The following is a 140,816-nucleotide window of genomic DNA, read 5'->3' as shown; positions in this document are numbered from 1 at the left end:
AACTCAGGAAAGTTTCACCCACAGAAAACCAAATCCCTTGGAAGACCTGGGTTAGCTTCAACAATTTGAGAGATCTCCCTGCTCCCAGCAATTACAGCAATTACTTACTGCTTGTTCATGACCTTGCAGGGGGCCTTGGGACTCTTGGGACTTTCTTTGTAAGTTCAATTAGCTTCTTGAGGCTTGTAAGTTTTATTAACTTCCTGAACCTTGCTGAGCCTCCCTCTTCTCTCCAGGAGGAAACATTTCAATTCAGAGAAGATGGATACACTACCAGCCCAAATGCAATATTAGTGAGTGACCTTGTGTTGGTGAATCTTCGTGAGTTTGATACAAACTAGAGGCATTTGGAAAGAAGGAAATATGAGTTGAGAAGATACCTCCATCAGACTGTCAAGTGTTTGGGGTCATTTTCTTGATTAATGCCCAGTTTTCTGTGGGCAGTCTCACTCCAGGGCAGGTGGTCCTGGCTTGTATTAAGCCAGGCTGTGCAAGGGGTGGAAAGCAAGTCATTAAGCATCATCCCTCCATGTCTTCTGCTTCAGTTCCTGCCTTGCATTCCTGCCCTGACTTCCCTCAGGGATGAGTTGTTAACTGGAAGTGTCAGATGAAATATTTACCCTTTTCATCCCAAGTTGCTTTTGGCCGTTGTATTTATCACAATAATGGAAATCAAACTTGGACTTCAATACCTCAACACCATCCAAGCAAAACATCAGTTAACAAACATCAGTGTTGGGCTGGAGAGATGATGGCTCGGTGATGAAGAGCAAAAATCATGAGGACTGGAGTTAAGAACCCAGCACCTATGTGACTGTCCTCACAAATGTCTCTAACCCTAGCCCTGGGTGTGTGGGAGAGGGGGTGTAAGAAGAAAGAGGAGGATTATTGGGGTCTTGTCAAGAAAATATGAGTGCCAGGTTTAGGGAGAGACCCTGCCTCAAAGGAAAGAGGCAGAGCATGATAGAGGAAGAACTGATGTTCTGTTAGATGTACAAACTCACATGCATATATATTCATCACACACACGAATAAATAAGTAAAATAAATCTTAAGAAAAAAAAACAGTGTTATTCTGAACTATATGCCAAACATACTTAACAAACTTGCAGACTATCCTAACCAACAGAATGTATGTTCTTTTCAGCAGCTCTTGGAACACTCTTCAAAATACATCATACTTTAGGCCATGAAGCAAGTCTTGGCAAATATAGAAAACTGAAATAATTTCTTACATCTTATCTGATCATAATGAGATGGAATGAGAAATCAACAGCAGGGGAAAGCAGAAAATAGCTAAGCATGTAGAGACTGAAGAATTTACCACACATAATCAGAGTATTGTTAAAGAAATCTTATGATCAAATGAAAATGTGATCAGAATCAATGAGCTACAAAAAACTGAGAGGGAGGCCAATAGCTATGAGAGCCAGCATTGTGAACATCAAAGAGATCTCAGAAAAATAACATAATGGTGCATCTCAAAATCTTATAAAGCAAGATCAAGACCAACTCCAAAACCAGAAGGGAAAAAGTTGCAAAGATCAGAATGGGAAGCAATGAAATGGAGGCCTAATGATCAAAAGACTCAATGAAGCAGAAAAATGGTTCTTTGAAAAGATGAACATTGGCAAACCATTAGCTAATATAACCAAGAGACAGAAGACTCGATTTAATAGAGTCAGAGATGAAAGGGGGTGTTTGAGAGGCCCCACTAAAGTCCAGATTATCAGTAGAGATGATTTTATCCTGCCTCAATGGGAAAAGGTGGAAAGTGATAGAAGGGGACACCTGTGCCCCTTCCAGCCTCCGCAAGTGCACATACACACACACACACACACACACACACACACACAGAAAGACAGAGACAGACACACACATGCATGCACACACACACACTCACATACACACAGAGACAAATAAAAAAAATTGTAGTGTTAAATTGCACTATATACCAAATAGAATGTAAACCATTAGAAAATCTTAAATAAGCTGGGCACAGTGGCTCATGCCTGTGGTCCCAGCACTCAGAAAAGCAGAGGCAGATGGATCTCTGTGAGTTCAAGGCCAGCCTGGTCTACAAAGCGAGTCTAGGACAGCCAAGGCTACACAGAGAAACCATGTCTCGAAAGAAAAAAAAAAGAATATCTAAAATAATTCAATTAGTCTCTAAAACATACACTTAACAAAACTGAAACAAAAGGGTATGAATAACCAGAAGAGATCAGTAACTAACAATGAGACTGATGTAGTAATAAAGCATCTCCCAGCAAAGACAGGCCCAGGACTGGATGGATTCACAGCTAAGTTTGTCCAGGTATTTACAGAAAGCCAATGCTTCTCTCTTGGTCTTGGTTTGATTTGGGTTTTTTGATACAGGGTTTCTCTGTGTAGCCTTGGCTGTCCTGGACTCACCTTGTAGACCAGGCTGGCCTCAGACTCACAGAGATCCACCTGCCTCTGCCTCCTGGAGTGCTGGGATCACAGGCGTGCTCCACTGCGTCCAGCTTCAACTTGGTTTTATTCTAGAAATCCAAGGATGATTGATATTCTCATATCAGTGAACCTAAGGTGGCACTCAAATAGAATAGAAGACAAAGATCACATGACTATCTATGCCTAAAAGGATCATACTTCAAAACAGGAAAGGCCATATGCAACATACCCATAGACTAACATCAGACTAACTTGGGGAAAGACGGAAACTATTTCTTCAAAAATCAGAAATGGGACAAAGATGTCCTTACATTATCTTTCATGGTATCTGACATTTGAATTAGAGCAGTAAGGCAAGAGATATGATCAACACTAGACTCTTCTCAACCTGTGTGAAAAAGAGAAATCAGCTCTGAGAGGATCAAAGACCTCAACTGAACAGACAGGAAAACATAGGGGAAATGCTTCAGGGCAAGAACAGAACTAATTACTTCCTGAATGCAATCCCAATAGCTCAAGAAACAATAGCAAGAGCTGGCAAATGGGATGTCACCAACCACAGTCTTGTTTATTGTAGCAGTGCTCGCGAGGGTCATCTAATACAATTACCCTTTGCGTCCATCCATGAGTGAGTGTGTGCACACGTGTGTCTCTGTATGTGTATGAAAATGACTATTATTCAGCCATAAAGATGAAAACATGATGATGATGCAGGAAAATGTTTTGCTGTGGAAATTGATTATCAATTCATTTAGAAATGAAGAAAGACCTAAAACAGCTCTGGCCATCTTAGAAAATAAGAACAAAACACAGGTCCAGGTCCACACTACCAGACACCATGAGCTAATAAAAACATGATCATTGTGATAGTTCAGGGTTAGCTTAAGCAAAAATGAACAGACCAGAGACTAGAACAGAGGCCAAAAGCAGGCCTATGCTTAGATGCTCAATTAATTGTCCCATTGCAGTTCAGTGAGGAAGGATGTTTTTAGTAAATGTGGCTAGATTCGTGGAATATCCACACAGGCAAAAAAGTGGCTCTTCACTCTTACATCACAAACAAAAGCTAAGTTGAAGTTGTCTATAAACATTAACACAAAATGTAAGCAGAAGCAGCAAAGGTCTCAGAATGTGCAGGAAAAGAAAAAAAAAAAGAACCTTCCATTTGAGGTGCACAAGACTTTAATCAGAGTGCTAAAGTAGTCATCATCTCTCAGGGTTCCTAGTTCTCCCCCACTTTTTTCTCCCCCTTTCCTTCCCCTATCCATTCTACGACCCCCCCACACACACACACACTTCTGTGATTGTGTGAGAGTGTCTCTGCATTCTCTGCACATCTCACCGTGATGGATTGAAACCTCTGAAATCATGAGCCAAAATAAGCCCTTTGTCACAGTTAACCCTTTCATGGCCTATTCTGTTGTGCAGGTGATGTGAGGGTAGGGTACGGTACACATGCTGTGGTGTGTATGTGGAAGTCATAGGACATTTCTGTGGAGTCAGTTCTTTACATCAGCAGGGAGCCTTAATCAACACAGTGACTGACAGGGACTTTATGTTTCAGCCCCTGGGGAGCTGTATGTTAAAACCACGGTGTGGAAGGATAAAATTTGAAATGCTTACAAGAGCCAGTCAGTGTTAGGAGGACGTGGAACATCTGAAATTCTTAAGCTCTGCTGGTGAAATGTAGAAAGGTACAATCCAGTCACTCAACTCTGTGACTGTTGCTCTTAATTGTCAACTTGAGTGAAGGTGAAGACGGGAGTAAGTCTCTGAGCAGGTCTGTGGGAGCATTTCCAGGAAGGATTCGCTTAGAGACAAGGCCCTCCCCCTCAGAGTGGGTGCCAGGGTCCAGCTGTGGAGGAGCTATAAAGAGAGCTGAAGAGGAAGCAACATTGCTTTTGCTGGCCTGCCTTCACTGCTTGCTGGTAAGTGCGTCCGCGCTGTCATTGCTGCGGCTGCCGCTGACCTCCTTCATTGACATCAGAACCCAACGTGGACTGAAGACACCGGAGCACTCCAGGTCACCAGTGCCAGACTGGAACTGCTGAGGCATGCAGCCTCATGAGTGGGTTCCTGGCCTCTCTGGTGTGAAGAGAGCCATTGCTGGGCCTCTCAGCCCCCGTTACGTAAGCCATTCTAATACTCCTTCATATTACATATTCATTCGGTCAACTCTGTTCCTAGAGGATACTGACTAATACAAACTTCCAGGTATTTTCCCAAGAGAAATGAAAAATGCTCATAGAAAGAAGGTACAAATATAGAAGCTTTAATTAAAATCTGTCTCAAATGGAAACAGCCCAAAAGCTAATCAATTAATGAACACATAAAATGTATCCACACAATGGATTTCTACTCAGCAATAGAAATGAATGAACTACTCATAACACATGGCAACACTGACGAACCTCAAAATTATTATGTGGAGTGAAGAGAATTATACTTCACAACGTCATTCTGGAGATGGCTCTGTGGGTAAAGCATTCGCTGTCCAGGTGTGAGGATCTGAGTTTGTATCCCCAGAACCCACAGAAAGCTGGGTGTGACAATGAGAGCATCTGTGATCCGAACACTCTGCTTGAGATGGGATGTAAAGACAGGATCGTGCCTGGAAGCTTCTGAACCCGTTAGCTTGACATACGCAGCTATGAATAACAGAGAGCCCGTCTCGAGACAGAAGCCAAGGATAACATCCAAACTGTCCCCTGAACTCCACACGTGTGCTGTGGCAGGTGTGCAACCACACTCACACACATGAATGCACACACACACACACACACACACACACACATACACACCGATCATGCATATAAACACACATAAAGGAAAGTCATTTTTTTTTATTGTTCCAGCAACATGAGGTTGACAGGAAATATAAAGTAACCCACAATGACAAAAGCAGTTCAGTCATTGCCTCAGACTGGTGGGCACGTTGCCAGGAAGCAGGAGGTTGGGGGATGGGGAGAGGGAAGCATTCGTGCTCTGAGCCTTGATTGAGGTGCTGCTTTAATCTGTGTGTCTCCTTCAAATGGATCTACCTGATTGTGTATAAAACAGACCCAAACAGAGCCGATTAAGACAACTCCAATTGTCCCGGGATCTCTATTTTCATCTGTGACACAGAAAACTACAAGACCCAAATCCTCTAATTACAAAAAAAAAAAAAAAAGTAAAATCTAGGTCTCTGAGAAAACCTGAAATACGCTCTCCAGAACAAATCAGATAAAGAGTGGAACCAAAGCAGTATATAAATTTTATACATAAATAATAAAAGCTAGCCAAGATTAAAAGGGTCTGCCAGAAGGAGACATATAGGAACAAAGGGAACAACACAAAGTAATGTAAATGGACTTTCAAAGTAAAAAGAAATAGAAAGGGGGTTTATAGTGATCTAATTATTTTCCAGAACCGAGTCCACGCTTTAAAAGAAAGAGACTGAAAGTAAAAATAGGACGCACACCACATATGCAGTAAACAAAAGATTCGAAAGTGGCAAGACAGCTCGGTGGGTAAATGTACTTGCCATCATGTCTGAAAATCTGAATTTGATCCCTGGTGGAGGAAGAGAACTGAGCCCTGAAAGTTGTCTTCGGACCCACACACTTATGTGTTCCCAAATTAATTAATTAATATCATGCAAAGTAAACCTCTGATCAAAGTAAGTTGTCACCAGAGATAAACATGAACGTTTCACAGAGTAAAATAACCAATGAATAAGAAAGATAGGGCATTCTCTAAATGTGTATATGCCTAATGACAGGAGGGCACGCTGGTGAAAGAGAGGCAGGCAAATCCACCGTTACTCTGAGAGATGTCAGCCATCTTTGAGTTACAGGAGGAGAAGCCAGTTGGTAAGAATGTGGAAGGTGTCTGTTTTCATGCCAGTGCCATGCTGCCTTAATTACTATAGCTCTGTAATACAATTTGAGACTGGCAATACCTCCAACAGCTCTTTTATTGTTCACCAGTGTCTCAGGGAATCCTGCCGAAGAGGAGACTGAAAGAGTGTAAGAGCCAGAAGGGATGGAGAACACCAAGAAAACCAAGCCTTCTAAACACAGCAGGACCAATACAGGTATGAACTCACAGAGACCCTGACAGCATGCACAGTGCCTGCATAGTCTGGGCCTGATGTCGTCCCGGTGCTGAGAGCAGAAGTGGACATAAGCCCACATCCCTAACTTGGAAGCTATCTCCAACTGATAACCTCTCACAGATAAAAAATTTAGTTTTCTCCAACAGAGGCTGACAGGATGTGCAGCCACTCTTAAGGGCAGGCTCCCATGCCCAGCAGGAGATGGCCAGCACAAAATGAACTCAGTGGTATTTAGGGAGGTTTTTGGTTTTGTTTGGTTGTTATTGTTTTACTTAATATAGCCCACCCTACCAGGAAGTCTTGGGGGCTGGAGAGAAACCTCAGTCGTTAAGGGCCATTGCTACTCTTGCAGGGGCTCCAAGTTTCCAGCATTCCCTTTTGACTACCCACAACTGCCTGTAACTCTAGCTTCAGGAGCTCCAACGCCCTCTTCTGGCCTCCGAGGGCATCTGCACACACATGTGCATACACAGGAGCTGATACTGAATAAATACCAACGCCACATCTGTTTCAGGTGTACAAAGTTGAGTGCGTGCCGTGCCGCCAAAGGGCTAAGATCTCAGTATTTTATAAGTAAACTGGGGAGTGGATGAAATCGGCCATTTCTTAGGCCTCCTTCAACGTCGATGTTTTGTAACTCTTTGAATAGGAACCTCCTTTCCTCAATGGGCTCCTTCCTCTGTTTCTGTTGCCTCCCATTACCTCATACCCCAGCACAAGCCCCCGAATGTGGCTTGTGGATATGTAATCACATATCTTGATCTGCCCTCACAATGGGATCTCTCCTCACTTTCTACATGTTCTCAGTGTGCCCTGGTTGGCTCCAGGGGAGAGCAAACAGTCGTAATGCCAAAGCGGGATCTGCAGAAAGGAACATTGACAAAGTGCACTGCAGTGGTATCTAAAACTCCTACTCCACGAAAGAGCCTGTTTCAAGGATCAGGGAACCAGCACAGAGTGAGAGGATGCATGGAGGATTCGTGTTTGGAAAAAATGTAAAAAGCGCTAAAAATTCAATAGTAACAAAATTCAGTCAGGAATGACTGAAATGAAAACACAGCAGGACAATTTCACTGAAGTGAGGAGAATACACGGGAAAAGATGTTCACACCACCAGCCAGGAGAGACATGTGAATTAAAATCACAGTGAGCTGTCTCCACACAGCCGTCAAAATGGCTGGAACTTTAAAAACGGGAACAGTACCAAATGCTGGTAAGGATGAAAATGAATCGGGGCTGGAGGGATGCTCAAGAAAAACAGTGGTTGCTCTTGCAGAGGGTCCAGGTCCAGTTCTCAGCCCATACCGTGGCTCACAACCACCCAAAACTGCAGTTCCAGGGGATCTGATGCCCTCTTTTGGCCTCTGGGGCACAAAACACACATGTAGTATGCATACATACATGCAGGCAAGAACTCATACATATAAAATAAAAAAATAAATATTTTTAAAAAGAATGCAGCCTTGGGACTAGAGAGATGGCTCAGCAGTTAAGCACTGGCTGCTCTTCCAGTGGACCTGGGTTCAATTCCCAGCACCCACACAGCAGCTCACAACTGTCTGCAACTCCAGCTCCAGGGAATCTGATACCCTCACACAGGTATACATGCAGGCAAAACATCCACGCACATAAAATAAAAATAATCATTTAAAAAATGCAGAGGAGCCGGAATACAAAGTGATAGAGTTCTTCTGCAATTTGGCAATTTCTCAAAATCCATGCATAAAGCTCCCATAATGCATTGTAATGCATTGCAATTGCACTCAGGAAAACCCTGTACGTTAACATTTAGACTAGCTCTAGTTGGGAAAGTAAGCCATGGTCCTATGATGGCAAAAGGTTTAACATACTGTGGCCCTTCCGTAGAATACTACCTAGCGATTAAAAAAAAAGGAACGAACCCTGCCACGTACAGCAACCTGAATGGCTCTCCTGAGAATTGCTCTGTGGGAACGGCAGTCCTGAATGCCGTGAAACACACTGTTCCATTTATATGACATTGTTAAATGACAAAAATCATAAAAACAGAGAGTGGCTTGGCGTGGTGGCGACCCCAGCAGGAAGGAGGAAGAAGCAAGAGGCCCATAAGCTCTAGACATGCCTGAGCCACATCACAAAGCCTTGTCTCAAAATAAAGCAACAGCCCGGAGCTAGCTCAGCACGTTCTTAGCGTGTTGGAGGTCCAGCACTGCAAGTAAGAAGAGAAACCTAAGTTTAAGGTTTGCAGTTGGGGGACATGGATGTGAGGTAGGTGATGAGGAGGGGGATGTGAAGGCAGGAAGTGGTGGGAGGTGTGGGTGTGGCCGCAGAAGGTGCCATCCAGGATACTGTATGACGGAAAGCTATGTCTCTTCTCTGTTTTGTGTTCTGTTGGTGGTGACAGAAGGCTACAGCTTCACGAGCGGGCTGCAGGAAGCACAGGCTCTCTCTGTTATTTCTTACAACTGCACATGAATCTACACTTATCTCGAAATGAACAGTTTAACTCGAAAGTGATAAATTATGCGCAGACTGCTTTTAAGGCCCACTGTGACGTGACTCTGTCCGTGTGCCAGTGCCAGCACCTGAATCTTGGGACTCATGCCTCCAGGTGACCAGAAGTGCTTGTGCCCACACTTCCCGGCCAGTCCTGCAGTGTTTCTCTGCTCTCCATCCTGTGGGCTTCCCTGGCATTGTTTGTACAGCTCTGTCAACACCGGACACAATATTGAAACTGACACTCCCTGCCTGCACAGTTCTCTCCTTAGGGCAAAGGACTCCATCCCCAACAGGCTCCCCAGTTGCTACAGGGAAGACCTACATTGAGCTCAGCTATTGCTAACAGGGTTAACACTAATATCAATGTGTTGGGGGCCTAACTCATCCGTGTATTTTGTCCTTACTTCCTGAAGATTCAACCTTCTATGTAGGAATATCCAAGTAACTGAGTTTTGTTCAGGGTCCCTGCCCCAGCATGCAGGGGGTAGACAAGGCGATCCAACTCCTGCAGGTTCTAAAGCTGAAGGAAGCTCTTCTCAGCAAGCATGACTGGTAGAGGATTTTCTATAGACAAGAAGAGGGTTCTGATGATGAACATCCAAAACGACAAATGTCCGACCAATGCCTCAAACTAACTGCAGGATAAAAAAAATGTAGAAAGCTCTATAATTCACCTCTCCCTAAAAAAAAAATGTTTCATTTCTTTCTCTCCCATTAGGAAGTTCTTGGAATACATCAGCTCAAACAGAGCCCATGTCTATAAAGATGCTGAAGAACAAATGGGTTAATTATGGAAAGATGGAAATGCCCCACCCCTGTCGTTCAGGGCCAAAGGGCATTGGTGGTGCATCGGAATCCATGGGCCATCATGCATCCTCAGCCTTCTGGTGAGCTACTTTGGGCTCATTTTAGTCATTCGCTAATTCAACTGTGTTGTCAGGATGAGAGATTCAGGGGAGGGTAATGATGATGGTGATGGTGATAACAATGGAGCTGGTATTGGCCGTAGTGATGATGGTGGTGGCGGTGGTAATGGTGGCACAAGCAGCGTTGGTGATAATGGTGGCTGTGGCAGTGACAGTCCATCTTTGATGAGTACTTGCTGTATTCCAAGTGGATCCCAAATGCCTCTCATTTCTATTTGGCTCTCGCAATGTAACTCCACAAAGCAAATACCATTTGGGCCCTCATTTTGAAGAGGGGGAAGTAGAGGCCTTGGGAGGTTAGAGGGCTTGCCCAAGGTGAGTGAGTGGGGAGCTGAGATTTATTCTTAACCACCATGCCACTTTGCCCCTTGAGAGCAGCTGCGCTATGAAGCAAGGGATGGCGCACGCGGGAACTGGGCCAGGGCCAAGGTGTCTGTAGGATACCCGAGTACATTCCAAGTGGGAGTTTTAGGGAGACTCTGCTCTCACGAAGATGGATCCAGCCTCCTCAGCATGGGAGGAGGTGAACTCTCAGCACCTATGTAGACAGCTGCCCCTGCCGTTTCTTCATCCTACATTCTCGGGCTTCTAGAGCTCTCTCTTTTCATCATGGGTTAGAAGCCTGTCTCCTTGAATACAGGTGAACACGTGGGAGCAAAATGATAGTTCTCTTTAAAGCTTAGAAATTGGGTTTGGGTTTTTTTGTTTTTCATTGTTGTTGTTTGTTTGTTTGTTTGTTTGTTTGCTCATCTAGAGCCCTGTGGATTGCTGTAGCCTTTGAGGAGCCAGCCAGCACTTTGTGTCTAGAGAATGAGCCAGGAGCTGCTGCAAACCCAAGCTTCTGAAATAATCTCACTGCTTGCAGGCACCTGGATCAAGGTGTCCACAGACCGGCCTAAGCTGTGAAAACCAAGGATAAATGGGAAGGAGGGAACCTCTACGGCCAGACGCTGTGTCCCACTGACACCAACTGATACCCTCAGGAAGGAGGGCTCAGACCTATAGCTTCCCTGTCCACCCCCAATGAATCTAATAGTCTCCCAGAGCTCCAGTGAGAGCTGCTTCCATGTGCTGACTAAATACATAGTCACCTCATTTGTTCTTCACAGTCTCCACAGACAGAGGCCTTGTCACATGGTGAGATGGAAGCATGGAAGCTTGGCGAGGCTCAGAGTCACTGAGAAGTAGGAGCTGAGCACCTAGGGCCAACACTGTGCTGAGCACTCAGCCTCCATCATCTCCTCTAGAAAAACTGAACTGCCCAGAGTTGTTCGCTTTTTCTCACACTGTGACAAAACACCCGGCAGAAGCAACTAGGAGAGGAAAGATTTATTTTGGCTCACAGTTCAGAGGACCACAGTCCATTAGGGCAGAGAGGCCAGAGTGGGGTGGTTCCGTCCATGCTGGAAGCTTCTATTCTTACATTATGGCTGCCCAGGACAGAGCACAGACTAGAGACCAGTATAATCTTCAAGCTCCTCCCACAGTGACCCACTTCCTGTAGTTAGGCCCTGCATCGCCAACATTCCATAATCTTCCCAGCAGCATGACCAGCTGGGGACCAAGTGTCCCATGCGTGGGACATCTCACATTCACACCATAACACACACACTTGCCAGCTGTCATGTACAGGTGGAATAAAGAGAAGCAGAGAGCAGGACAATGTGTCCCCACAAGTGTGCATGGTCCCTCCCCTCAGCCTGTCTCTGGTTCCAGGCCCTGTCCTGTCCATTCTCACCAAGAGTCTGCTTCCATAACGAGACATCAGACGGCCTCTGCCTGTCAACGTGGCGACTCAGGGCTGGCTGAGACGCACACAGGTGTCTGGCAGGCCTCTGATAGCCTGACGGATTTGTCCTCCCATACCAGGTGGGTATCCGCCAGGCATACCTTCGTTTACCCCAGTGGGCTGGGCATCTCAGCGAAAAGGACGTCGGGCCTAGCACCAGCGTGAGGCGCAGACGTCTGGGTTAGCCGGCAGCGTGTTTCCCCACAGCCCCCTCGGCCCAATTCCCAGCCCATGTTCAAAAAGTTGCTACATGTGTCTTGACCCTGTCACAAGATCCCAATCTGATTTCCTATCTTCCCCATGATTCCACACACTCCGTGTCTTTAAGGGTAGAAGAGATATCTTTTAATTTCTTTCTGTTAATGTGACTTTAAAACCCTCCCTCTGGCCGGGTAGTGGTGTCACACACCTTTCATTCCAGCACCAGGAGACAGGGACAGATGGATCTCTGAGTGTAAGGCCAGCCTGGTCTACAGAGAGAGTTCTGGGACAGTCAGGGCTACACGGAGAAACTCTGTATCGAAAAACTAAAATAAAACAGAACAAAAGAGCAACAATAAAAACCAAAACAAAATGAAAACGCCCTCTGGTGCACTCCTCCCTCTCCCTCTCCTCTTGCTCCTCTCTCCCCTTGTTGCAGAGATGACTCTTGTTATTTCAGTGCCTGGGCTGGCCTCTCAGGACTTCCAGGGGGGAAGCTCACTGTCAGAGATGTACCCACACTTCAGGCTCCCCTTGTGCGCGGCTCAGAACTGTCCTGCGATCTCCACCTCCAGAAATGGGGGGTAGTTGCTCCACAACCCTGAAGCGTAAGAAGCTTGCCCTGCTTTCTCCCAGAGTCAAGTTCAGCCTGTCCTACCAAGGCAATGCCCAGTTTAACTCTCGTTTCCCTAGGGTCTTCCAGGCAGCCAGCGGGAGGGACTGGCAGCCTCTAGAACTCGGGAGGGCATCGCTGGTCTTCAGTTCATTGCTGAGATTTTTATTGCCTGTATTATCCATTTGAAATTCCTCTGTCCTGATTTCACTTCTCTACCCTACCGGAGCCTTCTGGATGACATCTCAGAGCATGCAAGTGCTCAGCTTAGAACCAGCTTGGAGGACTGTGGAACCAAAGAATTCCTGAGGCCTCCATTCTCCCTGCTGAGACCCCTAAAATAGCAGTATCTGCAAAAGCCAAGGAGTCCTGACCCAGAAAAAAAAAATAATAATAACCTTTTCCTCCTTCCAGAATCCTCTCAGAAGGAAAAGAGAAATAAGCAGTATGAGACTTCCTTCCATCCGTACTTTCCTGAGTCCAGCCTGACCCCAACCTTTGAGGGGATGAAGCAGGGGTTGGGGAGGGGGAAGGGCTAGTGATGGTCCAGGTCTCAAGAGATAAAGTCAGCATTCAGAGGTTGGGAATGAGCCCTTGGGGAAGCTAGCTGGCATCACACATCTCATTCACAGCCTCAGGTAAGTGGTGGGGAAACAGGAAGGTAGCAACTTGTTACAGATGAAGGTCACAGTACAACTATTATGTGACCAATCAGCAGCCAGCAAGGTCTGCTGCCCTTCTGTGGGAGCCCTGGACACCCAGGAGGCAACTTGATTACAGCAGGCTCGAATCTGGGAGGATTGATGCCAGGCATCCCTAACTCAGGTAGGATGATCTTAAAAGCATGTGCTTCAGCGCCACTCTGCCCCTCCAGGGGCATTCTTCCTGTTAGCGTTTTTGTCACCATGATGAGAACAGTAACTCATGGAGAGCAGAGGCAATTGTCCCACACCAGCACCATGCTCAGGAGTCCAATTACTGGGCTGAGCACCCCATAGGCCTTCTCCTTATTCGTAACAAATACAATCGGTGAAGTCACCTCTGAGGCCCAAAGAAAGGGTATCTAGCATCTTCCCACACACATCTTGCTTTTCCAAGACATTGTCTGTTTAGAGCTATGCTGCCTTGGCTTTCCCTTCCAAAGGCCAAGAGCTTGCAAACACTGCAATGTGAACTTCGTATTAAACTTTTATATACCAATATATATTTTACTGAACTTTTTAATAAGCCTGGGAGAGATGGCTTTAAATAATTCAATATGGTGTTGGCCCCGAGCTGAACTATGCTACAAGTAAGCATGTATAAAATAGGACACTAATATTGCATACCTTAATATCATAAATGTTTATCTTGATAATCAGCCATTTGAATTCTAGCAATGTGTGAGTTACGGTTGCCATGGCCTGGCCTTGTTAAGGTTTTAAATGAGACATCAACAGCAGCCGCCACATAAAGGCTGGCGTTCATCTACGTGCTGTTCATAAGGGAACCGACTGGACGCTGAATAGCTTATTCATCAATAAAAGCTTGAAACACCGCTTCTGGGGCCATCGAATGGGGAGAGGAAGTTGCAGGAATGTGTGTTTTCCCTCAGAGCTGGCAGTTGGGATTTGACAGGAAGTCTGGTATGGGCTGGAGGTCACCCTCTCTACCCTACAAGGGGGTCTTTGTCAAAGGAAGGTGCCACTGACTTGTAGTAGGTGATCAGTAAGTTCCTGTCGTGACTCCATGAGTGGCCGGCACAGGAAGGACAACTGAATATACGTACCTAAACCATCAAAGTCATCAAGCTGCTTTGTCCGAGATGCGGAGTCCCACATCTGCCCTGCGGGGACTCTTAAGACTGGCAGCTCAGAATCTCGCTCCACACCGACAGGAAACTTAATCTTCCTCACATCTCTATAAAACTTATAGGCGGAGAGTCTTAAAGCTGAAAGAGACCCTGAAGATCACCCAGCCCAACCCCTAAAGCCACACAGTGAGATGTGGAGCCTCTAGGAGAGCAACCTATCACCTCAATCCAGCCTGCCCACTCCCACTCCCAGTGTGCTCCCAGCTGGCCGTGTCCACTAGTGAATTATTAGGATGCTGTCAGACCCAAGGAGAACAGGCCGCATACGGCCCAGTGTCTGTTTTTGGTGTTAGTGCTATGGCCTCAGATGTAGCAAAATCCAGGGAAAGCTGGCGTCATGAGGTTTTGCTTCTTTTCTGTCTTCCAGCTCAGCATCTCCTGGGTCAGTTCATTCTCAGGCAGCTTTTCTCTACCAGAAGAGCTTGGAGTTTCCCTGCATCTGAACTGAATAGGTCTTCTCTGTTCCAGAAGCAACAGAAGTCCCATGATGCTCATGGTCTCTGCTTGGGCTATGTGCTCGTTCCTAAAGGTGTCACTGTGCTGAGAGGAAAGGGACCTAAATTCTAAGTGTCAGCGAGGACAGAGTAGAGAAAGCTGGTTCTTCCAAAGAGAAACCGAGGCCAGGATCAAGAAAAGGGATGGAGGTAGGGCAGGGAAAAACAATAGAGCGGCATTCTCCTCCCCTCACTCCTGCAGGCAGGATGCAGAAGCCAGGCAAACCCAGGCGTCTAAGCAGAAAGTAATTTAACACATCAATGTTACATTGAAATGAGTCCAGAAGTACAATGCAGAGTTCTCATGAATTTTTAAGTTGAAGCAGGTAATTTGAAAGAGCCCTCAAGCTTGTAGCAGGCATGTGGGGCTCCCCAAGACTCCCAGGGGCCTCAGTAGAAGCTTGGTGGACATGCTCACAGTGGATTTGGGAAGCCCAACTGTGCAGGCTGGCCCTGAAGTGATCTACATGTTTGAATTATTCATTATTTGTTCCTTTGGTAAGTCTAATCCCAACTGAAACTCTCCCCCCTCCACACACACACAGAGATATAACTTGATCTTTCTTTGACTAGAAGGATCTGACAGGCCTATTCCCTCTACAACCTCAGAGACTTGATCGGGCTGGGCCTCACCTGAGGGCAGAGATACAGTGAGTGGTCAGTGTGGTCCGAGCCAGTGATGGGGAGTACTCAGGTCTGAGTACTGAGTAGATCGTCAGGACCACCATAAGTGGATGTGCAGGCTGAGCACTCCACAAAGGCTACAATGGAGGAGGCCAGCCAACACGTATTTATCTAAATTCCAGCATATGCTGTCTCCCTGGAGAGAAAGCGCCGGACCAGCTCATGGGCTCAGGGCCATCCCTGTTCCCAAGCTCAGAGTCAGATATGGAAAGGATGCTAGGAATCAGAACCATGGGGATCTCCGCATCAGCATCCAAACTGGGTCTTTGAACCCAGCAGTGGGGAAGGATTCGGTGTATAAGAAGAGCAGAATTCAGAAAGCCCCAAGAGACAAGAGATCTGAGGGCACAGGCAAGAGGAGGCTGCCCAGTGGGAACAAGAAAACTACCCCTTTGCCCTCTGGGCAATGCTCTGCCCTTCCCTGGCCACCTTTGTGATGCAGAGAACAGCCTCTGCTTGCTCCTGTTGCCTCTGTTTTCTTGATTTTGTGGTGTACAAACCCCTGTTCTGTCCCTGCCTCTGCTACAATGTTCCTCACTGGCCTGACCCCGTCAGAACTCAGGTTAGAGAGTACCTCTCCAGAGAAGCATTTCTCCCACACAGACTAATCCATCCCCTCTGCCCTGGTCTCTGGCCTGTGCATCCCTGTCTTGCTGGAGCACACTGTCTAGTTCCTCTGCCTAGGTTTCTGGCTCTGTGTTCTGTTGGGGGTTGGTCTGGTGCTATCTAGTCTCATGGTAATTACCGGCCCCCAAGATCTGGTTGCTGCCCAGAGGAGCACGTAGACCTGTCTTTGTTGTGAAAACCTTGCCTAAGAAATTATTCCTGTTTGACCAATAAAAAGCCTAAACCTGGGCAGGGAAGAATGGGTAGGCGTGGCCAAAGGAGGATCATGGGAGGAGGAAGCAGACAGGTACTGGAGGCGGAAGGAAGAGAGAGCTGCCCTGGGTTCTCGAGGAGAGAAACACATGGATGACATGGATGGAGAAAGCGGCCCAGATGAGAGAATAAGCCAATATTTATGGAATTATGGATGGGAGGTAGCCCTCTCAAAAAATTTATTACAGCAGATGGTGTGGGATGGGGGCTTGGGAGACAAAGATCACTTAGAAGGTGATATTTGCCATGCCCCAGGTGAAATAAAGCTACTCTAAAATCTATCCGGGTGTTTGTGTCTTTTTTGATGTCTCTTGAATCTCTTAGTCAAAATATACTATATCTCTTCCTTCTTCCCAATGCTAGTTAGCTTTACTTTATGTTTTCAAAATAACGACTGACCCACAGGGTCAGTTTCTGTTTCTTGTTTATAGGCTGGGTCTAAAAACTAAGAAGCAGTGTGATGTGTTGGAAGGCCCTACTGTTAAGGTCACAGTCCACCAGGTCTGGGTAGCCCTCCGAGCTTGACACAAAATGGAGGACTCCCTTTCTCCGGGGCTTCCTCTTCTCTGCCTGACTTATCTGGAGAGCGTGTCTAGGCACAGATGCCTGACTTGCTTGGGGTATGACCCCAAGCAGAGCTACTGAACACAAGAGTCCGGCTCCTTTGTCTGCTGTGTGGTAATTAGGTACTGTGTTACGACCAATCGGTCCTTCCTGCCTGTAACCCCAAGAACCTTTATATGCCTTACCCCGAAAACAATAAAATGAGCTGCCTCTCGGAAGCTGATCCCGGAAGTCTTGTCCGTGTGCTCAGGCAGTCTGAACCACCTTCATTGCTTCTGCTCCCTTTGTTCTCCTGGGCCGGTAGCCAACAACCCCCAGGGAAGGAAGGTCCACAGCGCTATGGTTCCAGCTACTTGATTGTGCTGTGAGCACATGCCTCCTTGCAAGCTTTTTGTTCCTTCTGCAGTTTTTATCTGCCCCCACTTTGTCCTGTTTGCTTACCTCATATCATCTTTTTGTTTCCTAACTCTCCAAATATCAGATAGTCGAACGAAACAGGTGCTGCATGCTTTTCCTGCAGAGATGTGAAGAGATATCTGTCTTTTCACACCACATAGGGAACTGATGGCACAAGATCAAAGTAATTATTCTACCCCACGTCTAGCTCGGTGGCCAATGAGCTTATTGGGGTTACTCACATGAATGGATGCCGTAGGCAGCATTAGCAAAAAGCCTACCTTAGTAGGGGTGCAACATTGGAGCTGTCTGCACAGCTTGCAGGCAGTTCCACTGAAGAGACCCCTCTAACAGTGTCTGCTGCTCATCTAACCTCAGGGAGGGAGGGCCCCATAAGCCTTGCAAACTTTGTGAACTTTCTGAGTCTCCTGAGCAACTCAACTTAACCCAGGAGGGAATGTTTCAGTTTGGAAAAAATAGCTACACAATAGCGGACAATAAGACTAAAAATACTGACCGACCAATCCAAGCTGAGTCAGTATATTGTCCGGATCAAGCAAAAATAAAATAAAATAAAATAAAATAAAATAAAATAAAATAAAATAAAATAAAATAAAATACTTATTCTAAGTACTACCTACCATTTCGTTTTCCAGACTTGGTTTAATCATAGGGAGAAACTGAGTTCAAGGTTCCAGGCCCTAGGGGAGCCAGGGACTTCCCTATAGCTGAACAGCTTCTGTTTTAAGGAGACAGTTGTCTGAGTCCAGACAGCTCAAGGACAACTTCTTGCTGCCAGGGTCAAACTAAGTTGCAGGTCCGGAATCCTACTCCAATCCTGACTGATGGAAACTCCTTTACTCAACCCCTTATGACAAAATATGGTTGGACAATGCTACAGCCCACCTCATTCCCCCTGGCTTTATGGTTTCATCCTTTAAATATGTTGAACAACAACCTTTCAGCGTCAGAGTTCAGCCCCCAAGTATGTTCTGCGGCCCTAATCAATCAGTAGCAGCTTGATTACAATAAATTTTTGGCATCTGTATTGACCTGGTGTTTGAGTTATGTTGGATTTAAATGGACCCCACAACAATATGAAGCCAATTAGTTGCAGATGACAGTCTGCTTCAGCAAAGAGCTGTCATGCTCAAAGTCCCCTATTGTACCAACCATTGACTTGTCAAAATCTGGATCAAAACAAGTTCCAAGTGAAGGATAAAAGTTGCTATTTGACAACTGTCTCAATCACTTTTCTATAGCTGTCCCTGAGACATCATGACCAAGACAAGCTATAGGAGAAAGCTTACCACTGGGGGCTTACCATTTCAGAGGTTGAGTCCTGTCGAGGAGGAACATGACAGAAGGCAGACAGGCAGCATGCTGGAGCAGAAGCTGAGAGCTCACAGCCTGACCCGGAAGTGCAATGCAGAGAAAGAGAGCTAACCGGGAATGGCATGGGTTTTTGAAACCTCAAAGCCCTCCCCAGGTGACACACCTCCTCCAACAAGGTCACACCTCCTAATCCTTCCCAGATACTTCCACCAATCGGGGACCAAGTGTTTAAACATGAGGCTTTGGGGACATTTGAATCATCATACCAACCAATTCTGAAGTACTTTAACTGATGCATTCTGACTAAATGTCAGGCCTGCTAACAGTCTCTCACACACATACACACTCACACACACACACATCCTGCCTCTCAGCTTTTCATCAGCCCATCTGAACTAGCTGCCTCTGGGCCTGATGCCCAGAAGCCTCCTGGCCTGCAGGGTGCTCAGGTATCCTATCTTTGAAGTGCCTTGCCTTCACCTGTGCTTTGTTCCTCTAGTTTTGCTAATAGAACATTCGGTTGTGCCATTTGATATTCATTTCAGAGGATGATATTAAACACGTGTCACCATCAATTATGTAACAATTTTTAATCACTGGATAGCTGATAACAAAACGTAAATCTTGTGTGTGTGTGTGTGTGTGTGTGTGTGTGTATGTGTGAAATTGAAATCAGTGACATTCTGCAGTTGAGGTTGGAAAGCTGCAAACAAGAAAGGGAGCCAAGTTGGTCCATCCACAACCTAGAGCACCACATTTTACTCAAGGTCCTTTAGGGGCTGGGCTAATGCAGGATTTACAATAAGCTCTGTTATTATCATTTTGGATATTAAATAGCAGGAGAGGATAATTATGTTCTTGATATAATTAAAAATTAGGTGCAAAGGAAGTTCCAAAACTGTCCTTCTGGCATCATGGTAACTTGTTTTACAGAATGCTGAAGCACCCAGCACCCACTTTGGACACTGCTGCGTCACCTAGCAAACATTTACCAAGAGTATCCTGTGCACTGGTCACTTTCTCACGGGGAGCTGTTGTATAACAGTTTCCTTGAAGGTCTAAACGTTTCCTCCTTCAGTGAAGCTCCTTAAGCAGGAAGGTAGTTCACAGTAGTTTAAGGAAGTCCCTGAAACTGACTGGATTCACTAGGCTCCTCCCTTCCAGAGTAAGCACTAAACGCTAAGAGACACCCATCAGACTGAAGGATGTTGAGCTGAAAAGAAGACTCACAGAGGAGAAAAGCTGCAACAAAACAAAAACAAAAACAAACAAACAAAAAACCTCTGAGACCAGAGCAGCAAGCTGCTGTGAGGAAGCAAAAACCAGCAGAGCCTCTTGGAAGAGTTTAAACCAACTGAGTCACTTGAAGAGGGCTCTCTCCAACCTGTTAGGATATCCATAGGCCATGCAGTGTGCTCCAGGTTTCCCAGGTTTTGTGACCTTCAGGATAAAGCTGTCTTTGAGTTATTTCTGCAAGCAACCCTTCACCTATTTTCCCGTAAGTAACCCCAATAAAACTTACGGATTCGCCAAGCTGGACTTGGATGGTATCCATATTCTGGTCTGTCTGTATCTGGGGTGAGTCAGCGTGTGTGCTCCGTCTCCCCAGGAGAGGTTCTGTCACATGACAGGAGCTCCCTGTTGAGAAGGGCATATAGAGAAGAAGGCTGACCACTACTCCCAGAGTAATCAGCAATGTGATCTAGGCAGGTGCAAGCGACAGTGGACGCCCCGAGAAAGGACTTCAGGAAGGAGGCCCAGGCAATGCATGATAAATGTGAAGGGAGGTGTGTGGAGGGATGGGTAGACGGATGAACAGATAGGTAAGTGGGTGGGTGGGTGGATGGATGGATGGATGGATGGATAGATGGACTCATAGGTGAGTTGATGGATAGATGCCCGGCGCTGGTAAGTGAGGGCACTGTCCTTTCCCTAGCTGGCAATCACCTAAAGGTAGCCACAATACTTGAGTCACCCGTGTTTCCTCCCTGCGGGAAAACAGACAGGAGAACACATGCCGTCAGAACCGAGGATGCCGGGGGTGCTGCAGAAGGCCCTGCCGGGTGACCTGCATGGCACTTCGCTGTGACGGACCTCAGGGAGCTGGCATCCCTCCCTCTGCCATGAGCACTCCACTCTCCAAGCCTTGCACAGGGTCAGTCCTGGGACAGGTTGCCTTGACCACGCCCATTTGACCAGTCGAGGTTACTGAGGTGCAGAAAGCCTAAGCAACTTCGAAGTCAGGCAGACAGGACCAGATTCCTAGCGCTGCCTGTAAATGTTGCTGGTTGCTTCACAGTCTGAATCTTTTGGGAACCTAAGGGTGAAGTGAGACGGCGCAGGTTCAGCACCTGGCCAATGGGAAGCAATTGATAATGGCGCTCCGCCGTTGCCCGTCACAGGAAAGCCCCAAAGTTATGGTTGGAGTTCGGTGTTTTAATATATGTAATGAAGAGGTCAGCAACCCACTCTGTACTCTGTAGTGTTTAGAATCAGAGAGCGTCTGCATTCTTCCCCAGCTCGAGGTGAGCTGGGCGCTTTTCTAGTCTTTGATGGCCCTGGGCCATTTGTTTCCCCCGCCTGCCCTCTGGTGATGAATGTGGGGATTGCAACCTCAGCATCCCTCTTAAGGAAGTCATGATTATTTCACGATGCCATCTAGTGACTCTGCTAGTATTTTGCAGGGCAGAAAAGGAGGATTGAAACTGTCATGGCTGGCCCCCACTCCTCAGTCCAGCATTCACTAGCTGTGTGACCCTGAGCATGTTACCTAACTTCCTCAAACGCTAGTATTCTCATGGTATACTTCTCAAAGAAGTTTCATGATGAACACTGAAACACCGAGAGCAGACCCAAAATGGATATGCAGATAACTGGGTGGGTGAGGAGATGGGTGGACTGCTGATTCGGCAGTGGTATGAATGAACAGGAGAGTGGACGAATACATGGATGACCAAGTGGGCTTGTGAGTGGGTGAATGAACAGGTGAGTGGGTGGATGGTTGGATAGACAGATGAGCAGGTGGGTGAGCAGGTGGGTAGATGGATAGTGGCAAATGTTATTGTAGTACCAGAAAGGTCTGTGGGTTGGATGTTCTAATCAGAACTCCATAGAAGAAGGAATAATTAAAGCGGGCTTGTAGCTGAAAGATAAAGGAGGACTTTGTGGAAGACCAGTCAGAGCAGCGGTTCTCCGCCTTCCTAATGCTGGGACCCTTTAAATACAGTTCCTCACGCTGTGGTGACCCCCGGCCGTAAAATTATCTCCGTGGCTACTTCCTAACTGTGACTTTCTACTGTTATGAATCATACTGTAAATATCTGATATGAAGGACATCTTACATGTGACTCCTGTGAAAGGTTTGTTTGACCCCCAAATTGGCACAATCCACAGGTTGAGAACCGCTGACCTACAGCAAAGGTGGGATCAGAGTCTTTGCCTAAGAAGGAAGGAGCCCTCCCTTCGACACATTTGAGTGGGGCCTGGTGTGAAGTGGATACTGGAGGCAGCAGCTAATACGGCTTCTGTGTACAGTCAGATAGACCAGGAACCAACTCAGTTTGGTCAAGTGCACAAAGGAGTCCAGGCCGTGGCCCGGCAAATCAGCACTGAGCAGGATGCACAGCATCTCTCGGTATCCATTTTTCTCAGCAGGCTCTACTGGGTAATAATGGTCTTTCATATTCAGCCCATCTGTGTGAGACTGTATGAAAAATTAAACACACTTGATCTCCTGGATTAGAGAAATTTCCCAGTCAGGGCTAGATGCGTTTTAAGTTCATTCTTATTTTCATTTCTTTTTCAATGCTGAAAAAAGTGTAACTTGCAGTAAACTGCAGAAAAAGAAAAGTGCACTAATATTAAGTGCGAACCTTTGGACTGAGGCTACAGCCCCTGGGCAGACACTTTTCACGGGGTACAGGGCCCTGGGTTCAGTGCCCAGCACAGGATAAACAAGCCACCAGTCACATGGCCATCTTTATGCGGCTGCTGTCCAGATTGTGCCACTGGCTGTCTCCAGCCTCAGGGTGTTTCTTGAGCATCCCTTCCTGGCTCACATTCACTGTCAAGTCACTTGTACTCTGATCTTTGCCCCTGTCATTTTCACCTGTCCTTCCTATGGGTGAGATGCTGATGATGCTATGTGTTTGTTTGTCTAGGACTGACTTCTTTCACTGATTATATATCTACACGATTGGTCCACGCTGCTGCCATCTTACTGCTTCATCTTTTCTTCTTTAAAAAAAAAAAAAAAACTACTTTCTACTGATGGACATTCGGTTGCCATCAGTTTGGGGCTATCACGGAAAATATTTTGATGAAGTCATAAGCCAGTCTTTTACCAGATGTATGCACTTGTTTCTCTTGACTGCATACCTAGAAGCAGAATCTCTGAATTACAGTTTGTCTTTCATAAATACTGACAGGTTTCCAATTTTACTCAGTCTGTAAGTAACAGTGACAAAAGAACCTCGGCTACAGGAATGACATCTCTTAGAAATGAGTTTTCCCTATAATGCTGAATGTGCAAGGGAAATGTCAGAGCCCACGCCTAGAAATTGCAGTGAGAAGGTCATCTGGCCAACTTAGCATGAACATGGATCAAGTGGATGTCATTAAAGCTACCTAAAATGGACAGTACCCAGGGGCCAGAAAGGTGGCTCAGAGCTCAAGATCACTTGCTGTTCTTGTGGAAGACTTGAATTCAGTTCCCAGCACCAATGTTGGGGATTTCACAACAGCCTGTAACTCTAACACCAGGGGATTCAACTCCCTCTTCTGGTCTTCTTGAGCAATCGCACTCATGTGGCACATGCTCCCACAGACACACATACACATAAATAGACATAAATCTTCTTTAAAAAAAAAAAACAAAGAAGAAGAAGAAGACAGACAATGCCCTTCAGAGTCACTGGTGTCTGAGCACGGGCAGGGGACTTGGCTCCCTTAGGATGATGCATTTCAGTAGCTGGCTCATGCTACCCACAGTCACAGGAGATCCATTCACAGCAGTGGTGTCCTGACTCACAACCAGAAAGCCTCTTGTCCTTCTCGGCTAGCCCCTTCTTTAGTGACAATATTTCAGGAAGGTGACACCTTGATAATTCAGTCCCTTAGGAAGCCTGGCCTAGAACCAGGTAGTCCGAAATGTTGTCACACCTATAGCAGAAATGCCTCTATAGTGGCAAGACCTCAGAGCATTCTTCCTTGAACTATTATCTGTCTGAAATCCAAGTGTTCTCCACAGCCCACTTTTCTTCCTCTGCATGTCCCCGAAATGGCTATTGACTCCACATAGCCCCAGGCACATCAGGAGCCTTTGAGTCTCATCCACCAGAGCGTAGAGCTCTGGAGACCTTGTTCTTGCTGCTGCCATAGAGTTTGGCTTCAGAGAAATTGAGTTGTTTTACATAATCTTAGTCCCCTGAGCTTCTGGGACACATTATTATCAACAACAAGAACTAAGTCTGTTTCTTACAGCTCTGGAACTGGGAAGTACAGAATCAAGACTTGATGTCTAGTGAATGCCTGTTTCCTGGCTGTACAGTCATCCTCCTTCTCTGTGTCTTTGCATGATCTCTTTAGCTCCAGTCAGGATTCTCAACCCATTCATGTGGGCTCTGTTCTCATTGGCTGATCAGTTCCCAAGGGCAGATTTCCGCATACGTATTTGTGGGAGACGAATGCTCAGTCCACACAAACCCCCTTTGGAACATTGGAGTCCAGCAGGAAAACAAAAGCAAAGATGAGATCTCCTTGGATCAGGATTCTAATTTGGAAGCAGAATAGATGCGCACACTGTGGGTATGGAATCATCCTTGGGAAGCATCACAATTTGAGGGCAGAAGTAGAGAAGCAAGATCTAGAAAGAAGCGTGTGTGTATGTGTGTGTGTGTGTGCGCGCGCGCACATGCAGGTGCATGTATGTGAATGTTCATGTAGAGTCCAGCAGAAAATCTTAGGTGCTGGTCCTCAGGTACCATTTACATTTTTTTTCTATTTAAAATTTGAACTATGGTTTCTCATTGGCCTGGAGCTTATCAAGTAAGGTAGACCAGCTGGCCAATGAATTCCAGGGATTTGCCTGCCTCTGCCTCTCTGTGCTCAGATGTCAAGCACGTGCCATCATACCCACTTTTTTGCATAGGCTCCAAGGATCAAACACAGCTCATGTTAAACACTTTCCCAAGAGAACCATCACCCTAGATGCAACCACATAGTTCTAAAAATAACACATGCACGAATCCTTTCACACGGGTAGTAATTATTCAGCACATTTGAAATTTTATCCAGAGGCCTTTGGGCTAAGAGCAATGGTACTCCAAAGGGTTCCCTGTGAAATATGTGGTTGAAAGACTTTGGCTCAGCTCTGGGGAGACTTTGGATCAGATATGGAGCTTTTGGCTAATCAGCTCCAATGATATCCATCTCAGAGACACAAAGATGGGCCCTGTAAAAGGGGCATGCTTTGAGAAAATCTTTGGGATTCTGCTCAAGAATGCAGAATGCAGAATGCAAGCTGTACCTGGACATCCTGCCTCTGTGTGGGGTTGTCTTAACAAGGTTCATGAGGAGATGGGTTTTTAAGAAAGGGACTGTGATGGCTATTCTTGGTTGTCAATTTGACCACATCTGGAATTAAATAAAACCCAAGCAACTGGGTATACCTGTGAGGCGTTTTATTCTTAATTAAATCATTTAAAGTAGGAAGACCCATTTTTCATCTGCACCTTTTGAGGTGAGAAGATACACCTTTAATCTGGACCACACCTTCAGCTAGAAGACAATACAAAGGATATGGAAGAAGGAAGCGTGTTCTCTTTGCTTGCTTGCTCTTGCTCTCACTGGCAAGTCTATTCCTTCACTGGCATTAGAGCCTACTTCTTTTGGATTTTGATGTATATTAATGACCAACTGAGACATAAGCCTTGTAGATTGAACAACTACTGGCTTCTTGGGCCTTCCATTGGTAGATAGCCATAGTTTGACTAGCTGGACCATAGCCTGTAAGCCATTCTAATAAATCCCCTTTATATATACACATACATTCTAAAGTTCTATTTCTCTAGAAAACCCTAATACAGGAACCAAACTTTGTGTAAAGAACAAAGGCTAGCCTATAGGAGAACAGAAGCTGCATCTGAATTGTTTCCTACTGCATATCAGGCTATGTTTGATGTGCAGTAAATATGGATTGTTTGATGAATTGGGTAAATGAATAGATGAATGAGGAGATGGATGGAGAACAGGGTACATTTTCTTTTTTATGTTGTTTCGTTTGTTGACAATTTTATACACATATAATGAATTTTAGTTATATTTGCTTCAATTGCCCTCTCATCTTCCCTTCATTTTTTTTTCTGCTTTTCTTCTGTTTTTCTCCCCAACAGATCTTCTATTTTCTTGCCTTTGTGTGTATGTATTTGCATGTGATACATTGAATTTAGGTCTGCTTGCGTGAGCATGCTGGAAAGTTACTGACTGGAGCATAAGCACCTTATTAGTGGCCACACTACCAAAGAAAATGATAACCCTTCCCCCAAGGAACCATTAGCTGCCGATAGTTCCTCTGTTACATGGCCCCAGACCTTAGCACAGCTGACTTCATTATGGAAGTACCATTCAGGCTGTAAAATCCAGCACACAGGTGCTACAAGGGTAGCACCACCTGGCAAAACTGAAACAAAGACCTAATCCATCAAAGCCCACGGTTTGGGGAAGGTCTCAAAATGTACTAACCTTGCTTTTTGGCTTCGGTAGTTACACCTCTGGCTAACTGTTATTGTTAACTGAAGTACGTCAGCCCGGAACCTGGTTTTTGTGCTTAGAAGTTCATCTTGAGAAAGGCCCAGGGCTACCTTAGGACCCTGACTACCCAGTGCATCCACCTGCTGGCTAATGAAGACTTTCTATTGGAGTAAGCCCATGGCTGAGCAGTCTTCTCTGATGAACACCCCACAACACCTCAGAGAGAGGTGAGGCCTCTGAAACGTCAAAAGATGTTCCTAAAGGGGGAGGAGAGAAGAAGAAGAGGAAGAGAAAGAAGAAGAAGAAGAAGAAGAAGAAGAAGAAGAAGAAGAAGAAGAAGAAGAAAAGAAGAAGAAGAGCCATGTACTGTCCGTGGTTTCTCTTTACGCACCAGGACGAGTTGGTGGGCGGCATGTGTCTTTATTATTATTCCCACTGGAAGTGGTATTCTTACTGGATGGACATTTTGCATTTATGAGCTCTCTTTGCTAGCTAAGTTAATAATGCATCTAAAGAAAAAAGAGGCATTGTGCATTTGGGTAGAGCTTATTAATATGATTCAATTTTAAAAGGGCTGTTACTTCAGAGCCCTGATGTCTGAGATGCTGTAAAAGAACCATCTCTCCCTCCCTCTGCAAGAGTCACCATGACAACAGAGAGGTACCCCATGCCCTGAATCAATCACAGATTTGTCTACATAAGGGTTCAAATGTATCCAGCTTATTGGGAATTCTTCTCTGCCTTCCTTGGCAAGAGTCCTGGCTTCATGTCCAGACTGAGCTGGAGTCTCAATCCATCAATATTCATGATGACGCTGTCGCCATTCATTAACAGAAACTCGATTCACAGACATGTGCTGATCCTCAGCATGTGTAAGGCGCTCTGGGAACTCACTGTGTGGAAAGCTAACGAGCGTCTACCGCGACAAGTCATAGCCACTCTGAGCAGCAAGAGTCACAGAAAGCCAGCCTGCACGGACAACCCACAACCTGCACAAAGGTCCCTGCTGAAGAATCATGATGCACAGTATGTAAGCTCCATGATCCTGATTTATGATGGCTGGAATGACAAGCCGCCCCGGACAGGATCAGGAAACCACGGTTGGTTTCAATTTTTACATAAATTCAATCATCAAATTGCTGGCTGGACATGTCACTTAGCTTCTTTAACCTTTACTATTATCCCTATATGAAAGGAGATGACAGTCTCCCCTTGTTGTGTGACAAGACTTGTCCTGGGAAGATGCAACACACAGGTCCACTCACCACCCCAGATAGAAAGCCCACAACAGGTAAAAGTACAGATACCAACAAGTCCAACTTTGGTGAACCGAAGAGTTTTATTGGGGTTACTTGCAGGAATATGGGTGAAGGGTTATTTATAGGAACAGAAGTGACTCGAAGACAGCTGCATCACCAAAGTCCACGCCAGCATGGGGGACAGCGCACAAAGGCTGGGGACCTGAACAGGCTGCAGGCAGCTCAACAGGTTGGAGAGTGTCCTTTCTAGTTGCCTCCATCGGTCTAAACCTTGGCGGGTCTCTGCTTCTTCCAGGTAGTTGGTCTCACCTCAATCTTTGCACCATGTCCTCTCAGCAGTCTTGATCTGTTTCTCCTGGAAGGGAGGAGCCTAGTGAATGTGGTCTGTTTCAGGAACTTCCTGAATTTGTTTTTAAGGTTGTTTTTTTTTAAAACTTCCTTAAGGATATTTCCTACAGGATGGGATGTTTCAATGTAGCTGAAACTGCTACAGAACGCCCCTGTTGAACCTTAAAGAAGAGTAAACACCAAACCAGAAAAGGAAGCAGTGAGTTAGAGAAGAGCAGGGTTCTTTCTCAATGCCAAGGAAGGTGTACATGAAAGTGTGCCATCTGGACTTGGCCGTAGGGGGAAGCTGAAGGGCCTTCCCAGCCTGGAGGCACAGAGGGGCCGGAATGCAAAGGAATTTAGGAGAGAAGCCTCGCTGAGTAGGGAGCATTTTCCCACAGTGCTTCAGACCCACCCCCACCATAGTACACAAACTTGCTACAGCTGTGCCATGAGCCATCCATCACCCTATCAATCATGTGGGCACCCCATTGCCATGAGCCTCTTGGCCACACCTTAGAGCAAGGAAGGATTGATGGCTTGATGTGGGAGGGGAAAATGATACTGACAGGGACAGGCCTGTGTCTTCCTCTTCTTTGCTTCCTTCTGTAACTGTCCTCATCTCTCCTTCTTGCCCCAGATTCCTGTTTCCATTTCTACCCCAGCTTCCTACCCACTCAAATGGCCCAGCACCTCCTTCTGTCCTGCCGAGAACAAAAGCACCTCTATTGGCATCCATTGTCCTTTCATGGTATCACACATTCACTGTGTTGGGGAGCAATGGTTTCCAAGCCTGCATCACCACCGGAACCATCCTTACACCCTCCTCAACTGGGCCAACCACTCACCAGACTGATAGAAGCAAGGTACCTGTACCCCCAAACAAGGAGTCACCCAGTCTCAGGCTCTGTGTGTGAGGAAGGAAGGTGTCTTAATTTGTGCCCAAAAGACTCCTCCCTTGCCTACCTGTGTCCCATCCCAGCTCCCAGAAGCAAATATCTGCATGGATGTGAAAGTGTATTTCAGCCACTGCTCTGGGGTGGGAACTAGCCTGGTTAGTGCATGAATCCAGTTTGTAACTCACTGTCCTGCGCTGATGGAGTCTGTCTATGTAGGAGAAAGGAGAGGCAGGGGCTCAGCATTGAGGGACCTCATACTATCATTCTTTTAACTGATCAATACAAGAAACATTCAATAGAGTCCTTTAGGCAGAAGCGAATGATACGAGATTGAAATGCAGATTGGCATGAAGGGCCTAAAGACGCTAAGAATAGCAAATATATGTCTTGGCCTATAGCCAGTTCATGCCACAGTTTTGTAGGCTTAGAAGTCCAAGGTAGGTGGCTATCAGATTTGCCATGGTGGCTTGTCGTCGCCCGCAACCACCAATAGTAACCGCCTGCACAAGGGGCTGGGAATTAAAAGAGACAGAGAACACGAAGAAGTGATGCCAAGACAGTGCTCTGATCAAGGCGCCATCTTTATTACAGAGTAAACCACTTATATAGGTTTCCAAGCAAACATATCCAAGCAAAACAGGAGGTGTCTGCTGAAAACAACAAGAATGGCCAGCCAGCATGACTTGCACACATGTGACCATCTCGGGTCCAATGGAATGGCTACCTCAGTGGCTGGACTGATTTACATTCCCACAGTATATGATGGTTCTCCTGTCCCCATGTCCTCACTAGCCTCTATTGCTTTTTGGTAATAGTCATTCTAACTGGGGTGAGGTCAGGAACTCAATACAGTTTCCGTTTGTTCTTAAATTTTTATTCTTTGAAAATTTCATACTATGGCTCATACGTTTTTTTCTCTCACTGTGTTCTTTCATGACAGAGGGATAAGAAAACACTCTGTGGTCATTTTTATATTTGATTGATTTTCTCTTTTATTAGCATATATGTAGCACTCGTTTTTAAAGTCTACTTTCTTTTGGGGTTCCTTAAAAAGCCTCTCCCTTCCAACCCCCCCAACCCTAGGTAGGAGAGAGAAGGTTAGTGGGGAGAGAGGGTGCAGACCCCTTTGCTTCGCCTGGCTGTTTAGGGTCAAGGGATTCTTTGGGGGACTAAACCAGTCTCCATCAACAGCAAAGGCAGCGTGCAGTCTCCTCCAAGCCACTACGCTGAAACAATTCTCTCGGTCTGTCGGCCCCAAACCATCACACTGTCCGTCTCTGGTCTCTACCAACTGCCACACCTTCACATTTTCTCTTTCCAGGCTCTCCTATTTATCTTCCTCAGAGTACTAGACCATGCTGCTGGAGGCAGGCCATTATCAGCGGGCAAAGACCACTCCCTGCAAGGAGGCAGTTACCAGCAATGGACAAACTAAAGCCCAAATTACAATCCCACACTTGGGATTAAGACAAAAACATATTTTCATAACATAACTGAGTTTTGAAAGAAACCAAACTTCCATTACACATATACTTGAGTATTGTGTCTCATCCACATTCAAATCCCCTCTACCTCATCTCGCTGCCCACCGCTGCCTTGCTGGACCTTTCTTCCCAGATAGTCCTCTTTCTACATCCATGCTTTGTTTTGTTTTAAATCTAGACTCTGCATGTTCAAGAGCACACATGATATTTGTTTTTCTGAATGTGGCTTATTTCCTTTAATCTGATGCTCTCCAGTTCCATTCGTTGTCCCGAAAATGACACAAAATTTCATTATTTTTATGGCTAAATTAAACTCCGGATTTATATATCCCATTTCCTTTGTCCTTCATCCGTTAATGGACATCTGGGCTGATTCCATAACATAACTATTGTGACTATTACCTGTGCTGGTTTGGTTTTTTTTTTTTTTTTTTTCTGTGGGTTTGCTTTGGTCAGCTTGACACAAGCTAGAATCCTCTGGGAAAAGGGAACCTCAGTTGAGAAAATACCTCCATCAGATTGGCCTGTGAGTGTGAGTATGCGCTTGACTGATGATTGACACGAGAGGGTTCACCCCACTGTGGGGGTGCAAGCTGAGCCAGCCATGAAGCCAGCAAGCTAGTTTCTTCGATGTTTTTTGCCTTTGGTCTTGCCTTGAGTTCCTGCCCCAACTTCCCTTCTTCATGGACCATAACTAAAATAAACCCTTTCTTGCCCAAATTGCTTTTAGTCAGTTTTTTTTTTTAATCACAGCCACATAAAGCAAATGAGGATATTGCCATAACAAACGAGATATGTAAGGGTCTCTGTGATACAGTGGGCTAGAATCCTTTAGCACATACAACATAGCTGGATCATACGGCAGTTCTGTTTTTAAGAGTTTTGGGAACCCTCCATACGGATTTCTGTAGCAGCTGGATGATTTACATTCCCACGGGGTATAAGGGTTCTCCTATCTGCATGTTCTCCCTGGCATCTGTTGTTTGCTTTCTTGAGTAGCCATTGCAAGTGCAGTAAAATTGGAAATCTCATGTAATTTTGTTTTTACATTTTCTTTATTCTTTAAAAATTTGATACACATGAAAAGATCAGATTAACTTTGTAACCTATGTCTTCTAAAGCCTATAGTTTTGAGTTTTAGGCCCAGGTTAAGCTAAGGCCTCGTAGTACCTTTCCAGAGAACGGAGGAATGTGACCCTGGCCATCTTTGAGGACAGATATAAAAAACAAGCAAGCAATGACCTTCACTCAGCAAAAAGAATGACCAGACCCTTGTCTTCAAGATAGCGTTTCTTCGCAACCAACCCAGATGGCCTCAATCCTTCTTCTGAGTAGCCCCTGACTCTGGCCAAAAGCCCCAATTTTCAAGGATGAGCTAACCACCCCCACCTTTAATTGCAGCTGCATCCACACTTGGCAGGACTGGCTAAGCTTAAGCACCTAAGACTAACCAAATTATCTTACTTTTTAGCTTCCTCATCCAATCCTGAATTGCCAAGACAGCAACCCCTCAAAATTCCTGCGTTTTGTCCTTTAAAAACCCAAGGCCTTTGCTCCCAGTGCCACTCTTTGCTGACCAGCAGGGGTGACCCCATTGTGCAATGGTTAAAATAAACCTTTTGTGATTTTGCATCGATGAGATCTGGTCTCCTGAGTTCTCTTCATCCCTTCTGGAATTAGGCTCATGCTGGGCCTAACACATGATACAATGTATCTTGATCAAACCCTCTTCTGGTTACATCTGCTTCCCAACTTCATAGCCTCCTTTTATAAATTGTATATTTATTTTGTATATTTATTTTAAACTGAATGAGTCAATTAATGATGCCCTGAAAAAAAAAAACAGTAAATAAAAAAAATCATCATGTCCTGTGAATATTTGTCACAGTGATGAAAGGGCTAGCACATAAGCCAAGTACATAAGTATATCTACAGCCCCAAGACTGCCTACCCCTCAAAGAGATGGAGCCTGTGGAGATTAGCTAAACCTGTATCCTACTCCAGCTGTCTGCCATAAACCCCGCCTCCCTGTTTATCTGTATGCAATAGCTCCCCTCCCTGGTCAGCTGTCTGCAATAATCTTACCTCTCGGTTCAACTAACTCCATATGAGAAATGCCCTGAACTTCTGGGGTGCTGTGCTTTCTCCATCCAAGAGCCCAGACCACTTCATTCCAGTATTTCAGTGTCCAGGTGTCTGTCTGTTTATCTTTCCTTCATTCCGTTGATGCCCTAATAAGGTCCATTCCTGGAGTCATGACAGGATGTCACAAGGCATGTATGTTGAAGACTGGTCCCTAGGTGGTGATATTATTGACATCTCCTAGGTGATTTGAGATTGAGTCAAGTGACAGGACATATTAACAATCACCATAAGCATATGCTTATACTTAAAAAATAACTGACTTTTTTTTTCTAGACTGCCTACCCCATTTTATGATTCCATTATCAATGGGTGGGAATTCCTTTTGCTTATATCCTCACTGGCATTGTTATGATCGGCATTTTTAATTCTGGTAAGGTAGATAGCAAAATCTCATTATTGTTCTAATTTGCATTTCATCAATGCTTAATAAGGGGGGGGTGTCTTTTCATGTGCTTCTTTGCCATCTGTTTGCCTTCCATGATGAAGTATCTGTTCAGATGTGCTTTCTATTTCATTGGATTATTTGCTATGCTAATGAGGCGTTAGTCCGTACATGTTCATCAGACATGGCTGTCAGATATACAATATATTCTTCAAGCTTGGGGCTTCTATTTTAATTTTACACTAATGCATTTTAAAGAAAAAAAATTAAATTTTGAAAATGTTCTGTTCAGTACTCTTATTTACAGTCCTTGATTTCTGTGTTCGTTGTAAGAAATATTTACTAATCCAGATGCCACTAAAATCTTGTCCTAACTTTTCCCAGATGTTTTATAATCTCGGCTACTCATTAAGCATGGATCACCTAGGTCTGTGATCCACTTCAAGTTAATTTGTGTCTGAGGTGTGAATTAAGGGTGGAGATTCATTTTTGTACTTTATTTTCAGCTGTTGTACAATGTACAATCGATTATATGCAAATGTTGTTTTGTTACGCATTAGTTTGCCTCTAAACCGTTGTGGAAAATTTAATTTTTATTATTTACATTTCCTTATTTGGGGAGGAAGGGAGGGAGTGCATGCTCTGGGGCCCACGTGGCGGTCAGAGGGCAGCTGGCTGGAGTCCCTCCTGCCGTATGGGCTACAGGACTCGGAGGATGGTTGTTGGCTTCGTCACTAGTGTCTGCACCTGCTGCTGAGCCACTGAGGTGGCTCTCCTTTGTTTTCTGGGCTGTGTGTGTGTGAGAGAGAGAGAGAGTATGCGTGTGTTAAGTAAATTGTCTTCTCCCACACACAGCCCTTTCCCAAGAGAAATAACCTCTCATGTTGCCAGGGCCAGACTTAAAACCGGTAATCCTCCTGCTGGGATTATAAGCATGCCCTAACATGACCATAGCCAGCTATCTTGATCCTGGGCAGCGAAAATATTCCAACTTCATCTTTATTTAGAGTAGTTTCAATTGCTCTGTGTTGTTTTTTTTTTTTTGTTTGTTTGTTTGTTTGTTTAATTTCATAGGAATTTTAGAGTCAGGTTCTAAATTCCTAAAATTATCTTCCTAAGAATAGAATTTGTGGGCATCTTTTGAGCCTGAACACTGTAACAATATTGATCCTCTGGCTGGTTTATACCTTACTCTGCTGTTCTTCAGCTCATCTCCCATTGGTGTTGTATGATTTTCATTGTATAGGTCCTCCACAGGTTTCTGTGATAAATTTACTACTAAGGTGGACCAAAGAGGCCATTATAAATGATTTCTTGTTGCTGTTTTGAGTCAGGGTCCAGTGTAGCTCAAACTGTCCTCAAACCCACAAAGTATGTAAGGATAACACTTAAAATAGTCTTTCTGCCTGCTAATAGATGGATCAAAGCATATTTTGTTCTTGTTTGTTTGTTTGTTTGTTTCCGAGAAGGCTTTTTTCTATGTGACCCCGGCTCTCACCTGGAACTTGCTCTAAACTAGGCTGGCCTTTAACTCAAGAGATCCATCCTCCTGCCTCTGCCTCCTGAGTACTGGGATTAAAGGCGTGTGTCACCAGCGCCTGGTGCATCTTAATTTCTTAAGCAGCTGGTACCTTACTGTCAAGAAAGGCGAAGTGGAGCAAGTTGGCACAATGAAAATGGCAAAATCTTCCCTGGGCCTCCTCACAGTGGCTCCAAGGGAGCACAGAGGTTACGAGCTGCCAGCGCTCTGCCCTGCTGGAAATTCCACAAACAGCCCAGAGTTGGAAGATGGGAGAGACCCATCTACAGACTCTCTTTTCACTGCTTCTTCTGTGTATGACGAGGGAAAGAGGGGGCAAGGCTCTCAAAACCGCACAACAAAGTGCAGGGACCTGGGAGTACCTTGCTCTCTTGACAGTTCATTCTGACTGGGGTGAGGCGAAATCTCAGCGTGGTTTGGATTTGCATTCCCCTAATGACGAACACCGCTAAGCAGTTTCCACTTACCCGTTGGCTATTTTCATTTCCGCTTTTGTGACTCATCTGTACGATTCATTTGCCCAGCCGCCGGCCGTATTATCTGTCCTTTCGATGTTCAGTTTTTGAGATATTACCCTTCTGTCTGACGAAAGACTGGCAGGTGGTCTCCTGTTCTGCGGGCTGTCGTTCTGGTTGTTCCTGGAACCCTTCGCGGTGTGGGGGCATTTTAGTTTGGATCAGCCGTTTGTCAATACTCTTTCCTGAGCTTCTCGGTCATCGCCTATAGCTCTATTCCTGAACTTCTCAGTCATCGCCTATAGCTCTATCTTGAAATGTTTACCCTACATTTTCCCGTACTAGTTTCAGTTTCAGATTGACTTTTTCTCGACTTTTTTTTAATCTGTCAAGAACAGAGGATTGTAGATAGACTTTTAAAAAAAATTAGTATTATTTTTTTATATATGAGTGCTCTATCTGCATGTATACCTGCATGCCAGAAGAGGGCGTCAGATCCCAGGTTAGATGGTTGTGAGCCACCCATGCTGGGATTGAACTCAGGACCTCTGGAAAAGCAGTTCCCTTAACTGCTGAGCCATCTCTCCAGCCTGACGTTTGAATTTATATCCAGGTCTACTATTTTATGGTATATAATGTAAGTATTTGTTGCAGATTTTTGCACATATGCTCTTCAAAGACACTGGGCTATAGATTTATTTTTATTGTGTCCTTACCATGTTTTTATTTTTTTAAATTAAGATAATACTGGCCTACTAGAGTAACTTGGAAGGATTTTGTGTGTATGTCTATTTTATGAATAAGTTGAAGAGCACTGCAGTCGACTCTTTTGTAGAAGCCTGAATACTTTTCAGTCCTGGCTTTTCTTTGGTGATGGGTTTTTTTGTTTGTTTGAGTATTTGTTCTGTTTTTTTTTGTTTTGTTTTGTTTATTATTGCTCTCTAGTTAGGGTTTTATATTTCTTGATTTAATTTTGGTAGGTCATATGTGTCTATAAGAACATACCTTTGGTCCATATTTTTAGATTTATTGGCATCTAAGTGTTTTTACATCTATTTATTTAGTATGTATATGTACACAGACAAGCAGGCATGTTAGCACCTTTGTGGGGCCTAGGGAAGAACTTGTATGAGTTGACTCTCTCTTTCCACATTCACATGGGTCCACGGGATCAAACTCGGGTCACCAGGATTGGTGTTGAACACTTTTAGCCACTAGGCTCTCCCTCCCACCCTTTGGTTTGGTTTGTTTTAAACACAAAACCCTCATGGTCCTAAGCTTCCCTCCTTGCTGTTTTCCCCAGATTTTTGGTATGTTAATTTTACTTTTCCTCTTATTCTAGGATTTAAAAAAAAAAAATCCCCAGTGATTTCTTCCATAACCCATTGAATGTTTAAAACAATATTGAGGCACCACGATGGCTTGGTGAGTAAAATGTTTGCTGGGCAATTCTAATGACTCAAGTTCGAATCTTCAAAACACACAAAAAGGTAGAAAGAAAGAACTAACTCCGCACAGTTGTTCTCTGACATCTATACAAAACACCCACACACAATCATACTAATATGTAACAATAATAATACAATTTTAAACGCACTGCTAGTCTCCTTGTGTCTGTATATTTATATAGTTCATACGCTCTCCCTTACTGTTGATTTCTAGTCTTACTCCATTACTATCTAGTAATGTAAGAGAAATTGACAAGTCCATTAAAATCTCTTGTTGGGCTCACAAGCATCCAGTTATTAATTCCTCCCGTTCACTCCCCTTTCTCCTCCAGGGCTGGTCTCCTCTGGTAGCTGTTGGAGTGGCAAGAATCAACAAGAGTTCCCTCCCAGATGGCTTCTAGACAGAGAAGAGAATCTTAGCTCTCATCTACATCTTGGGTTACACAATAGTGGACCTGTCTCTCTTGGCTGTAGTAGGCAGCTGCTCCAGTGAGCTGAGGTCTGAACTCACACCAGGGCAGCATTTTTCTTATCAAGAAGAAAACCATTAGTGAGGCGTAGTTGTTTAGACAATATCCCATATGGATTTAGGCCTCATGTGTGAGGAATGTGATCCCTTGGCATATGGAGGGGACCACCAACCATTTTAGTCTTTGGTTATACTTTCCTGCTGAGTGTTTAGGACCGTGCAGGTGGCTGAAATTAACCACCTTCTTTTTACTGCCAAGGCCAGCTGAGGGTCTGGTGCTCAGGACTCATTTGGCCTTGAGAGGAACCTCAGGCCCCTCCAGCCTTCCTTTGACCAGTGAGGATGAGTTAAAGGCCTTGCATGGCTGTGGCTTCACTTGAAGGCATGGGGAAAGTTTTCCTCTGGGTTGACCCTCTTCTTTGAAGACCTGGTCAGAGCTTCTTCACGGGCTTCTTGAGCATTACAGGACATTTTATAGATGTTCTGCAGTCCCCTGGGATTTAGTTGACCTTGGAAGACAAGGGGGGAAACATTCTCCCCTTTCAAACCTTCCAACCACGATAGTATAGGCCTCCACATATAGGTACTGAACACCCAGAAAGTCGACTACATCAGCCTGGTACTTTTAACTACTTGCTGTGTAATACTCAGATAAAGCTCAGGCAAAATCCAAGCACTTTAAAAGAAGCATTGCTTAGACATACATTTAAGCATGGTTTTGACAGCAACGTCTTGAACTTTGACCTTAGATGTTTTAATATCATACATAAAGTCTCACCTTTTCCATATCTTCATGTCACTTGCCTTTATGGCTTGCTTCAACCTTTCCAGCTTTTTTCTATTCTGGAAAAAAACATTTCAGGTACCAGAAACCTTATCAATAATCAATAAGGTTAGCTATGATGATGGTTCATAAACAGGCACAGCTGGTCTTAGGAAGACAACAATTATCTGGCTTAGAGCAGCGGTTCTCAAACTGTGGGTCACAACCTTTAGCAAACCTCTATCTTCAAAAGCATTTGCATTATGATTCATCAAGTAGCAAAATTACAGTTATGAAGTAGTAATGAAATGACTTTATGGTTGGGGATCACCGCAACATGAGGACCTATATTAAAGAGTTACAGCATTAGAAAGGTTGAGAAATACTGGCTTAGAGACTTTGAGGGTGCAATACCACCTTAAAATACAGGAAAGTCAAGAATCTCCACACTTTGCACAATCCAGGAAATGAAGTGCTTTTGGTTTTGAACGGGTGCAAGTAGCAGCTAGAGAAAAGCAGAAACACACAGTAAAACATCATCAACTTGATGGTGGCAACCTCCCGCTGACTCAGCTAAGGAGGCTCTGTTAAAACTGTCACGCTGGAGCTCTTGGAAAAGGGATGGCATCACTTAGTCCTCCTTCTGTAGCCTGTCAATGTCACTGTAAGTGGAAAGTCAAAACAAAAGCAAGGTGCCTGGGGCTTGGTGCGGAGAAACAGAAGCAGACAATAAACATGGAGCAAAGGAGTCTTAAGAAGATAAAGAATGTTGTCTCAGTCAGAGAAAAATGGGCGTGGAGATGCCAGGCAGGAAGAGCAGGCACCAATACCCATCACAGACCATCCTCATCTCCAGCCTCCCATCCAACAGGGAGGATTCTCTTTGCCTCCAGCTGCGGTAGCTCCCTCTGACAGCAGCTTGTCTACTACCTGGAAATCTACCCTTGGGTGCCAGTTGGGAGCTGTGCTTTTCCATGGTTCTCCTAGGGTGACGCAAATTCACAGGAGCTTTCCAAGTTTTGCCATTTCAGGGTCAGCTCCCTTTGGTAGTGGCTAGCGTTGGGGGCACAGGGGTGGGGGAAACTCTTAAGTCCCCTTTAAGAACCAGTAAATGCATCATGCTAAACAGCGTGTTCAAACCGAACCAAACCAGGCCACTATGGAGGTAAAGTATTGCCTCCCTAGTCTGATTTAAAATGGATTGACCTTGCCATTTGGCAAGAGAGTCCGTGCTGGAGTCTTCTCTGGGTCTCCCATTTCCATGATTCCATTAGGCATCCAGAAGAGGACTGGGGTATGGCACAAAAATTCTAGGGATTATTAGGACTACTGGTAGGAAGTTTCATGGGTGGCGAAGTCACTTAGTCATCTTCATCCTGATGTTATTAACCAAGACAGAGGTCAAATGTCGTGGTTATTGCCAACCTGATGACATCACTCACCAAGATACCAGCCAAGTCACATGGTTATCTCCACCTCACTAGTCAAGATGGTGACAAAGCAACACTTTTTGATTGTGGTGAGTTCAGATCCAAGATAAAATGGGCCCATGCCTCATCAGGGGACAAGTTCCTGTTGGACCCACCCATCTCACACTCCGTTTTCTTTAAAACAAACACCGGAGTTAGATTAGCGTGACTGGCAGAGGGGTGGGGGTGGCAGCGGATATGGCTTGGGTATTTTGGCCTTAACAGGAGAAAAACAAAGAGGAAGGAATTCCACGGTTTCAGCTTCAAAAAAAGGGAGTCCATATGTGTTACCACCGACTGTAAATAGTGAATGCCAACTAAGGTCATCTGGACCTGTTTTGATCTCTCCTCTGCTCGTAGATAGATAGCAGTTGCTAGGACTGGGAACTCATGAAAGGAATGAAGGCGTGCCCAACGCTAGGTGGCGCTGTTGCTCTGGGAACACGTTGAGACACTGGGGAAATGAGCTTGATGTCATTTTGTCCCACCCCAAACACGGTATGGGGCTGAGATCAGACAAGTCTGTGACCTTCTGTGCTCGATGCAACTTTAAGATCCTTAGAAACCAACTCGTTAAAAGTTAAAAGTGGTTAATCCTGATTTAAAACATTGGGAGCCTTGTTTGGTGCCTTTGCATAATTAGAAAGGCAATTAACTGCTGGGCACTGTAAGGTTTGCCAGAGTGTAGGACCTTACCATACCAAGGGTGTGTTTGTTCTCTCTTCCTCTAAATCTGACTCAAAGCGTCCCAGGTTCTCTAAGAGAATAGTGTGGAGAAGGCACGGAGAGCAAATCCGTGCCCAAAGAGCAAATCCGTGGCCAAAGAGTGGTGATGACCGAAACAGGGTGCTGAGCTTGGGTCTTGGGGGGTCTTTTCCACATTCTTCAAACTCTCCTTAATAACGAGAGTGGTAGGGAGAACAGGGTGGGTGAGCCTCTGGGCTAGCCAGAGGAATTGATTCTCCTCAGTCTGGGGGGGGGGGGGATTTGCTTTTCGTTTTTGTTTTGCTAAATTGTTTCCCATCCGGGTTTCAGAGCGCCTCAGTCCCCATACTGAAGGTTTCTCTCGCTTTGACTTCCACTGCGTAGCCAATCTCTGGCTGATTCCTGCAGGGCGGTGTCCTGTGGTAGGTGCAACTTACCAGCAGGCTTCTCATCAGAAGTCACCAGAGGCACTGGCCGAGCTATGGATCAGGATTCTGCCTTTGCTTATGTTCATAGCTCGTGACCTCTCTTCCAACTTCCCGGACGACCAGACAACCAAGATAGGCCTTCGCTCTTCTTGGCCTTGTGCACAAGAGTTACCTGGTCTCCTTGGTATTTTCTTGGGGCCCTTTTTGGTGGTGGTGTGGAGAAACTGTCAATCCTGGGATTGTTACTGACATAAATAAAAGAGCATAGTTCACCTGGGAACCACCACAGCATGACATGGGTCATGTCACCAAGGGACACTCTCCCGGAGGAATCTGAATCCAGGACAAGGTCTCATATTGTTGGAAAAGAATAATTTCTACGAGGCACAAAAGAACACACAGAGTAAAAGTACCTCAAGCGAGGCGATTTCTCTTTGCAAAAAGGGTATGCTAGAACCCAGACTGAGTTAGCAAGCACTCACGGCCAAGATGGCCCCTATCTTTTAATCCTAGCACAGTGGTAACTGTTTCTCCTCCCATTTGTGGGAGCTCAGCTTCACTGAGTCATGTGCTTTGGCCCGCAGAGCTCAGGAATCTCTGAGGGTTGGGTGAAAAGTCAAGTCACAAAATAGGGGAGGTTTAGAAAATATGAACCCTTCTTGGGTTAATTACCTTTGGTAAGGGGGGGGGGGAAGGTTTCTCACTTTTCCTCTAATGACATTGATGCTATCAGAATCATCCATTAAATTCTTTTTGGGTGACACTGTTCCTGGGGAAATGTGATTTGGAAAAAAAAAAAATGTAAGGGGAGAAGTCATTTATGGTTATGGTTCAGAGGTTTTAGCCCATGGTTGGCTGGTCATTGTTTCTGGGCCATGACGGAACAGAAGCCAAAGATGAGGGCAGAGGAAGTAGCAGAACCAAGTTGCTTACCTCATGGTGGCTAGGAAGCAAAGAGAGCAAGAACCTGGGGAAAAGATATATCTGTCAAAGTCACACCTCAGTGACCTACTTCATTCAACTAGTAGCCCATTCAATTATGAACTCTTGGGCAAGAAGGTAAGATTAGACCCTCTTGATCTAACCACCCATCGGTAGCACCTCCAAACCTCAAGCACATGATCCCTCTGGGGCAACACTTCATATTCAAACCATGTTTCCAGGGTACAGGCCAAGGAAGGGAACAGAGAGGCTCGGACATGAGCGTCTGTGGTGCTTTTTTAATCAAGCAGAATAACTGAATAAACTGTTGCGCAACAGAAAAGGCTGGACCAGAGTCAAAAGATGTCAGAGCCCTGCTCAGCCAGAGCTCAGGAGTGTGATGACCTGGGCACACAGGGCTTTTGTATGCAGTTTTTGAAAATTTTAAAATCAAATTTCTTTGGCTCCTCTGTAGAGCTGCTTTGATGTTTTTGGTTTTGGTTTGGTTTAGTTTGGTTTTTGGTTTTCGGTTTTCCATTAGAAAAGCCCAGGTTCAGTGAAAGGGCCCTGAAATATCCAGAGGACCTGGGTTCCAGCTCACTATCTTAGTATCTCACTTTGTGGGTGACTTTGGAGCAAAGTTATTATTATTAGCCTCAAAGTGATTATTCTTAGCCTCAGCTTTCCTTTTGCCATAGACTTCTGCATGAACTGACGGTGACTCTCAGTATTTTAACTCTGTTTTAGCTTACATCTTGCTACTTTGGGCCCTAAGGGAAAGTCTGTGGTGGTACCCAGAACCCTTCTTTTTCATGGACCCTCAACTCCAGTTGCTGTAGCTCATGTCAGTGTGAAGTTGAGAAATCTCTGCTGGGACCTTCATCTCTTCTCCTGTCCTTCCTGATTTGCTTCTTATTGCAAAATGAGAAGGCCATTCATATGCTCATTCATCTGGCTTTCATAAAATGCTTACTATGTTCTAGGCACCGTTTTAGAGTCAAAAAACAAAAAACCTTGCCACAGCCCTTGTCTCTTTAAAAAATATATTTTTTAATTATTTTATTTTATTTACATTGGTATTCTGCCTCCCTGTGTGTCTGTGTGGTCGTGTCAGATCCACTGGAACTGGAATTTTCAGACAGTTGTGAACCGCTATGTACTGGGATTTGAACCTGGGTCCTTTGGAAGAGCAGCCAGTGTTCTCAACCGCTGAACCATCTCTCCAGCCCAGCCCTTGTCTTTTTATGATTTCTAAATGTGACTTGTGTGCGTTCTTCTAATGCTTATTTCTTTTGTCCTTGGAAACATCTTTCAGTCGGGCTGAGAGTTTGGAGGACAAAAGAAAATGAATATTTAGATCTATGATTCAATGAATTACTCTATTTTTTTTTTCTTTTGGCTCAAGGTCAGGTTCAGAGCCCTCTTTTATTTTTATTTAATGTGGTTATTTTCTGTTCTGTTTTTCCAGATTTGGCTTTATAATTAAATTTCACCCAGATAGATGGAAAAAGGAGTTCACCCCTTCCTCCCCCCCCCCCCCATTGCTCTCAGGAGTGAGAATGGGCTTTCATAATAAGCCTGGTGGGGGTTGGGGAAGAGACCACAGCTGGCAGTAAGGAAAAGGAATCATGCATGCATAAATGAGGACAGACCACCCTGGAGCTGGGAGGGGACTGCCTTTCCCAAACATGAGCTTGTGTCAGGAAGGGCAGCTGTGCAGCCACCTAAGAACAGACTTTTAACCTTTTGCAAGAAATTTTGTTCTCTTCTCTCTCTCCAAGGTTCTGGGTTTGCAGATGTGGGGTAGACAGGACAATTTCCATTTTAACGTAAGTATTTCAGTCAGTCTGATGTTCTCTGCTATAGGAATCGACAGAAATCTATCCTGGATAATCCTTATCTTAACCTTTAATTTTGAGCACTTAGCATTTCTCCACATTCTTGTAGTAAATGAACATTCTTGTTATAACCAGAGAAACAAAACCCACCATGAAGAGAATCTTGAAATAATATTGCTCATTTGAACATTTTGTCAGGCAGCACAGAAATACTGTTAGCTGTAAGGCAGAACTGTGGGCAATCCCAGGCCTTTGCAGCTTAGAGACTGGTTCAAATAACGTGGCCTGTCCCTCTCCCTAGGCTGAACCCTTGGCAAGGTCATTTGGTAGCTCAGGCTCTGCCCTAGATTAGGCACCCATGGCAGTGCCTCTGTAGGAAGGGAGTGGGCGGGGAGCGGCTTTTATAAGTCCACAGACAAAGGAGGCTGTGCAAATATTTGAGGCTTTTTTTTTTTTTTTGCTCCGGAGTCCAGAGTGACGTGCAGGTAATCATCTGCTGACGGCTGCTCCAATCCAAGCAGGGGTGGCTGGGGCAAAAGTGGCAAGGAGTGCTGCCTAGCAGAATATGCATGACTTGGAGCCACCAGTGTTTTCAGAAGACGGGCGGGCTCAGCTTTCAGTGAACGTGGAGTGTTTTTCTGGAGGCCAGATGTTGAGTGTGGCGAGGGCAAAGGAGTAGGCTGCACGCAGCTGGGGAGGGAGGGTGGGAGTCAGTGCTATCTTGCTTCTTCTCTGTTTTAGGCTTATCCAGGGGGCACAGTTTGCTGCCCTACCGGATGTATAGTGATGATGACAACTAATGTTTTTCAGGACCATGTGTGACACTGTGCTGGGGACTTGTCCCGGTCAGGACTCTCTCGGTTGCCAGGTCCAGAGAAACAGAATTTCGACTTCACTCGGAGGAAGGTAGGGGATATTTGGAATATGTACTTGGTTGGTGTCCACTGTGAGAGAAATCTGCTCCTCCATCCTGCGTGAGGGTATCTGTGATCCGGCACAGCCTCCTCAGCTGGTAGCCCAGTGGCTCCCGCTGCCTCAGGGTGGGGGGTTACCCTATTTCATCACTAAAGAGAGGAAGGAGATTTAATGTGATCGGTGGGCCTGATATGATTCCCTGTGTATAGTCCCCTGCAGAAACCTTTCCTTTTCTTTTCCCTAAAAACCCTCCATCCTGAAAAGTCCTTAGGAAAGGTGGGATGCTTTCTCCAGAATGGGGATGACATCCAAGCCTTCAGGGAACAGAGGATGAGGGAAAGAGGCCAGAGAGCCCAAGGGTGACAAGAAGACAATCCTGGTCTCAAGGTAAGATGCGGGGTGGCGCAGATGGAAACCCTAAGTGCTTTGTGGAGGAAGATACATGCAGAGGAGGCCTGTGTATCACTTCTAGCCTGGGCACTACCAGAAGAAAGCCACGGTCAGGTGGGATAGTGGCAAGAGAAGAATGGTGCCCTGGGGATGGCACTGGGCCTAGGACTGCCCACACACTCCACGTGAAGGGCGAGAAAGCAGCCAAGAAAGGGAACCAACCCTATTGGTTAGTGTGGTTGTGACAAAGGACTGGGCCCAATCCTGAAGAAAGAGGCCAGGTCTGAGGCTTGCCTGAGTAGTTGGAGAGAGAGCTTGGTTTTGGGCTGGGGGGAGAGTTGTGAGCCTGGGTCTCCTGGAGCTTCCTTGTGGTCCTTAAAGGGTAGTTAGTAGAGGTCAGGTTTCAGGCCTGAAGCTGCCCTAAGCTTTATTTATTTATTTTTCACATTTTTGTTTTGGTTTGAGCTTGTATGGATGTGATCGTTTGGCATTTGCAGCCTGTGTGACTTGTGAAGGAGTGGAACTTAGAATTAGTGCAGAACTGTCAGAGTCTCCAGAGTGAAGGAAGAGAACATGTTAGGGTCCCGGAGGGCCGGGGCAGGTGGTTTAAGGGGGAGAGGGACGTTAGATTTCATGCTCATGCATTGCAGAACACTGTCAACAGTACTCAAAGCATAAGCAGGCTGAAGGTGGTGTTGGGTCTGGGTAAGGTGGGAGGGATCGCACTAGCTAGTAACTACTGTCCTCAGGCAGGTGCCTGCTGGCCATCAAGGCTTCAGATGAAGAGGGTATTCCAGATGGCTGGACCACAGTGGTAGATGGGACCAGGGAAGCAGAACCTTGTGAGACGTGCCGATTTGACAGGGGAAATCGGAGATAGACAGAAATATGGGTAAGATATAAAGTATCTGGATTAGTCATTACTCAACAAGTTAGGGAAAGTCAAGTGCTGAGCTCCCTTGGAACCGCAACCTCAGAGGAAACAGTGGCTTACTGCACCTGTTTTGCCCAGAGTGAGCTGAGAGACAGGCACACAGGGGTGTCGCAGTAGACTTGAAACTGACAACAAAGGCCTGATGATTGCCGTTGGTGAGATCCCTCTTACCAACATTTGAAAAAAAAAAAAAAAAAAAAAAAAGACGACGACTCACAAACTGATTAAATAAAACAACGCATCACAGAACTACTGCCGCGCGGAGGTTCAGCGGCAGGCCCCGGGGCCGTGCAGGAATACTGCACCGTCTGCTACCTCTCTAGGGTGCCTGCAGGCCTTTAGGGACAAAAACCACAGCGAAGTCTAGAGCAGACACAGGCCGGATGTGGCCCGCGCCGGAAGAGAAGAGCGGGACAGGCGCGTGGGTGTGGGTGGCGCGGTGGCTAGGATCTTGACAGTTTGAGTTCACGCGGCACCCGAGAAGCCACGTTCGCGGCTAGATCCGCTGCGTGGGGTCAGGCTCGCAGCCCCGGAGCACCCGCTGCTGGGGCCGAGGCGGGTCCAGGGTCGTGTTCCGGGGCCCTGGCATCCTCCCTGGTCCGGCGTAGGGACAAACACAGGCCCTGTGCGCTCCGAGTTGCGCGTGCTCTCCACGCCCCGGGCTGTGGCCCGAGCCTGTCCGGAGGGCCGTCTGGACACCCCGAGGACGTGTCCGCTCCCCAGGCCCCAGGGTGCGGGGCGCCGCGGCCAGCTAGTCCCGCACGGCAGGCAGCCTGCGGGGCGGAGCTCCGGGGCGCACCGAGCGTGTCGGGCCGGGCAGGGGCTCCGGTGGGCCCGGTAGGGGGCGCTGCGGAACCCCCGAACCCGGCGTCCTGCGCGCGCCTCCGCCGCTGCACTCCGGCCAGGAGGAGCTGGCTGCGGGTGGAGAGCCCTACGCACAGCGACCGAGGGAGGCCGGGACCTTAGGCGGTGAGTGCGGCGCGCGCCGGGCCCGAGCGATTCGGAGGTCCGCGATGCCGGGGTCGGGAGGCAGGGGCGTGCTTTCCAGCAGCGGGGGTGAACCCCGCCGCTGAGCTTTTCGTCTCATCTACGCGCTCCCCAGTTTCCACCTCTCCCCTACACCTCCTCCCCGTGCCGGGGGTCCCCGCCCTCTGAGCCGCCTCCCTTTTCACCACCCGCCCTCCTGCGCCCTAGAAGCCTGCCTGCACACCCCACTTTCCCCCGCGAATACTCCCACGCCTCCCTCTCCCTGGTCGCCACCCCGGGGGGAGGGGGGCTCCCATTCTGCCCCCGCGCGATTGCGGCGGGAATCGGAGTTCCGGGGGTCCCCTTCCCCCAGCTGTTTCGAACCTGCGGTGCCCAGGTGAAAGGTAGCTGTAACTTCACGGCCTGCCCCGGGGGTAGGGCTGCTTCTCCACCTACCTGCGGCGCTGGAACCCTGGGCCCAGCTTGGGGCCACTCCTCGCGTGCAGGTTAAGCCTGTTCGGTGCTCTGCCTTAGGACAGTGTAGATACTTCCTTGCTTGCTTTTGCTTGGTGAACTTGGATAGGCTGCGATTTCTAAAAAGAACCCGGCTTTGTCACACGCAAACATGGAGCAGGTTTTCTTTGCGCCGGCGGCTGGCTTTTTCGGTAATACCTGTGGATGGGGAATGATTAGCGATGGAGTCATATCCCTAACTCCCACCCACTTCGGCTAAAGGAAGCACGAGGGAACGTGACTGTCCCCTCTTGGGTGGGCCAGTGTCTTTGTGGAAAGGCAAGGTTGCTTTCTCAACATTCAACAGGTAAAAATCAGTTAATTTTATCAGATCTGGTGTGGATAGGGGAGCGTGGGGTGAATGATCAAAGAGGGGCCCTGGGAGAGTTCCACCACGGAGGGTCATTTGCAGCTCTTTCTGGCATACGCTAAGGTGGACCCCGACTGTGGAATTAGACAGTGCTGAGCTCTGGAACTGTCGGTCGGGCTTGGCAACAGCCCCCTCCCCAGAGGTGTTGGTGCCCTGTCGGGACATCTGTGGGAAGAGGATTTAAAGCAGATGGCTTGGAAAGCCTCCTGGTCCCTGGAGAGAGGCGGAGATGGCATGGTGACAGCCCAGGAGCCAGTGTGTGCGTTCACCCCTTCCCTTCTGGTTTTTTTTTTATTATTATTATTAAATCTTAGATTAAATTAATTGCCTGTTCAGAGAAAGAACGTGTGAAGGGTATTGGTATTTCTCTTTTAGGATTGGCTCCCGGCCAGTCCACAATAACAGATCCCTTGGGAGTCTGCAGATGGTACCAGTGGCGATACCTGGAGTACTAGGAGCTGTGCAACTATCTGGATGTCTGGTTTTTCTTTGATGGCCCCTAGTATTCCTTTACCATTGAATAGATAAGTAACTAGCCAAAGACACAGTGGGGGCTCAGCGTGGCCCCTTCTGAGTGTTCACCACTTCCTGGGTAGATCTCCTTGTCCTCACAGTGATAGGCTGCTGTCTGGAGTCCCTCTGGCAGGACGGGCGTGGACTGATTTCTGTGACCTTAGGACCTGGCCAGGAGCTAAACACTGGCCTGTTTACTCGGTGTTTGTTAAAAGAAGAAAGAAAAACATAAAATACCCTTCTTACATCAGTCTTGAGCCTACAACCCATGTCCTCCACTGTGCTTCAGTGTTTTCAAAATATCTCTCGACTTAACAGATTTGAATATGTATGTGTATAAATGTTAAAATCTCTCTTGCTGGAGACTGACTCACTATGAGTTAGTGGGACAAGGGCTGTGAAGGGGCAGATAAGGGGTAAAAGGTTCGGTTTCTAGGTTAGGCTCTGACAGCTGGACCTATCCCTCAGTGGAGGCTCCAGACTTTTGAGGAAGGAAATAGTTCTCTTCATCCCAGAAATGGGAGTACGGGGGGAGGGGGGTGATCAGAGTTCTGGGGAAGCCCTAAGGATGTCTCCTGAGAGGTGAGGGAAGTCCACCAAGACTGACCCTTCATACTACTCTTATTTACTTATTTATTCTGTCTGGCCTGGAATTCTATGTAGTTCAGGCTGGACTCAAACTCACAGAGATCCACCTGCCTAAGCATCCCAAGTGCTGGAGTTAAAGACCTGTACCACCACACCTGGTGGCCCTGGCTTCTTGGACATCCCCAACCCCTGCCTGCTGATGGAGGAAGCTGCTAGGGAGATGGGGTCCCTTGCGCAGCCCCACCCACCACTTCTTGCTCTGCTGTTGCCACTCTAGTGGGTGCTGCCCGCTCCAGAACTGGATCCTGTGGCAGCCTAGGGGAGTCCCTTCCTGCACATTCCTGGTGACATGTTTTACAGTTCTGCGGGGGTAGGGAGACCCTCCCGTGTTGAGGGCTGTGCTTTGGTCTGTAAGGGTAGCTTGTTGTAGGCCGAGAAAGCAGAGTCCAGCTCTTCTGTTCATGTGAAAGGCCAATTTGAGGAAGGGCACACCTAGAGTCCGGGCTGTAGGGCCTCTGGCCACTCTGCCTGGGAATCTGGGGACATCTAGAATTCAGAGTACTACTCGCCATGGTTGTCAATAGCTTATCTTTCCCACCCAGACTGTTTCTGTCCTCAGGTTTGGCTCTTACCCAGAATTCCTGCAGCTGGTAAAAATCTGTTTTCTAGAAGAGGTTTAATTAATGCCTGCGGTTTGTGAGTGAGAAAGGGAGGGGGAGAGAGAAAGATGCTACTAAATGGAGGAGGCAGGAGAGAAGATAGGAGAACAGTAGAGTCCTGACAACCCAGAAGAGGGGTTTCAGCTCCAAGGTCTGCCCAGGCCTGAACTCTGGTTGGTAGGTTAGAAATGTGCCTGCATTCTGGTGTAGGGGTATGGCTAGTGGCAGAGTCACTGAGCTAGGAAAAAATGGACTCACTGTGTTCTGAAGAAAAGTTTGCTGGGCTCACTATTCTGGCTCTTAAAAGGCCTGGGAAGCCATCTACGAGATGGCCATGTCCAGATGGGAGGACACTGTGTCAGGAGTGTGCCCTGGGGATCTGGCCCACTGAGCCAGGTTGGTCTGGAGGCTGGCGTGGGGAGCCACCTCATTCTTTAGGTCGTGGAAACTGTCTAGAAGAGCGCAGTGCACCTGCCTTCAGTGAGTGAAGGAGAGAATTGCCTTCACTAGGAGGAGAGAGGCGGTCTCTCAGGCACCTGTTTTGGACCTGTCAGACAGTCTTGCAGATAGAACAGGGCCCACTCTTCCTCTTGGCTAGGACATCTTTCACACAAACGTTTCACCCATGGGTACAGCCCTCCATCTCTTTACCCATCGTATGTTGGAGGACCGTTTGGGAAACTCAGATATCTAATAATAGATGGTAATTATAATAGAATATTTAGATGTATATAGTATATAATAGATGGTAACTATTATATAGTATATACTATATATTTATAATATATAATAGATGGTAATGTAGAACACAGACAGTTCCTGGGGTGAATTTCCCACTTCTGGATTCTCCCATTTTTCCCTCAGTTCCCCCCAGCTAGTAGGGACCCATAGGAACTTAGAAATTCATTTAATAATTGCAGTCACACTCCAGCATGCATACTCACACCTCTGTTTGAAAGGTATCGTTTTTTTTTCATCTCCTTGCCGCCCTCTGCATCACTGTATGTAACCCGCTTCCTTAGGGAGAGCTGTAGCCAAGAGCATGGAAACCAGACCTTTAAAAAACAGACCAAGATCAGAGTTATCATGCTTGGTTTTGAACCCCCTTTCTCCTCCCCTTCCTTTCCACACAGTGTAAATCCAACATTTACACCGAATTAGCACATACTTTGAATGCTGTTTATCCTAGCCCCTTTGCTTTCTAGAGACCTCTCTCTTCAACCAACACACTGCAGTTTGCCCCCCTCAGCTGGCCTCATTCTTCGATCTAAGACTGACCTTTAGAGACAGAAAATACTATTTTGAGCATTTCAACTATAAAATAAAATGAGCATCATGCTAATTTTGTTGATTGCAAATACAGAAGAATCTGAAGATAGAAGAAAAGCATTGCTAAGGCTTCACTTCTAAAATCAGGAAGTTGGGTTGCGCTAAAGTTGTTGAAGCTGGAGCAGAACTGTTTAAAAGCTTAGAAGTAAACCTGTGTGCCTTGAAAGTTACTAGTAAAATGTAGGGAGATACATATTCGAACTTCCTTTTAAATATAGACAGTGGCTGGAGCAATGGCTCGGTGATTAAGAGCAGTCGCTGCTCTTCCTGAGGACCTGGGTTCAATTCCCAGCACCCACATGTCTGCTCACAACCATCTGTGACTCTAAAGAATGTGTCGCTTCCCTTCTGGCCTCTATGGCCACTGCAGACATTTGGGCAAGTACAGAAGTTTGACCCCTATTTGTATGCCCTTGGTCTCATCAGAACCCTCCAGAAAGTCAGTGATCTGTATTGCAGTGGGGTGTGATAGTTTTGATTAGGTTGACAGGGTCTGGAAGCACCTAAGAGACACACCTCTGGGCATGCCAGTGTGGGATTATCTAGAAGATCTTAACTGAGATGGGGAGGCCTAACGTAACGACGGCCAGTACAGTTTGTTGTGTGGGCTGCGGTCCAGGACCGAATGAAAAGCAGAAAGCGAGCTGAGCCCCACGTTCACAGCTCTGTGCTTCCAACTGTGGATGGAATGCAAGCAGCCACCTCCTGCTGCCTTATCATTCCTGCCACAGTGGACTGCATCCGCTGGACCAGTAAGCCCCAATAAATCCTTCTTCCCTTAAGCCGCTTCTTGTCAGGTGTTTAGTCATAGCAAGGGAAGTAATGAATAGCGGAGGAACGGGTCTTAGGGGTGTCTGAAAGGCTTGCCTCAGAACCCAGTGTGGTGGCAAACGCCTGTGAACCCACACCTGGGAGGCTGACACCGGAGGATTGCGGGTGTGGGGAGTCCAGCCTGAGATACAAAGAGGGACCATGTCTTTAAAAGAAAAACATTAATAAATGAAGTCTCTCCTTAAAATTCAGCTCTCTTGAACAGAGACTTGATTTGGATAATCCTGCCACAGTTGCTGGTTAATCCGATGTGATTATACCGCCATTTGGAGATTGCAGGTGGCCTCTTAGCTGTGTAAGTGGGTATTGGCTTTCCTTAGAGGATCCTGAAAGTCAAACAAATCAGCCTGTGTTCTGTTAACTTCCTGGAGAGATCGCCCGGGTGTGTAGCTGTGGGAGTCTCTGTTGAGGGCTTTCTTCTCCTGGAGGACCTGGCTTTGGTCGTGCAGTTCAGCCCCCAGTACTCGGGTAGCTGTGGAGACTCAGAGTGTAATTCTAGGTGTGGCCTCACTAGCCTTGTCTCCTTGGGCAAGCTACTTAACTCCTGTGCCTCAGTTTCCTTACTCGTAACATTGAGTACTTTGTTGTGTCATGCAGTTTAATAATATTATATGCCAAGGGTTCGGAACCTGTGCATGGTACATGCTTAACGAATATTAACTATTATTGCTGCTCATATTGGTTGAGATGCAAGCTGACTATGTTGAGTTGATAGATTTAGAAATAGCCTTTAAAGTATTTACGTGTCGCTGGGGTTTGAACTCCGGGCCTCATGCATGCTGGGCAAGCACTCTTCCACTATCCTTTGTCCAAGAGGATAGATATAGAATAATGGACAAAATATGTATGTCCTCATGGAACAAAGGGTTTTAAGCCTCTGTTCACAGCAAAGAACTAGTATGACCGTGAAGAACCATCTCAAGCTCTCACCTGGCTCATGGCCACCCTGTCATGGCTATGAGCAGCTGAGTGATGAGGATGGAAGAGGGGAAGGCTGGTGACCTTCAGCTGATGTATGCTGCTGTCATGTGGTGTCCTTGACAGCTGTTTAAGTAAACTGGAAACTCATTTCACTGCTCTGTGGTTAATACTTTAACTCATTCTCGGATAGGGATCATTAGTGGGAATTGGGACCAGAGACCGGAAGCCCAATATTGGCTCACCTGCTAATATTCCCAGCATTATTCTTGCTCCCAGTTGACAGAATGCTATCCCTGCTCCTGTTTCATATTGGCTCTTCAGCTGCCCCAGTAGCCTCCAAACCATTGGGCTCCCAGTTTTCACTCAGTGAGTGGCTAGCTGCTGGAGTAGCTGGAGACAGAGGCAAGGAGTCAGGCTACCTGGTCCTGCCATACCAAGCCTTTTTAACCTGAGAGGCTGTTGGTAGGTTTGGATTTACTAACTGGTCCATCCTGCAGCTGGCCTGTCTACCCTGAGCCTTGGCAGAGCTGACACGGGACCTGAAGCCATGGGCTGTGCCCTGCGACACCTCTGCGATGGACTCGTTAGGAACCTCAGCACTTCCTGCTCTGAGTGTGGGTAGCCAGGAAGCTGGTATCCTTGTCTATTACTGAGCATCCTATTCATTTCTATTGATTACAAAACCGCTTAAATTTGAAATGAATGAGGTTTTGTCTCAGAAAAAAAAAAAGAATCTTGCCTCATACTCAGAAATGGCAAATGATTTCATTCATGTCCAAAGAATTGAGTTAAAAGGGGGCAACTTCTCTGGCTTGGAGCTCTGACTTCTCTGGTTTTCCTTTTCTCTTCCAGCTCAGACCTCTTTTGCCGCCAATCTGTCTGCCTCTGTCCTGGTTCTTAATGGAAATTCAGACCTGAAAAAAATCAAAGCTTGGACATTAATGATTGAAGGTCATGGCCTAGATGGTTCATTTTTTTGGCTCTGTCTCCAAGGTGAAAAATTACTGACTTCTAGAGAAAGTATATTTTGGAAGCTAACTAAGAACCAGCAGGCAGAAGGAGCCCAGCTCACCCTATTGTCTCCAGCGTTTCTGAGCTGATGGCATCTGAGTTTTGATTTTTCTCCTCTTGTGCATTCTTGATCTAATGACCGGTGATTATCCTGGAGCAGCTGCATTAATGGATGGTATTTAACGACTCTGCTTGCAGTGGGTAATTGCAGTCCGCTCAGCTACGGAAGGTGCATCCTTTTTACTTGCTCTCAGCTTGAGAAGCGTTAACTTTGGGTGCGCAGTGCCAGAAAGGAGTTGAGAGAGTCTCACCTTGGTCCCGGACCGTGAGCCAGTGCTCCAGCCCCAGCAGACACCGGGTATCCTCTCGGTATCTATCCTTCACACTGACTGCGCAGGGGCCTGTCTCCCAGTGGTGTCTGGGGAGTGGAGGACAGCGCACCCAGCACGTCTCAGAAGTGTTCGCTCTTAATACAGACTTCGGTGAAATAGGGCCTCGTACAGACTGAGTGACTAGGTAACAGAATGAGCGAAGCAGGCGTTGGTGAGTGTCCTTGGCTGCAGGTAGTGTGGAATCCTGACTTAGTGGCCTGAGCGTAGGGCCTCATGTAGCAAAATGTCTGAAGGTGGGAGGCTGTTGTTTTCAGCAGCTGTTGTCACACTTCCGATGTTCCTCCCTTATTCTTCGGTTTGTTGTAGGTTACAGGGACAGGTGCTTCTTCATCTGCAGCATCCTTCCTCCTTCTGTCCTTTTGTCTTGCACATCTGCTGAGCACTGCTGCTTACTCAGATCCAAGCCCCTCAAGCTGGTGGGGAGGGGAGGGGAGGGGAGGGGAGGCAGCTGGCAAGGAGACTGATACAGACCTGTAGTGCTGATGGGTACTGTTTGAAGGGTAAGTATATTTTAGAAATGCACCCTGGGTACTGAGGTTGCTCGGTATTGGAGGAAATTACCCATCCTTGGTCAAGCTGTCTGCCTCAGAAAAGTCAACAGCCACATTTGGTAACTTCTATCAGGAAAGGAGCCGTTTTCCTGAAGACCCCAGCAGAATGTCCTTATACTTAATGGTCAGAAAATTTATCACATGGTTTCTGCCAGTTAAAGGGGCCGTGTAGATATTTTCAGGGTCCACCGAAGAAGGTTCATGCTAACATAAATCAGATAACTTTCTTTTTTTAAGATTTATTTATTATATATTTTTGTCAGCTGCAGGCCAGAAGGGCACCAAGTCTCATTAGAGATGGTTGTGAGCCACCATGTGGTTGCTGGGAATTGAACTCAGGACCTTTGGAAGAGCAGCCAGTGCTCTTAACCTCTGAGCCATCTCTCCCGCCCAAAACAGATAACTTTCATGGCTACAGTGATAGGAATATGCTTTCTGCACACGAGTCCAACACTGGCTGTTCCTGATGGTGGGGGTGGCACGCATAGGTAGCCGTACTCATTGGTACCAATCAGTGGTGGAGGTAGGGACATGGGGGCAGTGTCGCAATAGTTCATGGGCCAGGCTTGAGGTGATCTACTGCCTCTGGCATCCGTCGGTGAGGGTTCAACCCGGAGCTTGCACACTTTCTGCAGGGAAGGCTGGGAAATGTTATCTGTTGCACATCTAGGAGGAAGAGGAGATGGATTGACGATTAGCCACAGTCTTAGCTATACAGTCTCCTCCAAAGTCAGTGCTCTGTTAGCAAGGAAGAGGGGATGAATATTGAGGGGCAGTTAGGGATGCTTCATCATAGAAGGAGAGGTGCTTGGAAGGCTCCAAAACCATTTTAATAATTTATTTTTTATTTTATGTATATTGGTGTTGTCTGTATGTGTGAGGAAGTCGGATCCCCTGAAGCAGGACAGTTGTGAGCCATCATGTAGGTGCTGGGAATTGAACCCTGGTCCCAGTGCTCATAGGCTCTGAGCCGTCTCTCCAGCTCTGAGACATCTGTTTTAAATTACTGTGTCTTTGCTTCCATTCGGAATTACGAGATGACTCAGTAGGAGAATGAGAGGTCTTGGCCCATGCCATGTTCTCCTCAGCCTGGCAGAATCGCTCCGTGTTGATTCATCACAGTAGCTGGAGATTATCCCCGGGAAAGTGACCTTCAGTTCCCCAAGACCAGGAGAGCCTGAGAATGCTCCTTGAGCCTAGCCAGCATTCCAAAGTTTCCCTTCTTCTAAAGCCCACTCTTCGCCCATAGCTCCACACAGCAAAGCGTGACCTTCAATGCCCAGTCGTTTTTACTGAGAAGTGTTTTCCCGTATTTCCTGCTCATGTTTGTCAGTAAGGAAAACGTTTTATTGGTGAGAAGTGGCTGATTTATTGGCTTTCTCCAGTTTGTTGTAGGTTCCTGTGACAGGTGCTTTTCTAGCCACAGTGCTCTTTTTAGTGCCCTCCCCCTCCCATTTTCCCTTCCTTCCTCTTCACCTGCAACTTGGAAGAAACCAGGGAGGAAACTGAGATGAGCCCTTAATGTTGATGGGCATCCTAGGAAGGTCGGCCCTGGGCACTGAGATTGTCCAGTATTGAAGGCTGTCACCCAGCCTTGGACTCAAGGCAGCCATCTGGGAAGGTGACCTCTATGCTGAGTTTAAGGATGATCAGGAATAAAACAAGTCAAGAAGTTGTCAAGGCCAAGCCAAAGCCAGTGCCATGGACCCAGACACTAGTTTATGAAAATGGCTGCATGAGGTTCTTGTAGTCCAGTGTGCCAAAGCTGGGGTGGAGCAGCGGGGCCATTCACTGGCTTCAGCAACAGAGGTGGCAGGAGGTTGTGCCTAAGGCAGCTGAGGGCCCAGCCCGCGGCATTCAGGGCCTGGCTGTGAAGTGCTAGGGCTGCGGCATTTGGGGGTCAGAGCTGGAGCAGGTCTTTGCTACCTTTCTAAACTCCCGCTCTGGAGACTTTGTTGCTGGAAGCTGAGGAGGCTGTGGGCTTCATCGCTTGTGCCGTCACCTCCCATACCCTATCCCTCTGTCGCCAGCCCTCGGCTGGTCCGTTGCCCAGGCATTACTCAGGTTGTAAAAATAGAGTCTGGCATCAGAGCACCAGCGAGAAGTTGGCGCTGTCATCACCTATCGAGACACCTAACCCGTGGGAGTTTTGATGGAGGGCTTTCCTGGAGCTCTGCGGATGAGGCTCTGAAGCTGGCATGCACTTTCACTTTTCCTTTGGATTCCTACCAGTACCCTGTGCCACTTGCCCAGATGCGATCTGCTTGTGGTTAGTACCTACCTCGATTTCAGCCTCATACCCACACCTCAGCTCTAAAACCCACTGGATGGGCTTCCTCTTGCCACACGTGGCGCCTGGTGTGAGAAATCAGGTCTCCTCTGTGAGACCATTAGCCGCTAACCAGCATTCCAGGGGCTTCCATCACCCACATGTGAGAACCTGGTCAGCCAGGCAGGTGTGTGGTCAGCTCAGCCTTCGGAGGATCAGCCCTCACACACAAGTACTGCCAGCATAGCTTTGCTGCTGTTTCTCCTTAGGGAACTGAGGGCTGAACTGAGAGCTGTCAGCTGCCCTCATTGTGATGAATGGCCCCAAGGGCAATTTCCTTCTTCTCCCTACAAGTTTTATTGCAGTGGATTTGGTGGGGGTGGGGCAGAGAGAGCAACCTTCACACAGCTGAATGAACAGCTTTCTTTCCCTTTGCCTCAAAGGAGGTTGATGTGAATCCAAGGGAGTCTCTGACCAGTGGTCCATGTGCCTCAGAGACTGAGAATAACAAGGAAGAGGTAGTCACCATTCGCTGGTTCTGTGGGCTCTGCAGGGTGCATGGTGCTGACCCCCCCCCCCCCCCAGTCCCAAGAGGTAGATAATGCTCATTCCAGAGAACAAGTTGCTTTTAAATTTTTCCCAGGTAGGAAAAGAAGAATGGTAGTGTGGCACAAAGGGACACAGCAAATGTAACAAAAAGGGTGCAGCATCCCTTTTTGTGGTGGTGGCTGTGTCCCAGCACACTGGTGGGAGGTCACCAGATGGCTCTCGATAGGGAGAGAAGAGAATCTTAGCTCTCATTTACTTCTTAGGTTCAACAGTAGTGGACCCGTCTCTCCTGGCTGTAGGCAGCTGCATCAGGGCCTCGTTTTTCTTATCAAGAAGAAAATTATTAGTGAGAAGTAGTTGTTTAGACAACATCCCATATGAATTTAAGCCTAATTGTTGTTTTAAAGAATGAAAATTCCAACCGTTCTACTTTACCAGTAAGACTCAGGAGCCAGATGCTGGGCTGAAAACTTGCTAGTTCAGAGAGGCAGAGAAAGCACCCAGCTTATCTTCCTTCTCAGCCCACATCACAGGAGGAAAAAGCCTGCTAGCTTACCTGACAGCTTAGAAGGAAAAAAAAGTCAAAAAGCTAAAAGCCAAAGAGCTAAATAGCCAAAAACCAAAGGCCAAGGAGCTGAAGAGCTCCTTCTCCAAACTGTCATAAATGTCCCTCTCTCAAGAGTCCCTCCTTACTACGTAATCCCTGTCAGCTGGTTTCTTGCTCCACCTCTTGACCTAGGGTTAACTTTATTAAATCCTGTGTACAGAAAGCTCTTGGATTAAAGGAGTGTGCTAGGGCTGAGCCACACCATAATCACCTGTTTGTAATAAACAGAGTTTTTGGATTAAAGGTGTATGTTAGGGCTGAGCCAAGCCAAACAACAAACACATTTTTACAGTTCGAACTTTCGGGGTTCACAGTGGGATCAAATATCCTGCAGCACCTAATGTGTGAGGAATGTGATCCCTTGGAGTGTGGAGGAGACGCACCAACCATCTTAGTCTTTGCTTATACTTTCCTGCTGAGTGTTTATTACCACACAGGTGGCCAAAATTCATCACCTTTCCGTCCCTTTTTACCAACAGTCAAGGCCAGCTGAGGATCTGGTTTTCCGACTGGGACTCTTTCAGCCATCTTTTAACCAGTTGTTCTACATGAGGATGAATAAAGTCCTTACTTGACCATAGCTTTGCTTGAGGGCATGGAGGAAATTTTTCTCTGTGTTGACCCTCTTTGTAGGCTGGACATGATGGTAAGAGTTTACCACATGGGCTCCTCCTGGCCCTTCTTCAACAAGAGGACAGGTGATTGCCCACAGTATACCGGACATTTTAGAGATGTCTCACAGTCCCCTGTGACATAGTTGGCATTGGAGGACAAAGGGGAAATGCCCTTCCCTTCCAATTCCTCTGACCACATCAGGGTAGTTAAGCACTATGTCTTAGTCAGTGTTCTATTGATGTGAAGAGATAACATGACCAAGGCAACTCATAAAGAAAGCATTTCATTGGGGCTTGCTTACAGTTTCAGAAATTTAGTCCATTGTCATCATGGCAGGCAGACACGGTGCTGGAGAAGTGGCTGACGGTTCTGTGTCCATATGTGCAGGCAGCAGGAAGAGCAAGACACTGGGCCTGGCTTGGGCTTGCAAAACCTCAAAGCCCGCCCTCAGTGACACACTTCCTTCAACAAGACCACACCTAATCCTTCTCAGTTGTCACTCCCTGATGTCTAAGCATCAAAATATGGCAGCCTATGGGAGCCACTCTTACTTAAATCACCACATACGTCTACTGATCACAGACTACACCAGCTTGGTACTTTTAACTGTTGTGTAATATTTAGATAAAGCTGGGATAAAAACAAGCACTTTTAAATAAACATTGATTAGACATAGAGTTAAGCAGTGTTTTGACAGCAATGGGTTGAACTTTGACCTTAGACATTTTACTGCAAAGTCTCATCTTTTACATACCCCCATGTCATTTGATCAGACCTTTATAGCTTGCTTCAAACTTTCCAGTTTTTTTCCATTCTGAAGAAAAAAAAAAGATTAGGCATCATAATCTTTGTCAGTAATCAAACAAGTCCAGCTTTGATGATGTTCCCTAAGCAGGCACAGCTGGTTTCTTGAGGACCTCCCTGGCCAAGACGTCAACAAAGCAATATGGTTACTTTGTATTTGTGGAGAGTTCAGATCCATGTTAAAATAAGCCTATCCTCCATCACGGCACAAGTCCCTGTGGGGTATGTGAACATCACAAATTAGGTGTAGATAGTCACCTCCTTTTCTTTGGGGGGGGGGGAAGAGTACCTGATTTAGGGTAGGATGGATCCAAGGAGGAAACAGCACAGTGGCCAGTGCATGTAGGCTCCCCAAAAAGACAGTCAAATAAACAAGAAAAAATTCCATGGTCTTAATTTGGATTAGTTAGTTACTTTTCTGTTAAGAAAAAGAAGAGAGAGAGAAAGGGAAAGAAGGAAAGAAAGGAAGGAAACAGAGAGTGAGAGAGAGAGAGAGAGAAAGACAGACAGACGATATAAAATAAGTATAGATGGGAGGTTTTATTTGGGTTTGTGGTTCCAGAGGGGTGAGAGTCCATCATGGCAGCAGGGAGCAGAGAGAGATCACATCTTTGGCCACAGCATGAAGCGCACACAGTGAACTCAGAGTAGGGTCACACTGTCTACTCTGAAAGCCTCCCCCAGTGCCACACTGCCTCCAGCATGCCTGGCCATTCTAAACCTACCTAAGCAACACCCAACAACTGGGACCAGGTGTCAAATACTAGAGCCTCGGGGGACATTCCTTACGCAAACCACCACACTGCCCAAGCAAAGGGCGTCCATATGTCTCACCACAAATTGTAACCGTGGATGCCAGGCAATGCCATCTGGATTTTTGTCTGACTTGCCCTTAGTTCCTAGAGACAAGCTGTTGCTCAGAAGGGAACCTAGGAAAGAAGAGAACAGAATGGCAGGTGTGCCCGGTGCCCATAGGTGGCGCTGTTGCTCTGGGAAGAAGAAAATGGCCTAGGTGCTGTTTTTGGCCCCACCCAAGCATGGTTTGGGCTAAGGTTAGATGGGTCTGTGATCCTCTGTGTTGGCTGGAATTTAAGATCCAGCTTGTCAAAAATAGCCAGTCCTGGTTTGATACCCAAGTAGCCTTATCGTGGTTTCTTTTACAGTGTCTGGTGCTCTCCTTAGCAGGGTTAGGGAGAAATGTATTGAATGGTGTTGGAGCGTCTCTCCTCCCACTAGAGGAGTTGGTTCACTGCTGTCTTGGGGAGCCTGTTTTCTTAGAGCTCTTTTTACCCCAATTGCTTCCCATCTTGGTTTCATGAGAGCTAACCTCACAGAGTCTCACCAGAATGGAAGTTTCTTGCACCCCTGTTTCCAGTGCTTTCTTAGTCTCTGACTGCCTTCTTCAGAGGGTGATGTTCTGGGTGAGGTGCTTCTGAGCAAGAGGGTTACCTGAAATCACCAAGAACACACATGAAGCTGTGGATCAGGGTACTTCATGTCAGGGACACATCTCATTCACTGCCTCATCCAAACTCCAGGGTGACCCAGCCACCAAGGAATGTTTCCGTTCTGGGATCAGTACTGATCCAAAGTTCACCTAAGACCCTGGGAGCCATTGAAACACGGTGTGGGTCATGTTTCTCCCAAGGGAGAGGGCATCCCAGCACTCTGCCAGATGGATGTGAGATCCAAGGTGGGACCTCACACTGATAGAAAAGAATAATCTTGGTATCGCATGAAGGAACACACCAACAAAGCAGAAGTAACTCAGCAAAGCAATTTAAAAAAAATGTACTCTTATGCACGTGGCTGCTTCGCTTGGATTTATTGTCTGTGCACTTCATGCATTCTGTGGAGGCCAGAAGAGGGTATTGGATCCTCTGGAACTTGAGTTACAGGCAGCTCTGAGCTGCTGTGTGCATGCTGGGAATCGAACCTTTGCAAGAGCAAGTGCTCTGAACCACCGAGCCTTCTCTCTAGCCCACAGTTTCTTTTTGGAAAAAAAAAAGGGGGTATTACCCAGAACCCAAACTGGGCTAGTGAGCACAGAAGACCAAGATGACCCTTTTATCCTTAGTGTAAATGGTGACTGTGTCTCATCAAATTGGTGGGAGTTTGAGTTCACAACCTCATATGATTGTCTGATGGGTGTGAAGGAGAATACAGAGGTTCAGGGCACACAAGCCCTTACTACTTTTGAAAGAAAAGGACCGTGTCTCACAGCAATTAGATAAAATCCATCTTTAGTGCACACACACATTTAATTTGTAGGGGTGTTTTGTCCACATGTATGTCTGTGGACCACATGAGTGCCTGGTGCCTGGGAAAGGCCAGATTATCCCATCCTCTGAAACTTGAGTTATAGACAGGTGGGAGCTGCCGTGTGGATGCTCGGATTCAAACCTGGGTTCTTTAGAAGAGCAGCCAGTGTTCTTAAGCACAGAGACATATCTCTATCCCTTAAATTCATCTTTTAAAGAAGCACTAGGTTCTGAGTTCCATATTAGCAAGAAAAAGTCTCTTATCTTTGTCTTAAAACAGGCAAAGCCCACACTCTGTCCAGTCTTTTATCTGATTGAGATCAAACTGGACACATCATACTGCAACTTGCTTTATACTCTTACTTTTTCACTTAATAGTAACGTTTTCCTGTTCCTAGTGGTTTTGTTAATTATTCACAGCTACTATAGAAGGCAAAACATTTATGAATAGGCCCCGAGAAGCCCTTCCTCCCCTACAGCAGAAATGACAGCTCACCTGTCTCCTGACAGGCTTTTTCTGGAAATTTCTGGAAATTTCCATAATCGTGCCAAGGTGTACAAATGTTAAGTTTTGCCTAAGTGAAAAGTGAAGTTGTCGTGTCCTGCGTGACTTGGTCCTGGAGCCCTGATTGGGGCGACAAGGGAGTGAAGAAAGAATAGACACACAGATACACAGGAAAGCTGGGATAGGATGGGTTGTGCTCACTCTAATGGAGGGCACCTACTGTGCAGCAACCTAAAACCCAGCGTGTCTAACCCAGTGTGTTAGACAGCACAGGAGGAGGGGTTAGCCAGTCGAAGTGGGGGGGTCGAAGGGGCGCAGCATTGGTTTCGGTCATCGCAGAGGAGGAAGCAGCTTGTGGGGTTTGCACATACTGTCAACATCTGCACAAGGAGCAGAGGTAGGCTCTCCCAAGTCCCTGAACATCATCTGGGGAAGACTTTTTTGCCAGTGCCCATGGTGGAAGGGTTTTCAGCCGAAGAGTACCTTGACGATAGGACCAAGGAGTACCACAAAAATCATACCATGCAACAGACACCATGCAAGAGATTTATTGGGGAGGTGGGACAAGACACAAAAAGCTGCCTCTGAGCGGGGGATGGAAAACAGAGAGAAAGAATCAGACAGAAGCAGACACCAAGCCATGATGGTATGGGCTCTGTAGGGGGTATGAAGCATGCACATAGGAAAAATACATGCCACAGTGGTGACGTGTGGAAAGGTGTCATATTGGCCTTTACTGATGACGGAGGTGGGAGGTTGGGGGCTGGGGGCTGGCATCTGGTTCTGGAATGTGAGTGGTTTTTAGTTGACTAGCCCGTGGGTCTGAGGCACTGGCGTCCTTGACATGCCGTGCTAATGCCCACAGCACAGATTCACTCGGGACTTCCCATATGAGGCAGTGCTGTGTGTGTTGTGTTTCTGTGTGTGTGTGTGTGTGTGTGTGTAACTCTTACTCTTTCGGTTCCCTTCTTTTAAAAAAAATAATCTATTCTTTGAGACTTTCATTATACACACAATGTGTTTTGATCATATCCACCCCCACAAGCCTCCAGCTCCTCCCAGTCCCCACCACTGTGCCTCCCTTCCGACTTTAAGTTCTTTAAAAAAAACAAAAAAAAACAAAAACAAAAACAATTCACTGAGTCCAATTCTTGCTGTCCATACGCACCTGGGTGTAAAGCCATCCAGTGGACCACAGATAACCTACCAGGGATTTCGTCCCTGGAGAAAACCCACTCTCCCTTCCCCGCCAGCCATCAGCTGATGCTGGCTCCCCAGCTGTGGGTGGGGCCTTCTGAGCCCCCTCTTGTTTTTCACTTGGCTGTAGGCCTTGGGTGCTCAGCTTCCATACCTAAGGCCCTCTCTTTTTTGCAGCCGAGTCATGTTCCAGTGTGTGCCAGAACTGTTTGTTGTGTTTTACCCATTCTCCCACAGACAAATGATGCAGTTGTTTCCAGATTCTCGTAATAACTTCTAAAGCCTCGTCTGCACGGGGCAGTGTTTCCTTGAAGGACTCTGGCCTCTGCTGTGGTTCTCCAGTTCAGTGCTGTCAGAGCTCTGAAGCAGGTGAGCAGCCAGGCAGTGTCTGAATAGACTTTTGTGAGTTAGCCTCCCGAAGCTTACATAGTATCTGTCTTGTCACATTCTGTTAAACAAGAGAGCCTCCATGGCCTGCTCAGAGGACTAGAACAGTTCTGATGGGAGATATGACAGGTGGTGGATATGTTAGTTTAAAACTAACGTATTTTCATATTCTCTCTCTGTCTCTGACTGTTTAAGCCTTGGCTTCAAACTTCCCTCCTTGTTGTGGTTTTGAAGAGCAAATGTCTCCACAGGCTCAAGGGGTGAATACTTGCTTGATCTTAGGTAGTGGCTCTATTTGGGATCAGGTTCTGGAAACCTGAGAGGGTACAACCCAGCTAGAGAAACCAGGTCACGGGGTGAGTCCTCGTGGACTCTGTCTTGTCCTCTGTAGCACTTCGCTCCCTCTCATACTCTCCCTCCTTCCTGTCCACTATCATACAGTCCCAGCTCTGTGCTCTTCTGCCCATGTGAGGCCAAGCCACAGGGCAAACTCTGAAACCATGAACCAAAGCAAGTGTTTCTGTTCCTCAGTCACAGTAAAGACGAAGTGATAGATACACTACCTGTTTCAGTTTTCTAGAACCTTCCAGAGTGAGCTCAGGGCCTTGTGTGGTAGGTCCAAGATGTGTTTCGAGAGTTTCACCTCTCTGCTCCTCAGTCATCTCCAGAGAGCCGTAGTTTTCCCAGTTCACATTTTCACTGGAGGTAGGGAGGCTGCTCCTTCAGGTTTGGCATCCCAGATGCCTCCTTGCTGTCCTAATGGGTATATGTGGACAGAACTCCAAATCCCTGGGGAGCAAGACTTTTCTGTAAATCAAAAGATGTGGAGAAAGTTGGGTGTAGTGAGTGGCCCATGCCTTTAATCCTATCAGTTGGGAGGCAGAGGCAGGTGGGTCTCTGTGAATTTGATACCAGCCTGATCTGCAAAGCAAGTCCAGGGCAGCCAGGGCTATGGGGCCACACAGAGAAATCCTGTCTTGAAAATTAAAAAAAAAAAAAGGAAAAGAAAAACACGTGGAGAATGGGAAGGCCTCGGTATAGGGCTGGGTCAGAGGGTGGGGCCTTTTGGTTCATGGACCATGCTTCGTTCATTCTAGACCATCATAGGAATTAGGTAGCAGTCCAAGGGAGAGAGCTCTTTGAAGAATTAGATTTATTTTTATTTTTTATTCATTTACTTGTTTTTTTGAGACAAGATTACTTTGGGGAACAGCTGGGCTGTCCTGGAACTCACTTTGTAGACTACGCTGGGCCCGACCTTGTTGAGATCCACTTGCCTCCGTCTCCGAGAGCTGTGCCACTGCCACCCAGCAGGAAGAAGATGGCTTTGTGTTGGGTTTTAAATCAGTGTGTTTAAATGATTTGTCTTACAAAAGGAGGGTTTCTTTTAGTATATTCTGAGGTCAGAGAGAAGCAGCAGAGAGCTTTATTCTGATTGAATCACTCACAACCAAGGTCAGGGATAGGGCAGCCTGTGGTTGGTTTTCACTGAGCTAGGGAGCAAAGCCAGCCGAGATGTGAGACGTGTTCAGAACAGTAACTTACTAACCACACCCTATAGCAAACATACCTCCTGCTAGTTTACAACGCACAGCGGGTGCCCAGTCTGTAACTCGGCAGAGCTTGGAAGCATGGTTCTAAAACAGGCCTCCACCTACCGCAGGCAGGAGCCTTCTTTGCCCATATAAGGTGCCCATCTAGACACTCGGCTTTCGGTGATAATACAGACTACCTACTTTTTTATTTTGGTAAGCTTGTAGAAGATGAATAAAAGGGGTGCTTTACATTCTCCAGACTGCTCGTGCCAACAGCCTTTCTCTCTGCACCCCCACCCCCACCCCTGGAGGTTTCATTCACTATCTTTGGCCCATTGGCCTTAAGCCTTGTGTTTGCATGCATTGCAATGCTAAGCTAAGCCAGGCTGACTAGCAGTATGAAAAAAAAAATGTCTCCCAAAGACTCTCACATTTGAACAGTTGGTGGCGCTGTTTTTAGGGGTTATGAAACTTAAGGAGATGGAGCCTTGCTAGAGGACATATATCATTTGGGGAGGGCTTTGAGGATTTCTAGCCTTGCCCCACTTCTTGTCCCCATCTCCCCTCCTCCTCATTCCCCCTACCATCTCTCTCCTTATGTGTGAAACAGAATATGATCAGCCAGCTTTCTGCTCCCTTTTCTGCCATGATGGCCTCCATCCCTCTGGAATGGTAAACTCTTTCTTCTCTCTCTAAGATGTTTTTGGTCCTTAAAGGGACAGCAACAGCCAAGTAACGAAGACTAAGTATTGGAATGCACAGCAGCGCTAGTATCTGCTTTCTCTGCTAGGGGCTGAGACCAAGTAACAGTTTGTGTTCCTTCCCAAGCTTGACGCCTGTGAGTCTGTGTCACGATGCTTAAGCACAACTTGAAATGCAAAGGACGCTAACGTTTTTGAGAACCTATTTTAGAGATCTGAATCAAGGACTCCGTGGGTCCTGACATGCAGAGGGTACCTGGGAGTGGCTGTCCAGCGTTGGCCAGATCCATGGACTAGAAGGTTCATTCTGTACCGTGACAGTCACTGCCACCATCCCATGGAGTGGGCTGCAGGTTTCTGAAGCAGCGTCTAAAGCCATCGAGTGACTGTCTACAGGACTAGAAGTGGTCCCTGGAGAACCCGGTGTCCGTCCTTGTCTTGATCAGGGTACAGATGGTCTGGCAGTGAGCCGAGAGAGTGTGCCTTCAGCCTGAAAAGGGCCTCGTGAGACAAGGCATCTTCCTGCAGCCAACTTGCATGTTCTGGTCCAAGCATCCAAGCAATCAACGCAGTGTGGTTGGTAGCCCTCTTTCCCATGTGTGCCTGAGTCACTCTGCACCAACCTGTGATTCTTTGTATACCATGCTGGCCTTAAACTGCCTGCCTCTGCCTCCCAAGTGCTGGGATCAAAGGCATGCGCTACCAGTGCCTGGCTTTCCTTGACACTTTAAGAGCCTTTTAATTGACACGGTTTGCTTGCAAAATAGGATTTAAAAAAAAAAAAAAAAAGCAGCTATGCTTTTGAAGCAGCTTTGGTGAGTTAGCTATGCCAAATGCATGTTGTCCTTTCTCTCGAGGTATGGTTGACGTTCTAAAATAAGAACACCATTTTCAGATGTAGCTGCTCCCAAATCTCCAGGGAGAGCAGAGTGATAGTTGGATGAATCAGACTTCTCCTCGAGTGTCAGGAAGAGGTAGCTGAAGCATACATGAAAAGTGAGCCCCCTAGCTTGCTGAATCCCTCGTTTCAGCCTTGAGAAATAACTGGCCACCTTGACGGTTTAACGGGGGGAGCAGGTGGGTGGGTTTCCAAGAGAGAGTCATTGGACCTTGCAGTTGACAAATTTAGGAAAAAAAAATTATGGGGCTTGGAAAGCTGGCTCAGCAGTGAAGAGCAGGCACTTGTTGCTCCTCCAGAGACCCGGTTATGGTTCCCTGTACCCACATCAGATAGCTCACAGCCACCTTTAACTCCAGCTCCAGGAGATCTGATGTGTGCACATACACACGCACACACATGCACACACGTAAAAATAAAACAAATATTTTTAAAAATTAAAAATAGTTCATGCTTCTAAAAACACCAACTCCATGACTCACCAGCTTCAGAACTTTCTTGGAAAGAAATCACAGATACATAATTCATGCTGTATATTTTAGAAAGGCACATCTTGGAATAAAAGTTCTCGTTGGTTGGACGCGCAGGCTGCAGGAAACGCTGCGTGAGGTTTGTGGCGGCTGGATTACACCTGAGCAAGCCAGCACTGAGGGTTTGAAAGCCTGTAATTATGACGGGATGTGCTTTGATGGCTAGATCTGAAAAGTGCTGGTGCTGTCATCAGCTGACTGCACGTAGGAATCGCTTCTTGGGATAATTGTGTGTGTTGTCAAACCTTCTCCAGGTGTGGGTGGTAAGAAACCCTCCTGGCTCCCTCCTTCTGTTCAGGTGGATTCTCTTGTCCTTCCTGCTTGGGCCTTTGCCACATTGTGAATCCTGATTGGTTTCACCCAGTTGTCACATCCATTCTTAGGTCGTTGGTTTGGGCTTGGGCATGGGACTTGCTTCTAGGGAGGGGAAGGAAAGTCTGTTGGAGGGTTTCCGGTAAAGTAGAGGCCCAGGGGGTTGTCTACCTCTGCCCTCTACCAGGCATGGCTGTGGTGTTTGGGAGTGTGGCATCAGTTTCTGACACTAAGAGAAGCAGGCCTTGGGAGAGGACAAACAGGGAGGTTGCCAAGAGCATCAAGTATAGAAAGATCTTGGCTCCCCAAATGGCGGGTGCTTTTGAGCTGTTGTTTTAGTGCTGTGAATATTTGTTGACAAGGTTGCCGCATCTTACTGGGTTAGCTGGGGTTTTGTTGCTGTTGCTCTTATTGTCTGTAGCCACAGCATCCTCATGGCTACGCAGGACAGAGTATTGGGTACCAATACTCTGGAGCAGAATGGGAGCCTCATCAGTCAAGGTCTCCAAACGCTCTGGGGCAGTGTGCCAAATTTGCTCTGTCCTGACCTTGAACTAAACGGCGTTTAGAACCCCTTCAGATTCTGACTTTCTCTGCTATTCCCAGTGGGCAGTCTCTTGCTAGGGATGGGGAGAGAGTGAGCAGAGGCGAGGAGGAAGCAGAATAAATTCCCCGGGTGAGCTGCTGGGCACCAAACCGCCTAAGGGTCACAGGCTGGCGCTTGTAGACAGCTCTCCACAGTGATGTCTGTTACAGTCTTCACAACCAGGGCTCCGTTTCCTCATGGGGAAAACCATGATTAGTAAGGGTTGAACAGCTCTAGACCTAGGCCCCTGATCTGAGTCCCTCCTTTGTGGAAGAAACTAAGCAAGGTGGGTTTAGGGATATTGCCAGATCATCAAAGGTCCAAAAGTGGGCTAAAGAACCCTGGGCCCATTGTGACCTTTTAATTAGGGCACACTTGGGGACTGACCTATAGTTCTGATCTGTATATCCTGCACCACTGCGGGCTGCACTGTAACCATCACCACGCTGGGGCATGATATTGTCATGGAGTATCTTTCCAGGTACCCTAGATGAGAGAAGTGTCTGGGAAAGTGAGGTACAGGGCAGACATTCAGGGGCAGTTGTACCTCGGGGCTCCCGTGTGTCATGCAGAGGGCAGGGGCCTTTCTGAGCTTGCTCCTGGAGAACACATGCTGGTAAAAGATGGACTCTGAACCTAGGAAACAAGAGCCAGTGCATGAATTGAGCCTGTTACACAAGCTGGCACTGCTTGGTGGCATGTTTTTAAAATTACCATCACAGTAACATACCAACTCCAGTCTGCTCTTCAGGGCTGTTTCAAATTGCCTCTTCCAGGGAGCCCACCTGCTGTCTCCTAGTCTGGGTCTGATCCCTTTGTTCTTTCCTTCCCCTGAGGCTCTGGTTTCCTGTGGCCTAATGTTGGGCTTACTCCTTACTTCACTGATTGGACTATTAAGTTTACTTTTAAGACTGTTATTAAATAAACTTGCTTTATTATGAGGAACTCACAAATACAAACATAACACTGCCAGATTAAAGTAGCCGCTGAAACAAGCCCTTACCCAGTCTCAAACTCAATACATCAGCGAACCCTTGTATAGTTAGAATGGCCCATCTGAAGTCCTGGAACTTCACTTAGTGTTTTATGCTTCGATTATCAGTTATGTTTTTATGCACTTTTCAGCACAAAGAAAAACTATGGCAGAATCGAAACTAGAAAAACTTTATATCCTCTTTAATGACTCCTGTCCTTTTGCCTGCATTCCATCTACTTAAAAAAACAAAAAACTTTTAAAACAGGTTTTGTTTGTTTTTCCCCTTTGAATGTCAGACATCATGGAAGTAGAGAATCCTATGATGACCCTTAAGGCTCCACCTCCCGGCTTCAGCAGTCACTAGCATTTCACCTGCCTCGTTATCCTCCCCTGAACCCCAGAGGTTGGTTGGTTGTTGGTTGTTTGTTTTTGAGGTTTACGTTCTTTTATTTCCATGTGTACTACATGCAGGCGTTGCCTTCAGAGACCAGAAGAGGGCATCAGATCGCTTGGTACCGAAGTTGCAGATAGTTGTGAGCTGGCATGCGGGTGCTGGGAACTGAACTCCAGTCTTTTGGGAGGGCAGCCAGTGCTCTTAACTGCTGAGCCACCTCTCCAGCCCCATCCCATGAGTATTTTTACAGCAAATCCTGGTCTCCTATCTTTTCTTCTGTAAATCTGTAGTGCATTTCAGCTTTGAGTTTCAAGATGCTCCCTTTTACCTCCCAGAAGTATTCTCTGTCCTCTGCATGAGGTCTTTCTCGTTTAGAATAGCACCAGTTGATGTCAGGAAATACTCTGTTCTGGGATGAATTGTACATGCATGTATGAATGAGTGAGTGAATGGATGATGGATGGATGGATGGATGGATGGATGGATGGATGGATGGATGGATGGGTGTCCATTTCAGAAGCCAGCTTCCAAGTTAGTGGGAGAGCTCTGGAAATGGGCTAACTGCTGTGAGCTCAGAGCACCCCATTTCAGTCTGTTCTCCTGGGCTTTCCAGCTGGCTCTGTAATTAATCCATCTTCATCAGTCTCCAAGGTTGGTTTATTCTTAGCCAAGCAGCTTTGATTTTGCAATTAAACCCCACTCTGTGGAGACCTTGGAAAGAGAGGAGCCTTCAGATGCAGCTTTAGCCTTGCCTGGTTCATGTTTACTTTACAATTACATGATTCCTTTTAAAATTATAATGTTCTTTACTTAGGCCAAAATGACTATGACCAAGATGAATCAGAGTATAGAATCTACCCAAAGTAGTTTCTTTATTTAATTCTATCTTTCTGTTCCTGGTAGTAGTACTTTAGCTGCACATATGGAAGATAATTGAATGCATATTTTCTTTCGAGGAGCCACGGTCACTTTTAAAATCCTAAATTCTGTATGCTTTGAAGGGGAAACCAGAGCCTGTTGCCTGATGTGGCATTCTTGGTTCTTACAAGGTAACAAATAGTCTAGGGCTCGACTCTGGAAGCCTCTGTTGATGGAACGGTAGCTTAGGGAGATGCCTTTGACGTGCTCCTTTTCCCTTTAATTCAGAAACGGTATTTACTGTGGTGTAAAGGGATCTGCTTATTATCTTGTGTTGCTTCAGCTCTGCACTTTCCTTTTGCTGCTCAGATTTATGGTAAAGCCAAAGGGAGTTAGCTGGCTTTTTCTGTTTGTTTAAGCAGAAATTCAATGTAATAATTCTGGGTTTGAGGTATTTTTAACCAGGGACTAGAGCTATGTCCAGTGGATGCCTCATAACAGGTAGTGCCATGAGCCAGAACGTGGACCAGCTGTTTCCATAGGACTATTTTGGGGGAGTTGCATCTTTTCCATGGAAGATGAGATGGTGGGACCTGAGAGATGTTGGGGAATAGGAAGTGTGGGAGCCACAGTCCCTCAGAAGCGCGTCACCTAGCCAGCACAGCAATGAGTCATCCTGGGGATTTGATTATCTGGGCTGTCAAGTAGTAGGCTGTAGGGCTTCCCCCTAGGCTGGGGCAGTTGTGACCTGTGTGAGTGTGATAGGCTGTCTGAGGAGCTGCAGTAGCCCCTAGCAGTATTGTGCATGAAGATGGCAGGAAGGAAACCCAGCATGACTTACCAAGTGCCTCACTGGCTGGCATGGCAAAAGGGGAAGAGAGTATTGGATGACCCAGGCTGCATTCTGGATGCAGAGCGGAACAGCGGCCATCCTTGGTAATCTTTGAGTTTTTGCTGAGGGAACTAACAAGCTGAGGCATACGGTCCAGGATGAAAACCCCTGGGCATGGCTGGACACAGCAGTTGAGCTGAAGGCTCGCTATGGAAGAGGAGGCACGAATGGGGCTACAGGTTTGGCTGCCTGCCCTGATGGCTAGGGACGTGGGCCAGTGAACAGGGAAGTGCCCAGCGGCCAGGATCTTGAGAAGAACGCACAGCGTGAAGCAGGAGCCACAGTTCTGGAGAGTGAATTTGGGGCTTAGGTAGGCACGGCGTCTGTAGTTCTACCAGGGAGTTCCGGAGAGTCAGGTGTGGCACATCTCCGTGTGCCATCTGCTTTGCCTTCTGCAGTGTTTACTCCTCACCGCCTTTCCTCGTTCATGTTCTTATCCCCAGGAAACGTCATGCTCTCACAACTTAGTGAAACAAAGTGAGTCTCTCCTGAGAGCGTGTGGAAAATTAGCAGCAGAGCTGGGAACGGAGCATAGATCCAGGGGCCTCTGGAGCCTCATCCTTTCCACTCCATTAGGGTTCCCATCAACTGAAGGAGTGTCCCTGGCTGGGAGTACCTGCAGCACCCCTCTCCCTCTCCCCAGGAAGCACACACTCAACCTTTGGCATCCCAGCTACAGTTGTATACCACTTCAAATCCGATCTTGGGCCCTGACAACATCACTTAGCTATTTTAAAGACCAAGAACAGAGCGTAGTCTCCATCCCCCTCATCTTCTACTGAAGTGGACTCCAGGGAATGAAATGGACACCAGAAGGTGCCGTGTGTCTGCTTCCGGGTTTAGTCAGCCTCGAGCTGGCCTGTGTGCAGAGCTTGAGGATGTGATGCAGCACAACTGGAACCAGCAAGACGCTGACCTTGCTGGAGAGTCAGATAGGGCACAGAAACCAGGGTGAGGTGTGCGTGTGGAAGAGAAAACATGGGGCATATTCCCACTGAAAAGTCAGGGAAGGCAGAAAATGACGGCTGTCCGGAGATTAAGAGCTACAAAGCAGTTACACGGGCTCAGCCATCTGGTTAACCCAGCATACCCTCTCTGTCTTACATCAGCCTAAATGCAATCCCTTTCTCCAAAAGTACTCAACAAGTTGAGGAATGTGGACAAGATAGAGATGGCATCGTGGGGTGCAGATCCTTGTGTTTCTTGGTAAAGATGCAAGACTTTTTTTTTTTTTCTCTTTCTCTTTTCCATCGGTTACCTTTTGCTTTGTATCAAGTTCCCAAAACTCACTGGCTTAAAACAGCAGTCATTATATTTGTATGTGAATTTGTGGGTTGGCCTTGAATTTCCTCTGGTCTGGAAAGATTCCGCCAATAAATGCCTGTAGGCTTGGCTGAGCTGGGTGGTCTAGGTACTCTCATTCATAATGATTGGCAGGCTGGTTGTTTGGAGAAAGCCTCAGTAGGGGCTGTTTTTGTTGGTTCCACATGGTCTGTCATCCTTCAGCAGATAAACCTGTAAATCCTCCCAGAGCCCAGCCTCAACGCATTACGAGCCCCTGCAGGCAATCCATCTGCTATAGTCCCATTATCTAAAACAAATCTCTTGGCTAAACTGGAAGTCAGTCTGGGAGCCCGTTACATCAGTCCATGGATACAGAAGAAGCAGGAATTAGAAGCCTTTGCACTAAGAAATGCATCATGCTGCAAACCTGGGTTTAGCGCAGCAAGTAACAGTTGTTGCTACCTGACGCCCACCTGAAAACAGCTCTCAGCCACACGGTGGTGAATTTCTTAGGAAAAGTCAATGTCAAGAGAAACTGTAGGACACATGCAGCGGTTCCAGCAGCCTGTTCTGCCAGTCACCGAGGTGGGAAATGCCCAGAGGGGCTCAGGGCAGAAAGTTAATGAAGGGCCAGGTGGAGCCCAGAAGCCAAAGAAAGCCATTGTCTCCTACATGCAAAGCATGGGTCAGCCAAGAGGCAGGTCTAGCCTGGGAGGTACTGCTGCAAGAGGTGCCACCTGGACCCAAAAATCAAGGATAGTTTTCCTGGGCCAGCACAGTGAGATTCCTAAATCTCAGTTCCTGAATGAGAGACCTGATGGGAGCAGATTTGAGGCAGAGCATCAGAGGCAGAGCTGCGAATCAGAACACGAGAATGTCGAGTATTCACCTATCCAACAGGAACCGAAAAGTGAGTCGAGAAACTCCACCCTAAACTGTTTCCCTAGAGGAAGAAATCAATTGCAAAGTGAATAATAAGCCATTTTCTCTATCATACCAGTCCCCTGCATGTCAGGGAGTGTACTTATTAGCTTTGAATTTGGTCCACACAACACCCTAAGGCAATTAGTCCAAATTTCCAGATGAGAAACAGCCTCAGTCACCAGGCTTGTAAGGTGTCTGACCCCATGGCACTGAGCCCATTCTCTGAAGCAGGCTGCTGCTGATGTTGGACGAGACAGGCAGCAGGCCCATAAGACCCTCTAACAGTAGAGCTTGGGAAGACCTCCAGTGCTGCCCCCCCCCCAGGTAGAAGCTGTAGAAGATAGCCATGTAGAGGAGGAAAGCATTTAAAGATGGCATCAGCCACAAGAGAAGATGACAGAGGAAACCATGAAGAAAAGCCCCAGTTCACGTGATGATACGAAGATGCACTAAGCCTTTCTTCCCATTCCACAATCTTTATCTGCCCCTTCCCACCCTGAACTAAAAAGATCCATGGCTGTTAGCCAGGAGAGTGAAACAAGTAGATTGTAAGTTTGAAGCCGGCCTGGGCTACATGGTGATATCCTGTTTTTGTTTTGTTTAACAAAAACAACAACAAAAAACCCCTCAGAATCATTGTCTTAGATCAATGATACAATAAGTCCAATTGGGAAAGACTAGGTGCCGAGGGGTTCTGAGATCCAAAGCCATAGAAGGAAGGCACAGAAGTTCAGACACACCCTCGGGCTGTGGCTGGAATCAGTATGTAGATGTTGAGGCCACAAGAAAGAACTCTAGAGCCACAGAGGCCTCCCCCTGGCACCACCTCTTAGTAACTTCTCGCTCTCGGCTCCAGTTTCCTGTCTTTGCACCAGAAAGGCACATAGCAATTTAGCAGACTGAACAAGGTGACAGTTAGGACACAGGTGGCGTCAGCTTGCACCGTGCTCAGTGAATAGACGTGGATGGTTGTGAGCAGTTAGAAGATCCTGGTTCCTGGAAGGATGGCATGAAGGTTGGCCGCTGCCCAGCAAGGAGCCACGAAGATTGTTCCCGCAGATGGGGGTTCCTGCTGGCCCACTCTGCTGTGCGTTCTAATTTGTGTCAGTGCATTTTAATGTGTCTTTTAGCAAAAGCTCCCCCTTGGTAAATACAATTCTGACAGGCCCCCCACCTGAAGGACAGGTGCAGGGCTGTGGGGAGGGGAAAGGGAGAGCAAGGGGTGCCAAGCTCTGGCTCCTGCCTCACTCCCAGCAGATGTACTTTTTCATAGTCTATTGAGCCAGTCCACACCCACGAGCAGTTCCGCAGCCTCTCATACTTTCAGTCAGGCTGTCTTCACTTTAGCAGGTGAGCTTCTGTCTGATCTTGCCTATCTGGGATCTGTGGGAGATTGTATTTGAAGTGGGGAAAGGCTCCGGTTGGTAATCAATACTATAATCTTATTGTTAGAATCTTAAGAAAGTAATCTAAGGAAAATACGGTTTCCAGCTTCTACAGTTCTACGGTTCTACTTAAAATCTCAGTGAGAACCAGAAAATAAGCCTGATAACAATGGTGAGACGGCTCAGTAGGTAAAGGTAAGCCTGGTGGCCTCAGTTCAATTTTCGGGACCCATGTAAAAAATGAAGGACAGAACTGACTCCACAAAGCCGTCCTCTGACCTGCGCAGGCGCATATCCCCCCAAACACAAAGAATAAACAAAACCTCAAATGCAAGGCTGACAGAATAAAATTACGGTACGCGTTCCCCCTCCCCCATGGATGGAAAACAAAGGATCTTACTCCGTATTTAAAAAAGTAAAAGTTCTGTTATACAGTGCTGATGTGGTTAGAAAAGATTAGAATGTGCGGGGGGGAGGCTGCAAGAAGACCCCAGACTGTAACCAAGAGGCTCACTGGTCCAGAATGGGCCGCACCTCTGATGGGGATGGCTAGTGTAGGAACACAGCCCCCGCATCCCTGAAAGCAGTATTATGGGACATATTACAATGGCTGATACCCAGGTTAGGATGCAGGGGCAAGGTCATCTTGGCAAACACACTCCATCAGGAGTTGAAGACTTAAATGTCTAACTTAAATGGGGTGAGCTGGTCCATGTGCAGGGTTTGTTATCTGTGGCCTTGTACATGCTCAATGAACGTTCTTTGCACTTCTCTCTGGAATGTTGTGTCTCTAAACAGCCTCCTCAGCTATTGATGGCAGATAAGGGAGGTGCTAGTGGGCCCTTTTCACTCAGAAGAGTCTTCTTACTTGGGCAAAGATTTACAGAGCAAGTGTTGTTCTCTGCCAGGGCATGGGCTGACTGAATCACTTCCGGGTGATGGACTTGACATTCTCCTTGAATATTCCTTGCCTTTGTTTTCTCCTCAGGAAGGGCTCCCGATTGGAGGTGAAACCATGAAGAGGACGTAGACCAGATAATAATGCTTTACCGCAACCGCTTCTTGGTGCTGCTGGCCCTGGCTGGGCTGCTGGCTTTCCTGAGCCTCAGCCTGCAGTTCTGTAAGTACAGAGGGGAGTTTAGGTATGAAGGAGGGTAGACAGCTTCACCAGGGAACTAAGGGCCTGAGCTTGTGGCAGCAAGCAAGCCCTGGAGCTTTTTCATTATTGGTACTCATGGTGAATAGTTGCATGCGGGAGTCTTACACTGACAACTTTTCCTTCTTTGAGCCCAGGTCTTACTCTGTAGCCCTAGGCATATGCCACCAGCTTCATGATACATTCTTTGGACTTGTGTGTACATTCCCAAACTATTTGCTTATTCCCATAGTCTTCATTGACATCCATCCCCAAAGTACAGAGGACCCATCTTGATTCCTCATGCTGAGCAGAAGCATTTGGTCCCTTGAGGACCAAGTGGCTGTTTTATGTTCAGTCACTGATGGGGCTGGAATAGTTGAGGACAGGTTGGGGAAATTGGTTCTCCGGTGGGAAACCTGGCCCCTGGGTGGCAGAGGCTGCACGTGAGAGGCCCCAGGTAGCAAAGTAAGGACTCTCTGCTGAAGCTTGTCTGGGGGGCCTCTCTGTCCTTCATTTTCCACTGGATCCTTATACTCACACTGTACCCCAAATCTGTGCTCCCCACACTTGGGGACTATCCTGGAGCTCAGATCCTGCCCCAGTTGATGGTGGCTCTTCAGTGGTGGTCCATTGTTCCCTGCCTCCCCCCTCTGCTTGGCCCCCTCCAAAGAACCAGTCTCTCCCTGTGCTCACCCCAGCCACCCTGCATGGACCAGCTCTTCCCCTTCTTCTTTCCATCCTTTTAGCCCTCGCCTCCTGTCTTCTCAATACCTTCCATTGTTCCCCGGGGTTTGATGCTTCTGTGGTAGGCATCAGGGTTCCCTGAGCCAGCTCCCTTTCACTCATCACGAAGCCGCACTGTGCCATTTCCCTGTGGAGCCCACAGGCCCAGCACAGAGTGGGCATCTCTCAAATGCATGAGTGAACCTATGTCTGTGCTGAAAGCATTTTCCTTTGCTCTGGATTCTGTGTCCTGGAAACTGATGAGGGGCTGATGCAACGCTGAGAACTCTGAGTTTGCTGTCACCTGGCTTCTCTGTTTCACCTCCCCACCCTGAGGGGTGGAGGACTGGTGTTTGTCACCCCCAGGAGCTCTGTGGGGAGGTGAGATTTCCCTTTCACCTCGAGTGTCAGAAAGAGGAGCAGCTGGCTCAGTAAGCGGGACGTGGTGAGTGTGGAGGAATGTGGGGAGATTTGGTATCAGGAGGGGGTGGTTTGACGAAAGGAAGCTTTGAACAGACTTGCCTGGTTTACCTCCAGAGCGGTACATGGGTAGGCTCACCTCTGTGCGCATGACAGGCTATTCTAACTGTGAAGAGGCTTAAAAATACTCACTTCATCCTTCCAGTATTGGAAGTGGTCAAGAGGAGGTGACTGTAGATGTGCAGAAATACTCCAGATGGCCAATGACCTGCAAAAATAGAAACCCTTTCCAGAAAGTCGGATTTGGCTTTCAGTGGTTTCATTGTTTGTAATTTTTCATTGGAAAATTTCCATGCTTCGGCGAAGGAGGTGGGACCTGCAGTCAGCCTGGAGTTTTCTCCCGAGCCCCGGGCGGGTTGTGAGAGGTGACTGTGGCTGACTTGTGCTCCCCAGGTACCTCTCGAATGAGCTGGCCTGCATGGCACTGAATGGCCCTGTGTGTCTCGCCCGTAGGCCTCTGAATGTTCGTCTGTGTTAGGAAGGCCGCTTTTCAGCCACACTTTTTTAAGGAAATTTTTGCAGAATAAATTGGCCTGGCTGGCCCCGAGCTCTTTATTCTGGAGTACCTTGCAGTTCAGAAAACTTAAGAAATGGACGTCCGTGCTGCCTTTCTCCTTCTAGGTAAACTGCGACTTTGGGACCTGCCTGTTTCTATAGAAATGGCACTTTTACTTGTTTTATTTATTTGGTTGCTTTATTGATTGCTTATTATTACAGTGTAAGAGGCTTTATTGATTCACAAAACAAAGACTGGTTCTCACCCTAAAATACATGGGCATCTGTCTTTATTGCTCCTTGTGACAGATTCTTGAATGACACGATGGTGATATTATTGCTTGAAATAATATGAAGTTATTGGCTGTAATTTGTTGCATGCTTTACCTGAAAGGTAGGGTTTCATTTGCTGAAGCTCTTGCGTGTCTTACTGCATCTTGTTTGTAGATTACTTTTCTTGTTGCTGCTCATGTTATGCAGACATTTAGATGCAGGTTGGGATTGAGAAGTGGGATTGTTTAAATAAGCATGTCTTCCCGAGGGCAGAGAGCGCGAGTTATCAGTACGTGTGCTCAGCACTGTAGAGGGAGTGGAGAAGGGGCCCGCACAACTTAAAGTGCTGTATCTGGCTTCTCAACACACATACACCTCTGATAACAATGGCTTACATACGCTGATGGCCTTACTGAAGTTACCTGGGTTTTTTTATTATTTTATTTTCAGTTTCTTAATGTACAGTGAGAAAATAACTGCCCAAATTTTAAGAATCCGTTGTTATGACATGGAAAGGTTATTAGGACATGAAGATATCCGAATCATTCGTTTCTGCTTTTTCTGTCCATTTATACCTCCCCCTTTCCTCTTTGCAGCATTTCTTCACTGTATATTTTGGTGTTCATTTCTCCATGCTCTCACTGTCACTCCCCAAATGGTGGTGTGACAGGCCGAGACGGGCTCTGAAACTGTGGCCTTGATTTGAATGTTAGCTTCCTCATTAGGCAGCTGGCGCTCTGCATCTTCTTCCGTGAGACAGCTAGCCATCATAGTTTTGCAAGGTTGGCGTAAGAAGAGACATTTCTGGAAAGTCCTTGGCTTGTGGCAGCCTCATAGTCACCTGGTGCTCCTTCTTTAAAGTTGGTATGAGAATGTAGACTTCTTGAGAAAGCCCCTGGCTCATGGCCGTGACTGTTTCTTTCACAAAATGGAGCTGAGTATTGTTGTTCTGCAAGTTTGTTGGAGAGCTGAGGGCTTTTGGGGAAACCCTTGGCCCACAGCCGCACACTGACTGTAAGTCTATAAGCAAGCCAGAACCCCACCAGAGTGCACGTTCATGGTACTTCGGCATCCCAGAAGGTGGTCAGTGCATACGTTACCTTAGCTACTTGGTGAAAGAAGACTTGAAATTTACCACTGGTTTATTTGCGTTTAATTGGAGCACATTGACAGACAGTTAATCCATACGGTGCATTTGGCATTCCTGTCTGAGAGCCATCGTCTCCCGGGCAGGGCCCCAGTTGACCACAGTAGGGCTCATTGCAGTAGTGAAAGCCAGGATTTTGTCTTCAGTGTCCGAAGCATCCTTTCTGCAAGAGGTGTTGGCCTGTTTCATATGACCCGGATGGACATAGAGACACATTTGCATGCAGTAGAGCTTCCGAGGACTTGAGTGCTCTATCAGGGAGGTGTGGGTGCTGTATTCTTCCCACAGGAATTAGCATACACTGGAAGGTCACTGTCCAAGGAGTACAGTTATCAGGCAGGTCTGTGGGCCCGGTCACATTTAGAGTCTATACTCTAAACTCTCTCCTTACTGACCCAGCGCATGTGTGAGTGAGCTTGTTCTTCAGCTAACATTCATGAGTTGTTGCTGGGCTGGGAGTTCAGTCCTTCTGGAGCCACAGGCAGCTCACCGACCAGCAGAGGTACATGAGGAGTAGAGTGTGGTGCTGGGCAGGCCATGGTGGAGTGGACAGAGCATGGACCCAAACCAAATCCCTGTCCTGTCAGTCTCTGAGATCAGAGAAGCTTTTTGCCTTCTCCATGCCTCAGTTTCCCCTCAGTAGAGCAGAGATCTTGATTGGTGGAGTTGGTAAAGGGTTATATAACGTGGCAGGGTGGTGTGGCAGGACAGAGGACAAGAACCCTATCCAGGCTAGGGCGTCGGCGAACATTTGAGGTCGTGCCTGAGGGAGCGTAGGACAGGGGTCACCTAAGGTCGTGCTTGAGGGAGAGTAGGGATTGTCTGGGGAAGACACTAGAGAAGAGTGTCCTGGCAGATGGAGGCTATACAGAGGCAGAGCAAGAAGGAGCCCCAATAGCAGAGACGCCACCATGCAGCCGGCATTCAGGAGAGTGTACAGCCCAGTTCTGTGTTTGTACAACATGACTGTCTGAGGGCTCAGACCAGCACTGCCTTGGGATCTTGTTTAAAATGCACATTCCTAAGCAAGAAAAAAAAATTGCTGTGGTCCTCCCTACAGAATCTGACTCTTGGTGGGAGCAGAGCCCAGAAGTCCCTGTTAAGAGGCAGCGCTGGGTGTGGCTCAGGCAGTGTGAACTGGTAGGAGGGTGACGCTGGCTGATGCAGCGCAGGCTGTTTGACTCACGCAGTTACAGCCTGGGGGTGGTCCAGATGCAGGCATTGGTCCCGAAAGGAAGAAGCAAAGCCTGGAGTGTCGTGGTGTGCATAGGGCTTTGTGCGGAGGGACTAGTGGGACAGAGTGACTCTGCCTTGAAACCCAGGAGTCTGGCTTGGATAGTCACTGAGTGCTTTGTTCATCCTTGTATTCATTCAGTCTCCTGCAGTGCTCCACTGGGAAGGAAGATAGGACAAGCTGAGGGAAATGAAATGTCCAGGACATAGGCAAGGAGAAAAGAGGGCTCAGGGCAAGGAAGTGGGGCAGAGCGCAGGAAAGAGAAGTGGGGTGAGGATTGAGGTGCACCGGATGGCTGGAGGCCTCTGAAGGCTGGATGGATACAAAGCCGTGTCCAAAGAGGATCTCGGTCACAGGTCTCGGAAAGACTAAGTCTGCGGCCGCCGTTTGTGGCTTTGTGTTCATCATCATGCAGTCTCGGCTGGGAAGGACCTGATCACCTAGAGAGGCTGTGACCTTGTTTGGTTTGGCCCAGCCAGTGTTTTCAGATTTTAGTAATTATTTACCGGTCTCGCATAAATAAACTTTCCACTCCTGTTTGAAAAGCCATTTTTCCCTGGCACCTGAGACTGTGAGTCCCACCCTGCTGAGTCTCCGCTGCAGCTGTATTTTTCCCTGGGAAAAGAAAGGAGGGAGGGCCAAAGCTGAGATCCTGGGGAGATGGGAGGGGATGGAGACAGCTTGCACTGGGTAGGGCCGCTTATACAGGAGCTGTGCAGAAGCCAGGGTGTCCTGAATGTCTCAGGAGGACAGAATTAGAGTCCCAAGCTTAGTCAGCTCTGTGAAGAGGGTGGTGTGTGTGTGTGTGTGTGTGTGTGTGTGTGTGTGTGTTTCTGTTGGTGCCTTTTTATCAGCAGAGCCAGCATTCTTCCTGTAATCCCCAGACTCTGTACTCTGCCCCTGCCCTTTGGATCCCCTGTCTACTGGGAAAGACAATAATAGCATTTTGTAGAGCCCCATGAATTTCAGCTGCTTCTGCATAGAGGGGCCAGGAAAGGAGCAGTAACGTTGCCCTCGGTTGCTTATAGACTCTTACTTCCTCGGCTTCATGTGCTCTCTATAGACAGCTATTGCTGTGTGCAGCATCAGTTCCATGGCAGCCCCTCAAGGCCTGTTGTGCCTGATATACATGGTGTTGCTCAGCACAAGTTTGGATAAAGGTATCCTAGAGTAAGTTCCTTGGCTGCAGAACAGCCTGGAGCCTGTATCCAGGCAGGGGACTGGGCCATCCTCTGCTCTTTGTCTTGTGTACATTTTATGAAGGAAGGTATGAACTCTAGCAGTGTGCGTGAACTGGGGCATTTGGAAGACGTTTGTGTGTTCCCAAGGCCAAGGTTTAGAGACAGAAGCCTTTAGAGAGCAAGACCCTGGGCTGGCAGGGTGGCTCAGTAGATCAAGGTGCCACCAAGACAACCCGAGTTTGATTCTCAGAACCCACACGATGGGAGACAACCACCTCCCACAGGTTATCTTCCATCTTCTACATTCACACCTCGGCATGTGCGCGTGGACACATGGCACTCACACACACACACACACACACACACACACACACACACACATACACACACACACACGCACACAAACGCGCACACTGGCGTAAAACGTAAAAAGTCTAACATCCTGTACACAGTTCTCCTCATTCTTAATTGAAATGCTTAGGAGCCGAGCGTTTCATATACACCTCATGCATGTAACCTGCAGGCATTTTGCGATGTTTTTCATAAGTGAAACTGTGAAACACTTTCATGGTGAGGATTTTCTTCATACGCCGTATGTCAGTACTCCACTTTACAGGTTCTGGAACATTCTGGGTTCTGTGTTTTCAGATTGTATACTTAACTTATATTCGACTCGGAAAGCCACAGTGGACTCCCTCACCTTTCCCCTGCCTTCCCTCCTTCCCTCTCTTCCTCCCTTCCTGTGAGCTGGCTCCACAAATAATGAGGAACTGAAAGCGAGACTGTGGGTTTATCAAATCTCCATCCTGCCACTGGATGAGGTTTTAACCGGGTTTGTTAATTAATTTTGATTTTTTTTTTCTAAATTCCTTTAAAGAAGTCTTTACTTTTGCTTTTCTGTCTTTCTTCTCCCTCCCTACTCTATTCCTCTTTGTTTCTGATATAAGAGAATTTCTCATAATTTGATGAAGGGACAGAAGGTTTGTTTAGAACTGTGTTTAAAGCTGCTTGTTGCAGTATCTTTTATAAGAGGACACAGGAGTGGTAACTGTACTGTACAGCGGTCCAGGCTTTTCACAGACAGCACGTAGGAGTTCATAGGTCTCATTCTTTGGAGAGCTGTCTGTAGCCTGTTAATGGACTATATGTGGTCCATTTCATGGTGAGTATATGGGTGTGAGGGGGTATGATTCCCAGCTTTAGGAACAGCTGTCAAAACTTGTTAGTAAAGATTATATTAGTCGCCGAATTCTGCGTGCCTGCAGAACACAAGACTAAGTGGAAACAGAGACAGAGTAAGAAGATAACTTGATGTGTAAGCTACCATAGTCTGTCCTGAGCCCAAGACAGCTGGAGTTGATGGGGTATGGACCCCAGCTGCGCCACGTGCCACTTCACTCCTTACTGACCTGAGGTTGGGACTCCCGCCCCTACTGAGGACCCTGGAGCAGTGCCCCCCAGCCCACCTCAAGTCTGAAGAAGCTGGTGGAGAAGAGACTGGGGGTGAAATCCAGGGAGCCCAACAGTGGTCCATCGCACTGTCTTCTTCACACTGGTGGCTAAGGAATGGTACCCCAGCCTCATCCTGACCAGCCAGGGCTGACCAGGCAGGAGAAAAGATGGGAGCGAGCCGTAACAAATAGCTCTCTGTGACTGACGGTTTAGAGGGAGCATATCACCTCTCGGCTCTCCCTGCTTGTCTTTCCTGTAATGAAGGCTGGGAACACATCCGTTCTGCTTCTCTCCAGCCCCAGGCAACTCTCAGGGTGGGGTGGCCTGTGTTGGTTGTGCCCTCATCCACAGTTCCCCCTTGAGCCGGCCTCCCCACCCCAGACCTCTCCCCACTTGGTGGACTGTCCCTGTTGACACAGAGAGCAGCCCGCCCTCTGCCTGCGTGGACAATTGAGGAATCCCCACCAAGACATGGAAATGTATCTGCCCTTTTTGGAGGGACAAGGAACAATTTCCAGGGACAAGTTTAACCCCTGGCAGACACTCACTGCTCACATTCATTAGAGTGGCCTGTTCAGATTTCTCTGGGTGGTGGGTTTATGGGCTTTTTCTTTTCCTTTTCTGCTTTAGTGTTAAATGGCTCACTTGGGATAAGCTCATGCTTATATGAAGTGTGAAAATCCCCTCTTATTTGTTTTGTTTTGTTTTTCGAGACAGGGTTTCTCTGTGTAACACTGGCTGTCCTGGTACTCGCTCTGTGGACCAGGCTGGCCTGGAACTCACAGAGATCAGCCTACCTCTGCCTCCCAGGTACTGGGGCTAAAGGTGTGCGCCATCACCATCCGGCCCTTTTTATTTGAAAAAGGAAAAATTTGCTAACCTTTTTCAAAGGTGATATTGGAAATCTGCTTGTCAGTGTGTTGTTTTTAGTCCAAATCTAGTGGTTTCTGTATTGTCTCGCATGGTTGGTTTCAGGAGTCCTTCAGATCCCCAGAGAGATTTGTGTCTGCCACTTCCTCTGTCAACGCCAGTAGCCCTCACTGAGCTCTCAAAGTTGAACTGGAGGTGACCCAGGACGCAAGAAGTGAGAGAGCCAGGTTCTTTCCACGGTTCTTTTCCATGTCCATTCTGACCGTCTCCGTCATTAGCAGTTTTCATTGTGATTTGGAGCCTTTGTCTTCACATCACAGTGGGCCTGTTGGAAAGCAGCCAACCTGTCCCATCCCGTCTCCTCCCAATTCCCAGTGCCCTCCGAGGAATGTGAGTTTCTGGTCAAGCGCTGTCCACTGAGGGGTCCGTCACACTCTAGTAGTTGATAAACTTAAGCTCCTGTGGCAAATGCTGGAGCTGGGTTGTAAATGGCGCCAGCCTAATAGGACTTGCTGGGTCCCCAACCCCTGGAGCCATACTCTGTGTGGTCCACTGGCTCATGCAGGCAGCCAGCACAGTAGAGAGCCTTTCTGACTTACCACCTCAGGTGGCTTGTGATGAGGCGATGTTAAAATGGGGCCAACACTAAAGGTAGATATTGTGGCGCAGTAAGTTCACAAAGGAACTTGAGGTTCAACTGTTTGATCAGTCTTGTCTGCGTAAGCCAAGCACCTGATCCTCAGGTGTGGTTCTGCCCTTCCCCACTGCCCATAAAATGAGACCCAGCCCAGCCATTAACACAAGTGACCAAAAGTACATGGCAGAACCGCAGGCTCTTTCTCGTGGTTCTGGTTTTCACGGCCAATTACCACAGACATCTTTTTGATCTAGTACAGCGTGGAGATGGGAGGATGGGCACTTAAGATAGTTTTGTGGACTGAGGAATGTTGAGGGAATTGTGGGAAGTGGCTGTGAGAGCAGATCATTATGATCCCTCGGCAGATGGATGAAAGAGAGAGAACCCAGAGTCCTTTAGATGACAGAGAGAAACTGGAGCCATGTGGAGGCGGGATGGGGGTGGTGTCGCTCAGAGAAGATGCTGACTCGGGTGAACTGCATGTGTGCAAGAGTCAGAAAGGCTGCTGCTGTTGAGGTGCTGAGGGGGAGGGAGACTGGCTCATTGTGCTTCTGGGGCCATGGGTAACAGCACTCAGTGTCCCCACCTGATCCCACACTGAAGAGAACACCTTTAAAGACATTATAAGGCAGGGGTTAGGGTGTGTAGGAGAGATGGCTCCCTAGAGTGTTCTTGCAGAGGATCCAAGTTCACCCACATTGAGGGGGCCAAAACTGCCTGGAACTCCCAGCTCCAGGGGACCCAGCACCTTCTGGCCTCCATGGACGCCTGTGGCTCACGTCTACTCCTGTGGCCACATACACTTATGCATTAAGTGAAAATAATAAAAATTTTCAAAAAAAAATAACTTATAAGGAACAGGAATAAACATTTGAAGGACAGATGTGGAAATGGCTTATCTTGATCCTTAACCATCTTCTGTGCACAGGTTCATCCATCACTACCCTAATGTAGGTTCAACTCCCTTTTACGGTGAGAGAGGTAGAGGCACCTGCCCAGAGCCAGGACAGGATCCCCTGCCTCGCTTTTTGAACCCTTGCCCTCCCCAGCCCAGGCCGTCTCTCAGCGGTCAGAACCAGGCAGATTTAAGTGGAATCCCAGTCTGACCGTAGTCCCTTACAAGTGACCAGCCCAGGTTGAGGTCCCAGCAAGGGCAAAGCAGGCCCTGGAGTTAGGAAGGGAAAATGCGAATGGCAGGCCAGACCTTGTCCTCAACTAATTCTTTGCAGGTAGTGTCTGTCACTGGAATAACCTGTGGGTTGTGACCTCTTGGGGGGAGGAGTCAAACAACCTTTCACAGGGGTCACCTAAGTCCATCAGAAAACACAGAATTCACAACAGTAGCAAAAAAGTTTCCTGTGTTAAACTGTTGAGGACCACTGCCCTAGAGTGAGTTGGGGAGCAGCTGAGCCCAGAGACAAAGTTGAAGTGACACTGTATCCTGGTCATGTTTACAGTCTCTGGGATGGACACCTGTGGGTTCCAACATGGAGCTTTAGTCCGTCAGATGTCGGTACAGTGGAGGAGGAGCAGACAGACATATGCTGAGGGGATGGTGAGTGGGCGGGCTCTGTTTGGAGCAGCCTGTCTTCTCTGGAAGGGGACCTTGTTAGCCTGTTTAGAGTCAGGTTCCTTGCTTGGGTTAGTTAGCATGGCAAAACCAGGGCATGGAGGAATAGCTTGTTTGACCCAGCTGGGTTTGTGTTGCTGAGATAAAACACCCATGGCCAAAAGCAACTTGGGCAAGAAAAGGGTTTATTTCAGCTCACAGTTATAGTTTAGCAGGCAGGGAACCCAGGCAGAAGCCGTGGAGAGATGCTGCCTTCTGGCTTACTCCCGGTGACTTTCTCAAACTGCTTTCTTACATAGCCGAGGCCCATTAGTCCAGGAGTGGTACCGTCCACAATTGGCAGGGCCCTCTCATAGTATTAACCAAGACAGTGACCCCACAGGCTTGCTTATAGGCCAATCTAATGAAGGCATTTTCCTCAATTGAGGTTCCCTCTTCTCACATGATTCTCACTTGGGCCAAGTGGGTAAGAAAAAAACCGCCCGCACTTTGCTCTCACCGGTGTGGGCCTTCCCCACGGGAGGAAAGGAGTTGTTGCCATGGATGCAATACCATCTGCCTGTGCAGTGCCCCCATCGAAGTGGGTGTGAGGCAGCTGTGCAGAGTTTGCACTGGCGGCTAAAGCTGTAACAGGTACAAAAGGGCCGGGATGTTGGTTACCTCTGTGTCTCCGTGTCTCAAGATACCCAGTGGAAACAGCCTATGGGGCAAATTTCATTTTGGCTCTTGGTCTCGGAGAGATTTGGGTTCACCGTAAAGGGGGAAGTGTGGCAGCTGGAGATCGTGGTTCAGATGGCAGTGGTAGGGGTCTGTGTTCACATCCTGGCAGGTCAGGGAGCAGAGAGCTAGGTAGGAACCGGGGCTGACTGTAGTCTCAAAGGACTGCCCTTGGAGCTCTAGCTCCTCCATCAAGGTTCCACAGCCTCCCTTCTTAGCCTCATCAGCCAGGGAACAAGCACTCAAATGGGAGCCTGTGGGGTCATTCCAGATGCAAGCCGTAGCAGCTGGGGATCAGTAGATCTCTGCCTTCTGCTCTGGATCAGGGCCTTGATATGGGAAAGTGAGCTGACATCATAGACACTGGCTTGACACTTTGGAGGAAGGACACTGACTTGGGTCTCTGCAAGTCAGAGAGATTCCCACATAGCTGGCCTCACACACTTCGCTGTAACATCCCCGCCAACCCACTCATTACCGAGGTTGTAGGAATAACTGACGTGACTTGAGGGTCAGCCAGGAGCTGGTGGCTAATAGACTGTGTGGGAAGCTATAATAGTTCTGACTCTGGGTCATCTCTTTCATCCTGTGGGACCGGAAATGGAATCAACAAAAGCCAGAACATAATCATCAGATGTAGGTTTTGCTCCAAAGAAGTCCGTAGCTCTGGCGGCTGGGCCAGGTTCTCCTTAGCTAGGATTTGCCTGAAGGTGGCATTCATAGCACATCTCAGCATTTCTTCCATAGCACAGTCCCCACCGTGCCCCTCTTGTACTCCCAAACCAGAGACCAGGGATTGCAGGAGCTGTCATAACTGAGGACTCCTCCCCCAACCCCCTTCCTTTAAGGCTTAAGTGCTTTCCATTCCCTTTTCTTACATATTAGCCACTAGGGGACAGATACATAGGCATTAGCCTGAGGAGGTAGGGCCTCCTACTTCCTGGGTTTGTAGCCCTCAGGAAGCCCTTTGTCTCCCTCTCACTCACCTACAGTACACTTTCTGGCTGATACTCTGCCTAGGTTTAGGGTGAGTTGAGCCTGTTCACAGCAACGTTTTGCTTCTGAGAGTAGCGGGACGTCTTAGTCAGCATTGTATTGCTGTGAAGAGACACCATGATGGTGGCAGCTCTTAGAAAGGAAAACGTTTAACTAGGGCTGGCTTAACAGTCACAGAGCTTTAGTCCATCATCACCACAGTGGGAAGCATCATGGCCTGCAGGCAGACACGGTGCTAGAGAGGGAGCTGAGAGTTCTACATCCAGATCAGCAGGCAGCAGGAAGAGAGACACTGAAACCCCAAAGCCCACCCCAGAGACACACTTCTTCCAACAGGGCCTCACTTCCTACTCCCTGTCAGATAGGACCACTCCCTAATGACCAAGCATTCAAATATATGAGCCTGTTGGGGCCATTCTTACTCAGACCACCACAGGGACCAAAGAAGAAACTTCTAAAATGGAATGTACTCTGTCATTTCTTTGAGACCCCGTCAGTATCTTTATTCAAGCGTTATAAGGGTGCAGACAAAAAGAAATAGAGTTGGAGGCTGATGGAGATCTTCCTTCCTGCTTAGTGATCGCACTACAGAGAAAGTTCGTGCCCTCGGGCAGCCGGTTACCAGTGAGCGGCACTTCCTCTGTCACACATTCTTCACAGTGGCATTGTAGCCCCAGGGCACACACTGAGAGTCAAGGATTTTTTTCCACCTACACAGCAGAACTCATGATCCTTCCATCCATCTGCCCACTCTCACTCCAAATGCCACCCCCCACCACCCCTTTCTCTTTCTCATCTAAGCTGTTGTCACCTGCTTTGGGACAGCAGTGTTTCTCATTGCCCTGGGGAGTGGAAAGGCGAATTACAGGGGACGTGAGCAAGGGTCAGTGGGATAAGTGCCTTCTCAGATCCCGGGTTCCAGATATTTTGTGTGTTCCCAGCCTCTGGTCAGTGGCGCAATGCCAGGATGGAAGCGTCCCCCAGCCTCAGGACCCCGTCCTCTGTCAGGGCTCATAAGGCTTCCCATGTGTTACCCATTATGGGTCAGTTGGACCCTGTCGCTCAGAGATCTGAGTTCAAGCCTTGAGCCAGGTTGCTGACCACAGTGTATATGAGCCTCTCAGAACCAGGAGAGACTGTCTGCAGCCATCTCCTCTCTAGGCTGCCCGGGTTAACCATCGAGATTGTCCAGGGAACTTCATGAAACCAGTCAAAGCACAGATTGTAGTGTGTGACTCAGAGTAGACCTTGAGCTCAGCAAGAATTTTAGGAAAGGCCGTCCTCTGCTAGGGTACATCAGTATAAAAGAGGCATGATCTGGGCCTTTTAGGCGTTTGAGGTGGTGGAATTACAAACTGGGCCTCTGCTTACGTGTGCTCTGGTATACGCCTAATAGCAAAAACTAGATAGATTTGTGGGAGAGGGGTGTGGAAACCACACGTAAACTCAGAGTGGACTTCCTGGAGGAGGCAGCTCCTGGCAGATTCAAGCAAAAGGAACTGGGTGGACAGAATTACAAGCAAATAGGACCATGAGTGGGACATGCTGGAGGGCTAGGGCTCTGAGCAGACAAAGGCCGACAGGGTGAAGATGGTGCTGAGGGGACTGCACACAAACCTGCCTGCGAGCCTGTGTGAGTGCCTGGTGTCCGGAGGACTCCTCAGAGAGGCCCCTGCGGATGCCTCACAGGCAGCACAGGGTCACCTCAGCAAACTGAATAATGGACGAGATGGAGGAGCCCCGTAACAGGAGGTATCCATGTAAGGTCTCCTGATGGTGACTTGCTTGTCACTTGTCAAAACGCTGCTTTTTGGAGTCGTGCATTGGGGCACTTGTACCCAACCACCAGAGTTTCCCAGTTGACTTCCCCCCCGGCCTCACAGCTTGTGCGTTTGGATAATCCAGGATACCACACACTCTGTCCTCATGTTACTCAAATGTCTACTTAGCTGTACCCAGACTTGGCCCAGCCTCAGAGGAAGGGAACCACAAGCCAGCCAAGGAAGCAGAATTTGATGGATTCCATATAAATCGGAGCAAAGAACTGAAGGCACCACCTGGCCAGAAGGGCCAGCCGTCAGGATGCCCTCGTGGGACATCTGCTTTGCTACCGGTCTCCACACAGTAAATTAGCTCCCAGCACCTGAGCTGTGCACTGGCCCCTAACATCTCCCACCTGTGGGAAGGAAGGGGCTCCACCTGCAGCCAAACTGAGACCTGGGGAATGGTCAGCTCCAAAAGTTTTCATTGTTGTTTTAGTAAAGCGTGTAAATACAGGCATGTATATTAAGATCTAGTAATAAATGCTTGTTTTTATGCGTATAGAACGCATGTAGTATGTGACTGCTACAGATATCTTTATGTTAAACCGATACAAATTCTTCTAGGAAAACAAATGTAATACATGTTCCTATGTGTTCCTGCTACTCCCCAGGTGAGAGCACTGTGGCGCATCTCCTGACTGTGGTGCTGGGCTCTCTCAGGGAACAAAGCCTGAATACCCTGTGTGGTGGCTAATCTTGTTAACAATGGGACCAAATCTCAGGGCAAATCTGTGAGGGACTGCTGTCTAGATTAGGTTAACTGAGGGGTAAAGACCCGCTCTAAATGTACTTGATAATGAATTCCATGGTCTGGGACCCTGACTGAGTAAAAAGGAAGAGAGGGTGATGGGTTCAAGTATTTATTGTTTTCTGCTTCCTGATGGTGACTGGGATGTGACGGGCTGGCCTCCTGTTCTTGCCACCATGGCTTCTCTGCTGTGATTGGAATGTATCTCCTTTGACTGTAAGCCAAAATAAATTATGCCTTCCGTTAGACATTATGCCATAGCCATGAGACATGTAACCAATATAGAAAATTGATAGTGAGAAGTGGGGCCAGGCTGTTGCTGGGAGAAATGTGAACCTGAAGCCTTTGGAACTGCTTTGTGGAAGAGTTTGGGTGAGAAATGTCCTTGAATACTATAAGAGTGCTTAGTAAGCCATTCTGGTGAGAGCTCAGAAGACAGAATGCTGAGAGATTTTGAGAGTAGCGGCCTGTCTCAAAGAGTCTATGATGAACTGGTTTAGGGCTATATTCATGTTGTGTTCTGGCGAAGAGTCTGGCTACATTCTGCCCACATCCTGAGAAGTCCAGTAGGGTTGCTTTTAAAAGTAATGGATTAACTTGGTTGGCAGAGGAGATTTCAAGATGGGCCAGCGCTCAAGCTGTATCATGATTTCATGATTATTGCACGTTGCTTTTATCCAGATCTGCAGTGAGGAAGGCAACAAATAGAGGGGAGAAAAGATGAAAAACAGCCACCTGGCAGGGGAGGGAGAGAGTTTAAAGTTGTAGACAAGACAGGTGGTGAGAAGCAGCGACAATTGTTAAGGGTATTGTCACCTGCTCTGCACTGGGACAGCAGGGGCCACTGTCCCAGGACACTGGGACACCTAGTGCACTGTGGGCTGCATCTTTTGCAAGTGCAGATTCATTTGATAGGAGAAAGCCTACACTGATAAGATGCTGGCGGGGGTAGGGGTGGGGGATCCCTGCTTCTCAAAGCAGCTGCCTAGGGAAATGTGTCCCCAGGATCAACACATAGAAAGGTGATGCAGCCATGGTTTGAGGAGACCAGGCTCCATCCTGAGCTGGCAGTGGAACTTGGCAGTATCACCCATGCAGAGCTGATTTTTGTGGGCAGGAAAGATGAAGGCCATGGAGTTTTGCAGTCTGTAGTGCTATTTGGAATCCCTTCAAGGAACCCCCAGAGGCCATTGTATGAAGCTATGAAAGCCCCAGGGTGTTGGAGTTGTGAAAGCCATAGGGCATCAGCTGAGGAATGTGTAGGGTATGGAGCTGGAAGGGTGGGGTATGGCCCTTTGGCGCCAGATTAGTTCCATCCTGAACTCCAGATGCTAGATATGGAGCTAGAGTATTTATATTTGTCTTGCTAGAGTTCCGTCTTGCTTTGGCTTGGTCAGTCCTCCTTATGCCCCCATTCTTCCCTTTTGGAATGGAATTTTTATTCTGTGCCATTGTGTATTGTAATATGTAACTTATTTCTTATTTTATAGGTGCTCACAGTTAAAAGATTGCCTTGAGTCCCAGGTGATACTTGGACTTCGGACTTTCAAACAATGTTGGACCTATTAAAAATTATGGGGATTTCTAAAGTTGGACCGAATGTATTTTGCATTTTGAGATGGCAGTGAGTCTGTGGGGATAAGGAGTGAAAGGTTTGGGCTTACAGTTGTGTTTGGGTGCCAAGCTGACAACCAATAGAGTTGTAAGGGTTGGTCTTGGTTGTCAATTTGATGAAATTTAGGATCACCATGGAAATAAATCTTTGGGAATGTTTGTGAGTGGTTATCTAGGTTAGATTAATTAAGGTGGGAAAATCCCACCCTAAATGTGAGTAGTACTGTCCTGTGGGCTAAGGTCCTGGACCAAATAAGAGGAAAGAGATAGGTAAGCCCATATGCAACTCTCCACTTCCTGACACTGGATGGAATGTGACCAGCTGCTCCCTCCTGCTGCCATGTGGTACATGATGTACTGATCCCTTCAAACTGAGCCAGAATAAACCTGTCTTAGGGTTTCTTTTGCTGTGAAGAGACACCATGACCACAGCAACTCTTACAAAGGAAACCATTTAATTGGGGCTGGCTTACAGTTCAGAGGTTTAGTCCATTATCATCATAGCCAGAAGCATGGTGACATGTGTGCAGACATGGTACCGGAGAGGTAGCTGAGAGTTCTACATTAGGAAAGCAGCAGGAAGAGAGAACGGCACTGGGCTTGGCTTGAGCGTTTGAAACCCCAAAGCCCAGCCCCAGTGACACACTTGCTCTGGTAAGACCATCTACTTCAACAAGGCCACCCCTCCTAATAATGCCTCTCCCTATGGGCCTATGGGGGCCATTTTCATTCACAAAACCCTTCTTGGAGTCACTCTGTCAGGTACGCTTTCACAGCAAGCAGAGAAGTAACTAATACAGTCCTTCATTTTGTTTTGTTGCCTGGCAACTTGGGTTTTTCTGTTTTGTTTTAGTTCAGATAGACTGCTCTACACTCTGGATGTGGCATTGTCTTCATCCAGTGATGAATTTTCAGATCCTTCTCCGGTTTTGTTACCGGCAGCAGGTGCAGCTAATCTCTTTGGCTGCCTTTGAGTGTGGGGACTGATGTTTTTTAGAAGAAATTCCAGGGTGTAGCTTGAGATCAAAGACAGCACATGTGCGACACACTTCTTCTGGAAGATTCCATTTTCCACCCTCACCTCCATCACATGCAAGGGTCACCCCTTGCCAGTATGGTGTGCTTTTTCTTCCTGGAGAAATACATCTCATTGGTAGTGGCCTTTTGTACTTCTGTAGTGATAACTTGAGCATCATGTTTTGTTGGTTGCTGGTATTTGCGCTTAGCCTGTTTGGATCCCTTATTGGATCTTCAGTGATAGTACTCTTCTGAACCTTGGGTATCAGTCACTTGTCTGTTCTGTGTGTTGTGAACATTCTTCTCTTACTGTGTTCATTGTCTTTCATCTTTGTTTATAGCATCGGTTTGGCGAGAGGAAGTGTCAAGACACTTACATAGAAGAAATTAGGGGATTTAAGCGGATGTAGACTAGTGATCAGTCTCTCTTTTGGGATATTGTTTTGGGATACGTATGTATATGAATATGAATAAATATGTTTTTATTATTGTGGTGGCTGGGAAGCCTTTCAGAAGTTAACTAGATTTGTGGGCTCACTTGTTTGTAAGCATGTCCTCCCTAGTAGATGCTAAAAATAGACTGCTGCTGAGCAGGGGTCTCTAGAAACCCTGTGAAGCTATACAAACATTTCCTAGTCACACAAGGCCTGGGAACTACTGAGATACAGTGCCCATGAAAGGCAGGAAGATGGTTGGACACCCCCAACCTGCTGTTCAGAGAACAGGGAGAGCCCCTTCTAGCCCACAAGGAAAAGGATTGTGGCTGCCCCGTCACTGCTGTCACAGATTCTGGTCACGTGTCTACTCTGCCAAGTGGAGGGAATGTTGTCATTGATAACTTAGCCAGTCTCCCATGGGAGCTGGGACTCACTGATAGAAAGATGGATGCCAAATAGACAAACCATTACATGACCCACACTTGACACACATAGGCAGTGGCAGGGAGAGCTAGCTCAGGCAATGAATAAGAAGCATTAGCGGTCCATTCACTGCTCATGGGTGCCTTCGGCTCAGGCTTTTTTCTGTGAAGAAGCCTCATGAGGACTAGTGAGCAGATCGCTGATAGGTGTGACACACACCCCATTTAGCACTTAATGTGCCAGTGGATGATTTTTCCACCTTGATATAAGCTAAAAGCTTACTGAGAAGAGGGATCATATCCTCAGGCACTTGCAGCTCCAGTAACTTGAGAGTGAGGAGTTAGTTCTTCATCTCACCTGCGCTGAGGGAGGTCTGCTACCCAGGAAGTCCCAGGTCCACCCTAACTGAAGGAGAGAGCGCCCCAGTGACATTCAGCCCTCCTTGGGCCACAGCAGCTGACCTGGCTTCTTCTTCATCCACTCTGCTTTCCTTGCAGTCCACCTGATCCCAGTGTCCTCAACCAAGAATGGAGGAAGCAGCAAGAGCCGGAAGAGGATCATGCCTGACCCAGTGACAGAGCCCCCCACGGTAGACCCGGTTTACGAAGCTCTCCTGTACTGCAACATTCCGAGTGTAGCCGAGCGCAGCATGGAAGGTAGAGCCAGCGTATGACCCGTCACAATCTTGGTAGCCTGGGACTCGGTACCCAGGTAGAGGTCCTAAAGACCAAGTGCTCTAAGCAGCATCACAGTGTTAAGAAGCTAGCTGGCTGGGGCTCAGATCCTGCAGCAGCCACGGCCTGAGGGTGGGCTCCTGGGTCTCAGCACACTGCACCGAGTGGTGGAGGTGCTGGTCTTTGGTGAGATGTGGGCAAAACAGATGAGGATGAAGCTGGCCCATGCCCTTGGCTACTCAGCTTCTCAGGGTGAATCCACGATACACACAGTATGCCCAGGAGGCTTTGACGGCTCTGGGACATGTCAAGCCTTTCCGTGAGCCTCTGCCCCACCTGGAGGGGTTCTTTGGCATCATCCACCCTGTGCAGTGGCCCTCCTCACAGTTCAGGCCTCTCAGGAGCGGCTCTGCCATTTCTGGGTTGCTCTAGGTTCCACCTCCTCATGCCCCCAGCCTGGGCATGTACCTTGCTAAAATACTGTGGCTTGCCATGTGGTGACTGGAAGATGTGTCTCTCTCACAGGTCATGCCCCGCATCATTATAAGCTGGTCTCCGTTCATGTGTTCATTCGCCATGGGGACAGGTACCCACTGTATGCCATTCCCAAAACAAAGCGACCAGAGATTGACTGCACTCTAGTGGCCAGCAGGTAAACTGCACTTTCTCTGAGTATTTTCATGCACTCCTCTGTGTTTTGTGCAGCAGAGCATTATGGGAGGGAGGAGAGAGCTACACTTTGGTGGGCACAACTGTTCAAAGTATTCACTGTCTTGCGTTGCACACTGTTCTGTGACTCCTTTGGGAACACAAACAAGCATCTGTTCAACCCTGATAGGGCACTGTGACAGATCAGAAAATGTCTCCACCCGAATTGAGCTGGGTGAGCCAGTGATTTTATTGGAGTTACCTAGAGGAGCATGGGTGCCTCACCGAGAAGCCCCCCCTTAGTATGGGTGATGACGCAGACAGCTTCATTGCAGTAGCCTCCTGTACAGCTTGCAGGCAGTTCCATCACACTGGCATCTCCCCTTAATGGTTACTTCCTGCTGTTAAAACCTGGGGATGAGGCCTTGTGACTCTTGTAACTTTCTGAGCTTCTGGGTCTTAAGTTTTGTGTGTTATTCAAATTTCACTGGGCTTCCTGACTCTTATGAGTCTCCCATCTTCCTGAGAAGAGAGCAAAGACAGGCCCAGGGCAGACAGGGCATCCATATCAGGCAACTAAAAAAAAAAAAAGAAAAGAAAAGAAAAGACCACTGAGGTCTGAGCCCAGTTCAGTCTGAAGCCAACTCTTTTCTTCCTGTTGTTCAGTTGAAGAAAGAAGAGGCATGCTGGGTGGTGGTGGCAGCATACACCTTTAATCCTAGCACTCGGGAGGCAGAGGCAGGTTGATCTCTGTGAGTTCGAGGCCAGCCTGGTCTACAGAGTGAGTTCCAGGACAGCCAAGGCTACACAGAGAAGCCCTGTCTCAAAAACCCCAAAAGAAATAAAGAAAGGAAGGAAGAGATACAGTGAGCACTGAGTTAGCAATCATCTACCATAGAGCCGTTCTATGGAGGCAGCATGGACAAGCCTCCTGGTCCCACTGAGCTCAGCCCCCCCCCCACACCTCTGAAATGGAAATGAGGAAGCTCTCAACAGGCAGGGCCGGGCTAAGGAATGGGGTGATTCACAAGAAGGAGTGCTGACAGCTGCTAAGGCCCGTGAGTGTAAAATGGTTTTTCAGCCATTTAATTTTTCACAGCATTAGAGACGGCCCTGTCTTAGTTGAAAGCCCTCAGGATGAAAAATAATTGAACAGAGAACAGAAATTGCGTGCAGGGAAATGAGAAGCACAGTTAGCAATAAATGATGGCTTGGCTGTAGCCAGCATGTCTAAGGGTATCCATCCTGCGCAGAGATCCGGAGACGTAGGGGAATGCCCAGTGGGGAAGACGTTGTTTTGATGAGTGCTCCTGGGGTGCCAGCCTGCTTAGGCAGGACCAGCCCAGTGGCCCCATGAATTGCTTTCCTACAGCCAGGGCTGTTCTTTGAGTACAAGAACCCAGGGGTTCCAGATACCTCTTAATGTCCTAAGCCTCCTCATGGGCTGGAGTTTGGGGAGGTGTTGTACTAAATAAAAATGGTGTTGGGCTATATAATTATTATTATTTGCCCTGTGATTATGGTGGCAGTATTCTTTAACCCACTATTACAATTAATAAGACACCAGTGAGATTTTATAATTGCCTGTTTTACCTTAGGCCAGGCAGATATTTCACCTGTGCTGTTTCAATAACCTTTCCATCCACCTCCGAGCCCCCACCCAGTACCATCCACCTTACCTGTTCCTATCTGGTCTGCCTTCCATCCAGAATCTTATAAATACCTGCTTGTATTTTTTTATCTCGGTGTTTTCTCCATCCATGCCATCCTCAAAGTCCTTCCTCCCAGCACACGTGGTTCCTTCTACACACTAAACCATTGTAGCGTCCTCCTTCCTCCTCTCTTCCTGTCTGTCTGTTTCCTGTGATTCTCCAGTTCACAAAACCCGGGAACCTTAAGCCATACCTACCCCATTCTGCCTTGCCCAGCTTTTAGGCCTTTAATCAACCAATCAGAAATAATGTCCTAGGCAGGTTTACGCAATGAGGATAGGTTGTCCAGGCAGGAACCAGATCTGAGGACCAGTAATTAGCATCAAAATACAAGCATCAGACCAACCCCCAACAGGGAGTTAGTGAGCGAAGCAGTTTGGGTAGCAAGGCCGTGAGGTTTTGTGCATTCTTCTCTCTGGTGCTGGAGACCACAATGCGGCCAGCCTGTATACCTGTGTCTTCTTTGCTCACTGAGTAAACAAGGTGCGTACCCTAGGGTCTCATGTGAGGGGACCGTGGGGACACTGGCTCTATCATCAGAACTGAGCCCCCACTCTCCAGCCTGGAGTTCAGACTTTCCACTGAGATTATCTGTTCCCCAGTACCCCACTTTTTGTAACACCTACCCCTTCGTGGCTTGATGCCGGCCATGCCTCCCTGCTGTCCTTATCCCCGCTCATCCTACTTCCACTGTCTTCAAGACCTTGTTAGAGGCTCCCTCTTCCAGGAAGCAGCCCCGCCCCCCTTCCTAGATATGAACTGCTGGGTTGGCTCCGTGGCTGGATGGGGAACTGACAGTGTTCAGCTCTCACCGCAGAGGGGCCGGGACATGCGGGAAGGGTGTCAGGACCGGCAAGGGAAGTCTGGTTTAAAAGCCATCCCAGCTGGGTTAGGGCCAGGGCCAGGACGGAGGCTGCCGCTCACACTACACTTTAACCCTGTGGATCTCAGAGCAGGGAAGAGCAGCGCCAGGGAGTCACTTTCTTCCGTTGGGTACAGAGAGTTGTGTGTACAGCTGGTACAGCTCTGCTCTTGCTGGATGTCCGCCTTTCCAACAATCTGGCCATAGGTGAGCCATTGGGCCACCATTCTAGGTGGGTGCAGCCTGGCCTCAGGGCTTTGTAGTTGGACTGTCACATGCTTCGGTTTCTTAGCTGTATTCACCTTTGCATCTCTACCAGGGGAATCCCGTTGGTTCAGTACAGACCCCCATACAGTCACTATGAGGGTCACCATGGCTGTTCCCAAAGAAGGAGCCTAAAGTCAGGGCCACCTGGATACCCTATAGCTTGTCTTCCCAAGGGGCCTTGGCTCTGCCATCCCCAGGCCCAACTGTTACCAAACCACTGAGCCCATCCCAGAACCTGTCAAATGACAGCTTTTGGACTTGATAGCTGCAGAATGAACGTATAGCCTCAGTGGGGATCACAGGACACATTGCCAGTTTCAGTCATGATGTTCCTCATGATAGATTTGAACCTTGGCTATTGTATCCCTGAAGCCTTTGCCGCTCTTGGACCCTGGGCAGACCCCTTCTCCCCTCAGAGCCACTGTGCTCCACCCTGGAACAAGGGACAGGCCTGTCTTTCTTATGTCAACCTTGTGTGTCTAAAAAAAGGAAGGGGCAAGTAGCCAGGTCCACACAGAAGTTCCACCCACAGTGACATGACATCACCCACAGCCCAGAGACCACCCTGCCCTAGGCTCTTGTCTTCTGGTGTCATTTCTGGAGCCGTTTCAGGCCTAGAAGCTGCTGCCCAGAAGCCTCAGTCTTCAGTCTTTGCTTCTCTTTGTGTCCATTTTGTGTTCTCAGGAGCTAGCCTGAGTCATTTATGGACGAGGACACAGTGTGCGTGTTTAACTACAGCAGTCCTCTTTCTCCACCTGAGCTTTCCTCCATTTCAGCTGCTCTGGTACAACAGTCTAGCCACATCCAGTGGAAAACTCCATTCACATAGCTGCTGTGTGGGAACTCCTCTGTCTTATCAATGGCCCTCATAATCTGTCACCAGGCCTGACTTAGAAATTAAACCTTATCATGTGTATTGTTTGCCCAGGAAAGAGTATGGCAGTGGAGGGGTTCAGGCTGTCTCTGGCTTCCAGCACCCCCTCCCTTCCATCAAAGGAGTCACTACTCCATTTAACACTGTTTAATTAATTCCATGTTAAACACAGTAAGGGCTGGCTTATCACTGCAAACATGGACTTAGAGAAGGAATGGGCAGGCGTGCAGTGTGTAGCCCTGCTCTGGGGCCCTCACCCCGGTGGTGCCTGCTGCCTTCCCCGCTGCTGTTTTGGCTCATAAATCAGTAATTTTGTGTTTTCCTGCTAGGCAGTAAGGCTTGGAAAGGTCCATGACTTTGGGATGTCTGGTCCACTAATAGGAGCTAGGTGTGTCCATATAAGTCCATTGCCTATGTGCCTATGTGCCGTGCAGCGCCCCATAGTCTTTGTAGCAGAAGCTATTTGAGACTTCTGTTTGAACTCTCCTGGTATTAACATTAGTCAGCATTAAAGGTATTAACCATGTGTGTGCTGAGGTTTTTTGTTTGTTTGTTTGTTTGTTTGTTTGTTTGTTTGTTTTCAGAGCTGAGGACCAAACCCAGGGCCTTGTGCTTGCGCTCTACCACTGAGCTAAATTCCCAACCCCTGTGTGCTGAGTTTTTAAATGCCCTTTTTGCATTCATAAAGATGAGAGTGCTTTTCTGCATCTAAGAAGAAAAGTAGTCCTTTCAAATATTCACATGACAAATTTTAGATTTATGCTCCTTTTCTGGACCAGGTTGCATGCAACACACTAGCAGTCACATAAATGTAGTGGAAGAGCCATGCCTATAAAGACCTAGAGAGAGAATCTTCTAGATGGAAGGACCAGAAGGGACAAGCCTGCAGCTTCCAAAGCTAAGCATGTAACACTAGGACCAGGGTGACTGGCCTGGAGAAGTAACAGGGTAAGTGGGCATCTGAGGTGTCACAGAAGGTGGGCTATCCTGTCCTCAGGGAGCCACCTACATCCCAGTCTCATGCTGGTGCTGGGTCCGCCCTCAGCAGGTGGAAGCCAGCACAGGTTACTGCTGTAGAAGAGATGGAAGAGAAGAAAACAGAAGAAAAACTAGAATGTGAGAGGCTTTGGTAGCCTTTGGTAGACACTTAGGGCCTGAACCAGCACCCCAACTCAGCTTAGGGTAGTGTCTTAGTTAAGGTTTAGTTAAGGTTTTATTGCTGTGAAGAGATACCACAGCAACTCTTAATAAGGAAAACATTTAATTGGGGCTGGCTTACAGTTGGGAGGTTTAGTCCATTGTTGTGGCAGGAAGACCTGGTACTTGGGAGAAGGAGCCAAGAGTTCTACATCTGGTGTCCCCAGGCAACAGGAAGAAAGTGAACTTCTGGGCCTGGTTTGACCTTCTGAAATCTCAAAACCCACTCCCCAGTGACACACTTCCTGCAACAAGCCACACCTACTCCAACAAGGCCACACCTCCCAACTGTGCCACTCCCTATAGGTCTTTGGGGCCATTTCCATTCAGACCACCACAGGTGGTGAAGGGATGAGAAGATAAGCCTCTCTGAGAAAGAGACCAAAGGCTGTGCAGGAGTCAGGTAGCAGCCAGCAAGAAAACAGCCCATTAGCACCCACCCAGGCAGTCTGGGGTACTCAGCACCTTGGGGCTTTGAATCTCGTCCAGGTGGCTTGAGTGTAACATGTGAAATGGGTCCTTCAGACTGCTGCTGTACTGGGGAACCATGATCTCCAGGCATCACGGAGGAGGGGTGAGATGGTAGAGGCTTCTGGCAGCCTCAGAATGTATGAGAAGGAGCTGGTGGCACATCCATGCTGTTATGCAGAAGCAACTCAAAGCAGAGCCCCATTCAGTGGCAGAGCCCACATCCTGAAAGCTGCCTTTGGTGTACTGCTTCCAGCTGACTTTCCATGCTTGGACACACTGCTGTGCTGGCCCGTCTCCTCTCTCTAGGGGGTACTTACACAGACAGCATTATGGCTTTTTCCCCCCGTCTCTGTGGCTCAGTCATCACCTCTGTAAGTTCTGCTTAGAATGCTTCACTTAAAATGACAGGGTGGGTGCCCCTCCCCAACTCCAGTCTCCTTTCCTACCTTCTTTGCCATAGCATCTGTTGTTCTCATTCATTTTCTGTCTCTCTCTGATTGTGTGTGTGTGTCTGTCTGTCTGTCTGTGTGTGTCTCTCTCTGTCATTACACACACAATTAGAGTGTTTCTTGTGTGGTGTGTTTCCCCTGGCAGGAATGTAAGCTCCCTCCCTGTGTCAGAGATTTCTCTTATTCTTGCCCATTGCTGTTCACCCAAGTGCCTAGGACAAATATTTGTTGTTAAATGACAAATTGACGGAAGCTGAACCCTGAGAATGGTGGTCAGGTGGGATGAGCAGGCTGCGTGACAGGTTAGGTGGAGTGAAGGGTGAAAGAGAGGAGGCAGGGCCACATCGCTGACGTGCTGTCCCTCCAGGAGCCAAAAGCACTGGAGAGCTTAGGCTTCACCCCCAGCGGTTGGTTACTTAGACACGTTGGCATACTGGTTTATGTGAACAGCCTTAGCCTGTGGCCAGCAGATAAGGCTAGAATGGTCTCAGGCAGACCCTGTGGCTGGAGGAAAGCAGACAGTTGACCATATGAAGTTACACAGAAAGGCCCAGCAGAGTAGGCTGGGATTGTCTTTTTATAAGCTTGTTTTGTTGAAATTAGAAATGATGTATTCCTTAGTTGATTTAGGTTCCTTAGATGTGGTCTGAATTCCTTCTGGTATCCAGCCAGGAGAGCTTTTAAAATTATGCTTTCTGGTAATAGCTCTGCTATCCTGGATCCAGGATAACCAACCCTACAGAACCCAGATCACAGCTGAAGCATAGTCTGTTTTCTCTTAAGTGTGATTGGCCATGGGGTTCAGCCTTGAGCGTTGTAGGATAAGGGCACTGGAATAGTGCATATTTTTATATGTGTATGAGAATTCCCAAGTAAAGAACTTGAAGTAATACTTTTATTGTTTCATCTGTCAGCAGGAAAGCAGAGTCCCAAGGAAGCCACAGTCATATGAATTGTGCCATCCTCCGGTAGTCAGGATGAGTCCAGGCATTGTGACAGAGAGACTCAAAGATCCTTGCCCGAAACAAGGAAGTTTACCTCTTCCTTGTGTGAAGGTGGATTCATGCCACTCAGCCCCATCCAGCTGTTCAGGGCGGGAGGTTCCTTCCAGGTTGTTGCTTCCACCAGTCTCCAGAGATGTCTCCATAGCTGCCCCAGGGTGCTGCTGTGCCTACACAGCCGCCAGAGAAAAGAACAGAGCAGGAAGGTGCCAATACCTGGGAGTGGTATGCATTCTTCCGTCGTGTGTGCTAACCAAGTGGCCAAGAAGAAATAATAGAATTTGGTATACAACTATAGCCTCACCTACCACAGCCTTTGTTTTTAATATCCCATCAAAATCTACATATTGTAATAACCGCTGTGGTAACATAATATTTGTTATTGTGAGTTAGGGAAGATACAGACATGCTGTTTTCACAACGCACCTAAGGATGGGACATGTCACAGTTGAAATCGTTCCCAGGTGCTTTTGAAGCATCTGCAGATACGCTGTGGGTTCCAGGGATGGAGCTGGGGATGAGGCAAGCAGGCCCAAGCAGTGGGATCCAGGTCAGGGCCCAAGGACTCCGCAACCTAGTCCTCCTTCCATAAAGAAGATACAGCCTTTAGCTCTCTGTCCTGTTAATGTCTCTCTTCCACAGAGCTTCACATTTCTGTCCCTTGGGGAAAGGTTGTAATGAAGGGACCAGGGTGTAATTTGGTGGTATAGCATGTGTGACATGCTTAGCATATCCAAGGCTCAGGGTTCAGTCTCCAGTGCTGCAAATAAAAGTAGAAGGGAAAAGGTTGTATATTAGACAGTGCAGCACCGGTGAACAGTCACATGGCCTGAGAACCTGGAACATCTCCACAAACACGTTCAGTAGGGAAATTCCATTTCTAAGTGTTTTCAGAGCCTCAGAAATCACCAACCTGGAATAATGACCCAGAACCGGAGATCTGAGTTGTGTTGATGGATAGCCAGTGTTGATGTGAATTCACGTTGACAGCCGTGTTGTGGGTCTAGACATTTTATTTCCTAGTTTATAAACATTTATGTGCTCAGCCTCAGGCAGAATAAAATATGCTCTGTTTTTATGAGACACAATTCCCAGCAGCTATCCTGGGGCCTTTATTACACTACTGCGTGTCTAGATTAGCAAACTCTAATTTTAAAACATTTTTTAAAAGATGGATTTTTTTTTTCAGCTTTCTGCTTTTGAAAGATGTAAATCCATTTTGGCATCAGGTTTTTTTTTTTTTTTTTAAGTTTTTCCAAAGTTAATTGGGCTTTCAGACAGCAGGGGTTTGCCGTTAGAACAATTTATCTGCTGTTTTCATGCCAATTTGCATGCAGGTTTCCTGCCAGTGGCTCTATCTGTCCACTTCTGTTCAGCTGGAAAATGTAGACACACTCATGGGCCATGTTACTATTCAGAGAAAAGGTGTATGTGTTCACAGTTCATTTAGTTATACAGAGAAAAAGTGTTTTTCATAGGTAATCACTATCTAGGGAAATTGTACATTAGTGGCGAGATAAATCAAGGGTGTTTGTTTCTGCCATTTATACTCTGTGACAGGCTCAGATAATCTCAGATCTCACAGCTTTTCTGAGCATCCATCACTCCTCAAAATTAAATGCGGTTGTTTATTTGCAGAATGCAAAGCAAACTGTACTGGGCTGTAGAGATAGGCATTGATTGTCTTAGTCAATTAATGGTTGTCCAAAAAGATTCCCCCCTCCCCTCCCCCAGAGGTCAGAAACGGTAAAGATTAGACAGCTCCTCCACGAAGATATATAAGAAGGGTTGAGACGGGAAAGGAAGGAATGTGTTGTATGCTGGGGGAAAGGAAGATGGCTGCCTCTGTTTGGCCAGGACACCATGTTAAAAGGATGGGAGTCTCTGTGAGGGCGCCTAAAGCAAAGTGACCAGCTGTTCACACCCCTTTCCAGAGGTGGCAGTGTGAAAAGGCAGTGATGTGTGAGAGTGCATACCCTTGATGTTGATCTCTGGAGCTGTAGAGCAAGCCAGGTGAGGGCAGTTCAGCTGAGGAAGACCAATAAGGGTCTACAGCTCTCCAGGCAAGGCTGTCTAAAGCCAGAACCCAGGTGCGAGAATCCGTGAGGCTGCCAGGTGACAAGTGTCAGGGAAGGAAAGAAAGAAACTAGAGCAGCCTCCTGCCTACCATGTGATGTGTGACACAGAGGCAGCAGGATGTGGGCATGTTGATGACGGTGATGGAGGGCAAAGCCAAATCCCAGTGTATTGTATTCAGCAGAGGTCGGGGACTCAAGCTCGCCTCCATTGTGTGTATAGATATAGGTCAAGTCAGAACGAAATTGTAACCTTAAAAAATGCTTTTTCCTTTATTTTCATGTTAATGGGTATTCTGCCTGCATGTATGTCTGTGCACCACAGAGACCAGAAGAGGGCGTTGGATCCCGAGATGGCAGTCACAGAGGATTGCAAGCTGCCCTGTGGGTGCCGGGAATCAAACCCAGATCCCCTGGAAGAACAGCCAGTGCTGCTCTTAAAATAATTCCGGAGCCACAGAATTCCTGAGCCCCGGGACCTGGTTTTGGGGGCAGCAGAGGCCATGACACACACGGACCATGCATGCTGAAGAGGGACTGCTTTGGAGCTTTCTAACTGCTGCTTCTCTCCTCCCTTTAGGAAGCCGTATCACCCTAAACTGGAAGCTTTCGTTAATCACATGTTGAAAGGATCCGGAGCCTCTTTTGAAAGCCCCTTAAATTCCCTGCCTCTCTACCCTAACCATCCTCTGTGTGAGATGGGAGAGCTCACACAGACAGGTATGTACAACGCTGGCCCTCCCCCCACGCACACACACCCTCCATTTATATATCTTGGGAGATGACAGGTAAAGTGCTGTGGGATGCAGGGTGTATGTGTTCGCAGTTAGCTGTGTGGGGGCTGGACTATCCCCAGATGGAAATCATAAGTAAGTAGAAGCTCTTTAAGAGCTGGTAGTCCTGGGCCTTGAGTGCTCAGAGCCCAGGGACTAGTGTGGCAAACACAGGTTTTGTTGTTGTTTTGTTTTGTTTTTCAATCTTTTAAAAAAATTTTTTTCTTTTATTTTTATTATAATTTATTTGTTACAGTTTATTCACTTTGTATCCCACCTGTAGCTCCCTCCCTCCTCCCCTCCCAAATCCACCCTCCCTCACTTTTCTCCACCCATGCCCCTCCCCCAGTCCACTGATAGGGGAGGTCTTCCTCCCCTTCCTTCTGATCCTAGCCTATCAGGTCTCATCAGAACTGACTGCATTGTCTTCCTCTGTGGCCTGGTAAGGCTGCTCCCCCCTCAGGGGGAGGTGATCAAAGAGCCAGCCACTGAGTTCACATCAGAGACAGTCCCTGCTCCCCTTACTAGGGTACCCACTTGGAGACTGAGCTGCCATGGGCTACATCTGTGCAGGGGTTCTAGGTTATATCCATGAATGGTCCTTGGCTGGAGTATCAGTCTCAGAAAAGACCCCTGGACCCAGATATTTTGGTTCTGTTGCTCTCCTTGTGGAGCTCCTGTCCTCTGCAGGTCTTACCATCTCCCCCTTCTTCCATAAGGATCTCTGCACTCTGCCCAAATTTTGGCTATGAGTCTCAGCATCTGCTTCACTACCCTGCTGGGTAGAGTCTTTCAGAGGCCCTCTGTGGTAGGGTCCTGTCCTGTTCCCTGGCAAACACAGGTTTTTAATCTCGCAGCCTTAACTGAGAACTGATTGCCGTGGGCTTAATCACTAGCCGTCCCGGCACTTGGCAGGCACTGTAGTCCTCAGCTAGGAGCAGTGAGTGGCAGCAGCAGACGGGGGAAGCAGGCAGTGCAGAGCGGCTGCGGATGATGCCTTCTGGTGTTAAAACTCGAAAACAGCCCTACTGGGCCCTTAAGCTCTGGTAGCTTCCTGGAACTCTCCAAACCTGGACCCATGCTATCCCGTGGCTCTCACCCGTCCTCCGCTCTCCTCCCTCTCTTCTCTGCCGCTTCCTCAGCTGTTGTCCCCACTACAGTTGCCACAGCCTGGGTGGCTGCTGTTGCCTCGCCCCTGCTACTGCTCTGTCTACAATGATAAAGAGTCCAGGCAGACAAGGGAAGACCCTTCAGAGGCCTTTTCTTAGGCCTGGCAACAAAGGGGTCAGTGCAGGAGGAAGTAGCCCCGCTGACTAGCAGAGCAAGCTGAATAGCCAGGAAAGGGGGATGGCACCCATGTTTGCACTAATTATAGCTGTCCCCCCCCCCGCCCCCACCACAAACGAAGGACTGTTTGCACCCGCCACAGGCCTTCTTCTGGGCCAACAGGGAATGCCCTCTAGCCTGAGAAAAATGGCTTCAGGGTTGGTTAGAGTTCAGCAAGGCTTGTCTTGCCTAGAGTGCTGCTTTTCAAGTCTGGAGCAGACTGTCTCTCCTCCACATGTTTGTAGTGGTCCTCTGAGGTTGCCGTTGTGTCCTCAGGGAAACTGTAATGTCCAAAGCAGCCACGTTGCCATGAGGGGCATCTGGCCAGCCACCAGGGAAAGGGCTCTGGGATGACAGTTTCCTGCTTAAGGCTGCCAGGCACAGAGGAGGAATCCTGCTCCTGGTTTTCAGTCACGCACAGAGAGCATTAAAAGAACGCTTAGAAGTAACCTAATAAAGACTTAACACAAACTCAATACAGAACTGACGATTTTAGCAGCATTTAATGGTATTTAGCGACACATAACAGTACTTAAACTCCCGCCTCAACTCTAGGGAGAGCTCCGCCCTATCTCATGTGGACTGGCACCTCAGGGAACTCGGAGGCCCCGAGTACAACAATGAATGAGCTTTTTACAGAGATGAGAAGGATTTATCTCTTAGCAAGGGAGTTCCCTTGCTCAGAAGTTCCCTGATTTTTTAAAATTAAAAGTAACCTTCTGGGCAAGGTGGCTGTCATGAGTAAACCAGGTCTGCAGCCAAGCCTGGTGACTTTTAATTCAGTCCCTGGGTCCTACATGAGAAGGAAAGGACCAGCTCCTGCAAGCTGCCTTCTGACCGCGGTATCTGGTGCACATACGTACATGCAGGCAAAAATACACATAAAGTAAACATTAAAAAAGAAACAGACCCTTACTGCTGACCTTTCTTCCTGTGCCCACGCCATGGTGTCTTAGTGAGCCCACACTTCCTTCTTCCGTATCACTACGTCAGAATGTATCAGGAGGTGGCCAAGAGAGCTCAGCAGGTAAAGCTGCCCGCCTCATCTGGGCATGGGAATCTCCAAACCATTTGCATCTGACTATAACTGACATTACTGCCGGCCACCCTGCCTGTGTGCAGGTCACATCCTCAGAGGATGCCCACTCACTGCTGAGGGGGCTCTTTCTCACACTGTAGGCTGGAGGGCAGGCCTGCTCTTTCCTTTTGAGTTGCTCTCTCCCACTTAGAGATAAAGCCTTCTCATTTCCGTAAGAAGTTCACTCATTATTGTACTCTGGTGGCATAAAGCCAAGACAGAATTCAGTGGGAAGGTACAAGTCTTGCTTCTACCCACTCCCCACCTGTCTTACCTCGGTGGTGCCCTCCATTCCCTGGAAGCCATTCCCGCTGGCTTCTTGTGCATCTATCTGAAGCTTCTCTATGCAAAAATGCAAGCAACTATGAACCTACGCTCTTGCTTTTCCTTCTTTTTCATTTAAAAGGAGCACAATCTACTATCTCCCCACGCTTCTTAAAATATTCTGTCTGGATATCTGACATATCATGCAGAGCATGAGCTAGTTGGCTGAGCCTGGAAAGCCCCAGCAGGGCCAGACAGAATGGTCCAGAGATTAACAGAAGCATTACAATGGAAACAGGGTCAAGGAGGCAATATCCCAACAGTAAGTAGACTAGGCAGAAAGCAGCCAATGGCAGGTAGCCATCCCTGCCTGAGGACAGCTCTGTCCCCTGGCAGTACGCTGACACCTGTTCTTGGGTACATTCCTAGTCTCTGCTGTCCCTAAGGAATTGGGAGCCCCGTGGGTAGGGAGGCTTGGGACAGAGGCTGTCCTCCACACCCCATCCCTATGCTGGTTGACCCAAACCTGTTCTCACAACTTCTGCTTCCCTGCGAGGAGGCCAGGACTCATTCTGTTAACACACCAGAGACGGGCTGTGGCCCTTCGTGGCCCCTTTGCTGAACTTGTAGTAAGAAAGCCTCTGTGTGCCCCGGTGTTGCAGGGGTCGTGCAGCACCTGCAGAACGGCCAGCTGCTGAGGGACATCTACCTGAGGAAACACAAACTTCTGCCCAACAACTGGTCCTCAGACCAACTTTACCTAGAGACCACGGGGAAGAGCCGCACCCTGCAGAGCGGGCTGGCCCTGCTCTACGGCTTCCTCCCGGATTTTGACTGGAAGAAGGTTTATTTCAGGCACCAGCCAAGTGCCTTGTTCTGTTCCGGAAGCTGCTACTGCCCGCTGAGAAACCAGTACCTGGAGAAGGAGCAGCGACGGCAGTACCTCCTCCGGCTGAAGAACAGCGACCTGGAGAGGACCTATGGGGAGATGGCCAAGATTGTGGACATCCCCACCAAGCAGCTCCGGGCAGCCAACCCCATCGACTCCATGCTGTGCCACTTCTGCCATAACGTCAGCTTCCCGTGCAGCAGAAGTGGCTGCCTCGGCATGGAGCACTTCAAGGTGATCAAGACGCACCAGATAGAGGATGAGCGCGAGAGACACGAGAAGCCCCTGTACTTCGGGTACTCGCTCCTCGGGGCCCACCCCATCCTGAATCAGACGGTCAACCGGATGCAGCGCGCTGCCACAGGCTGGAGGGACGAGGTGTTCACCCTCTACTCCGCTCATGACGTCACTCTGTCGCCAGTCCTGAGTGCCTTGGGTCTTTTGGAGGCCAGGTTCCCGAGGTTCGCCGCCAGGCTGATCTTTGAGCTCTGGCAGGACCTTCAGAAGCCCAGGGAGTATTCCGTCCGGATTCTTTACAACGGGGCTGACGTCACCTTCCACACCTCTTTCTGCCATGACTTCCACAAGCGTTCTCCCAAGCCCATGTGTCCTCTCGAGAACTTGGTCCGCTTTGTCAAAAGGGATATGTTTGTAGCCCTGGATGGTAGCAGTACTAATTATTACGATGCATGTCATGGGGAAGGGGCCTAAATACCCTAAAGGGTATTCAGCACAACACTGTTTCCTTGCTGGTTCTGTCTGTTGCTAAGATATCAAGGGATGTAGTTATAATGGATGCAGATTAAGTTCCCCTGGTTCGGGACAAACAGGAAGCCCGTAACAATATGTTACTTGGTACAAAATAGCCCCGGTTTGTAGAGGAAAGAAGGTACGTTTTCACAGCCATGTGTAGCTTAGAATGCCAGCATCAGATTCAGTACTCCCAAGTGGCCAGTCCAAGCTTATGTATATTTTTGGCCTGCCATGGAACCAGCAAACCTCTGCCAAAATCTTCTACTTAACCTTAACCTTGTTGAGTGGAAGTTTTTCCCAAAGTGCTGAGTGCAAAGTAGGCGTGGCAGCCTATTCCCGAACAGACCACGATGGTCGGTGTCTTAGACTTTGTGGACCTAAAGGGCACAGAGAGTCTTCTATCTTCTCGCTTGTGCTCTGGTGACATGGCAGTGCACCGGAGTACATTGGGTGTGAGTTACTGTGTCCCACAGACAAACGAAACAGCCAGCTCTGGCCCACCGGCTGCGTCTGCCGACCCCTGCTCTTCAAAAGCAGCCTGGTACCGTTGCACTTGAAGCACTTTGAGAGAGGCAACTGAACACCAAGTTATTTGGCAGGTCCTTCAGTAACTTCTGCTAGAAACACAGAATTGGGTCTGTATCTGACCCAGTGACAAACCCGAGGGGAAATGAACATTGGGTCAGAAAGCGCATAGGAAATTGATGACAATACTTGATACTCATAACGATTGTGGCACAAAATAGCTTTAAGTGTGTTTTAGATGTTTGTCTGCGGTAGTCTATTGGCTGCCTCTGGTGGAATTTTTGTATCCCATTTAGTATTTTTATAGTCTAGGAAAATATTTTCTGAGACCAGTTTTAGATGTGTTCTGATTCCTATAGAAATATTCAATTTAGTGCACCTGCTTGATGTTTGGAAGGAGGCCAAAAGCTGAATTCAGGCACTTTTTTCCCCCTCCAAAAATAAATGACTAATGACTTATTCCCTTTGACAAGCTGTAGAATTGGGACTATTTTTAAACCATTTTCATCAATTTCAAATGCCAAATTTCAATTGATTTTTAAAGAGGTTTCTAGAAAAAAACTTTGGTACTCGATAGTTAAGTAATCTTTCTAAAGTATTTTATATATTAGGCATAATCACAACTAACCTCGTGGTTCCTAGGTTAATGGTGCTAGTTTGTTCTGAAGACATGGCCCACGTACGTCGGACTCTCCAGCGTTGAGCATTCCAGCCTTTTCCTTTTTGTCTGGCGTTGCATTTGAACATGTTTTGTTTTTAGAAATAAAATTTTTGAAGAATTCCTAGTCTCTACAACTCACTGCGTGTATCTGTCAGTCCCTCAGGTTCTTTTCAGGGGCAAAACAGTGTTTTAAACTTTTACTTTTAAGTGCTTCATTTAGTGCTGAAAATTGTGCACTCGTTTTTTCCCCTCTCTTTCTCTCTTATTTAAAGCCTATTTGGATTCCTTTCTCCTACTCGTAGGCTGTCAGATTTAGAACTGCTAAACACAGCTCGAAGATTTAAAAATAAAAGCAAAAAGAGGGAATTTTTAAAACACCAATTTTTGGTATCTGTTGGTAAGAGTCAGTATTTTGGGTGAGAGCCAGCATCAAAACTTAGAGATGAAAGTTTTACCTCTTACGACACTGGCAGCACCAAGGGTAGAGTTCTGAACACCTTCATTCCACAGTGGAGTAACTTTAATACAAAACAGGAAGCTAAATATATACACGAACATTTCCAAACCTTGGATTCTGGGAAGTGATCTCCTGGCATCATTCATGACAGGCCTGGGAGTGTGCGTGTATATATTTAGCTTCATATTTTTATATTAAAATTAACACGCTCTGGAAAATAACCTTGAACAGCTCCCAGAAGCAAAGTTCAGCCTTACAGGGAACAAGCAATCTCAGTTTCCGCTTCAGCCTCAGTTTCTCCCACTGTGCTCTCTCCACACATTCAAGACAGCGGGTGTGTACACAAATGGGGCAGTCGGTTCCACAGCTGGCTGCCTTCCAGTTGTGTCTGGAGTTAACATATCGTACCTACAGTGTCAGACCCCTGAGCTTGAGTACCCAAAACTCACACATGGCTACATCTCACTTGCTGGGTTTTCTTGCCTGTGCCTCTGACCACTGGCCATAAATTTAGGTGTATCCATGCTGGAACCATCACAGAGCTTCGGGGAAACCAGTTTATTACAAGGGATATTGCAGAGGAAGAGATGTGCATGGCATGGGGGAGGGTTGCAGGGCTTCCAGTACCATCTTCCCGAGCCACACGGTTCATTAATTCCCTGTACCCAGCTGCCCAGCTCTCAAAACCCTGTCCATTGGGTTTTTAGGAAGATTTCACTGCATTGGCATAATCAACGTTTATGTCTTTGGCCATTGGTGATCAATGTGACTTTTGGCCCCTCCCATCTCTGAGGGTTGGGGGGATGGGGTTGAAAGATTCCCCCTCTGATCATGCCTTGGTCTTTTTACTGAACGGTCCTCATCTTAGAGCTACCTAGATGCCCCCTGCATCAGGCAACTTACTGTAGCATACGAAAATAGATTATTTTAGAAATCCTAAGGGGAGGGGCAGAGAAAGGGGTATGGGGAGGGAGGGAAGCCACAGATATGAAGGTAAGGTTGGGTGAGTAAGGAGGATGGGAATAGATCCAAATGGAGGATGGGGCCGCATATGATAAAAATGTTACATGAACTGCAAGTGGCCATTACCATGCTGGGCTGAGCATTCTTTGTCAAGCTTTACTTTGAACAGAACTAAGTTATTGGCCATTAGAATTAGAACTTGTTCGGTACCAGGAATTGAACTCAGGCCCTCATATATGCTAGGCAAGCACTCTGCCACTGAGCTACATCTACAGCCCTTTTTCTCTTTTAAGAGAGGGTCTCAGTAAGTTGCCCGGGCTGGCCTCGAATTCTTTAGACCCCTACCAAGCCTTGATTATATGGTCCTCCTGCTTAGCCTCCTGTGCATAAGCCTGTGCTACTGGCCTGGTAGTAATAATTAGCAGTACTAAAATGGCCTACCAAGCAAAGGACTAGATCGAGACACTATTTGAAGGTCTTCATAGGCACAGCAGGGTTAGACTTCTGGAACTCAAGAGCTGGTACAGGAAAGGTGGAGGATACATGCTTCTTTAAGTCTCCAGGAAATCGTGGAATAGACTCAGCACCTTAGGTGGGGTGGGTTGCCCTAGTGTGTCAGATGGAATACAACTACAGATACATTGTAAAGCAACTGGACTTGAGTAATGGCTAGTGGGATGCCAGCCCGACCCCCATTGCTTGGGACGTCCAAGCTGAGTCTTAGGACCGTAGCCCTGTGTTTGTTTCTGCCCAGGAGCTAGCTAAGTCATGAGAGTCTGTTCAGTAGGAAGCGGCTGAGTAAACAGGCATGATCAGGCTCGCCTGGCCCCTGCGGTCGGGCTGCCTGCCAGGTAAGTTGGTGAGGAAGGAGTTACCAAGAGGAGAACCCCTCAGAGCTGCAGCGTCCTCAGCAGAGGGTACCCTTGGGACTGCCTTCAGATGTGTCAAGCGAGCGAGCTTGAGCGGCCTGCCTCCCTACGTGGGGTCCTTGCTTCTCTAAACACTGTCCTGACTCTAGCGCAGGTTGGCACAGCACGTTCCCAAGGCCGCAGTGTCCCCAGGTAAAGGCTGAGATGCAAGATAAGGAGCCTCCTCTGTAGCAGTTGTACCCGATGTCATGTTTGCCGAAGGGTGTCAGTCAAGTCATTAAACAATGGAGTCGCAGCAGTTACAAATTTAAATCTAAATGGATAGGACTATTCCAGCCTTGGAATTGTTTCTCTCTCTTTCTCTCGCTCTCATTCTCTCTTATTTCTTTTTTCTTTTTCTTTTTCTTTTATTTCAAGATACAGTTTCTTTGTGTAGCCATGGCTGTCCTGGACTGGCTTTGTAGACCAGGCTAGCCTTGAGCTCACAGAGATAACACCTGCTTCTCCTTCCCAGAGTGCTGGGTTTGTTTTTCTTAAAACTATGCAACTTTTTTCAAGGTCTGTAAAGAATTGTGTTGGTAATTTGATGGGAATTGCATTGAATCTGTAGATTGCTTTTGGTAAGATGGCCATTTTTTACTATGTTCATCCTGCCAAGCCATGAGCATGGGAGATCTTTCCATCTTCTGATATTTTTTTCCATTTCTTCAGAGACTGAAAGTTTTTTTCATACAAGTCTTTGACTTGCTTAGTTAGAGTTACACCAAGGTACTTTATGTCCTTTGTGGCTATTGTGAAGGGTGTTATTTCCCTAATTTCTTTTCTCAGCCCTTTTGTATATAGGAGGGCTACTGATCTTTTTGAGTTGATTTTGTATCCAGCCACTTGGCTGAAGGTGTTTATCAGCTGTAGAAGTGGATATTAGACATAAAGGATAATCATTCTAAAATCTGTACACCAAAGGAAGCTAATCAAGAAGGAGGACCCTGGGTAAGAGGCTCAATCTTCATTCAGAAAGGCAAATGAGATGGACATTGGAAGAGGGAGGAAACAGGGAAGGGGACAGGAGCCTATCACAGAGGGCCTCTGGAAGACTCCACCCAGCAAGGTATCAAAATGCATGCTGAGATGCATAGTCAAACTGGGAAGAGTGCAGGAAATCTTATGAAAGAAGGGGGAGATAGACCTGGAGGAAACAGGAGCTCCACAAGGGGAGCAACAGAACCAAAAATTCTGGGCACAAGGGTCTTTTCTGAGACTGATACCCCATCCAAGGACTATGCATGGAGATAACGTAGAACCCCTGCACAGATGTAGCCCATGGCAGCTCAGTCTCCAAGTGGGTACCCTAGTAAGGGAAACAGGGACTGTCTCTGACATGAACTCAGTAGCTGGCTCTTTGATCACCTCCCCGAGGAGGGAGCAGCCTTACCAATCTACAGAGGAAGATAAAGAAGCCAGTCCTGATGAGACCTGATAGACTATGATCAGATGGAAGGGGAGGAGGACCTCCCCTATCATTGAACTGGGGAAGGGGCATAGGAGAAGAAGAGGGTAGGATTGAGAGGGCAGGGGGAAGGGGGCTACAGCTGGGATACAAACTGTAACTAATAAAAAAATGAAAAAAACAAAACTATGCAACTTCTTTGCAGTAAGCAACAGCATACTCAACCACTAGAGGGCAGCACCAAATAAACCTTTGGACTTTAGGCCTGGGTTTGGCCCACAGAAAAGTAGGTTAGCTTATGCTTTAAAAAAAAAAAAAAAAAAAAAAAACCAAAGAAAAGAAAAGAAAGAAAGAAAAATAAAAGTTGACCAGCTGTCCATGTTTGCTAAACATGGCATGGAAGAGTTTCCACAGGCAAGCTTTTCAGTGCTAACAACTGAGAGAGCCTAAGGCAAACTAAAACAAGCCAATGGCTCTAGAGTTAGTTACACGTTAAACAAATGTATTGGCTCATTCCCATTGTATAGAAAGGCTTGACTGGATGACTTGTGTGCTGTGTCACAGAGCTAGCTGTGAAGCAGAATTGGGTTGCCAATCGTGTCCACTTCACTTAAAGAACCACGATTTTTGTTTGTTTGTTTATAGTTGCTGTTTCAAGACAGGGTTTCTCTGTGTAGCCCTGGAACTCCATCTGTAGATCATGCTGGCCTCAGAGATCCACCCTGCCCCTGCCTCCAGAGTGCTGGGACCAAAGGTGTGTGCCACCTCCGCCTGGCGAGGACACTGTTCTTAAACCGGATGCCTGATAACAACTCTCTGAACAATTTGGGTCAGTGTGAGGTTACGTGTAACCCAAAACCTGATCACTGTGGCTTAAGCAAATAAAGTCAGCCATCATCTGAAATGGGTCCAGGGTGCCTCCTGATGTCACATGGCCAGGACAGGGCTCCTTGACCCACCTCTCGTGCAGAGGATTCTAGGAAAGCAGAGCCCCTTTCCCCCCTACCCCCGCCCCGAGACAGGATTGTAGCCTTGGCTGTCCTGGACTGAGTGCTGGGATTACAGGTGTGTGCAGCCACACCAGGCTAGGAAGCAGAGACTTTATTAGGCACATTGCTGTTCCAAACAAAGCCACTCTCTAAGTGCATTAGTTACTTTTCTATTGCTCTGATAAAGCCCCATGATCAAGGCAACTTACACAAGGAAGGGCTTATTGGGGGCTTAGGGTTCCAAAAGGATAAGAGTCCTTGACGGAGGCAGCAGGTGGCAGGTGGCTTGAACAAGAGCTGAGAACCCACCATCTCGAACTACAAACGGGAGACACAGAGTGCAATGAGCATGTGCAGCTTTTGAAATCTCAAAGGCTGCCCCAAACACAGCTCCTTCAACAAGACCACACCTCTTAATCCTTCCCAAACAAATGGAGACTACATATTTAAACATATGAGCCAACAGAGGACAATCTCACTCAAACCACCGCACTAGGAAGACCACCCACTAAGGAAGAGTGGGTGCTGGGTTCGGAGCTGACGGTGAACGCCCTCTCCAGATCCTCCCCAACGAAGCTGAGGCTGTGTGAGGTGCTGTGCCACATAGACCCCCATTTTAGGACTTCCTTCTCCACCTGCTGGCAACACCACCAGCAGGCCTTTCACTGATTGGAACATGGTAGACCAAAGACAAGCCTCTCTCCCAGGGCAGCCACAGACCCTGACTGGTCCATTAAATAGCCACAGCTTAACGCTGAGATCCATGCCCAAATCAGAGTTCTCGTGGGGGCAGCAGAGGCCTTGTGACTGTATCACAGCCCGGCTTCTGCTTCATCGTCTTCCTTTACATCCGTTCCATCCCTGTAGACTTTCTGTGTACACACCTTCCTCCAAGGCTGCTTCCTGGGACAAGAGGGTAAACGCATCCGAGGTCTACAGCTACATTCGAGGTCTCTACTTTCTTCCAGGAAAGGGAAATTTATCATAAATTCCTCCACCATGGAGGCATTTATTTATTTATTTATTTATTTATTTATTTATTTATTTATTTTGGTAGGGGCCAAAATATAAGACCAACTTCTATAAGATTTGAGGATTATCACATTGTGGAGTCTGGGCTATGGAAGGTCTTGTAACCAATCCATGGATATTGAATAACGGCTATATATACAGATTAAGCACTAGGAAAATGTGATTGTGGACAGTTCAAGGCTAAGAGCAGACTCTTAAACCAAGACTTAACATTTACTGAATACCTACCATCGGCAAGAAGACTTCAAGTAGCATAGACTGTATAATCTCATAAAATAAGTAACCAGTAATTCACTAAAAGGTAGGGAAGATCCAAATTAATAAAACTGAAAATGAACAGAGACACAAAAGAAATTCAGAAAATTATAAATGCCTACTTTAAAAATATACATTCTACCAACCCGAAAAACACAAAAGAAATGGATGAACTTTTAACTGCATCTGACTGACCAAAGTTAAACCAAGATAAGATCAATGATTTAAACAAACCTGTATCCAGCAAGGAGATCAAAGGAATAGTAAGAGTTTTCAAAACAAAACAAAACAACCCAGAACCAAACCAAACAAAAAACCAACAACAAAAACCAAACCCCCTCAGGTCCAGATGTAATCACAGCATATGTCTACCAGATCTTACAACAAAAACCACAGACAGTGCTTCTGATCTGTCCAAAAAATAGAAGCAAAACCTCCAAACTTCCTTTTTAAAGCCAGTATTATGCTAATACTAAAACAAGATAAACACACACAGAGAAATAAAGAAAACTATAGACAGATATCCCTGAAGAACATAGATGCAATAATTCTCAACAAAATACTTGCAAGCCAAATACCGAAACATATCAAAAAGTTCATCACCACAATCAAGTTGCCTTTATTCCATAGGTACTGGAACTCAACATCTGCAAGTTAATAACTGTAATAACTCAGATAAATGAGCTTAATGACAGAAACTGCACAGTCATCGTGATAGAGGCAGATAAAAGGGCCCTTGACAAAATTCAAACTCTCTTCATGATTTAAAAAAAACTCCAGATAGACAGGAATGGATAGAACGTACCTAACATAATAAAGACAAACCCATGACTAATAAAGATATGACAATATATATTAGTATATATTAATTAATTTATTAATATATTATATTAATGTAATTTGTTTATATATTATATTAATTAATATATATGACAAACCCATGACTGATATTATCCTAAATGAAGACAAACTTGAACTTGAAGATGTTCTTTTAAAATCAGGAACAAGACAAAGGCTGCCCACTTTGCATTCCTAAGCAATAAACGAGAGAAAGAAGTAAAAAGGGATGCAGATAAGAAAAGAAGGCAAGGTTACCCTGTCATCAGATTGTGTGGTTCTGCACATAAGAGACCCTGAAAATTCCACCTGGGAACTCCTGGAACTAATAACCACTTTCATTCAGCAAAGTAGCAAGACAAAATTGTTTTTTTTTTTTCTATTTATCAGTGACAAACACACTAAAAGAGAAATCAAGAAAACTATTCCATTGACAATTGCTTAAAAAAATAAAATAGGAGAAAACCTATTGTTTAGAAGGAGGTGAAGGGCTTCTGCAAGGAAAACTTTAAAATACTGAAGGACGAAATTGAGGAGTAGTTTGAAGATAGAAAGACCTCACATGCTCATGGATTGAAAGAATCAATATTGTGAAAATGAACATCCTACCAAAAACAATTTAGAGATTCATTGCAATCTCAATTAAAATTCTAGTCACATTCTTCACAGAAATAGAACGAGTAACCTTAAAATCCATATAGAAGCACAAGAGGCTCCAAGTAGCCAAAGCAATCCTGAGCAAAAGGAAGGATGTTTGAGGCGTAACAGTACCTGGCCTCACGGCATACTCAGAGCCATAGTAATAAAAACAACAAGGCACTGGCACAAAAACAGACACCTAGATCAAAGGGATATAACCAAAGACCCAGATATAAACACAGACAGTTACAGCCACCTGAAAGGAAGCACCTACAATAACCGGTGTTGGAAAACTGAGTATCTACATGCAGAAGAATAAAACTAGATCCTTAGCTCTCACCCTGCACAAAAATCAACTCCAAGTTGATGGGTGGCCTAAATGTAAAACCTGAAACTCTAAGACTGATAGAAGAAAAGGTATGGAAGTGTGCTGAAGGGTCTTAGTAGGACTCTGAATGGTAAGGACGTAAGCCCAGCAGTGGCAAATGAGACCTTATGAATCTAAAAGGCTTTTGTACAACAAAGGAAACAACTGAGTGATGAGGCAGCCTGCAGAATGGGAGAAAACCTTGGCCAGCTACACATCCGGTAGAGGATTAATATCAAGAATACAAGAAGAGCTCAAGGAACATTACGAAAACAAACAACCCAGGCGGGGTGGTGGTGGTGCTCTCCTTTAATCCCAGCACTTGGGAGGCAGAGACAGCCTGGTCTACATAGTGAGTTCCAGGACAGCCAGGGCTTTGTAGAGAGACCCTGCCTCAAAACAAACAAACAAAAATTTTAAATTAAAAAATTAACAGTAAAAAAAGACAATTAAGTAAAAAAAAAAAAAAAAAAGAAATAGATTGTAGAACTGAACACAGAGTTCCCAAAAGAAAAAATACAATCGACTACTAAACATTTTTAGAAGTGTCCAACATCATCAGATATCAGGAGAATGCAAATTAAAACTGCTTTGGAGATTCTGTCTCAGTCCAGTCAGACTCACTATCATAAAGAAATGACAATAAATGCTGGTGAGAATACGAAAAAAGGGGAACCCATATGCTCAGTGAGAGTGTAAATTGGTACAGCCACTCTAAAAATCAGTGACGTTGCTTCTCAAAAAAGTACAAGTAGAATTACCATTTGATCCAGCTGTACTACTCCTGGGCATATCTCCAAAACACTCCATAATACCATAAAGATACATGTTCATCAGTGTTTATTGCTGCTCCATTCACAATAGCTAGAAAATATAATCAGCCTAGATATCCATTAACTAATGAATAGATCATCAAAGAATGGTGCAGGTATACAATGGAACTTCATTCAGCTGTAAAAAAATGAGATTATGAAATTTGCAAGAAAAGCAGATGAAAATGTACCAACTGTGTGTAGTAACCCAGACTCAGAACAAATGCTGAATGTTCTTTCTCATACGTGGAGCCTAGCCTTGAGTCTTTAGATCTGTCTGTTTAACTTGGAGTACCTATAGAGTACTATAACGATAGTACTCTACAGTTCCTATAGAAACCAGAAACCAGAAAGGGCTCAGGGAGAGGATTATCCTCAGGGAGGGGTTAGTAGAACATAGGTAATATGTAAGTAGAAGGGGAGAATGCTGAGAGTAAAGAGGTTTAAGCAAGGTTGGGAGTGGAGAAATGGGGAGGCGAAGGGATAGCGAGGGAGGGTTAACCAAGACAAAGGCACATGAAAAAGCCACATTGAAACTTGTAAGAGTTAGGAGGGAGACGTCCTGCTTAGCTGGATAACGCTGCTCCTAGAAACCATGGGTCACTAAACAAAAATCTCAGTGCTGGGGGTGGGATCTCTCTTTGTATTTGTTGGGCAGGCAGACCCCAGAGGCAACCCCAAAACACAGACCTAGTGGGACATGGTGGAGCACTCCTTTAATCCCAGCACTGGGGAGGCAGAGGGAGGAGGATCTCTGTGAGTTCGAGGGCAGCCCGGTCTACATAGGGAGTTCCAGGACAGCCAGGACTACACAGAAAGCAAGCAAGCAAGCAAGCAAGCAAGCAAACAAACAAACAAACAAACAACCCCCTTCCCATAAACCCCACAGGCTTTTATCATTGCTCTTAGTTTTCCTGCAGAGCTAGATAAGAGCCTATTACTAAACATACCTCCTGATTAGAAGACACAGAGAAACCGAAGTGGAACTGAGTGGGAAGCTGGCTAGCTTTCAGGATGCTAGAAGATATCAGCTGTCTTTTTCAGCTGTAAACCCAGTGCAGTCCAACATCAACCCACCAGGTAAGACATTTTTACCACTCTCTAAGGACAAGAGAAGAGATGGAAAGAATAAAAGAGCCGGAATCTGTGAAGGAAGATGGTTACGTGTTGTCCTCTGTGGACGGCACAGCCATTGCAATCACGGGCTCATGGCAGCTGTGGATGCCTGGACTACACCCATACAAGACTGGACTTCAGTAGCTATTTATGGTTTTAGGAAAAGGGGTCGTACCCTTCCCTTCAGAACTATCGGCTACTGAAGGGGTCCAGGGAAGGAGAATCATTAGCGTCAGATGTGCAACCATCAGTTACACATGTTGAGTTACACATAGTGAGTCCTTGAGATTCCACTGTGTTGTTACTCTCGGTCACACAGACGACCCTGGTAAACTCAAAGGCCCCAAAGCAAAGCAAAAAGTCAAGACCATAGGAAAAGACATGTAGAAAGAAAGAGTTAACAGGGGCAAAGGGGATTTTAAGAAAGAGTTAGGGAGCAAAATTAATCACATATATTATATATGTCTGTGTATAAAATTGTCAAAGAACAAATTTATAACTAACAACATACAGTGTCATTATCAAATGTTTGTCATGGTATACACTTACAGTGAAACTGTAATTAAAATATTTATGATACTTCCTCACTACACATTCAGGCAGAGCGGGGACCTATCTGTATGCGATGGTGAAACCTTTACTGTGCTTGCTTATTTGTGGAGGCAAAGCATGCCACACCTCCCAGCATTCAAAATCCTACACAAGTCTCCAAAGAAAATAACTGCAAATTGCATTAATACTGCTTTCGTTATGAACAATTGCTGTAATAAAAGAAATAACATCATATATATTTTTCAACGAGCTTTGTTTTGGAAAACTAAACAGTATAAATAAATCTTCAGGTACAAATCATAGCAAAACTATCAAGTCTTTGAGCTCTTGGGGATATAGTAGCAAAAACTGTTGCCGTGAAAACCCCTCACCAGGAAAAAAGACCTCTCTTATTTTTCTTTCTTTCTCTCTTTTTCTTTTCTTTCTTCTTTCTTGTGTGTGGTCTTGGCTGTCCTGGACTCTCTTTGTAGACCAGGCTGGCCTCAAACTCCCAGAGATCCGCCTGCCTCTGCCTCCTTGAATGCTGGGATTGATTACAGGTTTGCTGAGAATGTGAGCCAGGATAAGGGAAATATGCCCAAGGACTGCAGAGAACCAATACCAGTGGCAAGTAAGAAATAAACTTTGCAATGAGCTGACCAACTGAATACTTTCTAAATGACTTTGATTTAAAAAACAAATAAAAACGGAAATGCACCTGTGTTTTCTCAGAAGTGAATCAAAAAATTAGTGTTCTACACATTTGGAAATCCAAAGTGGATGCTGAGTGACTAGAGGTTGTGCGTGCGTGCGCAAGCACACACACACACACACACACACACACACATACACACACACACCATGTAGCATTTTAGAAAGTTGGCACATGGAACCGTGTCTCTGGCAGCTGACAGATACAATGATGCTCCAGGAAGGAGGTTGTCATCCTGTCACCAGACGGCGGACAGACAGGGGTCCACTGTTCCCGACTCTGTCTTCATAGATGTTATGGAAGGTGGATAATCGTCCTTCATTTCCCCCAACTGCAGTGCTCCTGAAGAAATGGAGGCTGGAGAAGCAGGTAAAGAGTGTGGTCTGGAAGGCCTCGGTGCAAAGGATCCAGAAGCAGCTAGGGAAAAGAGAAGCTCAGAAATTCTCTGGCTGAGGCTGGCCACATCCAGCCACTGGCGCTAATGCAGAAACATTCTGGTGTTTGAAGGTGACCTATGAACCATTATAATACCAAAAAGCATGCCCCTGAATATAGACTTAAAATTCTGATGAGACACTGTAAGGGCTAAAGTTATGTTTGAAGTTTAAATCACTGTGATTACGAGATCTATAGAACAAAAATGCCTCTAACCCGTAAGCCCCACTTGTCCAAGGACGGATAACTTCCTGGAATGCTGAGGTTGTGGTTCACATAGGATGACAAGCCATGTGTTTTCACTTCTGTAAACAAAGGTTGGTTGCCTCAACTGCACAGGATGTGCTTGATCACACGTAGGTGGGAGGTTCACAGGCAAGAACTACCTCTGGATGTGTGCTTGCCCCCACTGGACGAAGGCAGCAAATGTGTAGACTTACGCATTTTGCCTTTATAAGCACCTGAATAGTGGACTTGAGCACCATTCTCTGGGGATACAGGTATGGGCCTGGCTAGTGTCCATCCTCCTGAACAAGACTCAATGAAGCGTGCTTCAAATTTGGCTCAAAGACTGTGGTAGTGGTCTCATTCTCTCCCGGCGGGATTAAGGAAGTGCCACGTGTGAAGCCACAGGAAGAACTACACCTAGCAAAGTATTACAGCCGTGAGCAGAATCCACCCCTACATGGGGACATGCCCCGGCCTCCGTTCTCAAGAGTTCATCCAAAGTCCAGACTGAGATGTCTGTATTACTTTCCTCCCCTCAAGGCCCAGCGATCTATGTGGGAAAAGAGGCTGAAAGATTTTAAGAGCCAGAGGTGATGGACAACTCTAAGGAAACAGCATTTTCCAGACACGACAGGACCGATACCCTGAGGCTGAGACAGCAGCATGTAAGACCTATACAAACTCAAGCCAGACAAAATCCCAGCATGCAGAAAGGAAGGTGGCACAAACTACCACTTGTAACCATGAAGCTATTTGGAATTGGTAGCTGCTGGGAGAGGGAAAAATAATCAGTTTTCCCCAATGGAGTGACACCATCACACTCCAGGAAGTGCCTCGTGCTCAGGAGTTGTTCAACACAAAATGGACTCTCTCTCTCTCTCTCTCTTTCTGTTGTGTGTGTGTTTTAAGACAGAAAGAACATGAAGTTGGGTTGGTTGGGAAAGGGAGGAACTGGGGTAGGAGAAAGAATATGATTAAAATACAATGTATGGGAAAAAATTTAAATTAAAAATTAAAAGTGAGAAGCCAGCCAGGCCCCACCTGCCTGGTCAGCAGGAACCCTGTTGATGTCTGTGGCATATTACTACTGAGGGCAATGTGGATGTCCGTGCTCTGTGCTGCCGCCTGAAGCTACTATGTTGATGTCCGTGGACCGTATGGTAGCCAGGGTCCATACCAACCAGGGTGCCCTGCGCTGCCACCTAAGGCCGTGTTGATGTCTATGGTCTGGTCAGCCTCCAAGGGTCTTGTCTGGGTCTGTGGTCCTACTGCAGCAGGGGGCTATGCTCGTGGTCTGAGCTGTCACCAGGAACCTTGTGGAGGCCCACGATCCATGCTCCCGCTGGCTGTGAAGAGCAAGGAGGCTTCTGCTGCTGTGATATCAATGACTACAGATGCACAGCTGGGGGTGGGGGAGGCATGGAAGATGTCTGTGGAACCCAGACCCCCATCCAGACCCCCTCCCTCCAAAAGTAACAGCCTCGGCAAGGAACAACCAAAGAGAACTCTGAAAAAGTGAGACTGAGATGCTGAAGGGTAGCTCTCCACAACTGATGGCTTCCGGGAGGGGTGTGGAGGGGAAGGACTCTGTTGAAGGGGCAGGCCGATGAGAGCTTGACCACACTCCGGAGAGTATAGAGTTAACACAGAATGGACTTGTTTGCTTTTAGTTTTCTATTTTTTTGTTTTGCTTATTTGTATTCCTATTTTTACTTTATTTGGGGGGGAGGCACAAGAGGTTGGGGGCAGACTTGGATGAACTGGGAAGTGAACGGGCACATGATGTGTAATTTCCCAGAGCATCAATTAAAAAAAAAAAAAAAGTTATGTTGAAAAAAACTTTAAATAAAAGAGTTAACCTAGTGGGGCAGGTTAAGGACCTGCCTAAGAGACCACGCCTACGAAGATGGGTTCTCCTTCATACGGAACCTTCCCTTCCCAGGATTCCTGCCTCCTCATACAGTCCCTACATCTACCATAAGGTCTTGCTGGGTCTGCCTCTCTGCCTGAGTCCCCACTCAGAGGACACACCTTTTCCTTTTTCTTCTCTCTTTTTCTTTGGGATGCTGGCCAGAGCCTTTTAAACTCCCTGGTACTTTGGACTTCCCTATTTGTTCTCTAAAGCTCCTATCCCCACTGTGTGACTGCCCTCCATGCTGGCTTACCTCAAAGGCATAACTTTCTTTTCCCTTCTGTCTTCTTTCTCCTCCTCTAGGCAGCTGCATGACTTAAGCTTGCCTGCCTTGGGGCTTTTCTTTCTAAACTCTGATCAGTTGCCCTCTGGCATCCCTTTGCGTCCATTCTTCACCTGGTTTAATAATGAGACTAAGACACTACCCTGCCGCCCCCCCAGGGGGCACCCCAAGTTCCTTGTTATTATATGGGAGCTTCTTCAGGAGATTCCAGCAACACTCCCCCTACCTTTTAATTCTTTAATATGCAAAAAAAAAAAAAAAAAAAATGAGCCGGTTCCTTCACCCTAGATGGCATCAAAGGCATGCACAGAGAGGCCTGTGCTGTGCAAGTGACCTCAAAAGCCCATACTCTGCACAGCAGTGAGGGAACTCCTGAGCTCTCCTCTGATAAGACCTGCATTCTCCCTTGGAAGCGTATCTTAATAAACCTTGCTGCTACAATTGTGTGTCTCTGCTCAATAATATGATAGCTCTTTGGGGGTGCCTACTGAATCCCAACACCATTAGTAGAATACTTCTAAAGTCAAGTATTGAGTTTGGATGAGGTGAACATGGATTTCTGGGAACTAATGTGCTGGCTACTTTTATGTCAACTTGACATAAGCTAGAGTCATCTCAAAAGAGGGAACCTCAATTGAGAAAATGCCTCTATAGATCCGGCTATAGGGCAGTTTCTTAGCAATTGATGGGGGAAAGCCTAGATCATTGTGAGTGGTGCCGTCCCTGGGCTGTTGGTCCTGGGGTTTATAAGAAAGCAGGCTGAGCAAGCCATGATGAGCAAGCCAGTATACAGCACCCTCCATGGCCTCTGCAACAGCTGCCTCCAGGTTCTTGCCCTGCTTGAGTTCCTGTCCTGACTTCCTTCTGTGATGACGGTGATATGGAAGTGTAATCCAAATAAACCCTTTTCTACCCAAGTTGCCTTAGTCATGATGTTTCCTCACAGCAATAGTAGCCTAACTAAGACAACAAAGGAGTTAATTAGAAAAGATATTGATGGCATGGACAGACAGACAGAGGGCAAGAGTATGGTGGGGGCTCTGACAAGTCAGGCCCTAGCTCTAGAGAGAGATAACATGGTGGAGTCTCTGACAAGAATCAGTCCACTTGGCAAATAAAGGAATCTTTTCTTCCACATTTTGAGGATGAGGGGAGACTTCCAGCAGGATCCTGTGGTCAGGCTCTTTGATTCCCAGGCAGGCAGGAGGCAGAGGAGAGGGAAGGGTGAATGTGGTCCCAACCCCTTAACCTCAATACCCTTTGATATTAACTCACTTCCCGGGTAATAAATCTTGGCTGCAATGTCCCAGCCCAATGCCTGTTAGTATTTGTATTGTGGGGAGAGCCATGGCAGGGGAGAGTCACTGTAAAAAAACAGCAACTATTTAGGTAACTACATTGTTACCTAAATCAAGCTAGTGCTGTGTCACCATGCATATGGTTCCTTTAAAAAAAAAAAAAAAGATTTATTTTATGTGTATGTGTGTGAGAGTCTGAGTGTATGCTGTGAGCCCCATGCATCCACATCCCTGTGGAGGCCAGAAGAGTGAGTCAAATCGTCTGGAACTGGAGTTACACGTGGTTGTGAGCCACTGTATGGGTGTTCAGAAGCAAACATAGGTCCTCTGCAAGGGCAGCAAGTGCTCTCAACTGGTAAACCATATCTCCAGCCCCAAGATCCCTTTTCTTCTCTATAACCATAGCTGCTAGGGTCAGAGCCCAGGCCCTGGCAGCCCCAACAACTAGGCTCAATTAGACAATAGTGAAATGAGGTCCCACATGACATTTACTCCTTTCTGTCCCAGTCCCAGCGTCTCCTACAAGGGCTTCTGGAAAGTGGTGGGGACTGGTGAGACCTCGTTCAGCTCCTCCCCTGCCTGGCACCAGGCTTCAGCCTTCTCCTCCCAGCACACCAGCTCCTTGACAATAACCCAGCAGCCAAGGGAAGAGTGTCCGAGTCTTTCTTTAGAATATCTTTACTCCTGTGGCGTGTTGACTTTAGTTGCTGTGGTGGTTTGAATGAGCAATGTCCCCCGTAGTCTGAAGCATTTGAACATGCAGTTCCCATTGATGGAATTGTTTGGGGAGGTTTAGGGGGAGCAGCCTTCCTGGAGGAAGCGTGTCATGGTGGGCGGGCTTTGAGAGCTGAAATTCCCCCACCACTCCAAGTTCATTGCTCTCTGCTTCCTGCTGGTGGTTCCAGATGTGAGCCCCAGAGTCTCTGCTTCTGCCACCTTGCCTGCTTCTTGCTGCCGTGCCTCTTTCTACCAGCATGGATTTCAATCTCTCCGGGACCATAACCCACAATAAAAACCTCTTCCTTAAGTTGCTTGGGCCGTGGTGTTTTATTACAGCAAGAAAACTGATGCAGTAGTCATGGGAAGGAGTGGCATAAATAATTCCATGTTGATGACAGCAACCCGCCCCCCCCCCCCTTATCCCTGAACCATGTTCTCTGAAGACAGTCTGATAAATTTTCTTGGGGTTTGGCTTTTTTCTAGATTGGTCCCACTTGAGGGGGAAGGGCAGTTAGAGAAGCCATGTCAAAAGCTCATTTTACTAGCCACATTTGAGCACCTGGGAGGCCTAGAGCCAAAGGTGATCGGGCTAAGTTTACCTAGGCACGGTTCCCAGTTCTTTGTGCATCTGGCAGAGTTCTCTGTTTCTAGGTCCATTATTGTGCCTTTGTAGGCTGGGAGATTTTTCTGATCGTTCTCTTTAAAGGTCAGCTTTAAGTTCAGCCTCTTGTGGTGTCTGTTAAATGCACTAATTGTATAATTATAATTGAAAGTGGTGAGGGTTCTTTTTCTTGTTTTTCATAGAATATCAATAGATAACAGCTATAAAAAGTGCAAGGAAAATACAAAACACAACCAACAAAAGCAGATTTTAGAGTTAGAATTTTACAGAAAGCTTGGCAATTGACAAAACAAAATGGTTTCGTTATGTGCACTGTCTGCAGCATAACAGTAGACTTTCTGTGTGACCAGTGTTTACTCCCTTTATATAAAGTGTGACTCTGCTTAGAATACAAAGGTGTTTGAGTCCCGCTGCTGCCCAGAAATGAGGGATGTAACGGGAACACACATGTATCAAAAATGGTTTTATGTGACCCCAGCTAGGTAAAGCCTTGTTAACGCAGAACACAGCTCTCACTAGGAAAGGAGTAAGACACAGTTTAGCCTGGAGCCAAAAATGAGTGACCGTGGCCAGGACAGAGAGGCTCCTAAGTCCAGGTCCAGGTATCTGGTGCCCTCTTCTGGTTCCCTGGTGCCTCTACATACATGGTGACCCAAAACTCACACATGAGTATAGGTAGGAAATCATACAAACAATACTTAACGTATAGCTAATTACATATTAATCTTACAAGATTTCATTTTAAATCCTCTTGTAATTATATAAAGCTTTCATAATTCGCCCAGACTTTAAGAAACAATCCATAGATTGTTATAAAATGTTATGTCCAAAGTCAAAAATTATATATACCTTTAAACTATCCAATTTTTCTTTTTAAAATTTTGGCCCAGGATAAGGTAAGATTATAAAATTAGATGTTTTAATTTATAAATTTTGATATTATGCTTCAATAATGGCAATCATAAAATTCTTTAGAATATTAGTTTATGTGTAATTTTAGTGTACAGCCTCTTTACTGTTTTCTAATTAATATTTATACAAATGTATATCTATAGTACAAATTCTAAATGTCACTGATATAGCCATTAAAAATGTTTATCACGTGAAAAGTCTTCTTCTTTTTTTTTTTTTTTTCTCTAAATCTTTTTTTCCTAATGGGATTTGACAACACAGAGACTTTTGTCATACAAAGAATTACATATGTCTGCATTAAAAAAATATATATGACAAAGAGAAAAAAGTTTCAGACATGTTTTCATCACATTATATATCAGACTTTTTACAAGTAAGACATTTTAAAAATACTTGTTGGGAACATGAGTTAGGCATGAAACATGATACAGCGAAGCTGTGCATAGTAGTGCATTATATGTCCGTTAAAAGACGCGTGCAGTATTATATTACATATATCATAAGTACATTTTCTGCTATGAATCCATCAGGTCGGATGCCACCAAGAACTAGAAACCGGGCCTTTTTCTAGGGTTCTGGAGCAATAGAAACCTCAACCCGGAAAAACAAACAAGCCTGCGACCAGGGACCTATAGAAACTACAACTCCCAGAAGTCGCTTGACAAGAGCTGAATTTCCCAGGAAGCTTCGCTCCCACCCCCACCCCCCAAACCCCGCCTTTGGTTGAAAGCGGAGTCCGGAGTGTTGCGGTTTCTCTGGGGCCTTCGCGGGGTGTTGTCCTCCAGGGGTCGACTGTGAGTCACAGAAAGCCAGACTTTGTTAGGATGGCTTGATTCGTCTCTGTGTGTGGCTCAGGCCGGTGCCATATTCCCGCTGGTCCCCAGGCGTCTCTTGGAGAAGGACCGTGGCCCCAGCTCCTCCTTAGCCCCAGCCAGAGTCCCTTTGAAAAGATGTGAAGTCTGAACCTCCAGGCATAATCTGTAGGCTGGTACATGTCATTGTTCTCTTGCAGCTTCTGCTGTGGCTGCAGACTGTAAGAACAAGTGTGAATATTACCGCCTGAGTCATTATCCGTGGCTCCTGACCATGTTTTCCTGTGGAAGATAAATTTTCCTGTGGCCTTGCCCAACCAGTTCATATCAGTAAACACCTGGGTTCTGGAGGTCGCTGGTCTCCTTGCTCAGACCCTCCATTCAGTGTCATTCCTCAGACTCCAACCTGTTTGGGCCACTGCCTCCCCCAAAGCAAAGTCAGCCCTTATGGATCATAACCCCCACCCCAATCCTCTGCCTTAAAAATAAATAAATAGAAATATTAAAAATTGAGAATTGAGATGGGGCATTCAGAAAATGGGAAGAGGAATCTAGGGCCTGAAAATTAATAGGGGGCGATGTTAAAGTACAGGGTGAGGGAGTGAGAGGGAATGAGGCTGCCAATACCGCAGTTTTTCTCATCAGAATCACCCCCCACTCCCTTCACTGTGTCACCCTGACCAGGCTAGCCTTGAACTCATAAAGAGTCCACCTGCCTCGGCTTCCCAAGCCTTCCAATTAAAGGCATGTGCCACCATGCCCCTCACTTTTGATTTATACGTCTGTCCGACACTGTGTAAATAAGGCTGGCCTCCTGAATATTGGGATTATAGGTGTGGCCTAGCACACATTACCGTTAATTTTTTTGGCTTTTTTTCTCTACATCCTGGGGTCCTGAACTCAGTTCCTTGCACATGCTGAATAATTGATGTACCAATAAGTGACAGCCCCTGTTTAGAAAAACCCATAGTAATTTAGTTTTTTTTTCTAAACTCCTAAGTCAACTGCACCTCTCCCTAACTACTAGGGAGCTACAACCACTGGTCTTTGTGTGTTCTCTGAGGCAATGTGTTATACGATACAGTCTTGAAGTCGGTCATGAAGAATGACTACTCAGAGGTGCTGACATTTCCCCCATGTTGCTCCATTCCTTGAACCTTGTAGAGGTCTCAGACCCTTTTAGGGCATCGACCTAGTCAAAACTAGTTATATGAACTGGATGTAATTCCAGTATGTTGGGCTTTGAGGACAGGAGGATAAAGCATTTAAGGTCATCCCTACCTGCATATTAAGTTCAACACACATGAAACCCTGTCTCAAATCCCTACTCACAAAAAGGAGGAGAAAAATTTTTACAGACTCCATCTTGGGAAGTTTAGTTGGGCCCCGGAACAAAAGGATGATCCCAGCTGGGATGGCTGGCTGTGTACATCCCTTCGTGGAACTGATTATCCAGTCACTCCCTACCAACTTGTCATTTGCAATTCTCCCTTAACTGCATTTGGCCTCTGGGAGTGGCTGTAGTAGGTAGGCCTGGCAAGACTAGGGAAGAGGGCAGCTTCAGGGAAGCCTTCATCCCTGATGGGTGAAATCTTTCCAGGTGTGGCCTTTGGGGGAGGAGAGCCTACATCCTCTGTAAGGAAGCCCTCACCCGTACTCTTTCTGTAAGAAAGCCTTTGAATTCATTGGTTCCCCAGGGTGAACTGTGGCAGAATTGTACCTTGGTTTGTCAGTGGGACCTTAGGGAGAGGGGCAGACATATATTTACATATATTACATTTCAAATGGTGGGTAAACTTGACCTTGGCATGAATGAATCAGGCACCGAACTATGTCTGTGTCTGAAGTTGCACTTTTGAACTTGTGGGAGGATATAGATAGCTGACGGCACTTTAAAATGTCCTTGATGAGCTGTATTCATTTTACTAAGTTCTGAACCTTAAGGACATGTCCCTTTAATAGTCGGTTAAAGTAGGAAATATTCATAGAGCAAAAATTGGAAAATGTGTTTTTAAAAAATATTGCCTAATGAAGTGAGGGCGCCAGGTATAAGATGTGCACCCCAGCATCTTTTCCTGTGTAACCAGTTACCCCAAACACAGGGACTTAAGACAAGAAATTATTTCTATTTCACAGCTTCTCTGTGTCAAGACTCTGGGAATACCTAAGTGGTTCTAACTTTTGCTTCCAAGATGGAGAACTTAAATGGCTGCTGACGCAAGGCCTTAGGTGCTGACCATAGGGGCCTCCCCTCAGGCTTTAAGTAAATGCTAGTTTTACCCAGATCATGTGATACAAGAGAGAGGAAGCCAGATAGGACTCTTGATGTAATTATGATCTGCCCTTACACGTCTTTGTGAGGAACAAATCACGCTGTTTTACATGTATGTCTCAGTACATCTCCCTCGTAGAGGCAAGCAAGACATCACCATCTGTGATCTGGGCCCTCATCTGCTGGATTCTCTCATCTGACTGCCCAGATAAAGAGTTGAGTAATCAGTTCAGTAGTTTTGCCATCAGTCACGTTCTCAATCTAAACTCATTTTAGGAAACCATAAAAGCATCTAAATCCTAACTTCCAGAGATGAGGACATATTGAGCTAAATCCCCCAACCCCTTAAATCCCAGCTTAAACCGTAGGTCATGACCCCATATATTTTGTAACCAAAGGTTCATGCAAAATCAAACGGGTAAAGAATGCTACCTGTTTCTGGCAGGCTTGCCTGCGTGGCTTTGGGCAGCCACCGCAGCCTTGGTTCTGAACACACAATGTGTGCACTTTGCCGTGAGCATACCTCTGCTGTTTTGTACCTCGCATTTATGCGAAATGATATTCCCAGCGCTGACACTGATGAAGCCAGAATCCTAAATAGCCCTGAGGGAATAGGCCCCGATCCTACACTATCAAATGTGCAGCCAGTTTGATGTTTTGTGCGAAAACAAACGGGCACATCTGTCTGGCTGTCATGCAGACTTGCTTTTGTCTTCAATACATGGTAAAATTACATGAGAAGCAAATAATTGGTGTAAACAAATTTATGGCGTCAGTAAATGTTTGATCACACAACTGTTTCATAAATCTAGATGCTTGGCATTGGCTAAAATTCAGTCATCAGGGGAAAAGTTTAAGAAGCGCCATGTGATTACAAAAAGAAATGAAGGAGGCTGGGGAATGTTAATAGTACTTTCAGGGGACACAGGTTCGGTTCCCAGAGCCCATGCAACAGCTCCGAACTTTCTGTGCCTCCACTCTCAGAGGAGCTAAGACCTTCTGGCCTCTGTAAGCACCAAGCATGCATGTGGTGCCCAGACAAACATGCAGGCAAAGAACTCGTATACGTCAACTAACAAAAAGAAAAGAAATAACAATAATACAGAGGAAACATTGATTTTTAAAACTAGACAGGCATGGTGGTGCACACCTTTAATCCTAGAATGTGGGAGGGAGAGTAGGTGGATTTCAGTGAGGTTCGGACTAGCCTGAGTTCCAGAGCTATACACTGAGTTCCAGGACAGCTATGGCTACATAGTGAGATTCTGCTAACACACAAAAAAGAAGGAAGTCATTGCTTTGAGGTGTCTGAGACAGAGATGCAACTTAGGGAGACCTCTCAAAAGAAAAAGTAAAATTAGGGCTGGGGATACAGACCAGCCGTAGAGAGCTTGCCTAGCATGTATGAATCCCTAGGTTCTGTCCTCATACAATAGAGAAATATATAAATAATAAAAGACCAGCCCTGTTGTCCTACTGTATTGGGACCTTGAAGGCTCTATTCCAAATACAGGCACCTTCAGGAAGACAGAGAGCTCCAACACACAAATTTATTTTGTAGCAACACACTATTTATCTTATAGCAGCCTTCCCTGCAGATTCTTGCTTTCTGCGTATCCTTACTCCATGGAAACTGCATGAACCGTTGAGAAAACCAGAAATAACTGGGCCCTCTACTTCCTTTAAAAAGCATGTCAACGCAAAGCCAAGCACAGTGGCTCATGCCTGTAATCCTAGCTGTAGGGAATTCATTGGTTAACAATGGGAGTGGTGATATTTCTCAACAAGGCAGACTAGCCTGAGACTTTATTTTTCCACTAAGAGCCAAGTGCCCTCTCACCCGCTTCCTCCCAACTTGGAAAGACTCTTGTTCTCTAGAACTCATTTTCATCAATAGTGTTCCCCCTTAGGTCCTGGAAAACACTGGGCTTTATCCTGCTCTGATGTTCGGAGGGAATACTTTATCAGAAACCTACCTTGTGTTTTGATGTGTTGTTTCTTAGCTTGTAATTGTGAGATCCAAAGGGGAACGGATTGTGCCTCCTTTGTCAGTATCTCTTCAATCATATATCTAGATCACAGTGTGTGACCAAAAACAAACAAAAATCAGGGAGCAAAGGAAAGCAAGCCACGTGTCTGGCCGTGGGATATTCCTCCCACAGAGGTCAGCTCATCAGCCATTCGCCTCTCATTTTGAACAGCTCTGGGGATTCTGTGGTTTGAATTTTAAGTGTATCTGGAACCTCATGTGTTGAAGGTGGGTCTCCATAGCTATTGGAGTATTTAGGAGGTAGGGGTCTAGGTGGAAGCTTTTAATTGGGGCCTGCCCTTAAGCATATGTTAGAATTCTGGCTGCTTCCCTTTCTCTTTCTCCTTCCTGACTGCCATGCGGGGGAGGGGGGGCTCTGCTCTACAATGTATTCCCTACTATGATGGTCTGCTTTCAGACAGGCCCCAAGAAACAACGGAACAATTGACGACAAACCGAAACCTCTGAGATCATGAGCCAACGCCACTCTTTCCTCCTTTAAGTTGATTTCCTTGGGTATTTTGTCATAGCAACAGAAAGCTAACCAACACATAGTAATGAATCTTCCGGTTAGCTCTTCTGAGTAGTTATCTATTCTATACCTATTTTTCAGAATTAAATTATCTTTTCTCTGTTTTTATTTACAAAGAGGCCCTTATACCCACCAGCAAACTATCTCTAACCCATAATCCAGCCTGAACTATCAGAGAAATATGAGTCTTTTTGTTTGTTTGTTTTTCTAGAGAGGATTTCTCTGTGTAGCCCTGGCTGGCCTGGAACTCACTCTGTAGACCAAGCTGACCTCAAACTCAGAGAGCCACCTGCCTCTGCCTCCCCAGTGCTGCATATGCCACCACCACCTGGCTCACTCTGAGTGTTTTAGAAACAGCAGGTTTCCTGTTTCTGCCTCCGGACTATCCTGCAGGCTGACACAGGCTCTAGGTGTTTAACCCATTTGAAATTTGGTTTTGCTTACCTCTGTTCATTGACTACACTCTAAGCGCTCTAAATAGGCTGCCACAGCCTAACAGGGGAGCCCAGTTCCCTAGGGTTAAGTTGGGGTTTCAGTGGAGTCATAAATTTATGGGTATCAGGCAGAGAACATTGAGTAAATGTTGAGTTGGGAAATCTATGGATATGAAATGAATTTGTAGAGGGTCAAAACAGTGAGGAAATCAGCAATTCAAGAAGCCCAACCATAGGCGAGTGCAGACAGCCAAGGGTAACATGCTGTCATGCCTAAAATATGGAAGCTTACACAGTAGGAAAAGGAATAGATGACAGTTTATTCCACCGGGCTTTGGTATTCCAAAGAAGCAGCCAGTGCCCTCAGATCTAGGGTTCAGCGCTGCCTTCTTAGCATAATCCCTGCTTGTACACCACTGGACTTTTCAACAAGCTTTCAGCATGCTAACGAGTTTTAAGTGCCATAAAGGCTTGCATTCCCAATGGCTTCAGTGTCCCCAATACTATCTTCTGGGACATGGGTATTCAGTAGGTATTTGGTGAATGGATCTACGAATGTATAGGTTCAGATGTCCGTATGGGTGGATGGACACACAAACAAATCCTTCTCCATCCATCAGGAGTGCACACTCCTGGTTCCCACAGGGATTTATCTTTGTCATAGCTGTTTGTCTAGCCACCTGCCCCTTGATAGCCCTGAAAGCCCTTAGTCATTTGCCTCTTGTGCCCCAGCTTTGGTGAGTAGCTTCTTATTAACTAAACCGTTGTACCACTTTCTCCTGTAACCTTAAATTAATTGGAGTTAATTCTTAACTGTTTCCCTTCTGTACATGTGTCATGTAATGGTTTGCCTTTATCTGATTTTCCCCAATTTCCTGTGCATTTGTGGTTTCTGCTGGGGCCCTGTAGCTGGAGACTCAGGCAGCTGCGGCAGATGAGAGCGGGCGCTTGAGTTTTGTAGAAAGTTTATTCAGCTTCCCTGGGTCCTGTCCAGTCGATGTCTTTCCAAGCACTCCTATCTGAGGTGATGGGTGCTGAGGAGGAAGACTAACTTCCCCAGATCCAGTTGTCAGAGAAAAGTAGAATGTTGGCATAGCCGGAGTCCCCGAAGAAAATGAGCTACAACAGCTAAAGGTGGGTGACATGCCTCTAGCTCAGTTAAAGCTGTCCACGCTGGCTTTCTCTTCCAGGGATTCCAATTGTGTCTTCTCTGTAAATGAGTTTTAGATCAGCAGCCTAAGCTTTAGGGAGTCCTAGAGTTTATCCGTCATTCATCAGCGGCATCCAGCGTGGTGCTTGTTTGACACGATGGTGCTCTGCGTGCCTTTGGAGAGAAAGAGGAAAGGATTAGAGGATGGACATAAATAGAAAGAGTGCTAATGCTGTTTAGAAAAATGTGCTGATAGCCATCTTGTTTTCAAAACCAGTCAGGTGTGTTATCACTAATACCAGGAATAATTAAATCTAATATCATTTTGCAAAAATGATAAAAGATAAAATAATAGTAGAATATGATAAAAGATAAAATAATAGCATAATGATAGCAAAAATACACTCTTTAGTGCATGAATAGAAACAGTAGTGATCATATTTCAAGATAAGGTCGAAACTTCCTTTCACAGCCATTTGTTCTGTGCCTATGCCAATTCTGTGTCTTTCCTTTCTTTCTTTCTCTCTTTCTTCCTTTCTTTTTCTTTCTATGTCTATGTCAAAAGGAAATTGTCTAACCAAAATTTTGTTTTGGGTTGGCAAACGTGTTTTGGGGATAAATGGAAGCTGATGGTGGGGGCGATAGAATTGACTACAACTGTTCCATTTGGCATTTGGAAAAGGTCAGCTAATCAGAAATGGTGTGCTGAGGAAATTCACTGAGCTTCCTGCTGTTGAGAGAGATTAACCACAGAGTAATTTGGCAAGTGCTCCCTGTATTTAATCATGTGTCAAGGAAAAATAACTCAGTGCAGGAGGAAAAAAAAGATAAAGGGAATATGCTGTATTTTTTTTTTCTAGTATCAATCTTTCATATATTTGAGATCCTACAGCTACACAATTCAGGTCTAGCAAGTCAAGTTTGAATAGCGTGAACATTGGATGGAGAAGGGAGTGTTGAAAACATCGTATTTACAGTCAAAACCTCAAGGCTAAGACTGCTTCCTTGGCAGCCCAGATAGCAATTTATAGTAAGGTGGAAATGCCCATGTTAGTAAAATTCACTGTAATTTCAAACTATCTCTTTGTGGGAGGGGGTCGATTAAAATAATGCATGGCAAAGTCTAAAAACATCTCTGTAGAAAATTCAGAAAGAAAAAAAAAACCTTCCCCTTTGATACCAGTTTCCCATAGATTACATGGATGGAGCATGTGCTGGAGTGAACTGAAGAGTCCTCTAGGGAAATTTGGATGCATGATTGCCACAACTGTATTAAAAACAAAAAGGCCAGTGGTTGCTGCTGATACAGGTAGTCAGCGGCTCAGGACCAACAGAAGGGACACACGCACGTTAGATGGCACGGGTTATTCTAGAAGCTGAGGGAAGCCTAGGGTTTTGATCTTCAGTCTGTGTCATTTGTGAATCTCACAGTTCAGCCAGTGAGTTTTCCCCTCCTCTATTTCTTTTCCTTTCCTTCACCATTTTTACTGCTATTTAGCACGCCTTCTCTGTAAGTCAACAATCTTTGAACTCAACTCTATCTAAAAGGAAATAGTGGGAGGCACAACCAGAAACCATCTCTAGTAACTATTCTTTGCAAAACACTTTGATAACAAATAAGTGAAGAGTGTTTCAAAAGAAATTCTGTGAACTTGAGACACACTGGGAGAGAAATCAGACTCCTTAGAGCTCATGGGAAATGTTTTAAGTTATATGCTCGATTACAGCTGCTCTTTGTGGTTTTATTTAAGAAGCAAGTTAATGTTTACATGACATTGGACTTCAAAGTCCAAGCAATAAGGAGAAGAAAGTGAGGGAGAGAAATAGTTTATTTGTGAAGAGTCATGGAATTGTGGGTAATGGGGGGGGGGACACACACAGCCACTCAGGGAAACTGAAGTAGGGGGCAGGTTCTTATCAAGGTGCAATGATTGTTTTTATTAAATCATAAAATTTTATTATGCAACAATGCAAGTACTGTGTCTTGTGACAGCCACGGCAGTTATTCTTGTTCCAGTTTTTGAAAAGAGCAGTCTTCTTTCCCAGTGTGGAACTCTGCCTGGCTCCTCTCTGTAACCATGTGATGTTGGCTCTCCCTGTGTCTTCTTCATAAGGCCACTTTTGGTTGGTGGGAATGAATGTTCTTTGGGGATCAAGGTAGGACTTCGTAAAAAGCTCTCTCCAACATTACCTCTCAAATCCTTCCTCTAAGACCTTCCTCCTGGGGGAGGTAAGGGCCACTTCCTCCTGACCGTGTGGGTAAGCCAGCCGCACATGTGGCACATGTGAGAGAGACAGACGTGAGTTTCTGCTAGGAGGAATCCTGGAAAGCAGCCATCCAGGCTTGCTTCAAGGGAATGTCGAGGTCAGAAGTGGAGTCACCTGACCACCATGTTACCATCTTGCCATAGTGGCTTAGAGGTATGCACACTTAGATACATGTAAAGAGTCTTATGTGTATGAGCAGTTTGCCTGCATGTATATCTGTGCACCACCTGAATACCGGATGCCCACAGAGGGCGTTGGATTCCCTGGAACCGGAGTTACAGATCATTGTGAGTTGCCATGTGGGTCCTGGGAATTGAACCTGGGTCCTGTAGAAGAGTAGCCAGTACTTTCAACCACTGAGCCATCACCTCTCCAGCCCCAATGTTAAGTCCCATTAAAGTGCTCTTAAAACCAGGCCCCACAGTCAATGGACCCATGTGTTTTTGAAAGAGTATTCAAAAGACAATGAAGGGAGCTGAAGAGATGCTTCCTTCCAACAGAAATTGCATGGTGAGATTTAAAATGCTTAGTGTCCCCTCTTGAGGAGGCAGAACAAACCTCTGCCCCTTCAGGATGGCATGTGCCCAGATGCTTCCTTCCGAAGAGCACAGTGATGACAAGGAAGGAAAGGGTAACACTACTGAGAAGAAAAAGATAAAACACCTAATCATATGATCAATATTGACATCCGCAGGGATGACTGGTGTTGACAGTCCCTACCCTGACAAGTCATGATGTGTGCTGAGGTCACTTCACCTCTGTGGTCTTTACCTCCCAAGGCCAGAAAGAACCCTGCCTGCTCTGACTATGAGAAAAATATCAAATCCTAATGGAAGGAAGTTCTATAAATAACTGACCATTAGTCCTCAAATCTGTCTAGGTCAGTGGTTCTCAACCTTCCGAATGCTGAGAGACTCTAATACAGTTCCTCATGTTGTGGTGACCCCCCAACCATAAAATTGTTGTTGCCCCATAACTGTAATCTGGCTATTGTTATGAATCGTAATGTACATAGTTTTGGAGACAGAGGTTTGCCAAAGTGGCTGTGACCCACAGGTTGGGAACCTCGTTAAAAACAAGGGGAGTAGAGAAACCATACAAGGCCAGGGGAGCCTGAAGAAGAGTGACAGCTCAGTGCATGTCACCACCACAATGCTTTTGTAGAACAGAAAATGGAAGTTGACTTACAATTAGGGAAACAGAATGAAGCTCAGGCTTAAGCCTAGAAATAATGTATTGACATTGGTTTGTAAAGCAAATTTCCTACCTACTTAAAGGAATTTATATGGTAGGAAAACTGCTACATGAGAGTTCTCCACACTATAGTCTCATTCATTCATTCACTCACTCACTCATTCATATACACATACATTCATACACCCCTGCTCCCCGCCCAAACATGACACCTTCTCTCCCAGCTGACCTCCTCGTCTCCTTCACTGACTCTGCACATATCCATCATCAAAGGTGTTTTTCCCCCTGCACTTGCGCATAATAGCTGCCTTGTTTACCTGCAGAGACTGCCTGATCTATAAATATACCCACCTGATGAAAGACATCTCCACCGGGATATCCCACATGAAAATCAAGTCTGGCAGTGCGCTCAGTGCAACCCACTCCCACTCTTCCTGAGCTCATCATTTATTTTGCAGGGAGTATTGTGGATCCAACCCAGGGTGTCATGTATGCTAAGCACAGACTTTCTATTCCAGCCACCCAATTGCTTTTTGAAAATATCTGTTCTACAAAAAAAAAAAAAAAAAAAAAAAAAAAAAAAAGTCTCCATTGCAATAAATTATGTCATCACCCTTATCTACTTAACTGGGGACTCACCTTGGACTCTTAGCTTATCCCGTAAAATCATTCAACTACCAAAGAATGCAGTGTGTGTCTGAGTGGCTCTTGGATCTGGGATTCCCCTCCAATCCCTGCACCTTAGTCGTTGGGTATCACATCCCTTTCACAGAGTTGGCCTTAGGTCCCTAGCTGAACGGCTGTCTCCAGCCCTGAACCCTGAATTTACAGGAATGTTTTGAAACCAAGGTCCAGCCATGATACTCCTATGTTGACAACCCTTCCGACTCCTGCCACCCCTAGGATGAATCCAGGCTGCTTAGCCTACTAAATATGTCGCTATCCCCCACTTCATCATCCTGCCCTGTCCCCACCTCCCCTTTCCCTGTTTCTTCCATGGCCTGTTCCTGCTCAGTCTTCCATATTCAACCCAAACCTCTCCAGGAGCCTTGCAGCCTGATGTAGGAGTCCTTAATGTCCTCATAGGTGCCCCTTCCTAAGCCTGTCATCATGCCTAACTCTGGCATTGCACTCAATAGTTGACTAGTCTATAAATGCTAAAAAGGCAACAGTGAAAAGGGGTGGGGATCGAACCTTCTTGGGCTATTGCTCTTCACACAGTGTCTGATATTTCTCATCTTCTCACTTGGAAGGCTCAGCCCATGGTACTCAATACAGCTAGACACACAAATGTCTTGATTTCTGTCCTCATCTTCAAGCCACTCAATGACAGAGATTAAAGAAAAATACCTTCAACCTGTTGAGGAAAAAAAAAATTACCAGTTAAAATTTCCATTCCCTCCTTAAACAGTCTGCCACTGTAGTTAGTTTTATTTATATGTGTGTATGTGTGTGTTGGAGATTAAAATCAGGGTCTAACTCAAGTTTGGTTCCCAGACCCAACTCCAGATAACTCCAGATCTATGGGCATCTAATACCTCTGGCCTCCATAGACACCGAATTCGTGTGCATACCCACACACACACACACGCATACATGATATGTAAAACTGAAGGTCTAAAGCATGCTGAGCCCTTGCCCTCTCACTGAGCTACGTTCCCAGCCCTCTGAGCAGCACACACTGTGGTGCTCTGTACATCTTCAGGGACTGAACTAACTGAGGCACCGAGGGAATGAAGAAAGGACAGACAGACACACAGGCACACCTGCAGAGGAGCTGGAACTGGGTATGTTGCTCTAATTCAGGACACCAGTTGCAGACCAGCAACTGATTTTATTACACCTGAGTCAAGAGCGGGTTTCTCATACGTCCGAACTGAGGAGGCAGGTTTATGGTGCAGGGCGGAACCAGAAGGAGGTCTTCGTAGGGGAGCAATCTCAGACTGTAGTCATCCACTGTGTTGACAGTTTCTACTCACTCTGTCAATACTCACACTCAGGCCAGAAGGAGGCTTTACCAGCACTCTGAGTTTGACCCTCGACCCAATGAAGGTTTTGCCAGTTGTCTGAGGCGTTGGGGTCCTTGACATGGCTCTGCTTGTGCCAACTATAGACATTTCCTTGGGACTTCCTCTGTTTCCCATGACACATGGCCACATATACTTCACTGAGATCTCTACTTGACTGTTCAGGAAGAATATATCTATAGCCAGCCTGTCACAAATGCTGGTTACGCTTGTGTATAGAATCACGCTAAGCACAAAGCACAAACGATGAAGTGTTCCTACGGCAGAATGCGAAGTCTCTCGGTGTTGCTGCCGTGTAAAGTGACACGAAGGGGGCCGGAGGCTGGGGCGGGTGTGGAGGATTAGATTGCTGTCCTAGCTTCTTTCTGTTGCTGTAACAAAACACCATGATCAAATGCAACGTGTGGGAGAATGGCTCTAGTCCAGGTTATGGCTTACAGTCCACTGTAGTGAGAATTTTGGTTTCTTCAAAAAAAACAACCACCACCACAGGAATGTTATGGGAATATGTTTTTGTTTTAGTCCCAGGTGTGGGATATGGAGCCGAGTTGGATTATCTACAGCAGCTGACTATGATTTGCCTCGTGCTCTTGCAGGGCATGATTTTGTCAGCTGCACAGTTTCTGCAAGTGTGTGACATTTGGAATTCTGGGGGCTCTTGAGAGGGTAGATGAATGCTAAATCCCCAGGAGGGGCAATGGCGGCAGCTGCTCCTCCTACTGCTGTTGCTGGTTGCTGGTTTCTGGTTGCTGCTGTTGTAGTTTGTCAAGTGGCCCTGTGCAAAGAGACAAGAAGAAGAAATTTAATAT

General features: G+C 46.7%; 2 protein-coding genes and 1 long non-coding RNA gene across 8 annotated transcripts in view; 2 read left to right on the top strand and 1 right to left on the bottom strand.

Annotated features, from left to right (window-relative positions):
* Positions 1–43,539: 43,539 nt before the first annotated feature.
* On the top strand, positions 43,540–109,987 carry Pxylp1 (2-phosphoxylose phosphatase 1). Of its 3 annotated transcripts, XM_055629841.1 has the most exons (7): positions 43,540–43,702; positions 43,838–43,933; positions 75,368–75,499; positions 93,852–94,010; positions 94,554–94,680; positions 104,165–104,304; positions 107,688–109,987. In XM_055629841.1, the coding sequence occupies exons 3-7, from the start codon at positions 75,421–75,423 to the stop codon at positions 108,623–108,625; spliced, it is 1,443 nt and encodes a 480-aa protein (XP_055485816.1). In that variant the 5' UTR covers positions 43,540–43,702; positions 43,838–43,933; positions 75,368–75,420; the 3' UTR covers positions 108,626–109,987. The 3 variants fall into 3 exon arrangements, with proteins under 3 accessions (XP_055485816.1, XP_055485818.1, XP_055485817.1); XM_055629843.1 differs by lacking the exon at positions 43,540–43,702 and having other exon boundaries at positions 43,754–43,933; XM_055629842.1 differs by lacking the exons at positions 43,540–43,702; positions 43,838–43,933 and adding an exon at positions 45,697–46,235.
* A 24,173-nt stretch (positions 109,988–134,160) lies between these two features.
* Zbtb38 (zinc finger and BTB domain containing 38) overlaps positions 134,161–140,816 on the top strand; it is a 129,686-nt gene continuing 123,030 nt past the window's right edge. The window contains exon 1 of the mRNA XM_055629566.1: positions 134,161–134,502. The gene's annotated coding sequence lies outside the window, so the exon portion shown is untranslated. The remainder of the gene's footprint in view (positions 134,503–140,816) is intronic.
* Positions 134,470–140,816, bottom strand: part of LOC129693025 (uncharacterized) — a 72,222-nt gene continuing 65,875 nt past the window's right edge. Inside the window, exons 1-3 of one of the 4 annotated variants that reach the window (XR_008722813.1) lie at positions 139,975–140,816; positions 139,175–139,337; positions 134,470–134,692 (exon numbers count right to left, since the gene is read on the bottom strand). The exon at positions 139,975–140,816 is cut by the window's right edge and continues 32 nt beyond it. This is a non-coding gene — a long non-coding RNA (uncharacterized LOC129693025). Of the gene's footprint in view, positions 134,693–137,408; positions 137,424–139,174; positions 139,338–139,746 lie in introns of those variants that run through there. The other 3 variants (XR_008722814.1, XR_008722815.1, XR_008722812.1) reach the window with 3 other exon arrangements.

This window comes from Psammomys obesus, unplaced genomic scaffold, assembly GCF_907164565.1.
Source record: "Psammomys obesus unplaced genomic scaffold, mPsaObe1.curated_primary_1811, whole genome shotgun sequence".
Lineage (NCBI taxonomy): Eukaryota > Metazoa > Chordata > Mammalia > Rodentia > Muridae > Psammomys > Psammomys obesus.
This window is presented reverse-complemented; position numbering and strand designations above follow the sequence as displayed.

Bases quoted from the DNA above. Each gene is read 5' to 3' on its own strand.
- Pxylp1 (XM_055629841.1), top strand. From the start codon at position 75,421: ATGCTTTACCGCAACCGCTTCTTGGTGCTGCTGGCCCTGGCTGGGCTG. The intron at 94,681-104,164 runs GTAAACTGCACT...TCCTCCCTTTAG, and splicing joins TGCACTCTAGTGGCCAGCAG to GAAGCCGTATCACCCTAAAC. The intron at 104,305-107,687 runs GTATGTACAACG...CCGGTGTTGCAG, and splicing joins GGGAGAGCTCACACAGACAG to GGGTCGTGCAGCACCTGCAG.